This window comes from Pinus tabuliformis, chromosome 9 (genome assembly GCF_031772625.1).
Source record: "Pinus tabuliformis cultivar Carrire ecotype Pingquan chromosome 9, CPIR1, whole genome shotgun sequence".
Lineage (NCBI taxonomy): Eukaryota > Viridiplantae > Streptophyta > Pinopsida > Pinales > Pinaceae > Pinus > Pinus tabuliformis.
In genome coordinates this window covers 1,060,619,603-1,060,763,781 of record NC_142307.1, presented here as the reverse complement: position 1 = coordinate 1,060,763,781, position 144,179 = coordinate 1,060,619,603, and positions in this window count along the sequence as shown.

Genomic DNA, 144,179 nt, shown 5'->3' with positions numbered 1-144,179 from the left:
GGAGCAGAACGAAGGTGAGCTCGACCCCGTCCGCTTCTGGTATTGGGATAGCGAGGATTTTCCACCGTGGAGGAGGGAGAGCTCGAGGTGCTTCGCCTCCTAACCTACTGTCGAGAGCTACCACCCCTCGAGCCGCCCCTTCTGCTGATCAGACGTTGTCTCACCATGATGAGATAAGGAACAGAGAGAGTGAAATGGTGTTCAGAGAGTGGATAGAGGAGCAGATTGGGAGCAAGTGGAGGGCGCGACTCAGTGGCCAAGTATAATCTGACAGACACCCATATCCCACCTTCGCCAAGCCGTCGATGCATATGAATCTTCCAGACCAAACAATTGCAATACATAAATTCTATTACAACCACCTCTCCTCAGCTATCCCCCGCCATTAATCCTGCATTAAATGGAGCCGAAGCCCAACTTGATCTGAAGCATGCGGAGGTGATGGTCTGATCCATATCCGAGTTGTGCATGCCATCATCCCAATGCGCATAGCCATGTGAACTTCCCTTTAGCTGTAATGACCTCGTCCCTTCTGTTTCTAGGTGGTGCTGGGCTGGCAAGTGTCGTCCAGCATAGCGCACCCCTATCCCATCACACTAACTGCCCTCTGAAGCACCTGCATCCGGGGAAAGAATTTTAAATTGTTTTGAATCGTTCAAAATTGTTTTTAAAACATTTTAAAGTACTTTAAAGCTTTTTAAATTGTTTATAAAACATTTTAAAACGGTTTTAAAGCATTTTCAATTGTTGTTAAAGCACTTACACTTATTTTTAAAACATTTTAAAATGTTTTTGAAACATTTTAAAATGATTTAAAATTGTTCTTAAATCAATTTAAATTATTTTTGAAGTATTCTAGATTGTTTTTAAACCATTGTAAACTATTTTTAAAGCATTTTAAAATCATTTTAAATTGTTTTGAAAGCATTTTAAAAACATTTTAGAGTACTTTAAAGCTTCTTAAATTGTTGTTAAAACATTTTAAAAGAGTTTATAATTGTTTTTAAAACATTTAAAGTGTTTTAAATTGTTTTTAAAGTATTTTGAACTATTTTAAATTGTTTTAGAAACATTCTAAATTGTTTTAGAAACATTTTAAATTGTTTTTAAAGCATTTTAAATTGTTTTTAAAGCGTTTAAAATTGTTTTCAAAACATTTTAAAGTACTTTAAAGCTTTTTAAATTGTCTTTAAAACATTTTAAAATGGTTCAAAGCATATTCAATTGTTGTTAAAGCACTTAAAATTATTTTAAAAACATTTTAAAATGTTTTTGAAACATTTTAAGATCACTAAAATTGTTATTAAATCAATTTAAATTATTTTTAAAGTATTTTAAATTATTTTTAAAGCATTGTAAACTATTTTTAAAGCATTTCAAAATCATTTAAAATTGTTCTTAAAGTAATTTAAATTATTTTTGAATTATTTTAAATAGTTTTTAAATCGTCGTAAACTGTTTTTAAAACATTTTAAATTGTTTTGAAATAATTTTAAAAACATTTTAAAGTACTCTAAAGCTTTTTAAATTGCTTTTAAAGCATTTTGAAAGAATTTAAAATTGTTTTTAAAACATTCTAAAGTGTTTTTAAATTATTTTGAACTATTTAAAATTGTTTTTAAAATGTTCTAAATTGTTTCCAAAACATTTTAAATTGCTTTTGAAGCATTTTAAATTGTTTTTAAAGCGTTTAAAATTGTTTTAAAAACATTTTAAAGTGCTTTAAAGCTTTTTAAATTGTTTTTAAAACATTTTAAAATGGTTTTAAAGCATTTTCAATTCTTGTTAAAGCACTTAAAATTATTTTTGAAACATTTTAAAATCATTTAAAACTGTTCTTAAATCAATTTAAATTATTTGTAAAGTATTTTATATTGTTTCTAAAGCATTGTAAACTATTTTTCAAGCATTTTAAAATCATTTAAAATTGTTCTTAAAGCAATTTAAATTATTTTTGATGTATTTTAAACAGTTTTTAAAGCATTGTCAATGGTTTTTAAAGCATTTTACACTGTTTTGAAAGCATTTTACAAACATTTTAAAGTGCTTTAAAGCTTTTTAAATTGTTGTTAAAGCGTTTTAAAATAATTTAAAATTGTTTTTAAAACATTGTAAAGTGTTTTAAATTGTTTATAAATTATTTTGAACTATTTTAAATTGTTTTTAAAACGTTCTAATTTTTTTCAAAAACATTTTAAATTGTTTTTAAAGCATTTTAGGTTGTTTTTAAAGTGTTTAATTTATTTTTTTAAACATTTTAAAGTACTTTAAAGCTTATTAAATTGTTTTTTAAAACATTTTAAAACGATTTTAAAGCATTTTCAATTGTTGTTAACCCACTTAAACTTATTCTTAAAACATTTTAATTTTTTTTTGAAACATTTTAAAATCATTTAAAATTGTTCTTAAATCAATTTAAATTGTTTTTCAAGTATTTTATATTGTTTCTAAAGCATTGTAAACTATTTTTGAATCATTTTAAAATCATTTAAAATTGTACTTAAAGCAATTTAAATTACTTTTGAAGTATTTTAAATAGTTTTTAAAGCATTGTAAACGGTTTTTAAAGCATCTTAAATTGTTTTGAAAGCATTTTAAAGTACTTTAAAGCTTTTTAAATCGTTGTTAATGCATTTTAAAAGAATTTAAAATTGTTTTTAAACAATTTTAGAGTGATTTAAAATGTTTTTAAATTATTTTGAACTATTTTAAAGTCTTTTTAAAACATTCTAAACTGTTCCAAAAACATTTTAAATTGTTTTTAAAGGATTTTAAATTGCTTTTAAAGCATTTAAAATTGTTTTTAAAACATTTTAAAGTACTTTAAAGCTTTTTAAATTGTTTATAAAACATTTTAAAATGGGTTTAAAGCATTTTCAATTGTTGTTAAAGCACTTAATCTTAATTTTAAAACATTTTAAAATGTTTTTGAAATATTTTAAAATCATTTAAAATTGTTCTTAAATCAATTTAAATTATTTTTAAAGTATTTTAAATTGTTTTTAAAGCATTGCAAACTATTTTTAAAGAATTTTAAAATCATTTTAAATTGTTTTTAAAGAGTTTTAAATTGTTTTTAAAGAGTTTTAAATTGTTTTGAAAGCATTTTAAAAACATTTTAAAGTACTTTAAATATTTTTAAATTGTTGTTAAAGCATTTTAAAAGAATTTAAAATTGTTTTTAAAACATTTTAAAGTCTTTTAAATTGTTTTTAAATTATTTTGAACTATTTTAAAGTGTTTTTAAAACTTTGTAAATTGTTTCAAAAATGTTTTAAATTGTTTTTAAAGCATTTTAAATTGTTATTAAAGCGTTTAAATCGTTTTGAAAGCATTTTGAATTGTTTTGAAAGCATTATAAAAACATTTTAGAGTACTTTAAATCTCTTTAAATTGTTTTTAAAACATTTTAAAACGGTTTTAAAGCATTTTCAATTGTTGTTAAAGCACTTAAACTTATTTTTGAAACATTTTAAAATGTTTCAAAAACATTTTAAAATCATTCAAAATGTTTCAAAAACATTTTAAGATCATTTAAAATTGTTCTTAAATCAATTTAAAATATTTTTCAAGTATTTTATATTGTTTCTAAAGCATTGTAAACTATTTTTAAAGCATTTTACAATCATTTAAAATTGTTCTTAAAGCAATTTAAATTATTTTTGAAGTATTTTAAATAGTTTTTAAAGCATTGCAAATGGTTTTTAAAGCATTTTAAATTGTTTTGAAAGAATTTTAAAATACATTTTAAAGTACTTTAAAGCTTTTTAAATTGTTGTTAAAGCATTTTAAAAGAATTTAAAATTGTTTCTAAAAAATTTTAAAGTGTTTTTAAATTATTTTGAACTATTTTAAATTGTTTCTAAAACGTTCTAAATTGCTTCAAAAATATTTCAAATTGTTTTTAAAGCATTTTTTTTAAAGCGTTGAAAATTGTTTTTAAAACATTTTAAAGTACTTTAAAGCTTTTTAAATTCTTTATAAAACATTTTAAAACGGTTTTCAAGTATTTTCAATTTTTGTTAAAGCACTTACACTTATTTTTAAAACATTTTAAAATGTTTTTGAAACATTTTAAAATGATTTGAAATTGTTCTTAAATTAATATAATTTATTTTTGAAGTATTTTAAACTGTTTTTAAAGCATTGTAAACTATTTTTAAATCATTTTAAAATCATTTTAGATTGTTTTGAAAGCATTTTAAAAACATTTTAGAGTACTTTAAAGCTTCTTAAATTGTTGTTAAAACATTTAAAAAGAATTTATAATTGTTTTTAAAACATTTTAAAGTGCTTTAAATTGTTTTTAAATTATTTTGAACTATTTTAAATTGTTTTTAAAACGTTCTAAATTGTTTCAAAAACATTTTAAATTGTTTCAGAAACATTTTAATTTTTTTTTAAAGAATTTTAAATTGTTTTTAAAGCGTTTAAAATTATTTTTAAAACATTTTAAAGTACTTTAAAGCTTTTTAAATTGTTTTTAAAACATTCTAAAATGGTTTTAAAGCATTTTCAATTGTTGTTAAAGCACTTAAACTTATTTTAAAAACATTTTAAAATATTTTTGAAACATTTTAAAAACATTTTAAAATGTTTTTGATACATTTTAAAATCATTTAAAACTATTATTAAATCAATTTAAATTATTTTTGAAGTATTTTAAATTGTTTTTAAAGCATTGTAAACTATTTTTAAAGCATTTCAATATCATTTAAAATTGTTCTTAAAGCAATTTAAATTATTTTTTAATTATTTTAAATAGTTTTTAAAGCGTCGTAAACTGTTTTTAAAGCATTTTAAATTGTTTTGAAATAATTTAAAAAAATTGAAAGTACTTTAAAGCTTTTTAAATTGTTGTTAAAGAATTTTGAAAGAATTTAAAATTGTTTTTAAAACATTTTAAAGTGTTTTTAAATTGTTTTGAACTACTTAAAATTGTTTTTAAATGTTCTAAATTGTTTTTAAAGCATTTAAAATTGTTTTAAAAGCATTTTAAAGTACTTTTAAGCTTTTTAAATTGTTTTTAAAACATTTTAAAATGGTTTTAAAGCATTTTCAATTATTGTTAAAGAACTTAAACTTATTTTTGAAACATTTTAAAATCATTTAAAATTGTTCTTAAATCAATTTAAATTATTTTTAAAGTATTTTATATTGTTTCTAAAGCATTGTAAACCATTTTTAAAGCATTTTAAAATAATTTAAAATTGTTCTTAAAGAAATTTTAATTATTTTTGATGTATTTTAAACAATTTTTAAAGCATTATAAACAACTTTTAAAGGATTTTAAACTGTTTTGAAAGCATTTTAAAAACATTTTAAAGTACTTTAAAGCTTTCTAAATTGTTGTTAACGCGTTTTAAAAGAATTTGAAATTGTTTTTAAAACATTCTAAATTGTTTCAAAAATATTTTAAATTGTTTTTAAAGCATTTTAAGTTGTTTTTAAAGTGTTTAATTTTTTTTTTTTAAACATTTTAAAGTACTTTAAAGCTTTTTAAATTGTTTTTAAAACATTTTAAAATAGTTTTAAAGCATTTTAAATTGTTGTTAAACCACCTAAACTTATTCTTAAAACATTTTAAAATGTTTTTGAAACATTTTAAAATCATTTAAAATTGTTCTTAAATCAATTTAAATTATTTTTCAAGTATTTTATATTGTTTCTAAAGCATTGTAAACTATTTTTAAAGCATTTTAAAATCATTTAAAATTGTTCTTAAAGCAATTTAAATTATTTTTGAAGTATTTTAAATAGTTTTTAAAGCATTGTAAATGGTTTTTAAAGCATCTTAAATTGTTTTGAAAGCATTTTAAAAGCACTTTAAAGCTTTTAAATGGTTGTTAAAGCATTTTAGAAGAATTTAAAATTGTTTTTAAAACATTTTAAAGTGTTTTTAAATTATTTTGAACTATTTTAAATTGTTTTTAAAACATTCTAAATCGTTTCAAAAACATTTTAAATTGTTTTTAAAGCATTTTAAATTGTTTTTAAAGCGTTTAAAATCGTTTTTAAAACATTTTAAAGAACTTTAAAGCTTTTTAAATTGTTTATAAAACATTTTAAAATAGGTTTAAAGTATTTTCAATTGTTGTTAAAGCACTTAAACTTATTTTTAAAACATTTTAAAATGTTTTTGAAACATTTTAAAATAATTTAAAATTGTTCTTAAATCAATTTAAATTATTTTTAAAGTATTTTAAATTGTTTTTAAAGCATTGTAAACTATTTTTAAAGCATTTTAAATTGTTTTGAAAGTATTTTAAAAACATTTTAGAGTATGGTGGGTCCCTATAATACTAGTGATTACCCCATTACCATTATATTTATACCCCTTATTTATATCGTTGTGCCCCTATTACCCCATATTGTTATTTCTGTGCCCCATAGAATCACTCTATTATTATTTTTGTGGCTTTATATTATTATTGTTAGGTCGGCTGGATTATATTGTGACTCCTTAGACTCCTATATATTGAAAGGAGGTTTTTTCATTTGAATCATCAAATAATTGTTCATTTATGTAATGTAAAGGAGGTTGCCCCCTCGAAGAGGCTGAATTCTAAGGCGTTGATCTATCTTTTCTATCTTTTTTTGAGCTGGTTTCATAACAGAGTACTTTAAAGCTTTATAAATTTTTGTTAAAGCATTTTAATAGAATTTAAAATTGTTTTTAAAACATTTTAAAGTACTTTAAAGCTTTTTAAATTGTTTTTAAAACATTTTAAAACGGTTTTAAAGCATTTTCAATTGTTGTTAAACCACTCAAACTTATTTTTAAAATATTTTAAAATGTTTTTGAAACATTTTAAAATCATTTAAAATTGTTTTTAAATCAATTTAAATTATTTTTAAATTATTTTAAATTGTTTTTAAAGCATTGTAAACTATTTTTATATCATTTAAAATTGTTCTTAAAGCAATTTAAATTACTTTTGAAGTATTCTAAATAGCTTTTAAAGCATTGTAAACGGTTTTTAAAACATTTTAAATTGTTTTGAAAGCATTGTAAAGTACTTTAAAGCTTTTTAAATTGCTGTTAATGCATTTTAAAAGAATTTAAAATTGTTTTTAAAACATTTTAGAGTGTTTTAAATTGTTTTTAAATTATTTTAAACTATTTTAAAGTGTTTTTAGAACATTCTAAATTGTTTAGAAAACATTTTAAATTGTTTTTAAAGAATTTTAAATTGTTTTTAAAGCGTTTAAAATTATTTTTAAAACATTTTAAAGTACTTTAAAGCTTTTTAAATTGTTTATAAAACATTTTTAAACAGGTTTAAAAAATTTTCAATTGTTCTTAAAGAACTTAGTCTAATTTTTAAAACATTTTAAAATGTTTTTGAAATATTTTGAAACATTTTAAAATCATTTAAAATTGTTCTTAAATCAATTCAAATTATTTTTAAAGTATTTATATTGTTTTTAAAGCATTGCAAACTATTTTCAAAGAATTTTAAAGTCATTATAAATTGTTTTGAAAACGTTTTAAATTGTTTTGCAAGCATTTTAAAAACATTTTAAAGTACTTTAAATATTTTTAAATTGTTGTTAGAGCATTTTAAAGGAATTTAAAATTGTTTTTAAAACATTTTAAAGTGCTTTAAATTGTTTTTAAATTATTTTGAACTATTTTAAAGTGTTTTTAAAACTTTCTAAATTCTTTCAAAAACATTTTAAATTGTTTTTAAAGCATTTTAAATTGTGTTTAAAGCATTTAAATCGTTTTGAAAGCATTTTAAATTGTTTTGAAAGCATTTTAAAAACATTTTAAAGTACTTTAAGGCTCTTTAAATTGTTTTTTAAACATTTTAAAACAGTTTTAAAGCATCTTCAATTGTTGTTAAAGGACTTAAACTTATTTTTAAAACATTTTAAATGTTTTTGAAACATTTTAAAATTGTTCTTAAATCAATTTAAATTATTTTTCAAGTATTTTATATTGTTTCTAAAGCATTATAAACTATTTTTAAAGCATTTTAAAATCATTTAAAATTGTTCTTAAAGCAATTTAAATTATTTTTGAAGTATTTTAAATAGTTTTTAAAGCATTGTAAATGGTTTTTAAAGCATTTTAAATTGTTGTTAAAGCATTTTAAAAGAATTTAAAATTGCTTTTAAAACATTTTAAAGTGTTTTTAAATTAATTTGAACTATTTTAATTTGTTTTTAAAATGTTCTAAATTGCTTCAAAAACATTTCAAATTGTTTTTAAAGTATTTTAAATTGTTTTTAAAGCGTTTAAAGTTGTTTTTAAAACATTTTAAAGTACTTTAAAGCTTCTTAAATTGTTTATAAAACATTTTAAAACGGTTTTAAAGCAATTTCAATTGTTGTTAAAGCACTTACACTTATTTCTAAAACATTTTAAAATGTTTTTGAAACATTTTAAAATGATTTAAAATTGTTCTTAAATCAATTTAAATTATTTTTGAAGTATTTTAAATTGTTTTTAAAGCATTGTAAGCTATTTTTAAAGCATTTTAAAATCATTTTAAATTGTTTTGAAAGCATTTTAAAAACAATTTAGAGTACTTTAAAGCTTCTTAAATTGTTGTTAAAACGTTTTAAAAGAATTTATAATTGTTTTTAAAACATTTTACAGTGTTTTAAATTGTTTTTAAATTATTTTGAACTATTTTAAATTGTTTTTAAAATGTTCCAAATTGTTTCAAAAACATTTTAAATTGTTTCAAAAACATTTTAAATTGTTTCAGAAACATTTTAACTTGTTTTTAAAGCATTTAAAATTGTTTTTAAAGCATTTAAAATTGTTTTTAAAATATTTTAAAGTACCTTAAAGCTTTTTAAATTTTTTTTAAAACATTTTAAAATGGTTTTAAAGCATTTTCAATTGTTGCTAAAGCACTTAAACTTATTTTAGAAACATTTTAAAATGTTTTGAAACATTTTAAAATCATATAAGATTGTTATTTAATAAAGCACTTAAATTATTTTAGAAACATTTTAAAATGTTTTTGAAACATTTTAAAATCATATAAGATTGTTATTTAATCAATTTAAATTATTTTTAAAGTATTTTAAATTGTTTTTAAAGCACTGCAAACTATTTTTAAAGCATTTCAAAATCATTTAAAATTGTTAAAGCAATTTAAATTATTTTAAATAGTTTTTAAAGCATCGTAAACTATTTTTAAAGCATTTTAAATTGTTTTGAAATAATTTTAAAAACATTTTAAAGTACTTTAAAGATTTTTAAATTGTTGTTAAAGCATTTTGAAAGAATTGAAAATTGTTTTTAAAACATTCTAAAGTGTTTTTTAAATTATTTTGAACTATTTAAAATTGTTTTTAAAATGTTCTAAATTGTTTCAAAAACATTTTAAATTGCTTTTGAAGAATTTTAAATTGTTTTTAAAGCGTTTAAAATTGTTTTAAAAACATTTTAAAGTACTTTAAAGCTTTTTAATTTGTTTTTAAAACATTTTAAAACGGTTTTAGAGCATTTTCGATTCTTGTTAAAGCACTTAAACTTATTTTTGAAACATTTTAAAATCATTTAAAATTGTTCTTAAATCAATTTAAAGTATTTTTAAAGTATTTTATATTGTTTCTAAAACATTGTAAACTATTTTTAAAGCATTTTAAAATCATTTAAAATTGTTCTTAAAGAAATTCAAATTATTTTTGATGTATTTTAAACCGTTTTTAAAGCATTGTAAAAAGTTTTTAAAGCATTTTAAACTGTTTCGAAAGCATTTTAAAAACATTTTAAAGTACTTTAAGCTTTTTAAATTGTTGTTAAAGCGTTTTAAAAGAATTTAAAATTGTTTTTAAAACATTCTAAAGTGTTTTAAATTGTTTATAAATTATTTTGAAATGTTTAAATTGTTTTTTAAATGGTCTAAATTGTTTCAAATACATTTTAAATTGTTTTTAAAGCATTTTAAGTTGTTTTTAAAGTGTCTAATAATTTTTTTTTAACATTTTAAAGTACTTTAAAGCTTTTTGAGTTGTTTTTAAAACATTTTAAAACGGTTTTAAAGCATTTTCAATTTTTGTTAAACCACTTAAACTTATTCTTAAAATGTTTTTGAAACATTTTAAAATCATTTAAAATTGTTCTGAAATCAATTTAAATTATTTTTCAAGTATTTTATATTGTTTCTAAAGCATTGTAAACTATTTTGAAAGCATTTTAAAATTATTTAAAATTGTTCTTAAAGCAATTTAAATTATTTTTGAAGTATTTTAAATAGTTGTTAAAGCATTGTAAATGGTTTTTAAAGCATTTTAAATTGTTTTGAAAGCATTTTAAAATATTTTTAATTGTTGTTAGAGAATTTTAAAAGAATTTAATATTGTTTTTAAAACATTTTAAAGTGTTTTTAAATTATTTTGAACTATTTTAAATTGTTTTTAAAACGTTCTAAATTGTTTCAAAAACATTTTAAATTGTTTTTAAGGCATATTAAATTGTTTTTAAAGCGTTTAAAATTGTTTTTTAAACATTTTAAAGTACTTTAAAGCTTTTTAAATTGTTTATAAAACATTTTAAAACCGGTTTAAAGCATTTTCAATTGTTGTTAAAGCACTTAAACTTATTTTTAAAACATTTTAAAATGTTTTTGAAACATTTTAAAACATTTTAAAATAGTTCTTAAATCGATTTAAATTATTTTTAAAGTATTTTAAATTGTTTTTAAAGCATTGTGAACTATTTTAAAGCATTGTAAACTATTTTTAAAGCATTGTAAACGGCTTTTAAGGCATTTTAAACTGTTTTGAAAGCATTTTAAAGTACTTTAAGGATATTTAAATTGTTGTTAACGTGTTTTAAAAGAATTTAAAATTGTTTTGAAAACATTCTAAAGTGTTTTAAATTGTTTATAAATTATTTTGAACTATTTTAAATTGTTTTTAAAACATTCTAAAATGTTTCAAAAACATTTTAAATTGTTTTTAAAACATTCTAAAATGTTTCAAAAACATTTTAAATTGTTTTTAAAGCATTTTAAGTTGTTTTTAAAGTGTTAATGTTTTTTTAAACATTTTAAAATGTTTTTGGAACATTTTAAAATCATTTAAAATTGTTCCTAAATCAATTTAAATTATTTTTGAAGTATTTTATATTGTTTCTAAAGCATTGTAAACTATTTTTAAGGCATTTTAAAATCATTTAAAATTGTTCTTAAAGCAATTTAAATTATTTTTAAGTATTTTAAATAGTTTTTAAAGCATTGTAAATGGTTTTTAAAGCATTTTAAATTGTTTTGAAAACATTTAAAAAACATTTTAAAGTAATTTAAAGCTTTTTAAATTGTTGTTAAAGCATTTTAAAAGAATTTAAAATTGTTTTTAAAACATTTTAAAGTGTTTTTAAATTATTTTGAACTATTTTAAATTGTTTTTAAAACGTTCTATATTGCTTAAAAAACATTTCAAATTGTTTTTAAAGCATTTTAAATTGTTTTTAAAGCATTTAAAATTGTTTTTAAAACATTTTAAAGTACTTTAAATGATGCAGGAGCATCTGGCTAACAGGGAAAAGACAATAGTGAAGGTGATATGGTCTTTGAAGGGGATGAAGGAGTTAATTCAGTGAATGGATAGCGTACTTGTTTTTTTATTATTTCCTTCTTTTATTTAGTTGCCTAAGTTAATGTAGTAAATTGTAATTAGGAACAATAGAAATTAGTTAGAGTCATTGTTTTCAGACAGTTAATTTACTGTTATAAAAACATGAAAAGAAAATATGCTAGACGACCATGAAAATTTCCATATGAGGAATAACTCATGTAGCCAGTTGAACATAACTAACAACAGTTAGTGACAGTTTGAGAACACTAATATTAAAAAGAGGGACAAATCACAATGTAAGGGTTTGATTGACAAAGAAATAAAAAGGAGAAAAATATAAATTTTATGTGCACATTCATCCCTACAGCGTCCCAAACACTGTGTATAATAATTTATGTAAAATTACTTCGTGGAGATTGTTGTTATACCACTACAGGTTATAAAACGAAAGGGGAGATAACCAAAACAAGAGGAGAAGTGACAACACCCAGATTACAGGCGGACTCAACAAAACAATCAGACATAAAATCATTTATGTGAACAAACGACACGAAGTCGGAAATTGAAAGTCCAGATAAGCAAACAAATTCTGTAAACCTGGAATTTATAAATATAGTCCAAATCAGTTCCAGAGTTGAATTCATAGAAGACATAATTACAGTCATCCCATTCCTTGCTCATTTACATTCTGTTCAAAACAAACGAACAAACCCAGTTCATAAACATATGACTCATACTTATAACAAGCGGAAGCCAAACCCCATAGTCCTCAACTCATTACCATAACCCAACGAAAGTGACAAACTACAGAAGAATCAAATATAGACAGCAGCTTGAAGGCCAAAGATATACCTACCCTATAGTTGTAACACTAAAGGCAAGCGAAAACAACTAACGAATAGAACGACACTACCCGTGGTCAATTGAAACGGTCGAGTTTGAAATTTTTCTTAAAGCAATTTAAATTATTTTTGAAGTATTTTAAATAGTTTTTAAAGCATTGTAAATGGTTTTTAAAGCATTTTAAATTGTTTTGAAAGCATTTTAAAAGCACTTTAAAGCTTTTTAATTCTTGTTAAAGCATTCTAAAATAATTTAAAATTGTTTTCAAAACATTTTAAAGTGTTTTTAAATTATTTTGAACTATTTTAAATTGTTTTTAAAACGTTCTAAATTGCTTCAAAAACATTTTAAATTGTTTTTAAAGAATTTTAAATTGTTTTTAATGCGTTCAAAATTGTTTTTAAAACATTTTAAAGTACTTTAAAGCTTTTTAAATTGTTTATAAAACATTTTAAAACGGGTTTAAAGCATTTTCAATTGTTGTTAAAGCAGTTAAACTTATTTTTAAAACATTTTAAAATGTTTTTGAAACAATTTAAAACATTTTAAAATAATTTAAAATTGTTCTTAAATCAATTTAAATTATTTTTAAAGTATTTTAAATTGTTTTTAAAGCATTGTAAACTATTTTTAAAGCATTTTAAATTGTTTTGAAAGAATTTTAAAAACATTTTAGAGTAGTTTAAAGCTTTTTAAATTGTTGTTAAAGCGTTTTAATAGAATTTAAAATTGTTTTTAAAACATTTTAAAATGCTTTAAATTGTTTTTAAATTAGTTTGAACTAGTTTAAATTGTTTTTAAAATGTTCCAAATTGTTTCAAAAACATTTTAAATTGTTTTAAAAGCATTTTAAGTTGTTTTTAAAGTGTTTAAAATTCTTTTTAAAACATTTTAAAACGGTTTTAAAGCATTTTAAATGGTTGTTAAAACACTCAAACTTATTTTTAAAACATTTTAAAATGTTTTTGAAACATTTTAAAATCATTTAAAATTGTTTTTAAATAAATTTAAATTATTTTTAAAGTATTTTAAATTGTTTTTAAAGCATTGTAAACTATTTTAAAATCATTTAAAATTGTTCTTAAAGCAATTTTACTTACTTTTGAAGTATTTTAAATAGTTTTTAAAGCATTCTAAACGGTTCTTGTTTTGAAAGCATTTTAAAGTACTTTAAAGCTTTTTAAATCGGTGTTAATGCATTTTAAAAGAATTTAAAATTGTTAACATTTTAGAGTGTTTTAAATTGTTTTTAAATTATTTTGAACTATTTTAAAGTGTTTTCAAAACATTCTAAATTTTTTCAAAAACATTTTAAATTGTTTTTAAAGCATTTTAAATTGTTTTTAAAGCGTTTAAAATTGTTTTTAAAACATTTTAAAGTACTTTAAAGATTTTTAAATTGTTTATAAAACATTTTAAAATGGGTTTAAAGCATTTTCAATTGTGGTTAAAGCACTTAATCTTATTTTTAGAACATTTTAAAATCATTTAAAAGTGTTCTTAAATCAATTTAAATTATTTTTAAAGTATTTTAAATTGTTTTTAAAGCACTGCAAACTATTTTTAAAGAATTTGAAAATCATTTTAAATTGTTTTGAAAGCGTTTTAAATTGTTTTGAAAGCATTTTAAAAACACTTTAAAGTACTTTAAAGATTTTTAAATTGTTGTTAAAGCATTTTCAAAGAATTTAAAATTGTTTTTAAAACATTTTAAAGTGTTTTAAATTATTTTTAAATTATTTTCAACTATTTTAAACTGTTTTTAAAACTGTCTAAATTGTTTCAAAAACATTTTAAATTGTTTTTAAAGCATTTTAAATTGTTTTTAAAGCATTTAAATAGTTTTGAAAGCATTTTAAATTGTTTTCAAAGCATTTTAAAAACATTTTAAAGTACTTTAAAGCTCTTTAAATTGTTTTTAAAACATTTTAAAACGGTTTTAAAGCATTTTCAATTGTTGTTAAAGCACTTAAACTTATTTTTAAAACATTTTCAAATGTTTTTGAAACATTTTAAAATCATTTAAAATTGTTCTTAAATCAATTTAAATTATTTTTGAAGTATTTTATACTGTTTCTAAAGCATTTTAAACTATTTTTAAAGCATTTTAAAATCATTTAAAATTGTTCTTAAAGCAATTTAAATTATTTTTGAAGTATTTTAAATAGTTTTTAAAGCATTGTAAACGGTTTTTAAAGCATTTTAAATTGTTTTGAAAACATTTTAAAATACTTTAAAGCTTTTTAAATTGTTGTTAAAGCATTTTAAAAGAATTTAAAATTATTTTTAAAACATTTTAAAGTGTTTTTAAATTATTTTGAACTATTTAATATTGTTTTTAAAACGTCCTAAATTGCTTCAAAAACATTTCAAATTGTTTTTAAGGCATTTTAAATTGTTTTTAAAGCATTTAAAAATATTTTTAAAACATTTTAAAGTACTTTAAATGATGCAAGAGCATCTGGCTGACAGGGAAAAGACAATAGTGAAGGTGATATGGTCTCTGAAGGGGATGAAGGAGTTAATTCACTGAATGGATAGCGTACTTGTTTTTTTATTATTTCCTTCTTTTATTTAGTTGCCTAAGTTAAGTAGTAAATTGTAATTAGGAACAATAGGAATTAGTTAGAGTCATTGTTTTTAGATAATTAATTTACTGTTATAAAAACATGAAAAGAAAATATGCTAGATGACCATGAAAAGCTCTGTATGACGAATAACTGATGTAACCAATTGAACATAACTAACAGCAGTTAGTGACAGTTTGAGAACACTGATATTAAAAAGAGGGACAAAGCACAATGTAAGGGTTCGATTGACAAAGAAATAAAAACGAGAAAAATATAAATTTTTTGTGCACATTCATCCCTACAGCGTCCCAAACACTATGTATAATAATTTGTGTAAAATTACTTCGTGGAGATTGTTGTTATACCACTATAGGTTATAAAACGAAAGGGTAGATAACCAAAACCAGAGGAGAAGTGACAACGCCCAGATTACAGGCGGACTCAACAAAACAATCAGACATAAAATCATTTATGTGAACAAACGACACGAAGTCGGAAATTGCAAGTCCAGATAAGAAAAAAAATTTGGTAAACACCAGGTATGCGAATTTATAAATATAGTCCAAATCAGTTCCAGAGTTGTATTCGTAGAAAACATAATTACAGTCATCCCATTCTTTGCTAATTTACATTCTGTTCGAAACGAAGGAATGAACCCAGTTCATAAATATATGACTCATACTTATAACAAGCGGAAGCCAAACCCCATAGTCCTCAACTCGTTACCATAACCCAACGACAATGACAAACTACAGAAGAACCAAATACAAACAGTGGCTTGAAGGTCAAAGATATATTGACTAACACTAAAGCCAAGCGAAAACAACTAACGAACAGAACGACACTACCCGTGGTTAATTGAAACGACCGAGTTTCCATGCGCCGAAACCCTCGGGTGGCTCTACCTGCAAAGAGAAACGACAAAAGAAATGAGTTCTTGTGAAATGGAACAAATGGGAATCGAAAGTTGAAGAAAAAAATCAATACATATCTAGTTACCTGACGGAGGGAAGCCATAATTGCAACCACTCCTCCAGGTTTTTCCCTGCTCACGAGGAGCCGAAGACGTTAGAAAAATGAGGAAAAAGGAGCACATATATCCAGCATAGAACAGGGGACTTACCCAGATGAATTGGCGGAGGAACTGAAGGAATTTGCCACCTCAGTTCTGCAGGGCTCGTAGAGGAATTGAACTCGGAGCTGGAGAAACATTACTAGGAACAACGCAACCAACAATCGACTGTAAGACTCGTGGAAAGGACAGATAATGAACCGAGACAAGGATGCACATAGACGGAGACATACCAAGTTGGATACCAAGCATACCATAACAGTCGACATTCGAGAAGGAGACCACGAAGGGAGAAAACCTTACCAGGGTTTCAAACCTTACCGGATGAATGGAAAAACTTCCAGGTTGAGTCTCGAACCAGTAAAGCAAGACAGCAAAAACAAAACCCACATTGAAGCCACGAAGATTGCTGAGAGCACACATCACAAACAACTGAGAGAATAACAAATGAACTGGATGAGTACAAAGGTGGTGAAACCCTATACCAAGGTGGGCTCGTGGAATCCCAAGGAGGGAAGGATGTCCAACACACAAAAACCATCGTACTAATCACCATAACCCTAATTTATTTCAACGCGGTTAAACCATTTGCATATATCAAAAAAATCTCTGTTAAACATTATTATCTGTTTGTACACCCATCAAGTGGATCGCGTTGACGGCGGGATCACGTGGGCTGGCCCCATCAAGTGGTATCAGAGCAAGAAGTTGAAAAGAAAAGGGAGATGGAGGTTCAAAGACGTGGACGTGGAAGAGGTGTGTGCAGAGTAGCAGACGAGGGCTTGACGGAATAATTGAGGGCCCTTACTGCTCACTTGGAAGCAATGGAGGCAGGAAGGAGAAGAGACCCAGAACTTGGGGATGACAGTGAAGAGGAGGTAGTAACTGCTACAGACGGATCAGAACAAGAAGCCCCGGAGTTAAGACTATTGAGATCGGTACTATTAGCCAGCAACAAACCCAAACCTGAGATCCCTAACTATGATGGTAGTCTATCTGCAGATGTTCTGCTGGATTGGGTAAGTGAGTTAGATAAGTATTTTGAAAACGAAGAGATCAGTGAGGAAAAAAGAGTCAGATTTTTTTGCAAACAAGTTAAAAGGACATGCTGCTTTATGGTGGGATAGTGTCTAAGAAAACAGGAAGAGGATGAAAAAGCTACCGATAAGGAAGTGGCCAAGGATGGTGGCAAAACTGAAAGCAGATTTTTTCCTAAAGACTATTAGGTTGAGCTTTATCGACGGGTGCATAATTTAAGACAGAAAGGTATGACCATAAAGGAATACACAGAGGATTTTTATTGTGTAAGCTTGCGGGTTGGTTATACTGATGATACTCCAAAGAAGACAACGAGATACGTGAATGGCTTGAGGCTGGAAATACTAGATGAGATCAGTATTCTCTCTCCAAGGAATATAGAAGAAGCCTTTCAGAGTGCTGTAAAGGCTGAAGAGAATATTAACAGGAAATAGAATAACAGGAGAGGATGAGGAAATAGCAGAGGACGAGGACAATCCTACGATAGAGGGAGAACTACCACTAACAGCGAAGAATGCAGCAGCTACAGAGCTTCAGGGACAACAGAGAAGGGAAATAGCACCAGAGGAGGTCAGCCATATTAGCGGGGAAGAGGAAATGGTCGCGGAAGGGGGAATAATATCTAGTGCTACAGGTGCCATAAGTGGGGGCACAGATCCTTCGAATGCTCGGAAGCTGAGCACGCTGGCTAGAGGGGAGCATTTGTTGCGCAGCCTGAGGAAGCTGAAGCACAGCCCCGGGAGGTAGAAAATGTGGCAGAAACAGGAGAGGCTTTAGTTTTAAACAAAGTATTGTTGAAGCCAGCCAAGGAGACGGTTGAGCAGACCCAACGAAAGGCATTGTTCCGAACAATTTGCAAATCACATGGAAAGTGTTGTAAATTGATCATAGACAACGAAAGTACAGATAATTTAGTTGCCACCGAGATGGTGGAAAAGCTGGGATTGAAGCGACTTAATCATACCACACCTTACAAGGTGTCGTGGCTACAGAAAGGCCACCAACTATTAGTTGATGAACAATGCGAGGTTGAATTTCACATTGGCAAATACCATGACAAGGTTGCCTGCGATATCATGCCAATGGATGTGTGCCATATACTGCTAGGGAGACCGTGGCAATATGATCGGAAGGTGACGTACGATGGGACGAATGTGGAAGATACGAACAACAGAAGCAAGCATTGTTAATGGGAGGAAAACAATTTTTTAAGAAGATCGAGGAAAACGAGGTGAATTATGCAATTGTAAGGAGGACTAAGACAATGTTGTTGAACACAGAAAAGTCAGAATTGCCTACAGAGATTCAGGAGCTGTTAGAAGAATTTAAGGACATTGTAGTCGACGACTTACCAGATAAGTTGCCTCCCAAGAGGAGCATTATCCATCATATCGATTTCATACCTGGAGCAAGCCTACCGAACAAGGCAGCATATAGAATGAGCCTGAAAGATAATGAAGAGATTCATAAATAGGTGCAAGAGTTGCTGCATAAGGGACTGATCAAAGAAAGCTTGAGCCCTTGTGCGATACCAACAATACTCGCACCCAAGAAGGGTGGAGAATGGCGGATGTGTACGGATTGACGAGCTATCAATAAAATCACTATTCGGTACAAATTTCCCCTACCCAGAATGGATGACATGGTGGATTGTCTTAGAGGGGCAGCTTATTTCACAAAAAATGATCTGAAGAGTGGATATCATTAAATCAGGATTAGAGAAGGAGATGAGTGGAAGACCGCCTTCAAGACCAATGAAGGGTTATACGAGTGGCTAGTCATGCCATTCGGATTGAGCAACATTCCTAGTACTTTTATGAGATTGATGAATGAGATGTTAAAAGAATTTATTGGCAAGTTTGTGATAGTTTATCTTGATGATATTTTGATTTTCAGCAGAACAAAGGGAGAACATCTTGAACATGTTTGAAGGGTGCTAGAGAATTTATAGCAGAACAAACTACTGATAAACTTTAAAAAATGTACTTTCCTGTAGAAGGAACTAGTCTATTTGGGTTTGTAATTGCGGAAAATGAATTGAAGATGGACCCAGAAAAGATTACGGCAGTCATGAATTGGCCGTCACCAAAGAGATTATTTGAGATACATAGTTTTCATGGACTGGAAATTTTTTATCAGAAGTTTATTAGGAACTTCAATGAAATATGTGCACTGATGCTAGACACCATCAAAAAGGCCAGTCAACCTTTTTGTTGGACCAGAGTAGCACAGGACAGCTTTCAGCTTTTGAAGAGGAAGATTACAGAGAGGCCAATCTTAAGGCTACACGACTTTAACAAACTTTTTCAGGTTCGATGTGATGCAAGTGGGATAGCTATTGGCATTGTTCTCAGTCAGGAAGATAGACCGGTGACATTCTTTAGTGAGAAACTAAACGAAAGTAGGTAGAAATACTCCTCGTATGACAAGGAATTTTATGCCGTGGTCCAAGCTTTAAAGCATTGGAGACACTACCTGTTGGGCAATGAGTTTGTATTATTTTCTGATAATTCAGCGCTGCAGTGATGCAGCAGCACAAACTAGACCATAAGCATGCCAAATGGGTAGAATACTTGTAGAGTTTCACTTTCATGTTAAAACAAATTAGCGGGCAAGCCAATAAAGTGGCATATGCCTTGAGCAGGAGAGCTTTGCTCTTACAGGAAAGTAGAATACAGGTGATGGGATTCTAACATCTAAAGGATTTGTACCAGACTAACACAGACTTCAAAGAAGCCTTTGAAGCCTGTCAAAATCCCGTGTTGAGGAATACAAGTCCATGGTTGGACTACAATTTGCAGGAAGGACTATTGTTCAGAGGTGGACAATTATGTATCCCGGACTGTTCGATGAGGGAAAATATTGTATGGGAGAAACATAGTGGTGGTCTAACCAGTCATTTTGGCATATACAAAACTTTGGAGCAGCTCAGACACTTTTATCACTAGCCCAGAATGCGCAGGGATGTACAACGATATGTGAATAGGTGTAAAGTCTGCCAACTGGCGAAAGGACATAGTCAGAATATTGGACTTTACACGCCACTACCTGTTCCGAGGAAGACATGGGACTCAGTCAGCATTGAATTTATCTTGGGACTGCCTAGAACGCAACGAGGGTATGACTCAGTGATGGTGGTGGTAGACAAATTTTCAAAAATGGTGCATTTTATCCCTTGCCGAAAAACTAGTGATGCCACGTATGTAGCTCACCTGTTTTTCACGGAGGTTGTTAGATTACACGACCTACCCAGATCTATCATTTTTGACAGGGATGTAGAATTCACGGGACACTTTTGGCGCACCCTGTGGAAAAAGTTGGGCATGCAATTGAATTTCAGCTCTGCGTATCATCTGCAGACTGATGGACAAACGAAAGTGGTGAACAGGAGTTTGGGGAGTTTATTACAGAGTCTGACTGGGGAAAATTCACGGTTATGGGATCGTGCTCTCGCTCAGGTGGAATTCGCTTATAACGATTCGCCAAATCGTAGCACCAGACACAACCCATTCCAAATCTTGTACGGCATTCATCCTCGGGGAATACATGAACTGCGAGATTTGGGGAAATTGGAGCGGAGAAGCACGGATGGAGAAGATTTTGCCAAAGCAATGAGCGAACTACATGAACAGGTAAAATTAAAATTGCAGGACAGCGTGCAGAAATATAAGCAGCAAGCAGATTCAAGGCGGAGAGAAGTACAATTTAATGTTGGAGATGAGGTCCTCACACACTTGCGCAAAGAACAATTTCCTAAGGGCGCATATAATAAATTAAAATTTTAAAAAATTGGTCCCTGCAAGATCTTGCGTAAATTCTCAGCAAACGCCTACGAAATTCAGCTGCCACCTGATATAGGCATATCACCTATTTTCAAAGTGGCGGACCTTTTCCCATATACTTCCCAAGCAGAGGAAGACAGTGTGGTACGGCCAGAACGGGACACCCAAGTTGGAGACAGTTCTTGGATGAGGCATATGCCTTTGGCTCAATCCCATGAGATTGAAGGGATTCTCGATACCCAGATATCCAAGAAGACATGTAGGAAGGAATATCTATGATATCTCGTCAAGTGGAGAGACCGTCCAATGGAGGACAGTGCGTGGCTCGACGCGGCGCAGATACAGAAGGCTGGCTATTTGGTGGAGGAGCTCATGGAACGGAGCCATGATTTTCTTTTACCCTGGGAGCCTGATGCAGGAGCATCTGGCTGACAGGGCAAAGACAACAGTGAAGGTGATATGGTCTCTGAAGGGGACGAAGGAGTTAATTCACTGAATGGATAGCATACTTGTTTTTTTTATTATTTCCTTCTTTTATTTAGTTGCCTAAGTTAATGTAGTAAATTATAATTAGGAACAATAGGAATTAGTTAGAGTCATTTTTTCCAGACAGTTAATTTACTGTTATAAAAACATGAAAAGAAAATATACTAGACAACCATGAAAAGTTCCGTATGAGGAATAACTGATGTAACCAATTGAACATAACTAACAGTAGTTAGTGATAGTTTGAGAACACTGATATTGAAAAGAGGGACAAATAACAATGTAAGGGTTCGACTGACAAAGCAATAAAAAGGAGAAAAATATAAATTTTCTATGCACATTCATCCCTACAGTGTCCCAAACACTGTGTATAATAATTTGTGTAAAATTACTTCGTGGAGATTGTTGTTATACTACTACAGGCTATAAATTGAAAGAGGAGATAACCAAAACCAGAGGAGAAGTGATAGTGCCCGGATTATAGGCAGACTCAACCAAACAATCAGACATAAAATCATTTATCTGAACAAACGACACGAAGTCGGAAATTGCAAGTCCAGATAAGCAAACAAATTCTGTAAACACCAGGTATGCGTATTTATAAATATAGTCCAAACCAGTTCCAGAGTTGAATTCATAGAAAACATAATTACAGTCATCCCATTCTTTGCTCATTTACATTCTGTTCGAAACAAAGGAACGAACCCAGTTCATAAATATATGGCTCATACTTATAACAAGCGGAAGCCAAACCCCATAGTCCTCAACTCATTACCATAACCCAACGACAGTGACAAACTACAGAAGAATTAAATACAGACAGTGGCTCGAAGGCCAAAGATATACCGACCCAAAAGTTGTAACACTAAAGCCAAGTGAAAACAACTAACGAATAGAACGACACTGCCTATGGTTAATTGAAACGATCGAGTTTCTATGCGCCGAAACCCTCGGGTGTCTCTACCTGCAAAGAGAAACGACAAATGAAATGAGTTCTTGTGAAATGGAACAAAGGGGAATCGAAAGTTGAAGAAAACAATCAATACATATTTGGTTACCTGATGGAGGCAAGCCATAATTGCAACCACTCCTCCAGGTTTTTCCCTGCTCACGAGGAGCCGAAGACGTTAGACAACTGAGGAGAAAGGAACACATATATCCAGCATAGAACAGGGGACTTACCCAGATAAATTAGCGGAGGAACCGAAGGAATTGGCCACCTCAGTTCTTCCAGGCTCGTAGAGGAATTGAACTCGGAGCTGGAGAAACATTACCAGGAACAACGCAACCAACAACCGACTGTAAGCCTCATGGAAAGCACAGATAACGAACTGAGACAAGGATGCACAGAGACGGAGACATACCAAGTTGGATACCAAGCATACCATAATAGTCGACATTCAAGAAGGAGACCACAAAGGGAGCAAACCTTACCAGGGTTTCAAACCTTGCCGGACGAATGGAAAAACTTCCAGGTCGAGTCCCGAACCAGTAAAGCAAGACAACAAAAACGAAACCACATTGAAGCCATGAAGATCGCCAAGAGCACACAACACAAACAACCGAGAGAATAATGAATGAACCAAATGAGCACGAAGGTGGTGAAACCCTATACCAAGGTGGGCTCGTGGAATCCCAAGGAGGGACAGACGTCCAACACACAAAAACCATCGTACTAATCACCATAACCCTCATTTAATTCAACGCGGTTAAACCATTTGCATATATCAAAAAAATCTCTGTTAAAAATTATTATCTGTTTGTACACCCATCAAGTGGAACGCGTTGAAGGCGGGATCACGTGGGCTGGCCCCATCATTAAAGATTTTTAAATTGTTTATAAAACATTTTAAAATGGTTTTAAAGCATTTTCAATTGTTGTTAAAGCACTTACACTTATTTTTAAAACATTTTAAAATATTTTTGAAACCTTTTAAAATGATATAAAATTGTTCTTAAATCAATTTAACTTATTTTTGAACTATTTTAAATTGTTTTGAAAGCATTTTAAAAACATTTTAGAGTACATTAAAGCTTCTTAAATTGTTGTTAAAACATTTTAAAAGAATTTATAATTGTTTTTAAAACATTTTACAGTGTTTTAAATTGTTTTTAAATTATTTTGAACTATTTTAAATTGTTTTTAAAACGTTCTAAATTGTTTCAAAAACATTTTAAATTGTTTCAGAAACATTTTAAATTGTTTTTAAAGCACTTTAAATTGTTTTTAAAGCGTTTAAAATTGTTTTTAAAACATTTTAAAGTACTTTAAAGCTTTTTAAATTGTTTTTAAAACATTTTAAAATGGTTTTAAAGCATTTTCAATTGTTGTTAAAACACTTAAACTTATTTTAAAAACATTTTAAAATGTTTTTGAAACATTTTAAATCATTTAAAATTGTTATTAAATCAATTTAAAGTATTTTAAAAGTATTTTAAATTGTTTTTAAAGCATTGTAAACTATTTTTAAAGCATTTAAAAATCATTTAAAATTGTTCTTAAAGCAATTTAAATTATTTTTGAAATATTTTAAATAGTTTTTAAAGCGTCGTAAACTGTTTTTAAAGCATTTTAAATTGTTTTGAAATAATTTTATAAACATTTTAAAGTACTTTAAAGCTTTTTAAATTGTTGTTAAAGCACTTAAACTTATTTTTGAAACATTTTCAAATCATTTAAAATTGTTCTTAAATCAATTTAAATTATTTTTAAAGTATTTTATATTGTTTTTAAAGCATTGTAAACTATTTTTAAAGCATTGTAAACAGTTTTTAAAGCATAGTAAACGGTTTTTAAAGCACTCTAAACTGTTTTGAAAACATTTTAAAGTACATTAAAGCTTTTTAAATTGTTGCTAAATCATTTTAAAAGAATTTAAAATTGTTTTTAAAACATTCTAAAGTGTTTTAAATTGTTTATAAATTATTTTGAACTATTTTAAATTGTTTTTAAAAGGTTTTAAATAGTTTCAAAAACATTTTAAATTGTTTTTAAATGATTTTAAGTTGTTTTTTAAGTATTTAATTTTTTTTTAAACATTTTAAAATGGTTTTAAAGCATTTCAATTGTTGTTAAACCACTTAAACTTATTCTTAAAACATTTTAAAATGTTTTTGAAACATTTTAAAATAACTCAAAATTGTTTTAAAATCAATTTAAATTATTTTTAAAGTATTTTAAATTGTTTTTAAAGCATTGTAAATTATTTTTAAAGAATTTTAAAATTATTGAAAATTGTTCTTAAAACAATTTAAATTATTTTTGAAGTATTTTAAATATTTTTTAAAGCATTGTAAACGGTTTTTAAAGCATTTTAAATTGTTTTGAAAGCATTTTAAAAGCATTTCAAAGCACTTTAAAGCTTTTTAATTGTTGTTAAAGCATTTTAAAAGAATTTAAAATTGTTTTTAAAACATTTTAAAGTGTTTTAAAATTATTTTGAACTATTTTAAATTGTTTTTAAAACGTTCTAAATTGTTTCAAAAACATTTTAAGTTGTTTCTAAAGCATTTTAAATTGTTTTTAATGCGTTTAAAATTGTTTTTAAAACATTTTAAAGTACTTTAAAGCTTTTGTAAATTGTTTATAAAACATTTTAAAACGGTTTTAAAGCATTTTCAATTGTTGTGAAATCACTTAAACTTATTTTTAAAACGTTTTAAAATGTTTTTGAAACATTTTAAAACAGTTTAAAATAATTTAAAATTGTTCTTAAATCAATTTAAATTATTTTTAAAGTAGTTTAAATTGTTTTTAAAGCATTGTAAATTATTTTAAAGCATTTTAAATTGTTTTGAAAGAGCCTTAAAAACATTTTAGAGTACTTTAAAACTTTTTAAATTGTTGTTAAAGCATTTTAATAGAATTTAAAATTGTTTTTAAAACATTTTAAAGTGTTTTAAATTGTTTTTAAATTATTTTGAACTAATTTAAATTGTTTTTAAAACGTTCCAAATTGTTTCAAAAACATTTTAAATTGTTTTTAAAGCATTTTAAGTTGTTTTTAAAGTGTTTAAAATTGTTTTTAAAACATTTTAAAACGGTTTTAAATCATTTTCAATTGTTGTTAAACCACTCAAACTTATTTTTAAAACATTTTAAAATGTTTTTGAAACATTTTAAAATCATTTAAAATAGTTTTTAAATCAATTTAAATTATTTTTAAAGTATTTTAAATTGTTTTTAAAGCATTGTAAACTATTTTTAAATCATTTTTAAATCATTTAAAATTGTTCTAAGGCAATTTTAATTACTTTTGAAGTATTTTAAATAGTTTTTAAAGCATTGTAAACGGTTTTTAAAGCATTTTAAATTGTGTTGAAAGCCTTTTAAAGTACTTTAAATCTTTTTTAATCGTTGTTAATGCATTTTAAAAGAATTTAAAATTGTTTTTAAAACATTTTAGAGTGTTTTAAATTGTTTTTAAATTATTTTGAACTATTTTAAAGTGTTTTTAAAACATTCTAAATTGTTTCAAAAATATTTTAAATTGTTTTTAATGCATTTTAAATTATTTTTACAGCGTTTAAAATTGTTTTTAAAACATTTTAAAGTACTTTAAAGCTTTTTAAGTTGTTTATAAAACATTTCAAAACGGGTCTAAAGCAATTTCAATTGTTGTTAAATCACTTAATCTTATTTTTAAAACATTTTAAAATCATTTAAAGTTGTTCCTAAATAAATTTAAATTATTTTTAAAGTATTTTAAATTGTTTTTAAAGCATTGCAAACTATTTTTAAAGAATTTTAAAATCATTATTTTTAAAGTATTTTAAATTGTTTTTAAAGCATTGCAAACTATTTTTAAAGAATTTTAAAATCATTTTAAATTGTTTTGAAAGCGTTTTAAATTGTTTTAAAGCATTTTAAAAGCATTTTAAAGTACTTTAAAGATTTTTAAATTGTTGCTAAATCATTTTAAAAGAATTTAAAATTGTTTTTAAAACATTTTAAACTGTTTTAAATTGTTTTTAAAACATTTTAAACTGTTTTAAATTGTTTTTAAATAATTTTGAACTATTTTAAATTGTTTTTAGGACTTCCTAAATTGTTTCAAAAACATTTTAAATTGTTTTTAAAGCATTTTAAATTGTTTTTAAAGAGTTTAAATCATTTTGAAAGCATTTTAAATTGTTTTGAAAGCATTTTAAAAACATTTTAAAGTCCTTTAAGGCTCTTTAAATTGTTTTTAAAACATTTTAAAACAGTTTTAAAGCATTTTCAATTGTTGTTAAAGCACTTAAACTTATTTTTAAAACATTTTAAAATGTTTTTGAAACATTTTAAAATCATTTAAAATTGTTCTTAAATCAATTTAAATTATTTTTCAAGTATTTTATATTGTTTCTAAAGCATTGTAAACTATTTTTAAAGCATTTTAAAATCATTGAAAATTTTTCTTAAAGCAATTAAAATTATTTTTCAAGTGTTTTAAATAGTTTTTAAAGCATTGTAAATGGTTTTTAAAGAATTTTAAATTGTTTTGAAAGCATCTTAAAACATTTTAAAGTAATTTAAAGCTTTTTAAATTGTTGTGAAAGCATTTTCAAAGAATTTAAAATTGTTTTTAAAACATTTTAAAGTGTTTTTAAATTATTTTGAACTATTTTAAATTGTTTTTAAAACGTTCTAAATCGCTTCAAAAACATTTCAAATTGTTTTTAAAGCATTTTAAATTGTTTTTAAAGCGTTTAAAATTATTTTTAAAACATTTTAAAGTACTTTAAAGCTTTTTAACTTGTTTATAAAACATTTTAAAACGGTTTTAAAGCATTTTCAATTGTTGTTAAAGCACTTACACTTATTTTTAAAACATTTTAAAATGTTTTTGAAACATTTTAAAATGATTTAAAATTGTTCTTAAATCAATTTAAATTATTTTTGAAGTATTTTAAATTGTTTTTAAAGCATTGTAAACTATTTGTAAAGCAGTTTAAGGTCATTTTAAATTTTTTTGAAAGCGTTTTAAAAACATTTTAGAGTACATTAAAGCTTCTTAAATTGTTGTTAAAACATTTTAAAAGAATTTTTAATTGTTTTTAAAACATTTGACAGTGTTTTAAATTGTTTTTAAATTGTTTTGAACTATTTTAATTTTTTTTTTAAACGTTCTAAATTGTTTCAAAAACATTTTAAATTGTTTCAGAAACATTTTAAATTTAAATTGTTTTTAAAGCGTTTAAAATTGTTTTTAAAACATTTTGAAGTACTTTAAAGCCTTTTGAATTGTTTTTAAAGCATTTTAAAATGGTTTTAAAGCATTTTCAATTGTTGTTAAAGCATTTAAACTTATTTTAAGTAGTTTTTAAAGCGTCGTAAACTGTTTTTAAAGCATTTTAAATTGTTGTTAAAGCATTTTGAAATAATTTAAAATTGTTTTTAAAACATTTAAAGTGTTTTTAAATTATTTTGAACTATTTAAAATTGTTTTTAAAATGTTCTAAATTGTTTCAAGAACATTTTAAATTTCTTTTGAAGCGTTTTAAATTGTTTTTAACGCGTTTAAAATTGTTTTAAAAACATTTTAAAGTACTTTAAAGCTTTTTAAATTGTTTTTAAAACATTTTAAAATGGTTTTAAAGAATTTTCAATTGTTGTTAAAGCACTTAAATTTATTTTTGAAACATTTTAAAATCATTTAAAATTGTTCTTAAATCAATTTAAATTATTTTTAAAGTATTTTATATTGTTTCTAAAGCATTGTAAACTATTTTTAAAGCATTGTAAAATCATTTAAAATTGTTCTTAAAGCAATTTAAATTATTTTTGATGTATTTTAAATTGTTTTTAAAGCAATGTAAATGGTTTTTAAAGCATTTTAAATTGTTTTGAAAGAATTTTAAAAATATTTTAAAGTAATTTCAAGCTTTTTAAATTGTTGTAAAAGCGTTTTAAAAGAATTTAAAATTGTTTTTAAAACATTCTAAAGTGTTTTAAATTGTTTGTAAATTATTTTTAACTATTTAAAATTGTTTTTAAAATGTTCTAAATTGTTCCAAAAACATTTTAAATTGCTTTTGAAGCATTTTAAATTGTTTTTAAAGCGTTTAAAATTGTTTTAAAAACATTTTAAAGTACTTTAAATCTTTCTAAATTGTTTTTAAAACATTTTTAAACGGTTTTAAAGCATTTTCAATTGTTGTTAAACCACTTAAACTTATTCCTAAAACATTTCAAAAGTTTTTGAAACATTTTAAAATCATTTGAAATTGTTTTTAAATCAATTTAAATTATTTTTCAAGTATTTTAAATTGTTTTAAAGCATTGTAAACTTTTAAAGCATTTCAAAATCATTTAAAATTGTTCTTAAAGCAATTTAAATTATTTTTGAAGTATTTTAAATAGTTTTTAAAGCATTGTACGGTTTTTAAAGCATTTTAAACCACTTTAAAGCTTTTTAATTGTTGTTAAAGCATTTTAAAAGAATTTAAAATTGTTTTTAAAACATTTTAAAGCGTTTTTAAATTATTTTTAACTATTTTAAATTGTTTTTAAAACGTTCTAAATTTTTTCAAAAACATTTTAAATTGTTTTTAAAGCATTTTAAATTGTTTTTAAAGCGTTTAAAATTGTTTTTAAAATTTTTTAAAGTATTTTAAAGCTTTTTAAATTATTTATAAAACATTTTAAAACAGTTTTAAAGCATTTTCAATTGTTGTTAAACCACTCAAACTTATTTTTAAAACATTTTAAAATGTTTTTGAAACATTTTAAAATCATTTAAAATTGTTTTTAAAACATTTTAAAGTATTTTAAATTGTTTTTAAAGCATTGTAAACTATTTTTAAATCATTTAAAATTGTTCTTAAAGAAATTTAAATTACTTTTGAAGTATTTTGATTAGTTTTTAAAGCATTTTAAACGGTTTTTAAAGCATTTTAAATTGTTTTGAAAGCATTTTAAAGTACTTTAAAGCTTTTTAAATTGTTGTTAATGCATTTTAAAAGAATTTAAAATTGTTTTTAAAACATTTTATAGTGTTTTAAATTGTTTTTAAATTATTTTGAACTATTTTAAAGTGTTTTTAAAACATTCTAAATTGTTTCAAAAACATTTTAAATTGTTTTTAAAGCATTTTAAATTGTTTTTAAAGCATTTAAAATTGTTTTTAAAACATTTTAAAGTACTTTAAAGCTTTTTAAATTGTTTATAAAACATTTTAGAACGGATTTAAAGCGTTTTCAGTTGTTGTTAAAGCACTTAATCTCATTTTTAAAACATTTTAAAATGTTTTTGAAATATTTTAAAACATTTTTAAATCATTTAAAATTGTTCTTAAATAAATTTAAATTATTTTAAATTGTTTTTATAGCATTGCAAACTATGTTTAAAGAATTTTAAAATCATTTTAAATTGTTTTGAAAGAGTTTTAAATTGTCTTGAAAGCATTTTAAAAATATTTTAAAGTGCTTTAAATATTTTTAAATTGTTACCCGGATGCGGGTGGCATTCAAAGTCATTAATGGGACGCCACACAATGCAGGCAGCTGGCCTTGCAGATGGCTGGCGGACGGCCCTCAAGACATGCGCCTCGGGCTGGAAAATTGGTTCAAGGGCAAGCGAAATTAATTCGGCACAGTTTGGAATGATGGTCTTGCAGTCAAGCATTCATGCGCGCCTGGTTCATGCACAAACAGGTCAGTTCTTATGTATGGATCCATTTATTGTTCATGCCATAGTTACTGGTTCTATTTATCGTGATGTAAAACTCTTCCCACACTCCTGCCTGGTCTATCGAATTTGGAAGCTCGCTTGGTCTTGGAAACTCATTGGGCTCCTCTGCGCTCAAACTTTAACCTGTTTGCTTTGCCTCAATCCCTCTCTCAGTCTATCTGTTCTCCTGAGCATGCCATGCCGCCGAGGTATCCCGCACAGAGGTAGAAACACCGGAAACAGAGGCCATCCCTCTCGTCCTGCTCCACAGAATGTCATTCCCATCGCCTCAGTCTCCCCTTCATCTCCGCCCCTGGGTCAAGTTGGGTCTCTCCCGCATAATTCCTTCCAGACCTCTAGGTTTACTTTTCACAGCAGGCTCAACAAGCCCGTATTGATGGCAAGCATCACCATTATTCTCGTGGAGGAGGAGAATAATAATGTTAGCTCGGCTCCAACCACTTCCTCTCACTCTCAGGAAGACAACGTTTTGCAAGGGGATATGGCAGGGGTGGTATTCAATGCGGACAATATGCAGGAGGACACACCTATCTCTGAAGCGCCTCAACAGCCCGTCGATCCTACTCAGAGCGAAATTTTGGCCTGTGGGCCGTCTCAGCGTGCAGACAACATTCTTAATCTGGTGACCACTCCTGAAGGCGGCGCAAAATGACATGATGACAATGGCTTCGTCACCTGGGTAGCCTCTTCCAGCCAAGTGGAGAGGGACACGCCTGACTCACCGCAGCATGCAGACTAATGTTGAATCTTCACTGACGGGTGGCATTCTTGCTTATGCGCTGTGAAATTTTGATTTCGTGTCTTTGTTTCTGAGTCTATGGGTCTATGTCTGGTTCATGATCTTGTTCCAGGGTGTGGCGACAGTGAATATGTGCTCTGCTTTTTGTTATAACTATGACTATGCTGGGTACTTTTGTGTTTTTTTGGTCAATGGGGGGCATGATAGTATGAGTCGTAAAAATTTTCAGTGTGTCAGGGACCAAATACAAGATTTTGAAGTCTGTACTGTGAATTCGGCAAAATGCTTGAACTGTAATATCTCTGAGTTTCTGGTTGAGGAATGGCCTCGGCCTCCTCTGAGGTCTTGACCTCACTGTACATATCCTTTTTCCTTTTTAATAGAATTAGTATTTACAAAGAAAAAAAATTATTTTTAAATTGTTGTTAAAGCATTTTAAAAGAATTTATAATTGTTTTTAAAACATTTTAAAGTGTTTTAAATTGCTTTTAAATTATTTTGAGTTATTTAATTTTTTTTTTAAATCATTTAAATTGTTTTGAAAGCATTTTAAATTGTTTTGAAATCATTTTAAAAACATTGTAAAGTACTTTAAAGCTCTTTAAATTGTTTTTAAAGCATTTTAAAACGGTTTTAAAGCGTTTTCAATTGCTGTTAAAGCACTTAAACTTATTTTTAAATCATTTTAAAATATTTTTGAAACATTTTAAAATCATTTAGAATTGTTCTTAAATCAATTTAAATTATTTTTCAAGTATTTTATATTGTTTCTAAAGCATTGTAAACTATTTTTAAAGCATTTTAAAATCATTTAAAATTGTTCTTAAAACAATTTAAATTATTTTTTAAGTATTTTAAATAGTTTTTAAAGCATTGTAAATGGTTTTTAAAGAATTTTAAATTGTTTTTAAAACATTTTAAAGTACTTTAAAGCTTTTTAAATTGTTGTTAAAGCATTTTAAAAGAATTTAAAATTGTTTTTAAAACATTTTAAAGTGTTTTTAAATTATTTTGAACTATTTTAATTTTTTTTTTTAACTTTCTAAATTGTTTCAAAAGCATTTCAAATTGTTTTTAAAGAATTTTAAATTGTTTTTAAAGCGTTGAAAATTGTTTTTAAAACATTTTAAAGTACTTTAAAGCTTTTTAAATTGTTTATAAGACATTTTAAAACGGTTTTAAAGCATTTTAAATTGTTGCTAAAGCACTTACACTTATTTTTAAAACATTTTAAAATGCTTTTGAAACATTTTAAAGTGATTTAAAATTGTTCTTAAATCAATTCAAATTATTTTTGAAGTATTTTAAATTGTTTTTAAATCATTGTAAACTATTTTTAAAGAATTTTAAAATCATTTTAAATTGTTTTGAAAGCATTTTAAAAAACATTTTAGAGTACTTTAAAGCTTCTTAAATTGTTGTTAAAACATTTTAAAAGAATTTATAATTGTTCTTAAAACATTTTACAGTGTTTTAAATTGTTTTTAAATTATTTTGAACTATTTTAAATTGTTTCAAAAACATTTTAAATTGTTTCAGAATGATTTTAAATTGTTTTTAAAGCATTTTAAATTGTTTTTAAAGTGTTTAAAATTGTTTTTAAAACATTTAAAGTACTTTAAAGATTTTTAAATTGTTTTTAAAACATTTTAAAATGGTTTTAAAGCATTTTCAATTGTTGTTAAAGCACTTAAACTTATTTTAAAAACATTTTAAAATGTTTTTGAAACATTTTAAAATCATTTAAAATTGTTATTAAATCAATTTAAATTATTTTTAAAGTATTTTAAATTGTTTTTAAAGCATTGTAAACTACTTTTAAAGCATTTCAAAATCGTTTAAAATTGTTCTTAAAGCAATTCAAATTATTTTTGAATTATTTTAAATAGTTTTTAAAGCATCGTAAACTATTTTTAAAGCATTTTAAATTGTTTTGAAATAATTTTAAAAACATTTTAAAGTACTTTAAAGCTTTTTAAATTGTTGTTAAAGCATTTTGAAAGAATTTAATTTTTTTTAAAACATTCTAAAGTGTTTTTAAATTATTTTGAACTATTTAAAATTGTTTTTAAAATGTATTAAATTGTTTCAAAAACATTTTAAATTGCTTTTTAAGCATTTTAAATTGTTTTTAGAGCATTTAAATTTGTTTTAAAAACATTTTAAAGTACTTTAAAGCTTTTAAATTGTTTTTAAAACATTTTGAAACAATTTTAAAGCATTTTCAATTCTTGTTAAAGCACTTAAACTTATTTTTGAAACATTTTAAAATCATTTAAAACTTTTCTTAAATCAATTTAAATTATTTTTAAAGTATTTTATATTGTTTCTAAAGCAGTGTAAACTATTTTTAAAGCATTTTAAAATCATTTAAAATTGTCCTTAAGGCAATTTAAATTATTTTTGAAGTATTTTAAATAGTTTTTAAAGAATTGTAAACGGTTTTTAAAGCATTTTAAATTGTTTTGAAAGAATTTTAAAGCACTTTAAAGCTTTTTAATTGTTGTTAAAGCATTTTAAAAGAATTTAGAATTGTTTTTAAAACATATTAAAGTACTTTAAATCTTTTTAAATTGTTTATAAAACATTTTAAAATGGGTTTAAAGCATTTTCAATTGTTGTTAAACCACTCAAACTTATTTTTAAAACATTTTAAAATGTTTTTGAAACATTTTAAAATCATTTAAAATGGTTTTTAAATCAATTTAAATTATTTTTAAACTATTTTAATGTTTTTTTAAAGCATTGTAAACTATTTTTAAATCATTTTAAAATCATTTAAACTTGTTCCTCCAGTAATTTAAATTACTTTTGAAATATTTTAAATAGTTTTTAAAGAGTTGTAAACGGTTTTTAAAGCATTTTAAATTGTTTTGAAAACATTTGAAAGTACTCTAAAGTGTTTTAAATTGTTGTTAATGCATTTTAAAAGAATTTAAAATTGTTTTTAAAACATTTTAGAGTGTTTTAAATTGTTTTTAAATTATTTTGAACTATTTTAAAGTGTTTTTAAAACATTCTAAATTGTTTTAAAAACATTTTAAACTGTTTTTCAAGCTTTTTAAATTGTTTTTAAAGCGTTTAAAATTGGTTTTAAAACATTTTAAAGTACTTTAAAGCTTTTTAAATTTTTTATAAAACATTTTAAAACGGGTTTAAAGCATTTTCAATTGTTGTTAAAGCACTTAATCTTATTTTTAAAACATTTTAAAATATTTTGAAAGCATTTTAAAGCACTTTAAAGCTTTTTAATTGTTGTTAAAGCATTTTAAAAGAATTTAAAATTGTTTTTAAAACATTTTAAAGTGTTTTTAAATTATTTTGAACTAATTTAAATTGTTTTTAAAACGTTCTAAATCGTTTCAAAAACATTTCAAATTGTTTTTAAAGCATTTTAAATTGTTTTTAAAGCGTTTAAATTGTTTTTAAAACATTTTAAAGTACTTTCAAGCTTTTTAAATTGTTTATAAAACATTTTAAAATGGGTTTAAAGCATTTTCAATTGTTGTTAAAGCAGTTAAACTTATTTTTAAAACATTTTAAAATGTTTTTGAAACATTTCAAAATAATTTTAAATTGTTCTTAAATCAATTTAAATTATTATTAAAGTATTATAAATTGTTTTTAAAGCATTGTAAACTATTTTTAAATAATTTTAAAATCATTTAATTTTTTTTTAAAGCAATTTAAGTTACTTTTGAAGTATTTTAAATAGTTTTTAATGCATTTTAAACGGTTTTTAAAGCATTTGAAATTGTTTTGAAAGCATTTTAAAGTACTTTAAAGCTTTTTAAATTGCTGTTAATGCATTTTAAAAGAATTTAAAATTATTTTTAAAACATTTTAGAGTGCTTTAAATTGTTTTTAAATTATTTTGAACTATTTTAAATTGTTTTTAAAACATTCTAAATTGTTTCAAAAACATTTTAAATTGTTTTTAAAGCATTTTAAATTGTTTTTAAAGCGTTTGAAATTGTTTTTAAAACATTTCAAAGTACCTTAAAGCTTTTTAAATTGTTTATAAAACATTTTAAAACGGGTTTAAAGCATTTTCATTTTGTGTTAAAGCACTTAAACTTATTTTTAAACATTTTAAAATGCTTTTGAAACATTTTTTTTTTTTTTTTTAAAACATTTTAAAGTGCTATAAATAGTTTTTAAATTATTTTGAACTAATTTCAATTGTTTTTAAAACGTTCCAAATTGTTTCAAAAACATTTTAAACTGTTTCTAAAGCATTTTAAGTTGTTTTTAAAGTGTTTAAAATTATTCTCAAAACATTTTAAAGTACTTTAAAGCTTTTTAAATTGTTTTTAAAACATTTTAAAATGGTTTTAAAGCATTTTCAATTGTTGTTAAACCACTCAAACCTATTTTTAAAACATTTTAAAATGTTTTTGAAACATTTTAAAATCATTTAAAATTGTTTTTAAATCAATTTAAATTATTTTTAAAGTATTTTAAATTGTTTTTGAAGCATTGTAAACTATTTTTAAACCATTTTAAATTGTTTTTAAAGCAATTTAAATTACTTTTGAATTATTTTAAGTAGTTCTTAAAGCATTTTAAACGGTTTTTAAAGAATTTTAAATTGTTTTGGAAGCATTTTAAAGTACTTTAAAGGTTTTTAAATGGTTGTTAATGCATTTTAAAAGAATTTAAAATTGTTTTTAAAACATTTTAGAGTGTTTTAAATTGTTTTTAAATTATTTTGAACTATTTTAAAGTATTTTAAATTGTTTCTGAAGCATTGAAAACTATTTTTAAAGAATTTCAAAATCATTTTAAATTATTTTGAAAGCGTTTTAAATTGTTTTGAAAGCATTTTAAAAACATTTTAAAGTACTTTAAAGATTTTTAAATTGTTGTTAAAGCATTTTAAAAGAATTTAAAATTGTTTTTAAAACATTTTAAAGTGTTTTAAATTGTTTTCAAATTATTTTGAACTATTTTAAAGTGTTTCTAAAACTTTCTAAATTGTTTCAAAAACATTTTAAATTGTTTTTAAAGCATTTTAAGTTGTTTTTAAATCGTTTAAATCGCTTTGAAAGCATTTTAAATTGTTTTGAAAGCATTTTAAGAACATTGTAAAATAACTGTAAAGCTCTTTAAATTGTTTTTAAAACATTTTAAAACGGCTTTAAAGCGTTTTCAATTGTTGTTAAAGCACTTAAACTTATTTTTAAATCATTTTAAAATATTTTTGAAACATTTTAAAATCATTTAGAATTGTTCTTAAATCAATTTAAATTATTTTTCAAGTATTTTATATTGTTTCTAAAGCATTGTAAACTATTTTTAAAGCCTTTTAAATTGTTTTGAAAGACTTTTAAAAACATTTTGGCGTACTTTAAAGGTTTTTAAATTTTTGTCAAAGTGGTATAATAGAATTTAAAATTGTTTTTAAAACATTTTAAAGTGTTTTTAAATTATTTTGAACTAATTTAAATTGTTTTTAAAACGTTCTAAATCGTTTCAAAAACATTTCAAATTGTTTTTAAAGCATTTTAAATTGTTTTTAAAGCGTTTAAAATTGTTTTTAAAACATTTTAAAGTACTTTCAAGCTTTTTAAATTGTTTATAAAACATTTTAAAATGGGTTTAAAGCATTTTCAATTGTTGTTAAAGCAGTTAAACTTGTTTTTAAAACATTTTAAAATGTTTTTGAAACATTTCAAAATAATTTAAAATTGTTCTTAAATCAATTTAAATTATTTTTAAAGTATTTTAAATTGTTTTTAAAGCATTGTAAACTATTTTTAAATAATTTTAAAATCATTTAAAATTGTTTTTAAAGCAATTTAAGTTACTTTTTAAGTATTTTAAATAGTTTTTAATGCATTTTAAACGGTTTTTAAAGCATTTGAAATTGTTTTGAAAGCATTTTAAAGTACTTTAAAGCTTTTAAAATTGTTGTTAATGCATTTTAAAAGAATTCAAAATTATTTTTATAACATTTTAGAGTGTTTTAAATTGTTTTTAAAGCATTTTAAATTGTTTTTAAAGCGTTTGAAATTGTTTTTAAAACATTTCAAAGTACCTTAAAGCTTTTTAAATTGTTTATAAAACATTTTAAAACGGTTTTAAAGCATTTTCAATTGTTGTTAAAGCACTTAAACTTATTTTTGAAACATTTTAAAATGTTTTTGAAACATTTTAAAATTGTTTTTAAAACATTTTAAAGTGCTACAAATTGTTTTTAAATTATTTTGAACTAATTTGAATTATTTTTAAAACGTTCCAAATTGTTTCAAAAACATTTTAAATTGTTTCTAAAGCATTTTAAGCTGTTTTTAAAGTGTTTAAAATTGTTCTCAAACCATTTTAAAGTACTTTAAAGCTTTTTAAATTGTTTTTAGAACATTTTAAAATGGTTTTAAAGCATTTTCAATTGTTGTTAAACCACTCAAACCTATTTTTAAAACATTTTAAAATGTTTTTGAAACATTTTAAAATCATTTAAAATTGTTTTTAAATCAATTTAAATTATTTTTAAAGTATTTTAAATTGTTTTTAAAGCACTGTAAACTATTTTTAAATCATTTAAAATTGTTTTTAAAGCAATTTAAATTACTTTTGAAGTATTTTAAATAGTTCTTAAAGCATTTTAAACGGTTTTTAAAGCATTTTAAATTGTTTTGAAAGCACTTTAAAGTACTTTAAAGCTTTTTAAATGGTTGTTAATGCATTTTAAAAGAATTTAAAATTGTTTTTAAAACATTTTAGAGTCTTTTAAATTGTTTTTAAATTATTTTGAACTATTTTAAAGTATTTTAAATTGTTTTTGAAGCATTGAAAACTATTTTTAAAGAATTTCAAAATCATTTTAAATTATTTTGAAAGCGTTTTAAATTGTTTTGAAGCATTTTAAAAACATTTTAAAGTACTTTAAAGATTTTTAAATTGTTGCTAAAGCATTTTAAAAGAATTTAAAATTGTTTTAAAAACATTTTAAAGTGTTTTAAATTGTTTTCAAATTATTTTGAACTATTTTAAAGTGTTTCTAAAACTTTCTAAATTGTTTCAAAAACATTTTAAATTGTTTTTAAAGCATTTTAAATTGTTTTTAAATCGTTTAAATCGCTTTGAAAGCATTTTAAATTGTTTTGAAAGCATTTTAAGAACATTGTAAAATAACTTTAAAGCTCTTTAAATTGTTTTTAAAACATTTTAAAACTGTTTTAAAGCATTTTCAATTGTTGTTAAAGCACTTAAACTTATTTTTAAATCATTTTAAAACATTTTTGAAACATTTTAAAATCATTTAGAATTGTTCTTAAATCAATTTAAATTATTTTTCAAGTATTTTATATTGTTTCTAAAGCATTGTAAACTATTTTTAAAGCATTTTAAATTGTTTTGAAAGAATTTTAAAAACATTTTGGAGTACTTTAAAGCTTTTTAAATTGTTGTTAAAGTGTTATAATAGAATTTAAAATTGTTTTTAAATTATTTTGAACTAATTTAAATTCTTTTTAAAACGTTCTAAATCATTTCAAAAACATTTCAAATTGTTTTTAAAGCATTTTAAACTGTTTTTAAAGCGTTTAAAAATGTTTTTAAAACATTTTAAAGTAATTTAAAGCTTTTTAAATTGTTTATAAAACATTTTAAAATGGGTTTAAAGCATTTTCAATTGTTGTTAAAGCACTTAAACTTATTTTTAAAACATTTTAAAATGTTTTTGAAACATTTCAAAATAATTTAAAATTGTTCTTAAATCAATTTAAATTATTTTTAAAGTATTTTAAATTGTTTTTAAAGCATTGTAAACTATTTTTAAATAATTTTAAAATCATTTAAAATTGTTTTTAAAGCAATTTAAGTTACTTTTGAAGTATTTTAAATAGTTTTTAATGCATTTTAAACGGCTTTTAAAGCATTTGAAATTGTTTTGAAAGCATTTTAAAGTACTTTAAAGCTTTTTAAATTGCTGTTAATGCATTTTAAAAGAATTTAAAATTATTTTTAAAACATTTTAGAGTGCTTTAAATTGTTTTGGAAGCATTTTAAAGTACTTTAAAGTTTTTTAAATTGCTGTTAATGCATTTTAAAATAATTTAAAATTATTTTTAAAACATTTTAGAGTGCTTTAAATTGTTTTTAAATTATTTTGAACTATTTTAAATTGTTTTTAAAACATTCTAAATTGTTTCAAAAACATTTTAAATTGTTTTTAAAGCGTTTGAAATTGTTTTTAAAACATTTCAAAGTACCTTAAAGCTTTTTAAATTGTTTATAAAACATTTTAAAACGGGTTTAAAGCATTTTCATTTTGTGTTAAAGCACTTAAACTTATTTTTAAACATTTTAAAATGTTTTTGAAACATTTTAATTTTTTTTTTTAAACATTTTAAAGTGTTATAAATTGTTTTAAAATTATTTTGAACTAATTTCAATTGTTTTTAAAACGTTCCAAATTGTTTCAAAAACATTATAAATTGTTTCTAAACCATTTTAAGTTGTTTTTAAAGTGTTTAAAATTGTTCTCAAAACATTTTAAAGTACTTTAAAGCTTTTTAAATTGTTTTTAAACATTTTAAAATGGTTTTAAAGCATTTTCAATTGTTGTTAAACCACTCAAACCTATTTTTAAAACATTTTAAAATGTTTTTGAAACATTTTAAAATCATTTAAAATTGTTTTTAAATCAATTTAAATTATTTTTAAAGCATTGTAAAGTATTTTTAAATCATTTAAAATTGTTTTTAAAGCAATTTAAATTACCTTTGAATTATTTTAAGTAGTTTTTAAATCATTTTAAACGGTTTTTAAAGAATTTTAAATTGTTTTGAAAGCATTTTAAAGTACTTTAAAGCTTTTTAAATGGTTGTTAATGAATTTTAAAAGAATTTAAAATTGTTTTTAAAACATTTTAGAGTCTTTTAAATTGTTTTTAAATTATTTTGAACTATTTTAAAGTATTTTAAATTGTTTTTGAAGCATTGAAAACTATTTTTAAAGAATTTCAAAATCATTTTAAATTATTCTGAAAGCGTTTTAAATTGTTTTGAAGCATTTTAAAAACATTTTAAAGTACTTTAAAGATTTTTAAATTGTTGCTAAAGCATTTTAAAAGAATTTAAAATTGTTTTAAAAACATTTTAAAGTGTTTTAAATTGTTTTCAAATTATTTTGAACTATTTTAAAGTGTTTCTAAAACTTTCTAAATTGTTCCAAAAACATTTTAAATTGTTTTTAAAGCATTTTAAATTGTTTTTAAATCGTTTAAATCGCTTTGAAAGCATTTTAAATTGTTTTGAAAGCATTTTAATAACATTGTAAAATAACTTTAAAGCTCTTTAAATTGTTTTTAAAAAATTTTAAAATGGTTTTAAAGCATTTTCAATTGTTGTTAAAGCACTTAAACTTATTTTTAAATCATTTTAAAATATTTTTGAAACATTTTAAAATCATTTAGAATTGTTCTTAAATCAATTTAAATTATTTTTCAAGTATTTTATATTGTTTCTAAAGCATTGTAAACTATTTTTAAAGCATTTTAAATTGTTTGGAAAGACTTTTAAAAACATTTTGGCGTACTTTAAAGCTTTTTAAATTGTTGATAAAGTGTTCTAATAGAATTTAAAATTGTTTTTAAAACATTTTAAAGTGTTTTTAATTTATTTTGAACTAATTTAAATTGTTTTTAAAACGTTCTAAATCGTTTCAAAAACATTTCAAATTGTTTTTAAAGCATTTTAAATTGTTTTTAAAGCGTTTAAAATTGTTTTTAAAACATTTTAAAGTACTTTCAAGCTTTTTAAATTGTTTATAAAACATTTTCAAATGGGTTTAAAGCATTTTCAATTGTTGTTAAAGCAGTTAAACTTATTTTTAAAACATTTTAAAATGTTTTTGAAACATTTCAAAATAATTTAAAATTGTTTCTTAAATCAATTTAAATTATTTTTAAAGTATTTTAAATTGTTTTTAAAGCATTGTAAACTATTTTTAAATAAATTTTAAATCATTTAAAATTGTTTTTAAAGCAATTTAAGTTACTTTTGAAGTATTTTAAATAGCTTTTAATGCATTTTAAACAGTTTTTAAAGCATTTGAAATTGTTTTGAAAGCATTTTAAAGTACATTAAAGCTTTTCAAATTGTTGTTAATGCATTTTAAAAGAATTCAAAATTGTTTTTAAAACATTTTAGAGTGTTTTAAATTGTTTTTAAAGCATTTTAAATTGTTTTTAAAGCGTTTGGAATTGTTTTTAAAACATTTCAAAGTACCTTAAAGCTTTTTAAATTGTTTATAAAACATTTTAAAACGGGTTTAAAGCATTTTCAATTGTTGTTAAAGCACTTAAACTTATTTTTGAAACATTTTAAAATGTTTTTGAAGCATTTTAAAATTGTTTTTGAAACATTTTAAAGTGCTATAAATTGTTTTTAAATTATTTTGAACTAATTTGAATTGTTTTTAAAACGTTCCAAATTGTTTCAAAAACATTTTAAATTGTTTCTAAAGCATTTTTAGCTGTTTTTAAAGTGTTTTAAATTGTTCTCAAAACATTTTAAAGTACTTTAAAGCTTTTTAAATTGTTTTTAAAACATTTTAAAATGGTCTTAAAACATTTTCAATTGTTTTTAAACCACTCAAATCTATTTTTAAAACATTTTAAAATGTTTTTGAAACATTTTAAAATCATTTAAAATTGTTTTTAAATCAATTTAAATTATTGTTAAAGTATTTTAATTTTTTTTTAAAGCATTGTAAACTATTTTTAAATCATTTAAAATTGTTTTTAAAGCAATTTAAATTACTTTTGAAGTATTTTAAATAGTTCTTAAAGCATTTTAAACGGTTTTTAAAGCATTTTAAATTGTTTTGAAAGCATTTTAAAGTACTTCAAAGCTTTTTAAATGGTTGTTAATGCATTTTAAAAGAATTTAAAATTGTTTTTAAAACATTTTAGAGTGTTTTAAATTGTTTTTAAATAATTTTGAACTATTTTAAAGTATTTTAAATTGTTTCTGAAGCATTGAAAACTATTTTTAAAGAATTTCAAAATCATTTTAAATTATTTTGAAAGCGTTTTAAATTGTTTAGAAAGCATTTTAAAAACATTTTAAAGTACTTTAAAGATTTTTAAATTGTTTTTTTTTTTGTAAGCTGCGGTAGATCTATTTATTATAAACATATAAAAGTACAAAACAAAGGAGCCTCAATCTGCCCCGAGGGGAAACCAGATCTGTTGGCTCCTATCCTTCCGAGAGTCAATGAAGTTATCATTTTGAGCATTGTTCAGTATCACAAGACCAAAACACCTCTTTCCCCCAATTGTCCAAAAAGTAAACCAGTTTTTCTCAGTCCTACTGTTCCTACCCAGAGAACTGTTCATATCTACTATAGACCCAAAAAACATTTTCATATCTACTATAGACCCAAAACACAGAATATTGACTTTCTAAACAGAAAAGGAAACAGGGAACCAGCCTTTTAATTCTCTGCATATCCACGATCCCTTGCGTTGCTGTCTCTGTCTTTCTTCATCTCCGTCAGCATTGTTTTAATTTCTTTGAGGAGTTCGTTCTGCTGTCGCACCAGCTCCTCCAGGCTTGCAGCTTCCTGTTTTGCAATCGCTGATGCTTGCGCAATCTCCAGCATTTCCGACGCCACCTGCTCCAGGGCTTTGGCAAGGAGGTGTTTGAGGACCCAATATGTATGCAGGGCACGGCGGTACATAGTTAGCCTGCCTCGCGTGTTGCCAGGGTCTGGCAGCTGCGAGGCCCATTCGTTCATTTCCGGGTCCGAGGGCTCTTCCAAAACCCTCGCCTCCATCGCGTCCATGATGTTTCTTATGTCCGCATTGGCCTCCAGGTTATATGCTTGTTCTGCTTCATTCATTGCTGTGCTGGTTGTCCTGTTACCCCTCCTTCTCCTTTTCTGCGTCCTGTTACCTTCTTCTGCGCTTGTGGGAGGCCGAGATTGACCTCTTCCTCTCATCTCCTGATTCTTCCGCCCTCTTTCTTTTCTAACTTGCCTCGGTCCCCTGCTGCTCTGCCCCGAGTCGAACTGTTTCCCTTTGCAGTCTTCTCCTCGCCTGGAGTCCATCTCTTTAGAGCTCTCTATTTCAATTCTCTCACAGTCTTGTTCAAAGTGTCTTTCCTCTGCCGCTTCCTTTCCTTTCTGGCCCGCTATCCCCCTCCGGTCACTCATTGTCGAGCGATTGAGTCGCTGGTTGATATCTCTCTTCCAGAACTCCTCTGCTCTCGCCACCTTTCTCGTGTTACTAATGCCTGTCATTCTTCCTTTGTTTCCCCTTATACCTGTCTCGCCACCTTTGTTTGAATGATGGGATTTCTTCCCGCTTCGACTGGCGTCTTTACTTCGCATGATGTCTGTTGTAATGGGAATCGTTTTTTGTTTTGGGCGTCGTCCCTGTCTTGCTGCAAAATCATTAATTTCTGCTGTCCGTAATTTAAATGTGTCGTCCTTCTGTCCTCTCCGATTTTCCGCCTGCTCTTGCCAATTACGCCCACTCCCGATCCACGCAGGGTGAAGATTATCCTTGTCCTGCATCATTAATATCACTGCCAATCAGCTACTTTAGCCCTTCCCATTTCGCCAGCGTGGACTGGGTTATCCAGCTGTCATCGATTCTATCCATTGGTTCCTTGCACCCCCAATTTGCAAGGCAATCTGCGGGTTTATTACCCTCCCTTCGAACATGCGAAGTGATTTTATAATCTATCCCTGTTAGCATTTCTCCTATGTCCCAGACTATGCTTGCGTTCCTCCAGCTTGTCACCACTTTCTCCCAATTCTTCCCTTGAATTAGTTTCCGGATCGTCTCAATGACCAGGGTGGAGTCTCCCTCGATTTCAACCTTCCTGTATGCGTTTCGTCTGGCAATTTTGAGACCGTGGTAGACAGCCATAAACTCTGCCTCATTATTGGTCATGGTTCCTCCATTTTCCGCATATATCCACTCTGTCTCCCCTTGTTCATTTCTGAAAATTCCGCCAAACCCCGCTGGACCCGGGTTTCCTTTCGCAGCGCCATCGAAATTGAGTTTCATGAACCCTTCTGGAGGCTTTCTAAACACTGTATTACTTTGATTAGCTAAAGGTTGTCTCTGATTAGTTTCCCGATGATAAATCATTCCCTGCTCTAGGTTCAATTTCTTTAAGATGGCTGTCTCTGCTTCCGAGGTTTTCCAGTCCTCGTCGGCCCAGTTCTCCGCTAAAATTGATTCTCGAATTTGACTCAGCGTACGCTTCCACACCTCCTCCGGCCCTGTTGACTTCCCTCTGAAAATTCGGTTGTTTCTCTCCTTCCACAAATTCCAGATGTTAAAACCCGCAGTGACACTCCACGCTCTTCTAACTATTTTGCTGTGGAATTTACTTTCTCCCCAATCCCCTATGGTTTGAATTATGTCATTCGGGTTTCTGTTTGTTGTGGAGAACAGATTTAACGTTTTTTCCCACTGGAATTGCGCCACACTACAGCCGTTAAGGAGGTGTTCCTGCTCTTCCATAGCCGAATCACAGAGATGACATCTTGATGGGCCGTAAAAACCTCTTTTTTGGATTCTATCCCACGTTAGAATTCTCTTTCTTCCTACCAGCCAGGCAAACAATTTAACCTTTGGCCACCATTTTGTTCTCCAAATCTGTTTCCAGATTTGGTCTTCCTCTCCCTGATCTTGCTGGGTTTTTTCTTTGTAGGCCTCCTTTATAGTAAATATCCCTTTTGTTCCTTTGCCCCAGCGGAGTATGTCTCTACCTTCTCTTCTCTTTATTTTCCTAGAGTCCAATTCCTTTCCAAAGGTTGTTTTTTGTTCTTCGGTTGCACTCCTTTCCCATTCCTCCAAAGGTTTCCAGTGTCGCCATTCCTCATTGCCTTGCTCAGCAATCCAGTAATCATTAACCGTGATTAGGTTTCTGTGCATACCTATTCTTTGGAGTTCTTGCATACCTTGAAGATTCACCATTTTCTCTCGTTGTTGCCAGGCTTCATCCCAAAACCTCGCTATCTGTCCACCTTTGATTTCCCAGAATATATTACTGTCCACTAAGTCTCTGTTTTGAATGGATAAGTTCCATATATCTGATCCCCGAGGCATATCTTGCTTCCTGATAATTTCTTCCGGATTGTTGGGCATATTATATTTAATTGTCCAGATTTCCTTCCAAAGATCCTGTCCTCCTTGTAACCATCTCCAGCGTAACTTGGCTGCTAATACCTGATTTAGAGTCCCTGGGTCTCTGAGGCCTAAACCTCCCTTATCCTTAGGTTTGGTTAGGCTCTCCCAAGAACATAGGGCCCACTTCTTTTCTTGCTTCGGTCCCCCCCATAGAAACTTTTTGTACATCTCTACGAGTTTATTGCATATTCCTTTAGGAGCATTCATCACTGATAGGGAGTAAATCGGTATTGCCTGAATGGTGGCTTTAAGAAGAACCACCCTTGCTGCTAAGTTCAGAGCTCGGAAAGTCCAGTTTTCCATTCTCTTCATGATTTTCTCAAGGATATTTTTCCAGTTCCCTATCCTGATGGTTGAAGAGTCTAACATTGTGCCTAAATACTTGGTCGGGAGCTCTCCCTTCCGATATCCCAGGACTCTGGTTAGATGATTCTGTATAGGTTCCGCTATGTTGAAGAAGAAAGTTCTGGATTTCTCATTATTGACCTCCATCCCTGTGCCTTCCATAAATACCTCGAGAATTTTTTTTATCCTTTTCACTTCTCTCAGGGTTGCTTTGCAGTAGATCATTATGTCGTCCACAAACTGTTGGTGGGTGACAGTGGTTTGATTTCCCCATAATCTGAGCCCTTGAATGTTTCTGTCCCTTAATTCTTTTTTAAAATATCTGCCTAAACCTTCTGCTGCAATGATGAAAAGAAAGGGAGATAAAGGGTCCCCTTGTCTGAGGCCTCTTGTTGCATTGAATGTTGTTGTAGGCGCTCCATTTAGCAAGATGGAGAAATTCGGAGTAGAGATCATGCTTAGCACCCAATTTACCCATCTATCACAGAATCCGAAAGCTTTAAGGATCGTTGTTAAGTACTTCCAGCTTAGCCTATCATAGGCCTTTGATAGGTCTAATTTGATCAGCATGCCCTTTTCTTTTTTTGTTTTCAGCGTGTGAATTACTTCCTGAGCCACCACTAGCCCGTCCAAGATCTGTCTCCCTTCGACAAACCCGGTTTGCTCTGGGGAAATAATACTTGGAAGAATCAGTTTCAGTCTCTGAGCTACTATGGACGCCACAATCTTATAAATGACATTACAGAGGGCTATGGGTCTGAATCCTTCAGCTTGGTCTGCCTGATTAGTTTTAGGAATAAGTGTCAGAAGGGTAGCATTTATTCCTGGCCATATTCTTTGATTTATCCTTGCTTCCTCTACAACTTCCACTACTTCATCAGCAATAAAGTGCCACCCAGCTTGGAAGAATTCAACAGTGTACCCGTCTGGTCCAGGAGCTTTATTTCTCTTCATGTTTTTGACAATCTCCTCCACTTCTTCCTTCGTAATTTTCCTCATTAGAGCCTGATTTTGGTCTCTTGTCACTACTTGTGGTATTTCTCTGCTTATCTTGGCTATGGCCTCTGTTCTGTTCGATTGTGGTTCCTTCAATATATCTTTGAAGTGGTTAACCAGCACTTTTTCAATCTCTTCCTGCTGTAGAACTCTTTGTCCTTCTTTGTTTTTTATTGAGAATATTCTGTTTCCTTGGCGATGTTGGACCATGGCTTTGTGGAAAAACTTAGTGTTCCTTTCTCCCTCCCTGAGCCATTGAACCCTTGATTTCTGTTTCCATAAAATCTCTTCTTGTTTCCTTCTTTCTTCAAGCTGATTTAGAATCATCCCTTCTTCTTTTGTTCTCTCTTCCTGTATACCTTCTAAGATGTCCATTTGTTGTAGTTCTTCCATTTTCTGCTCCAATCTCTGTTTTTCTTCTATAATATTCCCGAATTCTTCTTTGTTCCATTTCTTTAATTTGATCTTCATTTCCTTCAGCTTGAGTTGAAAAGTATGCATCTTATTTTTTCCCCTTTGTTCACTCGTTCGCCACCATTCTTCTAATTTGTCCATCAATCCTTCATTTCTTAGCCAAAAGGCTTCGAATCTGAAGGGTTTGTTGGGGGGCCTTTGCTTTAGGTCTATTTCTAGTTTGATTGGCCAATGATCCGATCCTGCAACAGGTAGGATTGAGGCTTCGATGAATACATCCTTTATCATTATTTGTTCTGAGATTAAGAATCGGTCGAGGCGCGAAGCTATTTGACTAGCTCCTCCCCTTCGATTGTTCCAAGTGTGATTTCCATTTATGGTTTGGATATCAATCAGTTTTTGTTCTCTTATTAAGTCTCCAAATTGTTCCGAAACCTTATCCAGTCTCCTTGTTCCTCCTCTTTTTTCCCCTGTGGCTTTAATCAGGTTAAAATCCCCACCTACTATCCACTGTTTTCCTGGCATCAAGCATCTTAATGCTTTTAAATTCTGCAAGAAGTTTTCCTTTTCATTCTGAATGTGCGGGCCATACACCCCTGTAACAATGACCTCCTCCGCTGATCCTATTATGTTAGCTGTTCCTGTTAGAATTCTTGGGAAACTCATCCAGTTACTAAACTGTATTTCTTCTGGATTCCAGATTATTACCAGTCCGCCAGCGCTTCCAATAGCATCCTGTCCCATCATTTCATACCTATTTCTGTTTCTGTTTAAAATTTCTCTCATCTTCTCAGTACTTACTTTGGTTTCTTGTACTATCATTATGCTGGGTTTTTCTTTTTTCAGTCTCTCATTTAGATACCTTTGTTTGCCTCTGCTATTGAGGCCTCTTATGTTCCAGGTTGTGATAATCATCTTAACAGTTTTCGGGGGGTTTGGAATACCTCTGAAAGGGGTATCACTCTTCCTGAACTTACAAGCGCCTCTCCTACATCTTGTATTGTTTCACTCATGGGTCTTCTCCCTCTTTTTTTCCCGACTTTGCCAGCGCTGCCCGCTCCTATGTCTGGTTTCTCTGTTTTTTGACTTTCCCTCTCATCTGTTATTCCCTTTTTTTCCTTGTATCTTTGAAAAGCTTCTTTATACCTCTGCTTCTGTTCTTCTGGAATAAATCGTTCATCAAGCCTCCTCCATTCTTGTATCAGTTTCGCCATTTCTTGTTCTTCCTCTTCTCCTTTCGTGCGCTGTGTGTCTATCTCCATTTCTCCTTGGTCCTCTTGGGTTTCGCTTAGGTTTTCAGTCCTCTGTTCTTTATTCCTTTTATCTTTTCCTTTGCTTGCATTTTCGCCAATTATCTCCATTTCTTCCATTTCTTCTTCCTCACTTGCCTCTGTCTCGAGACCTTCTTCCTGCAGAACTGTAAACTTGTTTTGTGATTCAGTTTTCTGGGTTTCCTTTTGCTTTCCCATCGGCATCCTTTTATTTCCTCTTCTTCTCCTCCTTTGGATTTCTCTGAAATCCTCTTCTTCTACCTCTGTTGGCCTTGTTGCAGTTCTTCTTGCGATCTCTGCTTCCCTTTCTTTTTCAGCTAGCGTTATGGGGCAATCTCTGACTAAATGGCCATACTCGTGGCATCTTCTACAGCGGAATGGGATATGTTCGTAATCAATGGTTTGATTCCACATCTCATCATGATATTCCAGTTCAATAGAGTCTGGAAGAGGTTCTGTTATGTTCATGTAGGCACATATTCTAGCATAGGTATTATATTTGCCTCGCTTAGTTGATTCTGCCACTTTAACAAAAGAGCCTATTGAATTTCCGATACCTTTGAGGATCTCCGGATCCCAGAATTCTGATGGTAGGCCAAAAAGTCTTATCCATATTGGGACAGCTAACAGCTTTTCCTTGTCTGGGTTGTAGCATTCGACCCAGTGTCTCATGAACAGCCCCGCATTGTTCATGAAGTAGGGACCTTCCTCAAAGATCCGAGTCCTATCTTCTAGATTAGAGAATATGACTGTGAAATATCCCTTCGCTCCCAACTTGACTTCTACATGTCCTTTTGGTTTCCATTTCAGATGGATCCATCTCATAAGATCCTTCTCAGCTGGCCAATATCCTATGAATTTACAGATCAAAGCATAATCTCTCATATATGTTCTGTAGTTTTCTAATTTATTGGGCGGGATTACAAACCTTGGTGTGTTCGTTGATCTTGGTAGGCATTTGCTTTGGATGCCTGCTCGTCTTTGAGCTCCAGCTTCTGAAGTCTCCCCTGCGGTGGTTCGATCTCCTTCGTCTTTCCTTTCTTTCCTTGCTTCTCCGGTTATTACTTCTTTATAGGAGGGGATCTCTCCCCTCCCTGACTCCATCCCCATTCCTTCGGCTCAGTACCCTTCCTCGTTGTTTAACAGATTGTTGCGTTCCCGTAATTTAACTTGAAGAGGGCTGATCATCAAGGTTTGTCCTGCTTCTCAGGACTCGTCCTGCGGTGCGGCCCCTCCTCCTGAGAAAGCAGCCTGACCTATTCCCCTGCTCTCGCGTAGCCGACCTGCCGACGAAACCCTAGCTCCGCCTGCTACCCCGTCGCTCGAGTCCTCCACAGTTTCCCTTGTCATCCATCAAAGATTTTTAAATTGTTGTTAAAGCATTTTAAAAGAATTTAAAATTGTTTTTAAAACATTTTAAAGTGTTTTAAATTGTTTTCAAATTATTTTGAACTATTTTAAAGTGTTTCTAAAACATTCTAAATTGTTTCAAAAACATTTTAAATTGTTTTTAACGCATTTTAAATTGTTTTTAAATCGTTTAAATCGTTTTGAAAGCTTTTTAAATTGTTTTGAAAGCATTTTAAGAACATTGTAAAATAACTTTAAAGCTCTTTAAATTGTTTTTAAAACATTTTAAAACGGTTTTAAAGCATTTTCAATTGTTGTTAAAGCACTTAAACTTATTTTTAAATCATTTTAAAATATTTTTGAAACATTTTAAAATCATTTAGAATTGTTCTTAAATCAATTTAAATTATTTTTCAAGTATTTTATATTGTTACTAAAGCATTGTAAACTATTTTTAAAGCATTTTAAATTGTTTTGAAAGAATTTTAAAAACATTTTGGAGTACTTTAAAGCTTTTTAAATTGTTGTTAAAGTGTTATAATAGAATTTAACATTGTTTTTAAAGTGTTTTTAAATTATTTTGAACTAATTTAAATTGTTTTTAAAACGTTCTAAATCATTTCAAAAACATTTCAAATTGTTTTTAAAGCATTTTAAATTGTTTTTAAAACATTTTAAAGTACTTTCAAGCTTTTTAAATTGTTTATAAAATATTTTAAAATGGGTTTAAAGCATTTTCAATTGTTGTTAAAGCACTTAAACTTATTTTTAAAACATTTTAAAATGTTTTTGAAACATTTCAAAATAATTTAAAATTGTTCTTAAATCAATTTAAATTATTTTTAAAGTATTTTAAATTGTTTTTAAAGCATTGTAAACTATTTTAAAATAATTTTAAAATCATTTTAAATTGTTTTTAAAGCAATTTAAGTTACTTTTGAAGTATTTTAAATAGTTTTTAATGCATTTTAAACGGCTTTTAAAGCATTTAAAATTGTTTTGAAAGCATTTTAAAGTACTTTAAAGCTTTTTAAATTGTTGTTAATGCATTTTAAAAGAATTTAAAATTATTTTTAAAACATTTTAGAGTGCTTTAAATTGTTTTTAAATTGTTTTGAACTATTTTAAATTGTTTTTAAAACATTCTAAATTGTTTCAAAAACATTTTAAATTGTTTTTAAAGCATTTTAAATTGTTTTTAAAGCGTTTGAAATTGTTTTTAAAACATTTCAAAGTACCTTAAAGCTTTTTAAATTGTTTATAAAACATTTTAAAACGGGTTTAAAGCATTTTCATTTTGTGTTAAAGCACTTAAACTTATTTTTAAACATTTTAAAATGTTTTTGAAACATTTTAAAATTGTTTTTAAAACATTTTAAAGTGCTATAAATTGTTTTTAAATTATTTTGAACTAATTTCAATTGTTTTTAAAACGTTCCAAATTGTTTCAAAAACATTTTAAATTGTTTCTAAAGCATTTTAAGTTGTTTTTAAAGTGTTTAAAATTGTTCTCAAAACATTTTAAAGTACTTTAAAGCTTTTTAAATTGTTTTTAAAACATTTTAAAATGGTTTTAAAGCATTTTCAATTGTTGTTAAACCACTCAAACCTATTTTTAGAACATTTTAAAATGTTTTTGAAACATTTTAAAATCATTTAAAATTGTTTTTAAATCAATTTAAATTATTTTTAAAGTATTTTAAATTGTTTTTAAAGCATTGTAAACTATTTTTAAATCATTTAAAATTGTTTTTAAAGCAATTTAAATTACTTTTGAATTATTTTAAGTAGTTCTTAAAGCATTTTAAACGGTTTTTAAAGAATTTTAAATTATTTTGAAAGCATTTTAAAGTACTTTAAAGCTTTTTAAATGGTTTTTAATGCATTTTAAAAGAATTTAAAATTGTTTTTAAAACATTTTAGAGTGTTTTAAATTGTTTTTAAATTATTTTGAACTATTTTAAAGTATTTTAAATTGTTTCTGAAGCATTGAAAACTATTTTTAAAGAATTTCAAAATCATTTTAAATTATTTTGAAAGCGTTTTAAATTGTTTTGAAAGCATTTCAAAAACATTTTAAAGTACTTTAAAGATTTTTAAATTGTTGTTAAAGCATTTTAAAGTGTTTTAAATTGTTTTCAAATTATTTTGAACTATTTTAAAGTGTTTCTAAAACTTTCTAAATTGTTTCAAAAACATCTTAAATTGTTTTTAAAGCATTTTAAATTGTTTTTAAATCGTTTAAATCGCTTTGAAAGCATTTTAAATCGCTTTGAAAGCATTTTAAAATGTTTTGAAAGCATTTTAAGAACATTGTAAAATAACTTTAAAGCTCTTTAAATTGTTGTTAAAGCACTTAAACTTATTTTTAAATCATTTTAAAATATTTTTGAAACATTTTAAAATCATTTAGAATTGTTCTTAAATCAATTTAAATTATTTTTCAAGTATTTTATATTGTTTCTAAAGCATTGTAAACTATTTTTAAAGCATTTTAAATTGTTTTGAAAGACTTTTAAAAACATTTTGGCGTACTTTAAAGCTTTTTAAATTGTTGTTAAAGTGTTATAATAGAATTTAAAATTGTTTTTAAAACATTTTAAAGTGTTTTTAAATTATTTTGAACTAATTGAAATTGTTTTTAAAACGTTCTAAATCGTTTCAAAAACATTTCAAATTGTTTTTAAAGCATTTTAAATTGTTTTTAAAGCTTTTAAAATTGTTTTTAAAACATTTTAAAGTACTTTAAAGCTTTTTAAATTGTTTATAAAACATTTTAAAATGGGTTTAAAGCATTTTCAATTGTTGTTAAAGCAGTTAAACTTATTTTTAAAACATTTTAAAATGTTTTTGAAACATTTCAAAATAATTTAAAATTGTTCTTAAATCAATTTAAATTATTTTTAAAGTATTTTAAATTGTTTTTAAAGCATTGTAAACTATTTTTAGATAATTTTAAAATCATTTAAAATTGTTTTTAAAGCAATTTAAGTTACTTTTGAAGTATTTTAAATAGTTTTTAATGCATTTTAAACGGTTTTTAAAGCATTTGATTGTTTTGAAAGCATTTTAAAGTACTTTAAAGCTTTTTAAATTGCTGTTAATGCATTTTAAAAGAATTCAAAATTGTTTTTATAACATTTTAGAGTGTTTTAAATTGTTTTTAAAGCATTTTAAATTGTTTTTAAAGCGTTTGAAATTGTTTTTAAAACATTTCAAAGTACCTTAAAGCTTTTTAAATTGTTTATAAAACATTTTAAAACGGGTTTAAAGCATTTTCAATTGTTGTTAAAGCACTTAAACTTATTTTTGAAACATTTTAAAATGTTTTTGAAACATTTTAAAATTGTTTTTAAAACATTTTAAAGTGCTATAAATTGTTTTTAAATTATTTTGAACTAATTTGAATTATTTTTAAAACGTTCCAAATTGTTTCAAAAACATTTTAAATTGTTTCTAAAGCATTTTAAGCTGTTTTTAAAGTGTTTAAAATTGTTCTCAAACATTTTAAAGTACTTTAAAGCTTTTTAAATTGTTTTTAAAACATTTTAAAATGGTTTTAAAGCATTTTCAATTGTTGTTAAACCACTCAAACCTATTTTTAAAACATTTTAAAATGTTTTTGAAACATTTTAAAATCATTTAAAATTGTTTTTAAATCAATTTAAATTATTTTTAAAGTATTTTAAATTGTTTTATAAGCATTGTAAACTATTTTTAAATCATTTAAAATTGTTTTTAAAGCAATTTAAATTACTTTTGAAGTATTTTAAATAGTTCTTAAAGCATTTTAAACGGTTTTTAAAGCATTTTAAATTGTTTTGAAATCATTTTAAAGTACTTTAAATCTTTTTAAATGGTTGTTAATGCATTTTAAAAGAATTTAAAATTGTTTTTAAAACATTTTAGAGTGTTTTAAATTGTTTTTAAATTATTTTGAACTATTTTAAAGTATTTTAAATTGTTTCTGAAGCATTGAAAATTATTTTTTAAGAATTTCAAAATCATTTTAAATTATTTTGAAAGCATTTTAAATTGTTTTGAAAGCATTTTAAAAACATTTTAAAGCACTTTAAAGATTTTTAAATTGTTGTTAAAGAATTTTAAAAGAATTTAAAATTGTTTTTAAAACATTTTAAAGTGTTTTAAATTGTTTTCAAATTATTTTGAACTATTTTAAAGTGTTTCTAAAACTTTCTAAATTGTTTCAAAAACATTTTAAATTCTTTTTAAAGCATTTTAAATTGTTTTTAAATCGTTTAAATCGTTTTGAAAGAATTTTAAATTGTTTTGAAAGCATTTTAAGAACATTGTAAAATAACTTTAAAGCTCTTTAAATTGTTTTTAAAACATTTTAAAACTGTTTTAAAGCATTTTCAATTGTTGTTAAAGCACTTAAACTTATTTTTAAATCATTTAAAAATATTTTTGAAACATTTTAAATCATTTAGAATTGTTCTTAAATCAATTTAAATTATTTTTCAAGTATTTTATATTGTTTCTAAAGCATTGTAAACTATTTTTAAAGCATTTTAAATTGTTTTGAAAGAATTTTAAAAACATTTTGGAGTACTTTAAAGCTTTTTAAATTGTTGTTAAAGTGTTATAATAGAATTTAAAATTGTTTTTAAAGTGTTTTTAAATTATTTTGAACTAATTTAAATTGTTTTTAAAACATTCTAAATCGTTTCAAAAACATTTCAAATTGTTTTTAAAGCATTTTAAATTGTTTTTAAAGCGTTTAAAATTGTTTTTAAAACATTTTGAAGTAATTTCAAGCTTTTTAAATTGTTTATAAAACATTTTAAAATGGGTTTAAAGCATTTTCAATTGTTGTTAAAGCACTTCAACTTATTTTTAAAACATTTTAAAATGTTTTTGAAACATTTCAAAATAATTTAAAATTGTTCTTAAATCAATTTAAAGTATTTTTAAAGTATTTTAAATTGTTTTTAAAGCATTGTAAACTATTTTTAAATAATTTTAAAATCATTTAAAATTGTTTTTAAAGCAATTTAAGTTACTTTTGAAGTATTTTAAATAGTTTTTAATGCATTTTAAACAGCTTTTAAAGCATTTGAAATTGTTTTGAAAGCATTTTAAAGTACTTTAAAGCTTTTTAAATTGCTGTTAATGCATTTTAAAAGAATTTAAAATTATTTTTTAAACATTTTAGAGTGCTTTAAATTGTTTTTAAAGCATTTTAAATTGTTTTTAAAGCGTTTGAAATTGTTTTTAAAACATTTCAAAGTACCTTAAAGCTTTTTAAATTGTTTATAAAACATTTTAAAACGGGTTTAAAGCATTTTCATTTTGTGTTAAAGCACTTAAACTTATTTTTAAACATTTTAAAATGTTTTTGAAACATTTTAAAATTGTTTTTAAAACATTTTAAAGTGCTATAAATTGTTTTTAAATTATTTTGAACTAATTTCAATTGTTTTTAAAACGTTCCAAATTGTTTCAAAAACATTTTAAATTGTTTCTAAAGCATTTTAAGTTGTTTTTAAAGTGTTTAAAATTGTTCTCAAAACATTTTAAAGTACTTTAAAGCTTTTTAAATTGTTTTTAAAACATTTTAAAATGGTTTTAAAGCATTTTCAATTGTTGTTAAACCACTCAAACCTATTTTTAAAACATTTTAAAATGCTTTTGAAACATTTTAAAATCATTTAAAATTGTTTTTAAATCAATTTAAATTATTTTTAAAGTATTTTAGATTGTTTTTAAAGCATTGTAAACTATTTTTAAATCATTTAAAATTGTTTTTAAAGCAATTTAAATTACTTTTGAATTATTTTAAGTAGTTTTTAAATCATTTTAAACGGTTTTTAAAGAATTTTAAATTGTTTTGAAAGCATTTTAAAGTACTTTAAAGTTTTTTAAATGGTTGTTAATGCATTTTAAAAGAATTTAAAATTGTTTTTAAAACATTTTAGAGTGTTTTAAATTGTTTTTAAATTATTTTGAACTATTTTAAAGTATTTTAAATTGTTTTTGAAGCATTAAAAACTATTTTTAAAGAATTTCAAAATCATTTTAAATTATTTTGAAAGAGTTTTAAATTGTTTTGAAGCATTTTAAAAACATTTTAAAGTACTTTAAAGATTTTTAAATTGTTGCTAAAGCATTTTAAAAGAATTTAAAATTGTTTTAAAAACATTTAAAGTGTTTTAAATTGTTTTCAAATTATTTTGAACTATTTTAAAGTGTTTCTAAAACTTTCTAAATTGTTTCAAAAACATTTTAAATTGTTTTTAAAGCATTTTAAATTGTTTTTAAATCGTTTAAATCGCTTTGAAAGCATTTTAAATTGTTTTGAAAGCATTTTAAGAACATTGTAAAATAACTTTAAAGCTCTTTAAATTGTTTTTAAAACATTTTAAAACGGTTTTAAAGCATTTTCAATTCTGGTTAAAGCACTTAAACTTATTTTTAAAGCACTTAAATTGTTTTGAAAGTCTTTTAAAAACATTTTGGCGTACTTTAAAGCTTTTTAAATTGTTATTAAAGTGTTATAATAGAATTTAAAATTGTTTTTAAAACATTTTAAAGTGTTTTTAAATTATTTTGAACTAATTTAAATTGTTTTTAAAACGTTCTAAATCGTTTCAAAAACATTTCAAATTGGTTTTAAAGCATTTTAAATTGTTTTTAAAGCGTTTAAAATTGTTTTTAAAACATTTTAAAGTACTTTCAAGCTTTTTAAATTGTTTATAAAACATTTTAAAATGGGTTTAAAGCATTTTCAATTGTTGTTAAAGCACTTAAACTTATTTTTAAAACATTTTAAAATGTTTTTGAAACATTTCAAAATAATTTAAAATTGTTCTTAAATCAATTTAAATTATTTTTAAAGTATTTTAAATTGTTTTTAAAGCATTGTAAACTATTTTTAAATAATTTTAAAATCATTTAAAATTGTTTTTAAAGCAATTTAAGTTACTTTTGAAGTATTTTAATAGCTTTTAATGCATTTTAAATGTTTTTTTAAGCATTTGAAATTGTTTTGAAAGCATTTTAAATTGTTTTTAAAGCGTTTGAAATTGTTTTTAAAACATTTCAAAGCCCCTTAAAGCTTTTTAAATTGTTTATAAAACATTTTAAAACGGGTTTAAAGCATTTTCAATTGTTGTTAAAGCACTTAAACTTATTTTTGAAACATTTTAAAATTGTTTTTGAAACATTTTAAAGTGCTATAAATTGTTTTTAAATTATTTTGAACTAATTTGAATTGTTTTTAAAACGTTCCAAATTGATTCAAAAACATTTTAAATTGTTTCTAAAGCATTTTAAGCTATTTTTAAAGTGTTTTAAATTGTTCTCAAAACATTTTAAAGTACTTTAAAGCTTTTTAAATTGTTTTTAAAACATTTTAAAATGGTCTTATAGCATTTTCAATTGTTTTTAAACCACTCAAATCTATTTTTAAAACATTTTAAAATGTTTTTGAAACATTTTAAAATTATTTAAAATTGTTTTTAAATCAATTTAAATTATTTTTAAAGTATTTTAAATTTTTTTTAAAGCATTGTAAACTATTTTTAAATCATTTAAAATTGTTTTTAAAGCAATTTAAATTACTTTTGAAGTATTTTAAATAGTTCTTAAAGCATTTTAAACGGTTTTTAAAGCATTTTAAATTGTTTTGAAAGCATTTTAAAGTACTTCAAAGCTTTTTAAATGGTTGTTAATGCATTTTAAAAGAATTTAAAATTGTTTTTAAAACATTTTAGAGTGTTTTAAATTGTTTTTAAATTATTTTGAACTATTTTAAAGTATTTTAAATTGTTTTTGAAGCATTGAAAACTATTTTTAAAGAATTTCAAAATAATTTTAAATTATTTTGAAAGCATTTTAAATTGTTTTTAAAACATTTTAAAATGGTTTTAAAGCATTTTCAATTGTTGTTAAACCACTCAAACCTATTTTTAAAACATTTTAAAATGTTTTTGAAACATTTTAAAATCAATTAAAATTGTTTTTAAATCAATTTAAATTATTTTTAAAGTATTTTAAATTGTTTTTAAAGCATTGTAAACTATTTTTAAATCATTTAATTTTTTTTTTAAAGCAATTTAAATTACTTTTGAATTATTTTAAGTAGTTTTTAAATCATTTTAAACGGTTTTTAAAGAATTTTAAATTGTTTTGAAAGCATTTTAAAGTACTTTAAAGCTTTTTAAATGGTTGTTAATGCATTTTAAAAGAATTTAAAATTGTTTTTAAAACATTTTAGAGTGTTTTAAATTGTTTTTAAATTATTTTGAACTATTTTAAAGTATTTTAAATTGTTTTTGAAGCATTGAAAACTATTTTTAAAGAATTTCAAAATCATTTTAAATTATTTTGAAAGAGTTTTAAATTGTTTTGAAGCATTTTAAAAACATTTTAAAGTACTTTAAAGATTTTTAAATTGTTGCTAAAACATTTTAAAAGAATTTAAAATTGTTTTAAAAACATTTAAAGTGTTTTAAATTGTTTTCAAATTATTTTGAACTATTTTAAAGTGTTTCTAAAACTTTCTAAATTGTTTCAAAAACATTTTAGCTTGTTTTTAAAGCATTTTAAATTGTTTTTAAATCGTTTAAATCGCTTTGAAATCATTTTAAATTGTTTTGAAAGCATTTTAAGAACATTGTAAAATAACTTTAAAGCTCTTTAAATTGTTTTTAAAACGGTTTTAAAGCATTTTCAATTGTTGTTAAAGCACTTAAACTTATTTTTAAAACATTTTAAAATATTTTTGAAACATTTTAAAATCATTTAGAATTGTTCTTAAATCAATTTAAATTATTTTTCAAGTATTTTATATTGTTTCTAAAGCATTGTAAACTATTTTTAAAGCATTTTAAATTGTTTTGAAAGACTTTTAAAAACTTTTTGGCGTACTTTAAAGCTTTTTAAATTGTTATTAAAGTGTTATAATAGAATTTAAAATTGTTTTTAAAACATTTTAAAGTGTTTTTAAATTATTTTGAACTAATTTCAATTGTTTTTAAAACGTTCTAAATCGTTTCAAAAACATTTCAAATTGTTTTTAAAGCATTTTAAATTGTTTTTAAAGCGTTTAAAATTGTTTTTAAAACATTTTAAAGTACTTTCAAGCTTTTTAAATTGTTTATAAAACATTTTAAAATGGGTTTAAAGCATTTTCAATTGTTGTTAAAGCAATTAAACTTATTTTTAAAACATTTTAAAATGTTTTTGAAACATTTCAAAATAATTTAAAATTGTTCTTAAATCCATTTAAATTATTTTTAAAGTATTTTAAATTGTTTTTAAAGCATTGTAAACTATTTTTAAATAATTTTAAAATCATTTAAAATTGTTTTTAAAGCAATTTAAGTTACTTTTGAAGTATCTTAAATAGCTTTTAATGCATTTTAAACGGTTTTTTAAGCATTTGAAATTGTTTTGAAAGCATTTTAAAGTACTTTAAAGCTTTTTAAATTGTTGTTAATGCATTTTAAAAGAATTCAAAATTGTTTTTAAAACATTTTAGAGTGTTTTAAATTTTTTTTAAAGCATTTTAAATTGTTTTTAAAGCGTTTGAAATTGTTTTTAAAACATTTCAAAGTACCTTAAAGCTTTTTAAATTGTTTATAAAACATTTTAAAACGGGTTTAAAGAATTTTCAATTGTTGTTAAAGCACTTAAACTTATTTTTGAAACATTTTAATAAAATTGTTTTTGAAACATTTTAAAGTGCTATAAATTGTTTTTAAATTATTTTGAACTAATTTGAATTGTTTTTAAAACGTTCCAAATTGTTTCAAAAACATTTTAAATTGTTTCTAAAGCATCTTAAGCTATTTTTAAAGTGTTTTAAATTGTTCTCAAAACATTTTAAAGTACTTTAAAGCTTTTTAAATTGTTTTTAAAACATTTTAAAATGGTCTTATAGCATTTTCAATTGTTTTTAAACCACTCAAATCTATTTTTAAAACATTTTAAAATGTTTTTGAAACATTTTAAAATCATTTAAAATTGTTTTTAAATCAATTTAAATTATTTTTAAAGTATTTTAATTTTTTTTTAAAGCATTGTAAACTATTTTTAAATCATTTAAAATTGTTTTTAAAGCAATTTAAATTACTTTTGAAGTATTTTAAATAGTTCTTAAAGCATTTTAAACGGTTTTTAAAGCATTTTAAATTGTTTTGAAAGCATTTTAAAGTACTTCAAAGCTTTTTAAATGGTTGTTAATGCATTTTAAAAGAATTTAAAATTGTTTTTAAAACATTTTAGAGTGTTTTAAATTGTTTTTAAATTATTTTGAACTATTTTAAAGTATTTTAAATTGTTTCTGAAGCATTGAAAACTATTTTTAAAGAATTTCAAAATCATTTTAAATTATTTTGAAAGCGTTTTAAATTGTTTTGAAAGCATTTTAAAAACATTTTAAAGTACTTTAAAGATTTTTAAATTGTTGTTAAAGCATTTTAAAAGAATTTAAAATTGTTTTTAAAACATTTTAAAGTGTTTTAAATTGTTTTCAAATTATTTTGAACTATTTTAAAGTGTTTCTAAAACTTTCTAAATTGTTTCAAAAACATTTTAAATTGTTTTTAAAGCATTTTAAACTGTTTTTAAATCGTTTTGAAAGCATTTTAAGAACATTGTAAAATAACTTTAAAGCTCTTTAAATTGTTTTTAAAACATTTTAAAACGGTTTTAAAGCATTTTCAATTCTGGTTAAAGCACTTAAACTTATTTTTAAATCATTTTAATATATTTTTGAAACATTTTAAAATCATTTAGAATTGTTCTTGAATCAATTTAAATTATTTTTCAAGTATTTTATATTGTTACTAAAGCATTGTTTTCTATTTTTAAAGCATTTTAAATTGTTTTGAAAGAATTTTAAAAACATTTTGGAGTTCTTTAAAGCTTTTTAAATTGTTGTTAAAGTGTTATAATAGAATTTAAAATTGTTTTTAAAGTGTTTTTAAATTTTTTTGAACTAATTTAAATTGTTTTTAAAACGTTCTAAATCGTTTCAAAAACATTTCAAATTGTTTTTAAAGCATTTTAAATTGTTTTTAAAGCGTTTAAAATTGTTTTTAAAACATTTTAAAGTACTTTCAAGCTTTTTAAATTGTTTATAAAACATTTTAAAATGGGTTTAAAGCATTTTCAATTGTTGTTAAAGCACTTAAACTTATTTTTAAAACATCTTAAAATGTTTTTGAAACATTTCAAAATAATTTAAAATTGTTCTTAAATCAATTTAAATTATTAATTTAAAATTGTTCTTAAATCAATTTAAATTATTTTTAAAGTATTTTAAATTGTTTTTAAAGCACTGTAAACTATTTTTAAATAATTTTAAAATCATTTAAAATTGTTTTTAAAGCAATTTAAGTTACTTTTGAAGTATTTTAAATAGTTTTTAATGCATTTTAAACGGTTTTTAAAGCATTTGAAATTGTTTTGAAAGCATTTTAAAGTACTTTAAAGCTTTTTAAATTGATGTTAATGCATTTTAAAAGAATTTAAAATTATTTTTAAAACATTTTAGAGTGCTTTAAATTGTTTTTAAATTATTTTGAACTATTTTAAATTGTTTTTAAAGCATTCTAAATTGTTTCAAAAACATTTTAAATTGATTTTAAAGCATTTTAAATTGTTTTTAAAGCGTTTGAAATTGTTTTTAAAACATTTCAAAGTACCTTAAAGCTTTTTAAATTGTTTATAAAACATTTTAAAACGGGTTTAATGCATTTTCATTTTGTGTTAAAGCACTTAAACTTATTTTTAAACATTTTAAAATGTTTTTGAAACATTTTAAACTTGTTTTTAAAACATTTTAAAGTGCTATAAATTGTTTTTAAATTATTTTAAACTAATTTCAATTGTTTTTAAAACGTTCCAAATTGTTTCAAAAACATTTTAAATTGTTTCTAAAGCATTTTAAGTTGTTTTTAAAGTGTTTAAAATTGTTCTCAAAACATTTTAAAGTACTTTAAAGCTTTTTAAATTGTTTTTAAAACATTTTAAAATGGTTTTAAAGCATTTTCAATTTTTGTTAAACCACTCAAACCTATTTTTAAAACATTTTAAAATGTTTTTGAAACATTTTAAAATCATTTAAAATTGTTTTTAAATCAATTTAAATTATTTTTAAAGTATTTTAAATTGTTTTTAAAGCATTGTAAACTATTTTTAAATCATTTAAAATTGTTTTTAAAGCAATTTAAATTACTTTTGAATTATTTTAAGTAGTTCTTAAAGCATTTTAAACGGTTTTTAAAGAATTTTAAATTGTTTTGAAAGCATTTTAAAGTACTTTAAAGCTTTTTTAAATGGTTGTTAATGCATTTTAAAAGAATTTAAAATTGTTTTTAAAACATTTTAGAGTGTTTTAAATTGTTTTTAAATTATTTTGAACTATTTTAAAGTATTTTAAATTGTTTTTGAAGCATTGAAAACTATTTTTAAAGAATTTCAAAATCATTTTAAATTATTTTGAAAGCGTTTTAAATTGTCTTGAAGCATTTTAAAAACATTTTAAAGTACTTTAAAGATTTTTAAATTGTTGTTAAAGCATTTTAAAAGAATTTAAAATTATTTTTAAAACATTTTAAAGTGTTTTAAATTGTTTTCAAATTATTTTGAACTATTTTAAAGTGTTTCTAAAACTTTCTAAATTGTTTCAAAAACATTTTAAATTGTTTTTAAAGCATTTTAAATTGTTTTTAAATCGTTTAAATCGCTTTGAAAGCATTTTAAATTGTTTTGAAAGAATTTTAAGAACATTGTAAAATAATTTTAAAGCTCTTTAAATTGTTTTTAAAACATTTTAAAACGGTTTTAAAGCGTTTTCAATTGTTGTTAAAGCACTTAAGCTTATTTTTAAATCATTTTAAAATATTTTTGAAACATTTTAAAATCATTTAGAATTGTTCTTAAATCAATTTAAATTATTTTTCAAGTATTTTATATTGTTTCTAAAGCATTGTAAACTATTTTTAAAGCATTTTAAATTGTTTTGAAAGACTTTTAAAAACATTTTGGCGTACTTTAAAGCTTTTTAAATTGTTGTTAAAGTGTTATAATAGAATTTAAAATTGTTTTTAAAACATTTTAAAGTGTTTTTAAATTATTTTGAACTAATTTAAATTGTTTTTAAAACGTTCTAAATCGTTTCAAAAACATTTCAAAATGTTTTTAAAGCATTTTAAATTGTTTTTAAAGCATTTAAAATTGTTTTTAAAACATTTTAAAGTACTTTCAAGCTTTTTAAATTGTTTATAAAACATTTTAAAATGGGTTTAAAGCATTTTCAATTGTTGTTAAAGCACTTAAACTTATTTTTAAAACATTTTAAAATGTTTTTGAAACATTTCAAAATAATTTAAAATTGTTCTTAAATCAATTTAAATTATTTTTAAATTATTTTAAATTGTTTTTAAAGCATTGTAAACTATTTTTAAATAATTTTAAAATCATTTAAAATTGTTTTTAAAGCAATTTAAGTTACTTTTGAAGTATTTTAAATAGTTTTTAATGCATTTTAAACGGTTTTTAAAGCATTTGAAATTGTTTTGAAAGCATTTTAAAGTACTTTAAAGCTTTTTAAATTGCTGTTAATGCATTTTAAAAGAATTCAAAATTGTTTTTAAAACATTTTAGAGTGTTTTAAATTGTTTTTAAAGCATTTTAAATTGTTTTTAAAGCGTTTGAAATTGTTTTTAAAACATTTCAAAGTACCTTAAAGCTTTTTAAATTGTTTATAAAACATTTTAAAACGGGTTTAAAGAATTTTCAATTGTTGTTAAAGCACTTAAACTTATTTTTGAAACATTTTAAAATGTTTTTGAAACATTTTAAAATTGTTTTTAAAACATTTTAAAGTGCTATAAATTGTTTTTAAATTATTTTGAACTAATTTGAATTGTTTTAAAAACATTCCAAATTGTTTCAAAAACATTTTAAATTGTTTCTAAAGCATTTTAAGCTGTTTTTAAAGTGTTTAAAATTGTTCTCAAAACATTTTAAAGTACTTTAAAGCTTTTTAAATTGTTTTTAAAACATTTTAAAATGGTTTTAAAGCATTTTCAATTGTTGTTAAACCACGCAAACCTATTTTTAAAACATTTTAAAATGTTTTCGAAACATTTTAAAATCATTTAAAATTATTTTTAAATCAATTTAAATTATTTTTAAAGTATTTTAAATTGTTTTTAAAGCATTGTAAACTATTTTTAAATCATTTAAAATTGTTTTTAAAGCAATTTAAATTACTTTTGAAGTATTTTAAATAGTTCTTAAAACATTTTAAACGGTTTTTAAAGCATTTTAAATTGTTTTGAAAGCATTTTAAAGTACTTTAAAGCTTTTTAAATGGTTGTTAATGCATTTTAAAAGAATTTAAAATTGTTTTTAAAACATTTTAGAGTATTTTAAATTGTTTTTAAATTATTTTGAACTATTTTAAAGTATTTTAAATTGTTTCTGAAGCATTGAAAACTATTTTTAAAGAATTTCAAAATCATTTTAAATTATTTTGAAAGCGTTTTAAATTGTTTTGAAAGCATTTTAAAAACATTTTAAACTACTTTAAAGATTTTTAAATTGTTGTTAAAGCATTTTAAAAGAATTTAAAATTGTTTTTAAAACATTTTAAAGTGTTTTAAATTGTTTTCAAATTATTTTGAACTATTTTAAAGTGTTTCTAAAACTTTCTAAATTGTTTCAAAAACATTTTAAATTGTTTTTAAAGCATTTTAAATTGTTTTTAAATCGTTTAAATCATTTTGAAAGCATTTAAATTGTTTTGAAAGCATTTTAAGAACATTGTAAAATAACTTTAAAGCTCTTTAAATTGTTTTTAAAACATTTTAAAACGGTTTTAAAGCATTTTCAATTGTTGTTAAAGCACTTAAACTTATTTTTAAATAATTTTAAAATATTTTTGAAACATTTTAAAATCATTTAGAATTGTTCTTAAATCAATTTAAATTATTTTTCAAGTATTTTATATTGTTTCTAAAACATTGTAAACTATTTTTAAATCATTTTAAATTGTTTTGAAAGAATTTTAAAAACATTTTGGAGTACTTTAAAGCTTTTTAAATTGTTGTTAAAGTGTTATAATAGAATTTAAAATTGTTTTTAAAGTGTTTTTAAATTATTTTGAACTAATTTAAATTGTTTTTCAAACGTTCTAAATCGTTTCAAAAACATTTTAAATTGTTTTTAAAACATTTTAGAGTATTTTAAATTGTTTTTAAATTATTTTGAACTATTTTAAATTGTTTTTAAAACATTCTAAATTGTTTCAAAAACATTTTAAATTGTTTTTAAAGCATTTTAAATTGTTTTTAAAGCGTTTGAAATTGTTTTTAAAACATTTCAAAGTACCTTAAAGCTTTTTAAATTGTTTATAAAACATTTTAAATGGGATTAAAGCATTTTCAATTGTTGTTAAAGAACTTAAACTTATTTTTGAAACATTTTAAAATGTTTTTGAAACATTTTAGTTTTTTTTTTTAAACATTTTAAAGTGCTATAAATTGTTTCTAAATTATTTTGAACTAATTTGAATTGTTTTTAAAACGTTCCAAATTGTTTCAAAAACATTTTAAATTGTTTGTAAAGCATTTTAAGTTGTTTTTAAAGTGTTTAAAATTGTTCTCAAAACATTTTAAAGTACTTTAAAGATTTTTAAATTGTTTTTAAAACATTTTAAAATGGTTTTAAAGCATTTTCAATTGTTGTTAAACCACTCAACCTATTTTTAAAACATTTTAAAATGTTTTTGAAACATTTTAAAATCATTTAAAATTGTTTTTAAATCAATTTAAATTATTTTTAAAGTATTTTAAATTGTTTTTAAAGCATTGTAAACTATTTTTAAATCATTTAAAATTGTTTTTAAAGCAATTTAAATTACTTTTGAAGTATTTTAAATAGTTCTTAAAGCATTTTAAACGGTTCTTAAAGCATTTTAAATTGTTTTGAAAGCATTTTAAAGTACTTTAAAGCTTTTTAAATGAATTTAAAATTGTTTTTAAAACATTTTAGAGTATTTTAAATTGTTTTTAAATTATTTTGAACTATTTTAAAGTATTTTAAATTGTTTTTGAGGCATTGAAAACTATTTTTAAAGAATTTCAAAATCATTTTAAATTATTTTGAAAGCGTTTTAAATTTTTTCAAAGCATTTTAGAAACATTTTAAAGTACTTTAAAGATTTTTAAATTGTTGTGAAAGCATTTTAAAAGAATTTAAAATTGTTTTTAAAACATTTTAAAGTGTTTTAAATTGTTTTCAAATTATTTTGAACTATTTTAAAGTGTTTCTAAAACTTTCTAAATTGTTTCAAAAACATTTTAAATTGTTTTTAAAGCATTTTAAATTGTTTTTAAATCGTTTAAATCATTTTGAAAGCATTTAAATTGTTTTGAAAGCATTTTAAGAACATTGTAAAATAACTTTAAAGCTCTTTAAATTGTTTTTAAAACATTTTAAAACGGTTTTAAAGCATTTTCAATTGTTGTTAAAGCACTTAAACTTATTTTTAAATAATTTTAAAATATTTTTGAAACATTTTAAAATCATTTAGAATTGTTCTTAAATCAATTTAAATTATTTTTCAAGTATTTTATATTGTTTCTAAAACATTGTAAACTATTTTTAAATCATTTTAAATTGTTTTGAAAGAATTTTAAAAACATTTTGGAGTACTTTAAAGCTTTTTAAATTGTTGTTAAAGTGTTATAATAGAATTTAAAATTGTTTTTAAAGTGTTTTTAAATTATTTTGAACTAATTTAAATTGTTTTTCAAACGTTCTAAATCGTTTCAAAAACATTTCAAATTGTTTTTAAAGCATTTTAATTTTTTTTTAAAGCGTTTAAAATTGTTTTTAAAACATTTTAAAGTACTTTCAAGCTTTTTAAATTGTTTATAAAACATTTTAAAATGGGTTTAAAGCATTTTCAATTGTTGTTAAAGCACTTAAACTTATTTTTAAAACATTTTAAAATGTTTTTGAAACATTTCAAAATAATTTAAAATTGTTCTTAAATCAATTTAAATTATTTTTAAAGTATTTTAAATTGTTTTTAAAGCATTGTAAACTATTTTTAAATAATTTTAAAATCATTTAAAATTGTTTTTAAAGCAATTTAAGTTACTTTTGAAGTATTTTAAATAGTTTTTAATGCTTTTTAAACGGTTTTTAAAGCATTTTAAATTGTTTTGAAAGCATTTTAAAGTACTTTAAAGCTTTTTAAATTGTTGTTAATGCATTTTAAAAGAATTTAAAATTGTTTTTAAAACATTTTAGAGTGTTTCAAATTGTTTTTAAATTATTTTGAACTATTTTAAATTGCATTTAAAACATTCTGAAATTGTTTCAAAACCATTTAAAATTGTTTTTAAAGCATTTTAAATTGTTTTTAAAACATTTCAAAGTACCTTAAAGATTTTTAAATTGTTTATAAAACATTTTAAAACAGGTTTAAAGCATTTTCAATTGTTGTTAAAGCACTTAAACTTATTTTTGAAACATTTTAAAATGTTTTTGAAACATTGTAAAATTGGGTTTAAAACATTTTAAAGTGCTATAAATTGTTTCTAAATTATTTTGAACTAATTTGAATTGTTTTTAAAACGTTCCAAATTGTTTCAAAAACATTTTAAATTATTTCTAAAGCATTTTAAGTTGTTTTTAAAGTGTTTAAAATTGTACTCAAAACATTTTAAAGTACTTTAAAGCTTTTTAAATTGTTTTTAAAACATTTTTAAATGGTTTTAAAGCATTTTCAATTGTTGTTAAACCACTCAAACCTATTTTTAAAACATTTTAAAATGTTTTTGAAACATTTTAAAATCATTTAAAATTGTTTTTAAAGCATTGTAAAATATTTTTAAATCATTTAAAATTGTTTTTAAAGCAATTTAAATTACTTTTGAAGTATTTTAAATAGTTCTTAAAGCATTTTAAATGGTTTTTAAAGCATTTTAAATTGTTTTGAAAGCATTTTAAAGTACTTTAAAGCTTTTTAAATTGTTGTTAATGCATTTTAAAAGAATTTAAAATTGTTTTTAAAACATTTTAGAGTGTTTTAAATTGTTTTTAAATTATTTTGAACTATTTTAAAGTATTTTAAATTGTTTTTGAAGCATTGAAAACTATTTTTAAAGAATTTCAAAATCATTTTAAATTATTTTGAAAGCGTTTTAAATTGTTTTGAAAGCATTTTAAAAACATTTTAAAGTACTTTAAAGATTTTTAAATTGTTGTTAAAGCATTTTAAAAAAATTTAAAATTGTTTTTAAAACATTTTAAAGTGTTTAAATTGTTTTCAAATTATTTTGAACTATTTTAAAGTGTTTCTAAAACTTTCTAAATTGTTTCAAAAACATTTTAAATTGTTTTTAAAGCATTTTAAATTGTTTTTAAATCGTTTAAATCGCTTTGAAAGCATTTTAAATTGTTTTGAAAGCATTTTATGAACACTGTAAAATAACTTTAAAGCTCTTTAAATTGTTTTTAAAACATTTTAAAACGGTTTTAAAGCATTTTCAATTGTTGTTAAAGCACTTAAACGTATTTTTAAATAATTTTAAAATATTTTTGAAACATTTTAAAATCATTTAAAATTGTTCTTAAATCAATTTAAATTATTTTTCAAGTATTTTATATTGTTTCTAAAGCATTGTAAACTATTTTTAAAGAATTTTAAATTGTTTTGATAGAATTTTAAAAACATTTTAGAGTACTTTAAAGCTTTTAAAATTGTTGTTAAAGTGTTATAATAGAATTTAAAATTGTTTTTAAAACATTTTAAAGTGTTTCTAAATTATTTTGAACTAATTTAAAGTGTTTTTAAAACGTTCCAAGTTGTTTCAAAAACATTTTAAATTGTTTTTAAAGCATTTAAAGTTGTTTTTAAAGTGTTTAATTTTTTTTTAAACATTTTAAAGTACTTCAAAGCTTTTTAAATTATTTTTAAAACATTTTAAAACCGTTTTAAAGCATTTTCAATTGTTGTTAAACCACTCAAACTTATTTTTAAAACATTTTAAAATCATTTAAAATTGTTTTTAAATCAATTTAAATTATTTTAAATTGTTTTTAAAGCATTGTAAACTATTTTTAAATCATTTAAAATTGTTCTTAAAGAAATTTAAATTACTTTTGAAGTATTTTAAATAGTTTTTAAAGCATTGTAAACGGTTTTTAAAGCATTTTAAATTGTTTTGAAAGCATTTTAAAGTGCTTTAAAGTTTTTTAAATTGCTGTCAATGCATTTTAAAATAATTTAAAATTGTTTTTAAAACATTTTAGAGTGTTTTAAATTGTTATTAAAGCACTTTATATTGTTTTTAAAGCGTTTAAAATTGTTTTTAAAACAGTTTAAAGTACTTTAAAGCTTTTTAAATTGTTTATAAAACATTTTAAAGTGTTTTTAAAATATTTTAAAACATTTTAAAATCATTTAAAACTATTCTTAAATCAATTTAAATTATTTTTAAAGTATTTTAAATTGTTTTTAAAGAATTTTAAAATCATTTTAAATTGTTTTGAAAGCGTTTTAAATTGTTTTGAAAGCATTTTAAAAGAATTTAAAATTGTTTTTAAAACATTTTAAAGTGTTTTAAATTGGTTTTAAATTATTTTGAACTATTTTCAAGTGTTTTTAAAACTTTCTAAATAGTTTCAAAAACATTTTAAATTGTTTTTAAAGCATTTTTAATTGTTTTTAAAGTGTTTAAATCATTTTGGAGGCATTTTAAATTGCTTTGAAAGCATTTTAAAAATATTTTAAAGTACTTTAAATTGTTTTTAAAACATTTTAAAATGGTTTTAAAGTATTTTCAATTGTTGTTAAAGCACTTAAACGTATTTTTAAAACATTTTAAAATGTTTTTGAAAAATTTTAAAATCATTTAAAATTGTTCTTAAATTAATTTAAGTTATTTTTAAAGTATTTTATATTGTTTCTAAATCATTGTAAACTATTTTTAAAGCATTTCAAAATTAGTTAAAATTATTCTTAAAGCAATTTAAATTATTTTGAATTATTTTAATAAGTTTTTAAAGCGTCATAAACTATTTTTAAAGCATTTTAAATTGTTTTGAAAGAATTTTAAAAACATTTTAAGGTACTTTAAAGCGTTTTAAATTGTTGTTAAAGCATTTTGAAAGAATTTAAATTTGTTTTTAAAACATTTGAAAGTGTTTTTAAATTATTTTGAACTATTTAAAATTGTTTTTAAAATGTTCTAAATGGTTACAAAAACATTTTAAATTGCTTTTGAAGCATTTTAAATTGTTTTCAAAGCGTTTAAAATTGTTTTAAAAACATTTTAAAGTACTTTAAAGCTTTTTAAATTGTTTTTAAAACATTTTAAAACGGTTTTAAAGCATTTTCAATTGTTGTTAAAGCACTTAAACGTATTTTTGAAACATTTTAAAATTTTTTTGAAACATTTTAAAATCATTTAAAATTGTTCTTAAATCAATTTAAATTACTTTTAAAGTATTTTATATTGTTTCTAAAGCATTGTAAACTATTTTTAAAGCATTTTCAAATCATTTAAAATTGCTCTTAAAGCAATTTAAATTATTTTTGATGTATTTTAAACAGTTTTTAAAGCATTGTAAACGGTTTTTAAAGCATTTTAAACAGTTTTGAAAATATTTTAATAACATTTTAAAGTACTTTAAAGCTTTTTAAATTTTTGCTAAAGCGTTTTAAAAGAATTTAAATTTGTTTTTAAAACATTATAAAGTGTTTTAAATTGTTTATAAATTATTTTGAACTATTTTAAATTGTTTTTTAAACGTTCTAAATTGTTTCAAAAACATTTTAAATTGTTTTTAAAGCATTCTATGTTGTTTTTAAAGTGTTTAATTTATTTTTTTAAAACATTTTAAAGTACTTTAAAGCTTTTTAAATTGTTTTTAAAACATTTTAAAACGGTTTTAAAGCATTTTCAATTGTTGTTAAACCACATAAACTTATTCTTAAAACATTTTAAAATGTTTTTGAAACATTTTAAATTGTTTTTAAAACATTTTAAAATCATTTAAAACTGTTTTTAAATCAATTTAAATTATTTTTAAAGTATTTTAAATTGTTTTTAAAGCATTGTAAACTATTTTTAAAGCATTTTGAAATCATTTAAGATGGTTCTTAAAGCAATTTAAATTATTTTTGAAATATTTTAAATAGTTTTTAAAGCATTGTAAATGGTTTTTAAAGCATTTTAAATTGTTTTGAAATCATTTTAGAGCACTTTAAAGCTTTTTAATTGTTGTTAAAACATTTTAAAAGAATTTAAAATTGTTTTTAAAACATTTTAAAGTGTTTTAAAATAATTTTTAACTATTTTAAATTGTTTCAAAAACATTTTAAATTGTTTCTAAAGCGTTCAAAATTGTTTTTAAACCGTTTAAAATTGTTTTTAAAACATTTTAAAGTACTTTAAATCTTTTTAAATTGTTCGTAAAACATTTTAAAACGGGTTTAAAGCATTTTCAATTGTTGTTAAAGCACTTAAAATTAGTTTTGAAACATTTTAAAATGTTTTGAAACATTTTAAAATAATTTAAAACTGTTCTTAAATCAATTTAAATTATTTTTAAAGTATTTTAAATTGTTTTTAAAGAATTGTGAACTATTTTTAAAGCATTTTAAATTGTTTTGAAAGAATTTTAAAAACATTTTAGATTACTTTAAAGCTTTTTAAATTGTTGTTAAAGTGTTATAATAGAATTTAAAATTGTTTTTAAAACATTTTAAAGTGCTTTAAATCATTTTTTAATTATTTTGAACTAATTTAAAGTGTTTTTTAAATGTTCGAAATTGTTTCAAAAACATTTTAAATTGTTTTAAAGCTTTTAAGTTGTTTTTAAAGTGTTTAAAATTGTTTTTAAAACATTTTAAAGTACTTTAAAGCTTTTTAAATTGTTTTTAATACATTTTAAAATAGTTTTAAAGCATTTTCAATTTTTGTTAAACCACTCAAACCAATTTTTAAAACAATTTAAAATGTTTAAAACATTTTAAAATAATTTAAAATTGTTCCTAAATCGATTTAAATTATTTTTAAGGTATTTAAAATTGTTTTTAAAGCATTGCAAACTATTTTTAAAGAATTTTATAATCATTTTAAATTGTTTTGAAGCATTTTAAAAACATTTTAAAGTACTTTAAAGATTTTTAAATTGTTGTTAAAGCATTTTAAAAGAATTTAAAATTGTTTTTAAAACATTTTAAAGTGTTTTAAATTGTTTTTTAATTATTTTGAACTATTTTAAAGTGTTTTTAAAACTTTCTAAATTGTTTCAAAAACATTTTAAATTGTTTTTATAGCATTTTAAATTGTTTTTAAAGCGTTTAAATCGTTTTGAAAGCATTTTAAATTGTTTTGAAAGCATTTTAAAAACATTTTAAAGTACTTTAAAGTTCTTTAAATTGTTTTTAAAATATTTTAAAACAGTTTTAAAGCATTTTCAATTGTTGTTAAAGCACTTAAACTTATTTTTAAAACAATTTAAAATGTTTTTGAAACATTTTAAAATCATTTAAAATTGTTCTTAAATCAATTTAAATTATTTTTAAAGTATTTTGTATTGTTTCTAAAGTATTGTAAACTATTTTTAAAGCATTTTAAAATCATTTAAAATTGTTCTTAAAGCAATTTAAATTATTTTTGAAATATTTTAAATAGTTTTTAAAGCATTGTAAATGGTTTTTAAAGCATTTAAAATTGTTTTGAAAGCATTTTGAAAACATTTTAAAGTACTTTAAAGTTTTTTAAATTGTTGTTAAAGCATTTTAAAAGAATTTAAAATTGTTTTTAAAACATTTTAAAGTGTTTTTAAATTATTTTGAACTATTTTAAATTGTTTTTAAAACGTTCTAAATTTCTTGAAAAACATTTCAAATTGTTTTTTAAGCATTTTAAATAGTTTTTAAAGCATTTAAAATTGTTTTTAAAACATTTTAAAGTACTTTAAAGCTTTTTAAATTGTTTATAAAACATTTTAAAACAGTTTTAAATCATTTTCAATTGTTGTTAAAGCACTTGCACTTATTTTTAAAACATTTTAAAATGTTTTTGAAACATTTTAAAACATTTTAAAATGATTTAAAATTGTTCTTAAATCAATTTAAATTATTTTTTAAGTATTTTAAATTGTTTTAAAAGCATTGTAAACTATTTTTAAAGCATTTTAAAATCATTTTAAGTTTTTTCGAAAGCATTTTAAAAACATTTTTGAGTACTTTAAAGCTTCTTAAATTGTTGTTAAAACATTTTAAAATAATTTATAATTGTTTTTAAAACATTTTACAGTGTTATAAATTGTTTTTAAATCATTTTGAACTATTTAAAATTGTTTTTAAAACGTTCTAAATTGTTTCAAAAACATTTTAAATTGTTTCAGAAACATTTTAAATTGTTTTTAAAGCATTTTAAATTGTTTTTAAAGCGTTTAAAATTGTTTTTAAAACATTTTAAAGTCGTTTAAAGCTTTATAAATTGTTTTTAAATCATTTTAAAATGGTTTTAAAGCATTTTCAATTGTTCTTAATTTTAAAAACATTTTAAAATGTTTTTGAAACATTTTAAAATCATTTAAATTTTTTATTAAATCAATTTAAATTATTTTTAAAGTATTTTAAATTGTTTTTAAAACATTGTAAGCTATTTTTAAAACATTTCAAAATCATTTAAAATTGTACTTAAAGCAAATTAAATTATTTTTGAATTATTTTAAATAGTTTTTAAAGCGTCGTAAACTGTTTTTAAAGCATTTTAAATTGTTTTGAAAGAATTTTAAAAACATTTTAAAGTACTTTAAAGCTTTTTAAATTGTTGTTAAAGCATTTTGAAAGAATTTAAAATTGTTTTTAAAACATTTTAAAGTGTTTTTAAATTATTTTGAACTATTTAAAATTGTTTTTAAAATGTTCTAAATTGTTTAAAAAACATTTAAAATTGCGTTTGAAGCATTTTAAATTGTTTTAAAAACATTTTAAGATACTTAAAAGCTTTTAAAATTGTTTGTAAAACATTTTAAAACGGTTTTAAAGCATTTTCAATTGTTGTTAAAGCACTTAAACTTATTTTTGAAACATTTTAAAATCATTTAAAATTGTTCTTTAATCAATTTACATTATTTTTAAAGTATTTTATATTGTTTCTAAAGCATTGTAAACTATTTTAAAAGCATTTTCAAATCATTTAAAATTGCTCTTAAAGAAATTTAAATTATTTTTTATGTATTTTAAACAGTTTTTAAAGCATTGTAAATGGTTTTTAAAGCATTTTAAACAGTTTTTAAAACATTTTAAAGCGTTTTAAATTGTTTTTAAATTATTTTGAACTATTTTAAAGTGTTTTTAAAACTTTCTAAATTGTTTCAAAAACATTTTAAATTGTTTTTAAAGCATTTTAAATCATTTTTAAAGCGTTTAAATCGCTTTGAAAGCATTTTAAATTGTTTTGATAGCATTTTAAAAGCATTTTAAAGTACTTTAAGGCTTTTTAAATTGTTTATAAAACATTTTGAAACGGGTTTAAAAAATTTTCAATTGTTGTTAAAGCACTTAAACTTATTTTTAAAACATTTTAAAATGTTTTTGAAACATTTTAAAATCATTTAAAATTGTTCTAAAGCATTGTAAACTATTTTTAAAGCATTTTAAAATCATTTAAAATTGTTCTTAAAGCAATTTAAATTATTTTTGAAGTATTTTAAATTGTTTTTAAAGCATTGTAAACTATTTTTAAAGCATTTTAAATTGTTTTGAAAGAATTTTAAAAACATTTTAAAGTACTTTAATACTTTTTAAATTGTTTTTAAAGCATTTTGAAAGAATTTAAAATTGTTTTTATAACATTTTAGAATGCTTTTAAATTATTTTGAACTATTTAAAACTGTTTTTAAAATGTTCTAAATTGTTTCAAAAACATTTTAAATTGCTTTTGAAGTATTTTAAATTGTTTTTAAAGCGTTTAAATTTGTTTTAAAAACATTTTAAAATGGTTTTAAAGCATTTTCAAGTGTTGTTAAAGCAGTTAAACTTATTTTTGAAACATTTTAAAATCATTTAAAATTGTTCTTAAATCAATTTAAATTATTTTTAAAGTATTTTATATTGTTTCTAAAGCATTGTAAACTATTTTTAAAGCATTTTAAAATCATTTAAAATTGTTCTTAGAGCATTTTAAATTATTTTTGATGTATTTTAAATAGTTTTTAAAGCATTGAAGACGGGTTTTAAAGCATTTTAAACTGTTTTGAAAGCATTTTTAAAATTTTTTAAAGTACTTTAAAGATTCTTAAATTATTTTTAAAGCGTTTCAAAAGAATTTAAAATTGTTTTTAAAACATTCTAAATTGTTTAAAACATTTTAAAATCATTTAAAATTGTTTTTAAATCAATTTAAATTATTTTTAAAGCTGGTTTAAAGCATTTTCAAGCGTTGTTAAAGCACTTAAACTTATTTTTAAAACATTTTCAAATGTTTTTGAAACATTTTAAAAGATTTTAAAATAATTTAAAATTGTTCTTAAATCAATTTAAATTATTTTTAAAGCATTGTAAACGGTTTTTAAAGCATTTTAAATTGTTTTGAAAGCATTTTAAAGCCTTTTAAATTGTTGTTAATGCATTTTAAAAGAATTTAAAATTGTTTTAATAACATTTTAGAGTGTTTTAAATCATTTTTAAATTATTTTGACCTATTTTAAAGTGTTTTTAAAACATTCTAAATTGTTTCAAAATCATTTTTAAAATGGGTTTAAAGCATTTTCAATTGTTGCTAAAGCACTTAATCTTATTTTTAAAACATTTTAAAATGTTTTTGAAATATTTTAAAACATTTTAAAATCCTTTAAAATTGTTCTTAAATAAATTTAAAGTATTTTTAAAGTATTTTAAATTGTTTTTAAAGCATTGCAAACTATTTTTAAATTGTTTTGAAAGCGTTTTAAATTATTTTGAAAGCATTTTAAGAACATTTTAAAGTACTTTAAAGATTTCTAAATTGTTGTTAAAGCATTTTAAAAGAATTTAAAATTGTTTTGAAAACATTTTATATTGTTTTAAATTGTTTTTAAATTATTTTGAACTATTTTAAATTGTTTTTAAATTGTTATAAATTGTTTCAAAAACATTTTAAATTGTTTTTAAAGCAATTTAAATTGGTTTTAAAACATTTAAAATTATTTTTAAAACATTTTAAAGTACTTTAAAGCTTTTTAAATTGTTTATAAAACATTTTAAAATGGGTTTAAAGCATTTTCAATTGTGGTTAAAGTGCTTAAACTTATTTTTAAATAATTTTCAAATGTTTTTGAAACATTTTAAAAGATTTTAAAATAATTTAGAATTGTTCTTAAATCAATTCAAATTATTTTTAAAGTATTTTAAATTGTTTTTAAAGCATTGTAAACTATTTTTAAAGCATTTTAAATTGTTTTGGAAGAATTTTAAAAACATTTTAGAGTACTTTAAATCTTTTTAAATTGTTGTTAAAGCGTTATAATAGAATTTAAAGTTCTTGTTAAAACATTTTAAAGTGCTTTAAATTGTTTTTAAACTATTTTGAACTAATTTAAAATATTTTTAAAATGTTCCAAATTGTTTCAAAAACATTTTAAATTGTTTTTAAAGCATTTCAAGTTGTTTTTAAAGTGTTTAAAATTGTTTTTAAAACCTTTTAAAATGGTTTTAAAGCATTTTCAATTGTTGTTAAACCACTCAAACTTATTTTTAAAACATTTTAAAATCATTTAAAATTGTTTTTAAATCAATTTAAATTATTTTTAATTGTTTTTAAAGCATTCTAAACTATTTTTAAATCATTTTAAAATAATTTAAAATTGTTCTTAAAGCAATTTAAATTACTTTTGAAGTATTTTAAATAGTTTTTAAAGCATTGTAAACGGTTTTTAAAGCATTTCAAATTGTTTTGAAAGCATTTTAAAGTCCTTTAAAGCTTTTTAAATTGTTGATAATGCATTTTAAAAGAATTTAAAATTGTTTTTAAATTATTTTGAACTATTTTAAAGTGTTTTTAAGACATTCTAAATTGTTTCAAAAACATTTTAAATTGTTTTTAAAGCATTTAAAATTGTTTTTAAAGCGTTTAAAATTGTTTTTGAAACATTTTAAAGTACTTCAAGGCTTTTTAAATTGTTTATAAAACATTTTAAAATGGGTTTAAAGCATTTTCAATTTTTGTTAAAGCACTTAATCTTATTTTTAAAACATTTTAAAATGTTTTTGAAATATTTTAAAACATTTTAAAATTATTTAAAATTGTTATTAAATCAATTTAAATTATTTTTAAATATTTTAATTTTTTTTTAAAGCATTGCAAACTATTTTTAATGAATTTTAAAATCATTTTAAATTGTTTTGAAAGCATTTTAAAAACACTTTAAAGTACTTTAAATATTTTTAAATTGTTGTTAAAGCATTTTAAAAGAACTTAAAATTGTTTTTAAAAGATTTTAAAGTGTTTTAAATTGTATTTAAATTATTTTGAACTATTTTAAAGTGTTTTTAAAACTTTCTAAATTGTTTCAAAAACATTTTAAATTGTTTTTAAATCATTTTAAATTGTTTTTAAAGCGTTTAAATCATTTTGAAAGCATTTTAAATTGTTTTAAAAGCCTTTTAAAAACATTTTAAAGTACTTTAAAGCTCTTTAAATTGCTTTTAAAACATTTTAAAACGGTTCTAAAGCATTTTCAATTGTTGTTAAAGCACTTTTACTTATTTTTATGTTTTTGAAACATTTTAAAATCATTTAAAATTGTTCTTAAATCAATTTAAATTATTTTCAAACTATTTTATATTGTTTTTTTTTTATCGGTAAAGACTAAATCTATTAAGAGAAATCAATATGGTACAAACAGGAAAGGCAAAAGACTGTCAGACCGGAAATGATAGATACATCAACCTCGGTCCCAGAAGAGAGAAACAAGCACAGAGCTACAGGAAAGACAAAAGACCGACAGACTGGAAATGATAAATTCATCAACCTCGGTCTCGGAAAACAAACTCTGCTACCCCTGAAGATTCGATAGCAGATACTAACTGTTATGCTGCTACCCCAGCGGGACAGTGATTACACTACAATGTTTTTTCCCTTTCTTTTTGTTAACTGTTGTCCAGCCCTCATGAGGAGGATGGGCAAGAACAACTTGGAGACTGGAGTTCTCAATCATTGGGGACTCCTTCTCTGAATCAGAGGAGGAAGTCTCATGGGGTCGTTTCTGAGTTTTTGCTGAGACATGGGTGTGATCCAAAATGTTCGTGGGCAGATCCATCGTCTGCGGCATCTGATCTAGTTCTGACTGATTTTCCTCCTTTTCCATACTTGGAACCTTTTCCATACTAGGGGAGCTGGAGCTTCTGGTTGGCGGCGGAGGGCAGGGGGCCCAACGCTTGGGCTTAGTATGAGCAGAGAGGCCCTTTTTTGCTCTTGCTGACAGTGACGGGCAAGAGATATGTAGGTGCCCTGTTTGGTGACAGTGACGGCATCTGAAGGCAGTGTTCTCGTACTCTATAAACTGGGTCCAGATAGCATCCTTGATCTTGAGATTGATGTACTCTGGCAATCCCTTACTTAAATCAAGCTCCACACAAACTCTGGCATATGTATAGAGACCCTGCCTCTCTCTCTGGGAGTCTCCCGTCCAAAATCTACCTAGGGCATTGCCTATTTGCCTGTATACTTCTGTACGCCACAGGTGAACTGGGAGATTTGGGAGCCTGATCCATACCGGAGCCTTGGTTATGACTGCTGAAGCTGGGTCAAAGTCAGGAAACCATGGAGTTAGGAAGAGACCAGCTGAACCCATGAACCAAGGGCCTTCATCTAGGGCATTGTAGCAATGCTCTAGGTCTTCGAACAACACTATGAAATATCCTTTTGCACAAAAATAAACCTTACAACGATCAGTCCAGTTGTCTTTGATCCAGTCATAAAGATCCTGTGAGCGCGGCCAGAGCCCATTGAATCTGCAGATGATGGCTCTTTCAGCAAATTTCTGGGTTTCGTCTTCAAGCTCAGGGTAGGAGATTTCAACTGTTGGGATCTCCTCCACTTTGTCAACCAAAAAGGGCTTGGGTGAAGTCTGTATTGGTGGCTCTGTTTTTTCAGCCTGCTTGCCATGGACTGCATCTTTGTACGAAAAAACCTTAGCCGAGGAAGGCTCTCCCCCAGCTCCTCCTCTAAGACGAAGGGAAAGGATAATAGATGCATCTTTCTCAATGCCATAGAAGGAAATGGGAAAGAGATCCTCAAGATGTTTACCTTGGTAGAGAAGCCGTTGGTCTGCCGAAGGGATTCCCAATTTGATGTCCAATGCATGCTTGAGATTCCGCACTGGATCCGCCTGGCAAACCCATTGAAGCATAGTTTTTCCTGAAAGAAGCCTGCTTTGAATCTGGAAAGCTGCGGTTGATTCTGAAGGCCTTTTTCCCCAATCGATCTGAGGAGTGGGAAGGTAGATGCCTTGAAAGAGTTTCGATTCCGGCCTTGGTCTGGTGTGCAGGGTCGGCATGCATCTGATTAGTGTCATCCCTTCTTTTCTGGAGGCGCTGATCCGAGGATAGGCTAAGGGAGCCACACGATTTTCCTTGTCCACTGCTTCAGCAGTCGAGAGGGGGCTGCTTCGTTGCGCCGTGGACGCAGGGGGACGTGGCCATGTTTTCCGAGAGCTCTTCGATAAGAGGATGGTAGGCTCTTCTAGATCTATAACCCCAGTGGGCATGGCATGGAGATCTTGAGTGTCTGCCGATGAGAGAAGACCCCATGATCTGTGCCCAGATCTCTGCAATCCCTTCGCGGCCAAAGCGATTTGTGACTCAACGGCGGCCTGGGGCCTGGAAGCATCAGAGCGGGGGTTCGAGCCATTGAAAATGGCATGGCCTTGTTGCTGTTCTGTAGCAGAGAGACAGCCGCGGAGTCTGTGCTCCGATCTTTCAAACCATTTCTCGCGCATCTCAGTCCAGGAGCTGACGGCGGCCGAGAGCAAGGAGACGGGGGTGCTAGGGTTCGCCATAGACTCAAACTATTTTATATTGTTTCCAAAGCATTGTAAACTATTTTTAAAGCATTTTAAAATCATTTAAAATTGTTCTTAAAACAATTTAAATTATTTTTGAAGTATTTTAAATAGTTTTTAAAGCATTGTAAATGGTTTTTAAAACATTTTAAATTGTTTTGAAAGCATTTTAAAAACATTTTAAAGTACTTTAAAGCTTTTTAAATTGTTGTTAAAGCATTTTAAAAGAATTTAAAATTGTTTTTAAAACATTTTAAAGTGTTTTTAAATTATTTTGAGCTATTTTAAATTGTTTTTAAAACTTTGTAAATTGCTTCAAAAACATTTCAAATTGTTTTTAAAGCATTTTAATTTTTTTTAAAGCGTTTAAAATTGTTTTCAAAACATTTTAAAGTACTTTAAAGATTTTTAAATTGTTTATAAAACATTTTAAAATGGTTTTAAAGCATTTTCATTTGTTGTTAAAGCACTTGCACTTATTTTTAAAACATTTTAAAATGTTTTTGAAACATTTTAAAATGATTTAAAATTGTTCTTAAATCAATTTAAATTATTTTTGAAGTATTTCAAATTGTTTTTAAAGCATTGTAAACTATTTTTAAAGCATTTTAAAATCATTTTAAATTGTTTTGAAACCATTTTAGAGTACTTTAAAGCTTCTTAAATTGTTGCTAAAACATTTTAAAAGAATTTATAAATGTTTTTAAAACATTTTACAGTGTTTTAAATTGTTTTTAAATAATTTTGAACTATTTTAAATTGTTTTTAAAACGTTCTAAATTGTTTCAAAAACAGTTTAAATTGTTCCAGAAACATTTTAAATTGTTTTTAAAGCATTTTAAATTGTTTTTGAAACGTTCTAAATTGTTTAAAAAACAATTTAAATTGTTCCAGAAACATTTTGAATTGTTTTCAAATCATTTTAAATTGTTTTTAAAGCGTTTAAAATTGTTTTTAAAGCATTTAAAATTGTTTTTAGAGCGTTTAAAATTGTTTTTAAAACATTTTAAAGTACTTTAAAGCTTTTCAAATTGTTTTTAAATCTTTTTAAAATGGTTTTAAAGCATTTTCAATTGTTGTTAAAGCACTTAAACTCATTTTAAAAACATTTTAAAATGTTTTTGAAACATTTTAAAATCATTTAAAATTGTTATTAAATAAATTTAAATTATTTTTAAAGTATTTTAAATTGTTTTTAAAGCATTGTAAACTATTTTTTAAGCATTTCAAAATCATTTAAAATTGTTCTTAAAGAAATTTAAATTATTTTTGAATTATTTTAAATAGTTCTTAAAGCGTCATAAACTGTTTTTAAATCATTTTAAATTGTTTTGAAAGAATTTTAAAAACATTTTAAAGTACTTTAAAGCTTTTTAAATTGTTGTTAAAGCATTTTGAAAGAATTTTAAATTGTTTTTAAAACATTTTAAAGTGTTTTTAAATTATTATGAACTATTTAAAATTGTTTTTAAAATGTTCTAAATTGTTTCAAAAACATTTTAAATTGCTTTTGAAGCATTTTAAATTGTTTTTAAAGCGTTTAAAATTGTTTTAAAAACATTTTAAAGTACTTTAACGCTTTTTAATTTGTTTTTAAAACATTTTAAAATGGTTTTAAAGCATTTTAAATTGTTGTTAAAGCACTTAAACTTATTTTTGAAGCATTTTAAAATGTTTTTGAAACATTTTAAAACCATTTAAAATTGTTCTTAAATCAATTTAAATTATTTTTAAAGTTTTTTATATTGTTTCTAAAGCATTGTAAACTATTTTTAAAGCATTTTAAAATCATTTAAAATTGTTCTTAAAGCAATTTAAATTATTTTTGAAGCATTCTAAATAGTTTTTAAAGCATTGTAAACGGTTTTTAAAGCATTTTAAATTGTTTTGAAAGCATTTTAAAGCACTTTAAAGCTTTTTAATTGTTGTTAAAGAATTTTAAAAGAACTTAAAATTGTTTTTAAATTGTTTTGAACTATTTTAAATTGTTTTTAAAACATTCTAAATTGTTTCAAAAACATTTTAAACTGTTTTTAAAGCATTTTAAATTGTTTTTAAATCGTCTAAAATTGTTTTTAAAACATTTTAAAGTACTTTAAAGCTTTTAAAATTGTTTATAAAACATTTTAAAACGGGTTTAAAGAATTTTCAATTGTTGTTAAAGCGCTTAAACTTATTTTTTAAAAAATTTCAAATGTTTTTGAAACATTTTAAAAGATTTTAAAATAATTAAAAATTGTTCTTAAATCAATTTAATTTTTTTTTAAAGTATTTTAAATTGTTTTTAAAGCATTGTAAACTATTTTTAAAGCATTTTAATTTTTTTTGAAAGAATTTAAAAAACATTTTAGAGTAGTTTAAAGCTTTTTAAATTGTTGTTAAAGCGTTATAATACAATTTAAAATTGTTTTTAAAACATTTTAAAGTGCTTTAAATTGTTTTTAAACTATTTTGAACTAATTTAAAGTGTGTTTAAAATGTTCCAAATTGTTTCAAAAACATTTTAAATTGTTTTTAAAGCATTTTAAGTTGTTTTTAAAGTGTTTAAAATTGTGTTTAAAACATTTTAAAGTAATTTAAATATTTTTAAATTGTTTTTAAAACATTTTAAAACGGTTTTAAAGCATTTTCAAATGTTGTTAAACCACTCAAACTTATTTTTAAAACATTTTAAAATGTTTTTGAAACATTTTACAATCATTTAAAATTCTTTTTAAATCAATTTAAATTATTTTTAAAGTATTTTAAATTGTTTTTAAAGAATTGTAAACTATTTTTAAATCATTTAAAATTGTTCCTAAAGCAATTTAAATTACTTTTGAAGTATTTTAAATAGTTTTTAAAGCATTGTAACCAGTTTTTAAATCATTTTAAATTGTTTTGAAAGCATTTTAAGGTCCTTTAAAGCTTTTTAAATTGTTGTTAATGCATTTTAAAAGAATTTAAAATTGTTTTTAAAACATTTTAAAGTGTTTTTAATTGTTTTTAATTTATTTTGAACAATTTTAAAGTGTTTTTTAAAACATTCTAAATTGTTTCAAAAACATTTTAAATTGTTTTTAAATCAGTTTATATTGTTTTTAAAGCATTTAATTTTTTTTTTTAAACATTTTAAAGTACTTTAATGTTTTTTAAATTGTTTATAAAACATTTTAAAACGGGTTTAAAGCATTTTCAATGGTTGTTAAAGCACTTAATCTTATTTTTAAAACATTTTAAAATGTTTTTGAAAAACTTTAAAACATTTTAAAATCTTTTAAAATTGTTCTTAAATCAATTTAAAGTATTTTTAAAGTATTTTAAATTGTTTTTAAAGCATTGCAAACTATTTTTAAAGAATTTTAAAATCATTTTAGATTGTTTTGAAAGTGTTTTAAATTGTTTTGAAAGCATTTTAAAAACATTTTAAAGTGTTTTAAATTGTTTTAAAATTATTTTGAACTCTTTTAAAGTGTTTCTAAAACTTTCTAAATTGTTTCAAAAACATTTTAAATTGTTTTTAAAGCGTTTAAATCGTTTTGAAAGCATTTTAAATTGTTTTGAAATCATTTTAAAAACATTTTAAAGTACTTCAAAGCTCTTTAAATTGTTTTTAAAACATTTTAAAACGGTTTTAAAGAATTTTCAATTGTTTTTAAAGCACTTAAAATTATTTTTAAAACATTTTAAAATGTTTTTGAAACATTTCAAAGTCTTTTAAAATTGTTCTTAAATATGTAGGAATTTACAGGGTAAGTTCCTCTGATAGAACACCAAAGGACACCGCTCACAAACAGATCACAAAACAATACACCAGTATTTTGACGTGGTTAAAACCCTCAAAGATGGAAACAGTCCACGACCTGAGCCAACGCAGCCAATTCAGGCAATTTATTAGAATGAAAATTTACATAAGCTTCTCTCATGAACGCTTAACCTACAAATGACCCTCCATGCTCTTTAAATAGAGATCATGGACCAATCGGGTGTTAAGCCACGGATCAAGTGTCGATAATACCGAGGAGAGAATTAACCGCCGGATCACTACATATCGTGACCATTGGATTGTAAGTTACAAAATGTACATAGTAAAGAAACACACTTTACCTAACTCTATACTAGACCAAGTTATACTTAACTATTTCCTATGTGTCAGAATATCCTAACATTCCCCCTTAAGAACAACTTGGGATAGGATTGAAGGATTTACAAATATGACACTGTAGGAGAAGGAACGAGGCACTAGAGCCTATTCCCCTTTAGTGACAACTTCCTGAACTCCAACCATAAATTGAATTTTAGTGAACTTTTCCTCTGTGAGAGCCTTTGTAAAGATGTCTGCAACTTGATCATCTGTTGAACAATATTGCACTTCAAGAACATGGTCGTGGATGAGCTTTCTGATGAAGTGCATGTGCAGTTCAATGTGTTTGCTGCGCTGATATTGGACTAGATCTTTGCATAGTTGAATGGCACTTTGATTATCACACCAAAGTGTAGTTGGATGCTGCTGTTGAAAGCCAAACTCTGACAGGATCTGATGAAGCCACAAGGCTTCCTTACTAGCTTCTACGACACCATGATACTCTGCTTCTACTGAAGAAAGAGAAATGGCACCTTGTTTCTTACAAGCCCATGTAATAGGTCCTGAACCAAGAGTGAACACATAACCTATAGTAGACTTCCGATCATCAGGGTCACCAGCCCAATCAGAATCAGTGAAACCAACCAATAGAGGAGATGCTTCGACACTGTAATGAATCCAAAACTGAACTGTACCTCGAACATAACGAAGTATTCTTTTAGCTGCTTTCCAATGACTTTCACGTGGGTGTTGCATAAACCGAGCAACAAGGCCAACATCAAAGGAAAGGTCAGGACGAGTATGGGTTAGATACAAAATTTTTCCTACAAGTTAACGGTATAAGGTAGCATCAACTTCAGGAGAATTACAAGTGACTGAAAGTTTGACTCTAGACTGAAAGGGAGAAGGGGTTGGCTTACAGTCTTCCATGTGAATGTGGCGTAGAATATCACAAGCATACTTGGACTGGGAAAGGGAAATACCTTCCTTGGATTGCAAGACTTGAAGACCAAGAAAATAATGTAAGTGTCCTAAGTCTATCATTTCAAACTTCCTTTTAAGGCTAGACTTCACATGGTTTATGAGGTTGGGATCACTACCAGTCAGGATAAAATCATCAACATAAAGAACAAGAATGATAAGAGACTTGCCCACTTTCTTGGTGTAGACAGTATTGTCAAAATGACACCTAGAAAAGCCATTTTCTAAAAGAAAGTTATACATTTTGGCATACCAAGCTCGAGGAGCTTGCTTGAGACCATAAAGGGATTTCTTAAGCCGACATACAAGTATGGAGTCTGTTTGTATAAAGCCAATAGGTTGTTCCATATAGATTTATTCATGCAAATCCCCATGCAAGAAGGCAGATTTAACATCCATCTGATGGACTTCCCATTTGAAAGAGGCAACAAGGGAAAGAACAAGGCGGATAGAGTTCATTTTAGCAACAAGGGAGAAGGTTTCAGTGTAGTCAATGCCTTCAACTTGTGAAAAAAACTTAGCAACAAGATGAGCTTTATGTTTATCAACTTTCCCATCTGGTCCATACTTGGTTCTATAAATCCATTTGCATCTAACAAGTTTTCGTCCCTTTGGTAGAGGAACAAGATCCCATGTATCATTTTGCAATAATGAATGATATTCTTCATTCATAGTTTCTTCCCAATCTGGATGGCCTGAAGCTTCTGCAAAGGTGTCAGGATCATAATTCACTAAAGCTTGAGCCAGTAAAGAAGAGGCTCTCTCGAACTGAGAACGTGTACGTCGCTGATCTGTAGGATCACCGACAAGGTCGCCTACTGCATCCTGAGTAGCATGGACCCATTTTGGAAGCTGAGGAGCTGAAGGAGGATCCTGAGAAGGTGGGGGAGGATTTTCATCCTCGCTTTCATCATTTGAAGAAGAAATATTTTCAAAAGTAGAAGAGATAGGGAGAGGTGGCACATCCGTCGAACTAGGCTCGCAGGCCGATATATTTTCAGCAAACTTTACATCTCTTCTAATGATAACATTTTTGGACTTAAGTGGAATAAGTCTATATCCTTTGACATCTTCAGAATATCAAAAAAAAAAACATTTTTCACTCCTAGGTTCTAAATCTTTATGTTTCTCATCTAGAATATGGGCCCATGCTTCACTTCCAAAAACACGAAAGTGAATTACATCTGGTTTGATTGAGCTCCATGCTTCTTCTGGAGTGATATTCTTTAAAACCTTAGTAGGAGTGCGATTTATTATGTAATTTGCACAGTTAATTGCTTCTGCCCAATAATTAAGACTAAGTCCTTTAGATTGAAGCATACAATTAGCCATTTCCTTTAAGGTGCGATTCTTCCTTTCAGCTACACCATTTTGTTGTGGAGTATATGGAACAGTATGTTGCATTTGAATTCCATTCTCAGTGCAAAAGTTGATGAATGTGTTTTTAACATATTATCCGCCATTATTAGATCTTAGCTTAAGAATTTGATGTCAAGATTGTTCTTCAAAAAAGGCATTAAAGGTGAAGAACATGTTAAATACTTCACTCTTGAGTTTTAAGAAGTATACCCAAGTGCGTCTAGAGAAATCATCAATGAAAGTTACGAAATACTTGTAGCCAGAGAATGAAGCAACTGGAAGTGGACCACATAAATCACTATGCACGAGCTATAAAGGCGCTGAGGCGTGCCAAGAGGCACGTTTTTCAAAATTGTCCCGATGATGTTTTCCAAGTACACATCCAGAACAAACACCATCTCTGCAAGATACCATTGGAAGACCTGTCACCATATTTTCTTTACATAGATTCTGAAGAGAGCGATAGTTTAAGTGACCAAATCGCTCAGTCAAAAGTTTTTTCACTTCATCATTATGAGAAAAAAATACTGAGGGAAGATTTGATGACCCAAATTTGTGAAACTTATACAACCTTGTAGAATCATCAGCAATGCCAGTAGCTAAAATCTGTCTAGGATCTCTTAGGTCCTTAATTACAACATGGTGAGGTGAAAATTCAACGATTTTACCTTCACCTGAATGGGTTATCTGATATACAGATAGAAGGTTGCAGGATAAGGTTGGAACACATAATACATCATTAAACTAACCATTGTCTATATGAACAGTTCTAGTCCCTACAACACTAAGAGATAGATCATCACCAACATATATATTTTTGGTGTTACAATCATTTAAAGAAGAAAACATGGCTTTGTTTTTGGCCATGTGATAAGAAGCTCCAGAATCAATGAGCCACTCATGAGAATGAGAAGAAGAAGATACATTTAGTGCATAGCCAGACCGAGATGCTTGACAACCACATGCAAAAAGTGTCATTCCTAAAGATGAAGTTGAAGTTGAAGATTGCTCCAAATGGATGTTATGCTTCTTCATTGCTGCTTCCAAGGCTTCCATCTTCTTAAAGAATTTGGATTCTAAGTGGCCATCTAGATTACAAAAGTTTCAATGTCTATCAGTCTTCTTCCCTTTGTTTTTATTTGTCTTATCATTTTGTTGAAATGATTTTTCATTTGGAGGCAGAAATTGCTTAGGACCCTTGTTTGGTTTAGGACCATTCCTTTTAGGATACAAATTCTTAGGATTCTTTGAATTTGGTTGCTACTGGGCGGCTAACGCTTTCTTAGAAGAGTTTCCAAGATGAAAAAGACCAAGGTGTAAGAGTTTTTCTTGTTCTCTTATTAAAGAATCACAAAAGGAATCAAAGGAAGGGGACTTGTAGGCTTGTCCTTGAGAAATGAAGGCTTCTCTTGTAGAATGGAAGGTGGAAACAAACACAGAATAGGTTGGTCCCAACTTAGTAAGAATGGAGTAGATAAGGCTACTATCTTCTTTCTTAACCTTAACACCTTCCAAGAGAAGTCTAAGGGTCTTGAACTTGGACAAAAAATCTTCAATGCAAGAAAAATTATTGGGGTCCAATGTAAACAATTCATTTTCAAGTTGATGGGCTTTAAGTTCATTATTAATTCCAAAGACTTTAGTAATCTATTTCATTGCTTCATCAGGAGTAACAAGTTCTGCAATATGGAATCTAAGATCTGGAGAAATAGACATCCCTATCAACCCACGTGCTTGGTCTTGCCTATTTTCCCATTTAGTTTCCTTGTCTTCATCTTTCGGTTTGGTCTCTTGGCCTGTGGCTATTATGTAAAGACCTTTACTTCTAAGTAAATCCATAATGTAGGACCACCATTGGAAGTAGTTGGTGCTGTCAAGAATAACTTGGCATGGACTTTCCATTTTCAAAAAAACTAAAGCTATATATGCTGTAACTAAGTGTTTCAATGGAAAGATATCAAAAAATTAGGCTGTTTAAAAAAAAACGGTTCTGAAAATGGCTTCCGGATGAAGAAGTTATGGCTTTTTGAAGAAAATTTGATGAAGTCGCCGACGAAGTGCGGGAATGTACGGAAATGAAAAATCCGACCCCACAAAATGGAGACTTGAACCCAAGACCTCTACTCTCATAAATTAGCTTTGGACCAAGTGAGGTATAAAAAAAGTTTGAGAGAGAGAGAGAGAGAGAGAGAGAGAGAGGTTTGAAGCTTTGGGTTGCGTGCTTCCTTTGAGAAAGCTCTTTTTCCCTACAAAACAAAAAACAATTAACCCAACACGGAAATACAAAAAAAAGGAACCTTTCCGCTCGAAGTTAGCTTTACGTGGAAACTAAATATTTTTCTCAATGTTTCTGATTTTCTGAGATCACACTAAGGCGCAGCGGAAAAGAGCATATGCATGAGAAAAATCCTTCCTTTCTGTTTCTGATTTGCCCAGATCGCACAGAGTCGCGGGGAAAAGAGCATACGCAGAAATGAAAGGTATAGATCCAGTAATAAAAAAGGCTAAATAAACCGAAACCGAAATAAACAGAGAGAAAATAATTGTAAACTACAAATAAACACTGTATACCTTCAGATCTTAAAAATGATGCAGCTAGGGCTACCAGAAACCTTTTCACGTGAAACGAAAGGGGTTCCTCACTGGAACAGATGCTCCCAACACAAAAGAGTAGTCCTGTCGGCCCGAAAGCAGTCAGAAATAGTAGATCTAGGAAATGGTAGTCGGATGCAGTTCTACCGGCTTCAAATTTGGATCACCAATGGACGCGACCCTCAAATAGCTCTGATACCATGTAGGAATTTACAGGGTAAGTTCCTCAAACAGAACACCAAAGGACACCGCTCACAAACAGATCATAGATCAATACACCAGTATTTTGACGTGGTTAAACCCCTCAAAGAGGGAAACAGTCCACAGTCTGAGCCAACGCGGCCACTTTAGGCAATTTATTGATAAAAGAATGAAAATTTACATAAGCTTCTCTCATGAACGGTTCATCTACAAATGACCCTCCATGCTCTTTAAATAAAGATCATGGACCAATCGGGTGTTAAGCCACGGATCAAGTGTCGATAATACCGAGGAGAGAATGAACCGTCAGATCACTACATATCGTGACAGTCAGATTGTAAGTTACAAAATGTACATAGTAAAGAAACACACTTTACCTAACTCTATACTAGACCAAGTTATACTTAACTATTTCCTATGTGTCGGAATATCCTAACAAAATAAATTAAAATTATTTTTAAAGTATCTTATATTGTTTCTAAAGCATTGTAAACTATTTTTAAAGCATTTTAAAATCATTTAAAATTGTTCTTAAAGAAATTTAAATTATTTTTTAAGTATTGTAAATAGTTTTTAAAGCATTGTAAATGGTTTTTAAAGCATCTTAAATTGTTTTGAAAGCATTTTAAAAACATTTTAAAGTACTTTAAAGCTTTTTAAATTGTTGTTAAAGCATTTTAAAAGAATTTAAAATTGTTTTTAAAACATTTTAAAGTGTTTTTAAATTATTTTGAACTATTTTAAATTGTTTTTAAAATGTTCTAAATTGTTTAAAAAACATTTCAAATTGTTTCTAAAATATTTTAAATTGTTTTTAAAGCGTTTACAATTGTTTTTAAAACATTTTAAAGTACTTTAAATCTTTTTAAATTGTTTATAAAACATTTTATAACAGTTTTAAAGCATTTTCAATTGTTGTTAAAGCACTTGCACTTATTTTTAAAACATTTTAAAATGTTTTTGAAACATTTTAAAACATTTTAAAATGATTCAAATTTGTTCTTAAATCAATTTCAATTATTTTTGAAGTATTTTAAATTGTTTTTAATGCATTGTAAACTATTTTTAAAGCATTTTAAAATCATTTTAAATTGTTTTGAAAGCAGTTTAAAAACATTTTAGAGTACTTTAAAGCTTCTTAAATTGTTGTTAAAACATTTTAAAAGAATTTATAATTGTTTTTAAAACATTTTACAGTGTTTTAAATTGTTTTTAAATCATTTTGAACTATTTTAAATTGTTTTTTAAAACGTTCTAAATTCTTTCAAAAACATTTTAAATTGTTTCAAAATCATTTTAAATTGTTTTTAAGGCATTTTAAATTGTTTTTAAAGCGTTTAAAATTGTTTTCAAAACATTTTAAAGTACTTTAAAGCTTTTTAAATTGTTTTTAAATCATTTTAAAATGGTTTTAAAGCATTTTCAATTTTTTTTAAAGCACTTAAACTTATTTTAAAAATGTTTTAAAATGTTTTTGGAACATTTTAAAATCATTTAAAATTGTTATTAAATCAATTTAAATTATTTTTAAAGTATTTTAAATTGTTTTTAAAGCATTGTAAACTATTTTAAAAGCATTTCAAAATCATTTAAAATTGTTCTTAAAGCAATTTAAATTGTTTTTGAATTATTTTAAATAGTTTTTAAAGCGTCATAAAATGTTTTTAAAGCATTTTAAATTGTTTTGAAAGAATTTTAAAATCATTTTAAAATGTTTTTAAATTATTTTGAACTATTTAAAATTGTTTTTAAAATGTTCTAAATTGTTTCAAAAACATTTTAAATTGCTTTTGAAGCATTTTAAATTGTTTTTAAAGCGTTTAAAATTGTTTTAAAAACATTTTAAAGTACTTTAAAGCTTTTTAAATTGTTTTTAAAACATTTTAAAAAGGTTTTAAAGCATTTTCAATTGTTGTTAAAGCACCTAATCTTATTTTTGAAACATTTTAAAATCATTGAAATTGTTGTTAAATAAATTTAAAGTATTTTTAAGGTATTTTATATTGTTTATAAAGCATTGTGAACTATTTTTAAAGCATTTAAAATTGTTCTTAAAGCAATTTAAATTATTTTTGATGTATTTTAAACAGTTTTTAAAGCATTGTAAACGGTTTTTAAAGCATTTCAAACTCTTTTGAAAGCATTTTAAAAACATTTTAAAGTACTTTAAAGCTTTTTAAATTCTTGCTAAAGTGTTTTAAAAGAATTTAAAATTGTTTTTAAAACATTCTAAAGTGTTTTAAATTGTTTATAAATTATTTTAAACTATTTTAATTTGTTTTTAAAACGTTCTAAATTGTTTCAAAAACATTTTAAATTGTTTTTAAAGCATTTTAAATTGTTTTTAAAGCATTTTAAAGCATTTTTAAAGTACTATAAAGATTTTTTAATTTATTTTAAAACATTTTAAAACGGTTTTAAAGCATTTTCAATTGTTGTTAAACCACTTAAACTTATTCTTAAAACATTTCAAAATGTTTTTGAAACATTTTAAAATCATTTTTTTTTTTTTTAAATCAATTTAAATTATTTTTAAAGTATTTTAAATTGTTTTTAAAGCATTGTAAACTATTTTTAAAGCATTTTAAAATCATTTAAAACTGTTCTTAAAGCAATTTAAATTATTTTTGAGGTATTTTAAATAGTTTTTAAAGCATTGTAATCGGTTTTTAAAGCATTTTAAATTGTTTTGAAAGCATTGTAAAACCATTTTAAAGTACTTTAAAGCTTTTTAATTGTTGTTAAATCATTTCAAAAGAATTTAAAATTGTTTTTAAAACATTTTAAAGTGTTTTTAAAACATTTTGAACTATTTTAAATTGTTTTTAAAACGTTCTAAATTGTTTCAAAAACATTTTAAATTGTTTTTAAAGCATTTTAAATTGTTTTTAAAGCGTTTAAAATTGTTTTTAAAACATTTTAAAGTACTTTAAATCTTTTTAAATTGTTTATAAAACATTTTAAAACGGGTTTAAAGCTTTTACAATTGTTGTTAAAGCACTTAAACTTATTTCTAAAACATTTTCAAATGTTTTTGAAACATTTTAAAAATTTTAAAATAATTTAAAATTCTTCTTAAATTATTTTTAAAGTATTCTAAATTGTTTTTAAAGCATTGTAAACTATTAAATTGTTTTGAAAGAATTTTAAAAACATTTTACAGTACTTTGAAGTTTTTTACATTGTTGTTAAAGCGTTATAATAGAATTTAAAATTGTTTTTAAAACATTTTAAAGTGCTTTAAATTGTTTTTAAATTATTTTGAACTAATTTGAAGTGTTTTTAAAATATTCCAAATTGTTTCAAAAACATTTTAAATTGTTTTTAAAGCATTTTAAGTTGTTTTTAAAGTGTTTAAAATTGTTTTTAAAACATTTTAATGTACTTTAATGCTTTTTAAATTGTTTTTAAAAGATTATAAAATGTTTTTAAAGCATTTTCAATTGTTGTTAAACCACTCAAACTTATTTTTAAAACATTTTAAAATGTTTTTGAATCATTTTAAAATCATTTAAAATTATTTTTAAATCAATTTAAATTATTTTTAAAGTATTTTAAATTGTTCTAAAGCATTGTAAACTAATTTTAAATCATTTTTAAAACTGTTCTTAAAGCAATTTAAATTACTTTTGAAGTATTTTAAATAGTTTTTAAAGCATTGTAAATGGTTTTGAAAGCATTTTAAATTGTTTTGAAAGCATTTTAAAGTCCTTTAAATCTTTTTAATTCGATGTTAATGCATTTTAAAAGAATTTAAAATTGTTTTTAAAACATTTTAGAGTGTTTTAAATCGTTTTTAAATTATTTTGAACTATTTTAAAGTGTTTTTAAAACATTCTAAATTGTTTCAAAAACATTTTAAATTGCTTTTAAATCATTTTAAATTGTTTTTAAAGCGTTTAAAATTTCTTTTAAACATTTTAAAGTACTTTAAAGCTTTTTAAATTGTTTATAGAACATTTTAAAACAGGTTTAAAGCATTTTCAATTGTTGTTAAAGCACTTAATCTTATTTTTAAAACATTTTAAAATGTTTTTGAAATATTTTAAAACATTTTAAAATCATTTAAAATTGTTATTAAATCAATTTAAATTATTTTTAAAGTAGTATAAATTGTTTTTAAAGTATTGCAAACTATATTTTAAAGAATTTTTAAATCATTTTAAAATGTTTTGAAAGGATTTTTAATTGTTTTGAAAGCATTTTAAAAACATTTTAAAGTACTTTAAATATTTTTAAATTGTTGTTAAAGCATTTTAAAAGAATTTAAAATTGTTTTTAAAACATTTTAAAGTGTTTTAAATTGTTTCCAAATTATTTTGAACTATTTTAAAGTGTTTTTAGAACTTTCTAAATTGTTTCAAAAACATTTTAAATTGTTTTTAAAGCATTTTAATTTGTTTTTAAAGTGTTTAAATCGTTTTGAAAGCATTTTAATTTGTTTTGAAAGCATTTTCAATTGTTGTTAAAGCACTTAAACTTATTTTTAAAACATTTTAAAATGTTTTTGAAACATTTTAAAATGTTTTTGAAACATTTTAAAATCATATAAAATTGTTCTTAAATCAATTTAAATTATTTTTAAAGTATTTTATATTGTTTCTAAAGTATTGTAAACTATTCTTAAAGCATTTTAAAATCATTTAAAATTGTTTTTAAATAAATTTAAATTATTTTTGAAGTATTTTAAATAGTTTTTAAAGCATTGTAAATGGTTTTTAAAGCATTTTAATTTTTTTTGAAAGCATTTTAAAAACATTTTAAAGTACTTTAAAGCTTTTTAAATTGTTGTTAAAGCATTTTAAAAGAATTTAAAATTGTTTTTAAAACATTTTAAAGTGTTTTTAAAATGTTCTATATTGCTTAAAAAACATTTCAAATTGTTTTTAAAGAATTTTAAATTGTTTTTAAAATGTTTAAAATTGTTTTTAAAACATTTTAAAGTAATTTAAAGCTTTTTAAATTGTTTATAAAACATTTTAAAATGATTTTAAAGTATTTTCAATTGTTGTTAAAGCACTTACACTTATTTTTGAAACATTTTAAAATTATTTAAAATTATTCTTAAATCAATTTAAATTATTTTTAAAGTATTTTATATTGTTTCTAAATCATTGTAAACTATTTTTAAAGCATTTTAAAATCAATTAAAATTGTTCTTAAAGTAATTTAAATTATTTTTGAAGTATTTTAAATAGTTTTTAAAGCATTGTAAATGGTTTTTAAAGCATTTTAATTTGTTTTGAAAGCATTTTAAAAACATTTTAAAGTACTTTAAAGCTTTTTAAATTGTTGTTAAAGCATTTTAAATTGTTTTTAACGCGTTGAAAATTGTTTTTAAAGCATTTGAAAGTACTTTAAAGCTTTTTAAATTGTTTATAAAACATTTTAAAACGGTTTTAAAGCATTTTCAATTGTTGTTAAAGCGCTTACACTTATTTTTAAAACATTTTAAAATTTTTTTGAAACATTTTAGAATGATTTAAAATTGTTCTTAAATCAATTCAAATTATTTTTGAAGTATTTAAATTGTTTTTAAAGCATTGTAAACTATTTTTAAAGAATTTTAAAATCATTTTAAATTGTTTTGAAAGCATTTTAAAAATGCTTCTTAAATTGTTGGTAAAACATTTTAAAAGAATTTATAATTGTCTTAAAAAAATTTACAGTGTTTTAAATTGTTTTTAAAGCGTTTAAAATTGTTTTTAAAACCTTTTAATGTACTTTAAAGCTTTTTAAATTGTTTTTAAAACATTTTAAAATGGTTTTAAAGCATTTTCAATTGTTGTTAAAGCACTTAAACTTATTTTAAAAACATTTTAAAATGTTTTTGCAACATTTTAAAACATTTCAAAATAATTTAAAATTGTTCTTAAATCAATTTAAATTATTTTTAAAGTATTTTAAATTGTTTTTAAAGCATTGTAAACTATTTTTAAAGCATTTCAAAATCATTTAAAATTGTTATTAAAGCATTTTAAATTATTTTTGAATTATTTTAAATAGTTTTTAAAGCGTCGTAAACTGTTTTTAAAGCATTTCAAATTGTTTTGAAATAATTTTAAAAACATTTTAAATTACTTTAAAGCTTTTTAAATTGTTGTTAAAGCATTTTGAAAGAATTTAAAATTGTTTTTAGAACATCTTAAAGTGTTTTTAAATTATTTTGAACTATTTAAAATTGTTTTTAAAATGTTCTAAATTGTTTCAAAAACATTTTAAATTGCTTTTGAAGCACTTTAAATTGTTTTTAAGGCATTTAAAATTGTTTGAAAAATATTTTAAAGTACTTTAAAGCTTTTTAAATTGTTTTTAAAACATTTTAAAACGGTTTTAAGTCATTTTAAAATCATTTAAAATTCTTCTTAAAGGAATTTAAATTATTTTTTATGTATTTAAACAGTTTTTAAATCATTGTAAACTGTTTTTAAATCATTTTAAACTATTTTGAAAGCATTTTAAGAACATTTTAAAGTACTTTAATGCATTTTAAATTGTTGTTAAAGCATTTTAAAAGAATTTAAAATTGTTTTTAAAACATTTTAAAGTGTTTTAAATTGTTTATTTAAATTGTTTTTAAAACGTGGTAAATTGTTTCAAAAACATTTTAAATTGTTTTTCAAGCATTGTAAGTTGTTTTTAAAGTGTCTAATTTATTTATATTTTTAACATTTTAAAGTACATTAAAGCTTTTTAAATTGTTTTTAAAACATTTTAAAAAGGTTTTAAATCATTTGCAATGGTTGTTAAACCACTTAAACTTATTCTTAAAACATTTTAAAATGTTTTTATCACATTTTAAAATCATTTAAAATTGTTTTTAAATCAATTTAAATTATTTTTAAAGTATTTTAAATTTTTTTAAAGCCTTATAAACTATTTTTAACGCATTTTAAAATCATTAAAAATTGTTCTTAAAACAATTTAAATTATTTTTGAAGTATTTTAAATAGTTTTTAAAGCATTGTAAACAGTTTTTAAAGCATTTTAAATTGTTTTTAAAGTGTTTAAAATTGTTTTTAAAACATTTTAAAGTACTTTAAAGCTTTTTAAATTGTTTTTAAAACATTTTAAAACGCTTCTAAAGCATTTTAAATTGTTGTTAAAGCACTTAAACTTATTTTTCAAACATTTTAAAATCATTTAAAATTGTTCTTAAATCAATTTAAATTATTTTTAAAGTATTTTATACTGTTTCTAAAGCATTGTAAAGTATTTTTAAAGCATTTTAAAATCATTTAAAATTCTTCTAAAAACGATTTAAATTATTTTTGGTGTATTTTAAATAGTTTTTAAATCATTGTAAACGGATTTTAAAGCATTTTAAATTGTTTTGAAAGCATTTTAAAAACATTTTAAAGTACTTTAAAGCTTTTTGAATTGTTGTTAAAACATTTTAAAAGAATTTAAAATTGTTTTTAAAACATTCTAAAGTGTTTTAAATTGTTTATAAATTACTTTGAACTATTTTAAATTGTTTTTAAAACGTTCTAAATTGTTTCAAAAACATTTTAATTGTTTTTAAATCATTTTAAGTTGTTTTTAAAGTGTTTAATTTATTTTTTTTAAACATTTTAAAGTACTTTAAAGCTTTTTATATTGTTTTTAAAACATTTTAAAATGGTTTTAAAACATTTTCAATGGTTGTTAAACCACTTAAACTTATTCTTAAAACATTTTAAAATGTTTTTGAAACATTTTAAAATCATTTAAAATTGTTTTTAAATCAATCTAAATTATTTTTAAAGTATTTTAAATTGTTTTTAAGGCATTGTAAACTATTTTTAAAGCATTTTAAAATCATTTAAAATTGTTCTTAAAGCAATTTAAATTATTTCTGAAGTATTTTAAATAGTTTTTAAAGCATTGTAAATGGTTTTGAAAGCATTTTAAAGCATTTTAATTGTTGTTAAAGCATTTTAAAAGAATTTAAAATTGTTTTTAAAACATTTTAAAGTGTTTTTAAATTATTTTTAACTATTTTAAATTGTTTCCAAAACATTCTAAATTGTTTCAAAAACATTTTAAATTATTTTTAAAGCATTTTAAATTGTTTTTAAAGCATTTAAAATTGTTTTTAAAACATTTTAAAGTAATTTAAAGCTTTTTAAATTGTTTATAAAACATTTTAAAACGGGTTTAAAGCATTTTCAATTGTTTTTAAAGCACTTAAACTTATTTTTAAAACATTTTAAAATGTTTTTGAAACATTTTAAAATAATTTAAAATTGTTCTTAAATCAATTTAAATTATTTTTAAAGTATTTTAAATTGTTTTTAAAGAATTTTAAACTATTTTTAAAGCATTTAAAATTGTTTTGAAAGAATTTTAAAAACATTTTAGAGTACTTTAAAACTTTTTAAATTGTTGTTATAGCGTTATAATAGAATTTAAAATTGGTTTTAAAAAATTTTAAAGTTCTTTAAATTGTTTTTAAATTACTTTGAACTAATTTAAAGTGTTTTTAAAAAGTTCCAAATTGTTTCAAAAACATTTTAAATTGTTTTTAAAGCATTTTAGCTTATTTTTAAAGTGTTTAAAATTGTTTTTAAAACATTTTAAAGTACTTTAAAGTTTTTTAAATTGTTTTTAAAACATTTTAAAACGGTTTTAAAGCATTTTCAATTGTTGTTAAACCACTCAAACTTATTTTTAAAAAATTTTAAAATCATTTAAAATTGTTTTTAAATCAATTTAAGTTATTTTTAAAGTATTTTAAATTGCTTTTAAAGCATTGTAAACTAATTTAAAATCATTTAAAATTGTTGTTAAAGCAATTTGATGCATTTTAAAGTACTTTAAAGCTTTTCAAATTGTTGTTAAAGCATTTTGAAATAATTTAAAATTGTTTTTAAAACCTTTTAAAGTGTTTTTAAATTATTTTGAACTATATAAAATTGTTTTTAAAATGTTCTAAATTGTTTCAAAAACATTTTAAATTGCTTTTGAAGCATTTTAAATTTTTTTAAAGCGTTTTAAAAACATTTTAAAGTACTTTAAAGCTTTTTAAATTGTTTTTAAAACAGTTTAAAACGGTTTTAAAGCATTTTCAATTGTTGTTAAAACACTTAAACTTTTTTTTGAAACATTTTAAAATCATTTAAAATTGTTCTTAAATCAATTTAAATTATTTTTAAAGTATTTTATATTGTTTCTGAAGCATTGTAAACTATTTTTAAAGCATTTTAAAATCATTTAAAATTGTTCTTAAAGCAATTTAAATTATTTCTGATGTATTTTAAACAATTGTTAAAGCATTGTAAACGTTTTTAAAGCATTTTAAACTGTTTTGAAAGCATTTTAAAAACATTTTAAAGTACTTTAAAGCTTTTTAAATTGTTGCTAAAGCATTTTAAAATAATTTAAAATTGTTTTTAAAACATTCTAAAGTATTTTAAATTGATTATAAATTATTTTGAACTATTTTAATTTGTTTTTAAAACGTTCTAAATTGTTTCAAAAACATTTTTAATTGTTTTTAAACCATTTTAAGTTGTTTTTAAAGTGTTTAATTATTTTTTTTATAAAGATTTTAAAGTACTTTATATCTTTTTAAATTGATTTTAGAACATTTTAAAACGTTTTAAAGCTTTTTCAATTGTTTCTAAACCACTTAAACTTATTCTTAAAACATTTTAAAATGTTTTTGAAACATTTTAAAATGTTTTTGAAACATTTTAAAATCATTTAAAATTGTTTTTAAATTAATTTAAATTATTTTTAAAGTATTTTAAATTGTTTCTAAAGCATTGTAAACTATTATTAAAGGATTTTAAAATCATTTAAAATTGTTCTTAAAGCAATTTAAATTATTTTTGAAGTATTTTAAATAGTTTTTAAAGCACCGTAAACGGTTTTTAAAGCATTTTAAACTGTTTTGAAAGCATTTTAAAAGCATTTTAAAGCACTTTAAAGCTTTTTAATTGTTGTTAAAGCATTTTAAAAGAATTTAGAATTTCGTTTAAAACATTTTAAAGTGTTTTAGAATTATTTTGAACTATTTTAAATTGTTTTTAAAACGTTCTAAATTGTTTCAAAAACAATTTAAATTGTTTTTAAAGCATTTTAAATTGTTTTTAAAGCATTTTAAATTGTCTTTAAAGCATTTTAAATTGTTTTTAAAATATTTTAAAGTACTTTAAAGCTTTTTAAATTGTTTATAAAACATTTTAAAATGGGTTTAAAGCATTTTCAATTGTTGTTAAAGCACTTAAACTTATTTTTAAAACATTTTAAAATGTTTTTGAAACATTTTAAAATAATTTAAAATTGTTCTTAAATCAATTTAAATTATTTTTGAAGTATTTTAAATTGTTTTTAAAGCATTGTAAACTATTTTTAAAGCATTTTAAATTGATTTGAAAGAATTTTAAGAACATTTTAAAGTACTTTAAAGATTTTTGAATTGTTGTTAAAGTGTTTTAATAAAATTTAAAATTGTTTTTAAAACATTTTAAAGTGCTTTAAATTGTTTTTAAATTATTTTGAACTAATTTAACTTATTTTTAAAACGTTCCAAATTGTTTCAAAAACATTTTAATTTTTTTTTAAAGCATTTTAAGTTGTTTTTAAAGTGTTTAAAATTGTTTTTAAATCATTTTAAAGTACCTTAAAGCTTTTTAAATTGTTTTTAAAACAATTTAAAACGGTTTTAAATCATTTTCAATTGTTGTTAAACCACTCAAGCTTATTTTTAAAACATTTCAAAATGTTTTTAAAACATTTTAAAATCATTTAAAATTGTTTTTAAATCAATTTAAACTATTTTTAACATAATTTAAACTATTTTTAACATATTTTAAATTGTTTTTAAGGCATTGTAAACTATTTTTAAAGCATTTTAAAATCATTTAAATTTTTTCTTAAAGCAATTTAAATTATTTCTGAAGTATTTTAAATAGTTTTTAGAGCATTGTAAATGGTTTTGAAAGCATTTTAAAGCTTTTTAATTGTTGTTAAAGCATTTTAAAAGAATTTAAAATTGTTTTTAAAACATTTTAAAGTGTTTTTAAATTATTTTTAACTATTTTAAATTGTTTCCAAAACATTCTAAATTGTTTCAAAAACATTTTAAATTATTTTTAAAGCATTTTAAATTGTTTTTAAAGCATTTAAAATTGTTTTTAAAACATTTTAAAGTAATTTAAAGCTTTTTAAATTGTTTATAAAACATTTTAAAACGGGTTTAAAGCATTTTCAATTGTTGTTAAAGCACTTAAACTTATTTTTAAAACATTTTAAAATGTTTTTGAAACATTTTAAAATAATTTAAATTTGTTCTTAAATCAATTTAAATTATTTTTAAAGTATTTTAAATTGTTTTTAAAGAATTTTAAACTATTTTTAAAGAATTTTAAATTGTTTTGAAAGAATTTTAAAAACATTTTAGAGTACTTTAAAACTTTTTAAATTGTTGTTATAGCGTTATAATAGAATTTAAAATTGTTTTTAAAAATTTTAAAGTTCTTTAAATTGTTTTTAAATTACTTTGAACTAATTTAAAGTGTTTTTAAAACGTTCCAAATTGTTTCAAAAACATTTTAAATTGCTTTTAAAGCATTTTAACTTATTTTTAAAGTGTTTAAAATTGTTTTTAAAACATTTTAAAGTACTTTAAAGCTTTTTAAATTCTTTTAAAACATTTTAAAACGGTTTTAAAGCATTTTCAATTGTTGTTAAACCGCTCAAACTTATTTTTAAAACATTTTAAAATCATTCAAAATTGTTTTTAAATCAATTTAAATTATTTTTAAAGTATTTTAAATTGCTTTTAAAGCATTGTAAACTAATTTTAAATCATTTTAAAATCATTTAAAATTGTTGTTAAAGCAATTTGATGCATTTTAAAGTACTTTAAAGCTTTTCAAATTGTTGTTAAAGCATTTTGAAATAATTTAAAATTGTTTTTAAAACCTTTTAAAGTGTTTTTAAATTATTTTGAACTATATAAAATTGTTTTTAAAATGTTCTAAATTGTTTCAAAACATTTTAAATTGTTTTTGAAGCATTTTAAATTTTTTTAAAGCGTTTTAAAAACATTTTAAAGTACTTTAAAGCTTTTTAAATTGTTTTTAAAACAGTTTAAAATGGTTTTAAAGCATTTTCAATTGTTGTTAAAGCACTTAAACTTATTTTTGAAACATTTTAAAATCATTTAAAATTGTTCTTAAATCAATTTAAATTATTTTTAAAGTATTTTATATTGTTTCTGAAGCATTGTAAACTATTTTTAAAGCATTTTAAAATCATTTAAAATTGTTCTTAAAACAATTTAAATTATTTTTGATGTATTTTAAGCAATTTTTAAAGCATTGTAAACGTTTTTAAAGCATTTCAAACTGTTTTGAAAGCATTTTAAAAACATTTTAAAGTACTTTAAAGCTTTTTAAATTGTTGCTAAAGCATTTTAAAAGAATTTAAAATTGTTTTTAAAACATTCTAAATTGTTTTAAATTGATTATAAATTATTTTGAACTATTTTAATTTGTTTTTAAAACATTCTAAATTGTTTCAAAAACATTTTTAATTGTTTTTAAACCATTTTAAGTTGTTTTTAAAGTGTTTAATTTATTTTTTTATAAAGATTTTAAAGTACTTTATATCTTTTTAAATTGTTTTTAGAACATTTTAAAATGTTTTAAAGCTTTTTCAATTGTTGCTAAACCACTTAAACTTATTCTTAAAACATTTTAAAATGTTTTTGAAACATTTTAAAATGTTTTTGAAACATTTTAAAATCATTTAAAATTGTTTTTAAATTAATTTAAATTATTTTTAAAGTATTTTAAATTGTTTCTAAAGCATTGTAAACTATTTTTAAAGGATTTTAAAATCATTTAAAATTGTTCTTAAAGCAATTTAAATTATTTTTGAAGTATTTTAAATAGTTTTTAAAGCACCGTAAACGGTTTTTAAAGCATTTTAAACTGTTTTGAAAGCATTTTAAAGCTTTTTAATTGTTGTTAAAGCATTTTAAAAGAATTTAGAATTTCTTTTAAAACATTTTAAAGTGTTTTAGAATTATTTTGAACTATTTTAAATTGTTTTTAAAACGTTCTAAATTGTTTCAAAAACATTTTAAATTGTTTTTAAAGCATTTTAAATTGTCTTTAAAGAATTTAAAATTGTTTTTAAAATATTTTAAAGTACTTTAAAGCTTTTTAAATTGTTTATAAAACATTTTAAAATGGGTTTAAAGCATTTTCAATTGTTGTTAAAGCGCTTAAACTTATTTTTAAAACATTTTAAAATGTTTTTGAAACATTTTAAAATAATTTAAAATTGTTCTTAAATCAATTTAAATTATTTTTGAAGTATTTTAAATTGTTTTTAAAGCATTGTAAACTATTTTTAAAGCATTTTAAATTGATTTAAAAGAATTTTAAGAACATTTTAGAGTACTTTAAAGATTTTTGAATTGTTGTTAAAGTGTTTTAATAGAATTTAAAATTGTTTTTAAAACATTTTAAAGTGCTTTAAATTGTTTTTAAATTATTTTGAACTAATTTAACTTATTTTTAAAACGTTCCAAATTGTTTCAAAAACATTTTAATTTTTTTTTAAAGCATTTTAAGTTGTTTTTAAAGTGTTTAAAATTGTTTTTAAGACATTTTAAAGTACCTTAAATATTTTTAAATTGTTTTTAAAACAATTTAAAACGGTTTTAAATCATTTTAATTGTTGTTAAACCACTCAAGCTTATTTTTAAAACATTTCAAAATGTTTTTAAAACATTTTAAAATCATTTAAATTTGTTTTTAAATCAATTTAAACTATTTTTAACATATTTTAACGAATTTAAAGCATTGTAAAACTATTTTAAAATCATTTAAAATTGTTCTTAAAGCAATTTAAATTACTTTTGATGTATTTTAAATAGTTTTTAAAGCATTGTAAACGGTTTTGAAAGCATTTTAAATTGTCTTGAAAGCATTTTAAAGTACTTTAAAGCTTTTTAAATTGTTGTTAATGCATTTTAAAGGAATTTAAAATTGTTTTTAAAACATTTTAGAGTGTTTTAAATTGTTTTTAAATTGTTTTGAACAATTTTAAAGTGTTTTTAAAACATTCTAAATTGTTTCAAAAACATTTTAAATTGTTTTTAAATCATTTTAAATTGTTTTTAAAGCGTTTAAAATTGGTTTTAAAACATTTTAAAGTACTTAGCTTTTTAAATTGTTTATAAAACATTTTAAAACGGGTTTAAAGCATTTTCAATTGTTGTTAAAGCACTTAATCTTATTTTTAAAACATTTTGAAATTTTTTTGAAATATTTTAAAACATTTTAAAATCATTTAAAATTGTTCTTAAATCAATTTAAATTATTTTTGAAGTATTTTAAATTGTTTTTAAAGCATTGCAAACTATTTTTAAAGAATTTTAAAATCATTTTATATTGTTTTGAAAGCGTTTTAAATTGCTTTTGAAAGCATTCTAAAGTACTTTAAAAAATTTTAAATTGTTGTTAAAGCATTTTAAAATAATTTAAAATGGTTTTTAAAACATTTTAAAGTGTTTTAAATTGTTTTTAAATTATTTAGAACTATTTTAAAGTGTTTTTAAAACTTTCTAGATTGTTTCAAAAAAGTTTTAGATTGTTTTTAAAGCATTTTAAATTGTTTTAAAGCGTTTAAAACGTTTTGAAAGTATTTTAAATTGTTTTGAGATTATTCTAAAAACATTTTAAAGTACTTCAAAGCTCTTTAAATTGTATTAAAAACATTTTAAAACGGTTTTAAAGCATTTTCAATTGTTGTTAAAGCACTTAAACTTATTTTTAAAACATTTTAAAATGTTTTTGAAACATTTTAAAATCATTTAAAATTGTTCTTAAATCAATTTAAATTATTTTTAAAGTATTTTATATTGTTTCTAAAGCATTGTAAACTATTTTTAAAGCATTTTAAAATCATTTAAAATTGTTCTTAAAGCAATTTAAATTATTTTTGAAGTATTTTAAATAGTTTTTAAAGCATTGTAAATGGTTTTTAAAGCATTTTAAATTGTTTTGAAAGCATTTTAAAAACATTTTAAAGTACTTTAAAGCGTTTTAAATTGTTGTTAAAGCATTTTAAAGGAATTTAAAATTGTTTTTAAAACATTTTAAAGTGTTTTTAAATTATTTTGAACTATTTTAAATTGTTTTTAAAACGTTCTAAATTGCTTCAAAAACATTTCAAATTGTTTTTAAAGCATTTTAAATTGTTTTTAAAGCATTTAAAATTGTTTTTAAAATACTTTAAAGCTTTTTAAATTGTTTATAAAACATTTTTAAACGGTTTTAAAGCATTTTCAATTGTTGTTAAAGCACTTACACTTATTTGTAAAACATTTTAAAACGATTTTGAAACATTTTTAAATGATTAGAATTGTTCTTAAATCAATTTAAATTATTTTTGAAGTATTTTAAATTGTTTTTAAAGAGTTGTAAACTATTTTTAAAGCATTTTAAAATCATTTTAAATTGTTTTGAAACCATTTTAAAAACATTTTAGAGTACTTTAAAGCTTCTTAAATTGTTGTTAAAACATTTTAAAAGAATTTATAATTGTTTTTAAAACATTTTACAGTGTTTTAAATTGTTTTTAAATTATTTTGAGCTGTTTTAAATTGTTTTTAAAACGTTCTAAATTGTTTCAAAAATATTTTAAATTGTTTCAGAAGCATTTTAAATTGTTTTTAAAGCATTTTAAATTGTTTTTAAAGCATTTAAAATTGTTTTTAAAACATTTTAAAGTACTTTAAAGCTTTTAAAATTGTTTATAAAACATTTTAAAATGGTTTTAAAGCATTTTCAATTGTTGTTAAAGCACTTAAACTTATTTTAAACACATTTTAAAATGATTTTGAAACATTTTAAAATCATTTAAAATTGTTATTAAATCAATTTAAATTGTTTTTAAAGTATTTTAAATTGTTTTTAAAGCATTGTAAACTATTTTCGAAGCATTTCAAAATCATTTAAAATTGTTCTTAAAGCAATTTAAATTATTTTTGAATTATCTTAAATAGTTTTTAAAGCGTCGTAAACCGTTTTTAAAGCAATCTAAATTGTTTTGAAAGAATTTTAAAAACATTTAAAGTACTTTAAAGCTTTTTAAATTGTTGTTAAATCATTTTGAAAGAATTTAAAACTGTTTTTAAAACATTTTAAAGTGTTTTTAAATTATTTTGAACTATTTAAAATTGTTTTTAAAAATGTTCTAAATTGTTTCAAAAACATTTTAAATTCTTTTTGAAGCATTTTAAATTGTTTTTAAAACATTTAAAATTGTTTTAAAAACATTTTAAAGTACTTTAAAGCTTTTTAAATCGTTTTTAAAATGATTTTAAAGCATTTTCAAATGTTGTTAAAGCACTTAAACTTATTTTTGAAACATTCTAAAATGTATTTGAAACATTTTTAAATCATTTAAAATTGTTCTTAAATCATTTTAATTATTTTTGATGTATTTTATATTGTTTCTAAAGCATTGTAAACTATTTTTAAAGCATTTTAAAATTGTTCTTAAAGCAATTTAAATTATTTTTGATGTATTTTAAACTATTTTTAAAGCATTGTAAGCGGTTTTTAAAGCATTTTAAACTGTTTTGAAAACATTTTAAAGTACATTAAATCTTTTTAAATTTTTGCTAAAGTGTTTTAAAAGAATTTAAAATTGTTTTTAAAACATTCTAAAGTGTTTTAAATTGTTTATTAATTATTTTGAACTATTTTAAATTGTTTTTAAAACATTCTAAATTGTTTCAAAAACATTTTAAATTGTTTTTAAAGCATTTTAAGTTGTTTTTAAAGTGTTTAATTTATTATTTTTAAACATTTTAAAGTACTTTAAAGCTTTTTAAATTGTTTTTAAAACATTTTAAAACGGTTTGAAAGCCTTTTCAATTGTTGTTAAACCACTTAAACTTATTCTTAAAACATTTTAAAATGTTTTTGAAACATTTTAAAATCATTTAAAATTATTTTTAAATCAATTTAAATTATTTTAAATTGTTTCTAAAGAATTGTAAACTATTTTTAAAGCATTATAAAATCATTTAAAATTGTACTTAAACCAATTTAAATTATTTTTGAAGCATTTTAAATAGTTTTTCAAGCATTGTAAATGGTTTTTAAAGCATTTTAAATGGTTTTGAAAGAATTTTAAAGAACTTTAAAGCTTTTTAATTGTTGTTAAAGCATTTTAAAAGAGTTTAAAATTGTTTTTAAAACGTTTTAAAGTGTTTTTAAATTATTTTTAACTATTTTAAATTGTTTTTAAAACGTTATAAATTGCTTCAAAAATCATTTAAAATTTTTCTTAAATCAATTTAAATTATTTTTAAAGTATTTTAAATTGTTTTTAAAGCATTGTAAAATATTTTTAAAGAATTTTAAATTGTTTTGAAAGAATTTTAAGAACATTTTAGAGTACTTTAAAGCTTTTTAAATTGTTGTTAAAGCATTTTAATAGAATTTAAAGTTGTTTTTAAAACGTTCGAAATTGTTTCAAAAACATTTTAAATTGTTTTTAAAGCATTTTAAGTTGTTTTTAAAGTGTTTAAAATTGTTTTTAAAACATTTTAAAACGGTTTTAAAGAATTTTCAATTGTTGTTAAACCACTCAAACTTATTTTTAAAACATTTTAAAATGTTTTTAAAATCATTTAAAATTGTTTTTAAATCAATTTAAATTATTTTTAAAGTATTTTAAATTGTTTTATAGCATTGTAAACTATTTTTAAATCATTTTTAAATCATTTAAAATTGTTCTTAAAGCAATTTAAATTACTTTTGAAGTATTTTAAATAGTTTTTAAAGCATTGTAAATGGTTTTTAAAGCATTTTAAATTGTTTTGAAAACATTTTAAAGTACTTTAAAGCTTTTTAAATTGTTTATAAAACATTTTAAAACGGGTTTAAAGCATTTTCAATTGTTGTTAAAACACTTAATATTATTTTTAAAACATTTTAAAATGTTTTTGAAATATTTTAAAACATTTTAAAATCATTTAAAATTGTTCTTAAATCAATTTAAATTATTTTTGAAGTATTTTAAATTGTCTTGAAGTGTTTTAAACTGTTTTGTAAGCATTTTAAAGTACTTTAAAGATTTTTAAATTGTTGTTAAAGCATTTTAAAAGAATTTAAAATTGTTTGTAAAACATTATAAAGTGTTTTAAATTGTTTTTTAATTATTTTGAACTATTTTAAAGTGTTTTAAAAACTTTCTAAATTGTTTCAAAAACATTTTAAATTGCTTTTAAAGCATTTTAAATTGTTTTTAAAGCGTTTAAATCATTTTGAAAGCATTTTAAACATTTTAAATTGCTTTTAAAGCATTTTAAATTGTTTTTAAAGCGTTTAAATCGTTTTGAAAGCATTTTAAATTGCTTTGAAAGCATTTTAAAACATTTTAAAGTACTTTAAATTTCTTTAAATTGTTTTTAAAACATTTTAAAATGGTTTTAAAGCAATTTCAATTGTTTTTAAAGCACTTAAACTTATTTTTAAAACATTTTAAAATGTGTTTGAAACATTTTAAAATCATTTAAAATTGTTCTTAAATCAATTTAAATTATTTTTAAAGTATCTTTTATTGTTTCTAAAGCATTGTAAACTATTTTTAAAGCATTTTAAAATGTTCTAAAATTTTTCTTAAAGCAATTTAATTATTTTTGAAGTATTTTAAATAGTTTTTAAAGCATTGTAAATGGTTTTTAAGGCATTTTAAATTGTTTTGAAATCATTTTAAAAACATTTTGAAGTACTTTAAAGATTTTTAAATTGTTGTTAAAGCATTTTAAAAGAATTTAAAATTGTTTTTAAAACATTTTAAAGTGTTTTTAAGTTATTTTGAACTATTTTAAATTGTTTTTAAAATGTTCTAAATTGCTTCAAAAACATTTCAAATTGTTTTTAAAGCATTTTAAATTGTTTTTAAAGCGTTTAAAATTGTTTTTGAAACACTTTAAAGTAATTTGAAGCTTTTTAAATTGTTTATAAAACATTTTAAAATGGGTTTAAAGCATTTTCAATTGTTGTTAAAACACTTAATCTTATTTTTAAAACATTTTAAAATGTTTTTGAGATATTTTAAAACATTTTAAAATCTTTTAAAATTGTTCTTAAATCAATTTAAATTATTTTTGAAGTATTTTAAATTGTCTTGAAAGCGTTTTAAATTGTTTTGAAAGCATTTTAAAGTACTTTAAAGATTTTTAGATTGTTGTTAAAGCATTTTAAAAGAATTTAAAATTGTTTTTAAAACATTTTAATGTGTTTTAAATTGTTTTTAAATTATTTTGTACTATTTTAAAGTGTTTTTAAAACTTTCTAAATTGTTTCAAAAACATTTTAAATTGTTTTTAAAGAATTTTAAATTGTTTTTAAAGCGTTTAAATCGTTTTGAAAGAATTTTAAATTGTTTTTAAATCATTTCAAAAACATTTTAAAGTACTTTAAAGCTCTTTAAATTGTTTTTAAAACATTTTAAAACAGTAGCATTTTCAATTGTTGTTAAAGCACTTAAACTTATTTTTAAAACATTTTAAAATGTTTTTGAAACATTTTAAAATCATTTAAAATTGTTCTTAAATCAATTTAAATTATTTAAAAGTATTTTATATTGTTTCTAAAGCATTGTAAACTATTTTTAAAGCATTTTAGAATCATTTAAAATTGTTCTTAAAGCAATTTAAATTATTTTTGAAGTATTTTAAATAGTTTTTAAAGCACTCTAAATGGTTTTTAAAGCATTTTAAATTGTTTTGAAACCATTTTAAATTGTTTTTAAAGTGTTTAAAACCGTTTTTAAAACATTTTAAAGTACTTCAAAGCTTTTTAAATTGTTTATAAAACATTTTAAAACGGGTTTAAAGCATTTTCAATTGTTGTTAAATCACTTAAACTTATTTTTAAAACATTTTAAAATAATTTAAAATTGTTCTTAAATCAATTTAAAATTGTTCTTAAAACTGTTTTTAAAGCATTTTAAATTGTTTTGAAAGAATTTTAAGAACATTTTAGAGTACTTTAAAGCTTTTTAAATTGTTTTTAAAGCGTTTTAATAGAATTTAGAATTGTTTTTAAAACATTTTAAAGTGCTTTAAATTGTTTTTAAATAATTTTGAAGTAATTTAAATTGTTTTTAAAATGTTCCAAATTGTTTCAAAAACATTTTAAATTGTCTTTAAAGCATTTTAAGTTGTTTTTAAAGTGTTTAAAATTGTTTTTAAAACATTTTAAAGTACTTTAAAGCTTTTTAAATTGTTTTTAAAACATTTTAAAACGGTTTTAAAGCATTTTCAATTGTTGTTAAACCACTCAAACTTATTTTTCAAACATTTTAAAATGTTTTTGAAACATTTTAAAATCATTTAAAATTGTTTTTAAATCAATTTAAATTATTTTTAAAGTATTTTAAATTGTTTTTAAAGCATTGTAAACTATTTTTAAATCATTTAAAATTGTTGTTAAAGCAATTTTAATTACTTTTGAAGTATTTTAAATAGTTTTTAAAGCATTGTAAATGGTTTTTAAAGCATTTTAAATTGTTTTGAAAGCATTTTAAAGTACTTTAAAGCTTTTTAAATCAATGTTAATGCACTTTAAAAGAACTTAAAATTGTTTTTAAAACATTTTAGAGTGTTTTAAATTGTTTTTAAATTATTTTGAACTATTTTAAAGTGTTTTTAAAACATTCTAAATTGTTTCAAAAACATTTTAACTTGTTTTTAAAGCATTTTAAATTGTTTTTAAAGCGTATAAAATCATTTTTAAAACATTTGAAAGTACTTTAAAGCTTTTTAAATTGTTTATAAAATATTTTAAAACGGGTTTAAAGCATTTTCAATTGTTGTTAAAGCACTTAATCTTATTTTTAAAACATTTTAAAATGTTTTTGAAATATTTAAAACATTTTAAAATCATTTTAAATTGTTCTTAAATCAATTTAAATTATTTTTTAAGTATTTTAAATTGTTTTTAAAGCATTGTAAACTATTTTTAAATAATTTAAAAATCATTTTAAATTGTTTTAAAAGAATTTTAAATTGTTTTGAAAGCATTTTTAAAACATTTTAAAAGGATTTATAATTGTTTTTAAAACATTTTACAGTGTTTTAAATTGTTTTTAAATTATTTTAAACTATTTTAAATTGTTTTTAAAACGTACTAAATTGTTTCAAAAACATTTTAAATTGTTTCAGAAACATTTTAAATTTGCTTTTCAAGCATTTAAAATTGTTTTTAAAACATTTTAAAGTACTTTAAAGCTTTTTAAATTGTTTTTAAAATGGTTTTAAGGCATTTTCAATTGTTGTTAAGGCACTTAAACTTATTTTAAAAACATTTTAAAATGCTTTTGAAACACTTTAAAATAAATTAAAATTGTTATTAAATCAATTTAAATTATTTTAAAGTATTTTAAATTGTTTTTAAAGCATTGTAAACTATTTTTAAAGCATTTCAAAATCATTTAAAATTGTTCTTAAAGCAATTTAAATTATTTTTGAATTATTTTAGATAGTTTTTAAAGTGTCGTAAATTGTTTTTAAAGCATTTTAAATTGCTTTGAAAGAATTTTAAAAACATTTTAAAGTACTTTAAATATTTTTAAATTGTTGTTAAAGAATTTTGAAAGAATTTAAAATTGTTTTTAAAACATTTTAAAGTGTTTCTAAATTATTTTGAACTATTTAAAATTGTTTTTAAAATGTTCTAAATTGTTTCAAAAATATTTTAAATTGCTTTTGAAGCATTTTAAATTGTTTTCGAAGTGCTTAAAATTGTTTTAAAAACATTTTAAAGTACTTTAAAGCTTTTTAAATTGCTTTTAAAACATTTTAAAACGGTTTTAAAACATTTTCAATTGTTGTTAAAGCACTTAAACTTATTTTTGAAACATTTTAAAATGTTTTTGAAACATTTTAAAATCATTTAAAATTGTTCTTAAATCAATTTAAATTATTTTTGAAGTATTTTATATTGTTCCTAAAGCATTGCAAACTATTTTTAAAGCATTTTAAAATCATTTAAAATTGTTCTTAAAGCAATTTAATTTTTTTTTGATGTATTTTAAACAGTTTTTAAAGCATTGTAAACAGGTTTTTAAAGCAGTTTAAACTGTTTTGAAAGCATTTTAAAAACATTTTAAAGTACTGTAAAGCCTTTTATATTGTTGCTATAGCGTTTTAAAATAATTTAAAATTGCTTTTAAAACATTCTAAAGTGTTTTAAATTGTTTATAAATTATTTTGAACTATTTTAAATTGTTTTTAAAACATTCTAAATTGTTTCAAAAACATTTTAACTTTTTTTAAAGCATTTTAAGTTGTTTTTAAAGTGTTTAATTTATTTTTTTTAAAACATTTTAAAGTACTTTAAAGCTTTTTAAATTGCTTTTAAAACATTTTAAAAATGGTTTAGAGCATTTTCAATTGTTGTTAACCACTTAAACTTATTCTTAAAACATTTTAAAATGTTTTTGAAACATTTTAAAATCATTTAAAATTGTTTTTAAATCAATTTAAATTATTTTTATAGTATTTTAAATTGTTTCTAAAGCATTGTAAACTATTTTTAAAGCATTTTAAAATCATTTAAAATTTTTCTTAAAGCAATTTAAACTATTTTTGAGGTATTTTAAATAGTTTTTAAAGCACTGTAAACGGTTTTTAAAGCATTTTAAATTGTTTTGAAAGCATTTTAAAGCACTTTAAAGCTTTTTAATTGTTGTTAAAGCATTTTAAAAGAATTTAACATTGTTTTTAAAATATTTTAATGTGTTTTTAAATTATTTTGAACTATTTTAAATTGTTTTTAAAACTTTCTAAATTATTTCAAAAACATTTTAAATTGTTTCTAAAGCATTTTAAATTGTTTTTAAAGAATTTAAAATTGTTTTCAAAACATTTTAAAGTACTTTAAAGCTTTTCGAATTGTTTTTAAAACATTTTAAAGTGTTTTTAAATTATTTTGAACTAATTTAAAGTGTTTTTAAAACTTTCTAAGTTGTTTCAAAAACATTTTAAATTATTTTTAAAGCATTTTAAATTGTTTCTAAAGCGTTTAAATCATTTTGAAGGCATTTTAAATTGCTTTGAAAGCATTTTAAAACATTTTAAAGTACTTTAAATTTCTTTAAATTGTTTTTAGAACATTTTAAAATGGTTTTAAAGAAATTTCAATTGTTTTTAAAGCACTTAAACTTATTTTTTAAACATTTTAAAATGTTTTTGAAACATTTTAAAATCATTTAAAATTGTTCTTAAATTAATTTAAATTATTTTTAAAGTATTTTATATTGTTTCTAAAGCATTGTAAACTATTTTAAAAGCATTTTAAAAGAATTTAAAATTGTTTTTAAAACATTTTAAAGTGTTTTTAAATTATTTTGAACTATTTTAAATTGTTTTTAAAATGTTCTAAATTGCTTCAAAACCATTTCAAATTGTTTTTAAAGCATTTTGAATTGTTTTTAAAGCGTTTAAAATTGTTTTTAAAACATTTTAAAGTACTTAAAAGCTTTTTAAATTGTTTATAAAACATTTTAAAACGTTTTTAAAGCATTTTCAATTGTTGTTAAAACATTTTAAATTGTTTTGAAAGAATTTTAAAAACATTCTAAAGTACTTTAAAGCTTTTTAAATTGTTGTTAAAGCATTTTGAAAGAATTTAAAATTGTTTTTAAAACATTTTAAAGTGTTTTTAAATTATTTTGAACTATTTAAAATTGTTTTTAAAATGTTCTAAATTGTTTCAAAAACATTTTAAATTGCTTTTGAGGCATTTGAAATTGTTTTCAAAGCGTTTAAAATTGTTTTAGAAACATTTTAAAGTACTTTAAAGCTTTTTAAATTGTTTTTAAAACATTTTAAAACGGTTTTAAAGCATTTTCAATTGTTGTCAAAGCACTTAAACTCATTTTTGAAACATTTTAAAAGTATTTTATATTGTTTCTAAAGCATTGTAAACTATTTTTAAAACATTTTCAATTCATTTAAAATTGTTCTTAAAGCCATTTAAATTATTTTTGATGTATTTTAAACAGTTTTTAAAGCATTGTAAATGATTTTTAAAGCATTTTAAAAATATTTTAAAGTACTTTAAAGCTTTTCAAATTGTTGCTAAAGCATTTTAAAAGAATTTAAAATTGTTTTTAAAACATTCTAAACTGTTTATAAATTATTTTGAACTATTTTAAATTGTTTTTAAAACGTTCTAAATTGTTTCAAAAACATTTTAAATTGTTTTTAAGGCATTTTAAGTTGTTTTTTAAGTGTTTAATTTATTTTTTTAAAACATTTTAAAGTACTTTAAAGCTTTTTAAATTGCCTTTTAAACATTTTAAAACAGTTTTAAAGCATTTTCAATTGTTGTTAAACCACTTAAACTTATTCTTAAAACATTTTAAAATGTTTCTGAAACATTTTAAAATCATTTAAAATTGTTTTTAAATCAATTTAAATTATTTTTAAAGTATTTTAAATTGTTTCTAAAGCATTGTAAACTATTTTTAAAACATTTTAAAATCATTTAAAATTGCTCTTAAAGCAATTTAAATTATTTTTGAAGTATTTTAAATAGTTTTCAAAGCATTGTAAACTTTTTAAAAGATTTTAAATTGTTTTGAAAGCATTTTAAAGCTTTTTAATTGTTATCAAAGCATTTTAAAAGAATTTAAAATTGTTTTTAAAACTTTTTAAAGTGTTTTTAAATTATTTTGAACTATTTTAAATTGTTTTTAAAACGTTCTAAATTGTTTCAAAAATATTTTAAATTGTTTTTAAAGCATTTTAAATTGTTTTTAAAGCGTTTAAAATTGTTTTTAAAACATTTTAAAGTACTTCAAGGCTTTTTAAATTATTTATAAAACATTTTAAAATGGGTTTAAAGCATTTTCAATTGTTGTTAAAGCACTTAAACTTATTTCTAAAACCTTTTAAAATGTTTTTGAAACATTTTAAAATATTTTAAAATTGTTCTTAAATCAATTTAAACTATTTTTAAAGTACTTTAAATTGTTTCTAAAGCATTGTAAACTATTTTTAAGGCATTTTAAATTGTTTTGAAAGAATTTTAAGAACATTTTAGAGTACTTTAAAGATTTTTAAATTATTGTTAAAGCGTTTTAATAGAATTTAAAATTGTTTTTAAAACAATTTAAAGTGCTTTAAATTGTTTTTAAATTATTTTGAACTCATTTAAATTGTTTTTAAAGCATTTTAACTTGTTTTTAAAGTGTTTAAAATTGTTTTTAAAACATTTTAAAGTACTTTAAATCTTTTTAAATTGTCTTTAAAACATTTTAAAACGGTTTTAAATTGTTTTTAAAGTATTGTAAACTATTTTTAAATCATTTAAAATTGTTTGTAAAGCAATTTAAATTACTTTTGGAGTATTTTAAATAGTTTTTAAAGCATTGTAAACGGTTTTTAAAGCATTTTAAATGGTTTTGAAAGAATTTTAAAGTCCTTTAAAGCTTTTTAAATTGTTGTTAATGCATTTTAAAAGAATTTAAAATTGTTTTAAAAACATTTTAGAGCGTTTTAAATTGTTTTTAAATTATCGTGAACTATTTTAGTGATTTTAAAACATTCTAAATTGTTTCAAAAACATTTTAAATTGTTTTTAAAGCATTTTCAATTGTTTTTAAAACATTTAAAATTGTTTTTAAAACATTTTAAAGTACTTTAAAGCTTTTTAAATTGTTTATAAAACATTTTAAAACGGGTTTAAAGCATTTTCAATTGTTGTTAAAGCACTTATTCTTATTTTTAAAACATTTTAAAATGTTTTTGAAATATTTTGAAACATTTTAAAATCATTTAAAATTTTTATTAAATCAATTTAAATTATTTTTAAAGTATTTTAAATTGTTTTTAAAGCATTGCAAACTATTTTTAAAGAATTTTAAAATCATTTTAAATTGTTTTGAAAGCATTTTAAATTGTTTTGAAATCATTTTAAAAACATTTTAAATTACTTTAAAGATTTTTAAATTGTTGTTAAAGCATTTTAAAAGAATTTAAAATTTCTTTTAAAACATTTTAAAGTGTTTTAAATTTTTTTAAATTATTTTGAACTATTTTAAAGTGTTTTTAAAGCATTCCAACTTGTTTCAAAAACATTTTAAATTGTTTTTAAAGCATTTTAAGTTGTTTTTAAAGTGCTTAAAATTGTTTTTAAAACATCTTAATGTGATTTAAAGCTTTTTAAATTGTTTTTAAAACATTTTAAAACGGTTTTAAAGCATTTTAAATTATTGTTAAACCACTCAAACTTATTTTTAAAACATTTTAAAATGTTTTTGTAACATTTTAAAATCATTTAAAATTGTTTTTAAATCAATTTAAATTATTTTTAGAGTATTTTAAATTGTTTTTAAAGCATTGTAAACTATTTTTAAATCATTTTTAAATCATTTAAAATTGTTCTTAAAGCAATTTAAATTACTTTTGAAGTATTTTAAATAGTTTTTAAAGCATTGTAAACAGTTTTTAAATCATTTTAAATGGTTTTGAAAGCATTTTAAAGTCATTTAAAGCTTTTTAAATTGTTGTTAATGCATTTTAAAAGAATTTAAAATTGTTTTTAAAACACTTTATAGTGTTTTAAATCGTTTTAAAATTATTTTGAACTATTTTAATTTGTTTTTAAAATGTTCTAAATTGTTTCAAAAACAATTTAAATTGTTTTTAAAGCGTTTTAAATTGTTTTTTAAAATTGTTTTTAAAACATTAAAGCTTTTTAAATTGTTTATAAAACAATTTGAAACGGGTTTAAAGCATTTTCAATTGTTGTTAAAGCACTTAAACTTATTTTTAAAACATTTTCAAATGTTTTTGAAACATTTTAAAAGATTTTAAAATAATTTAAAATTGTTTTTAAACCAATTTAAATTATTTTTAAAGCATTTTAAATTGTTTTTAAAGCATTGTAAACTATTTTTAAAGCATTTTAAATTGTTTTGAAAGAATTTTAAGAACATTTTAGAGTACTTTAAAGCTTTTTAAATTGTTGTTAAAGCGTTTTAATAGAATTTAAAATTGTTTTTAAAACATTTTAGAGTGTTTTAAATTGTTTTTAAACTATTTTGAACTATTTTAAAGTGTTTTTAAAACGTTCGAAATTGTTTCAAAAACATTTTAAATTGTTTTTAAAGCATTTTAAGTTGTTTTTAAAGTGTTTAAAAATGTTTTTAAAACATTTTAAAGCACTTTAAAGCTTTTTAAGTTGTTTTTAAAACATTTTAAAATGGTTTTAAAGCATTTTCAATTGTTATTAAACCACTCAAACTTATTTTTAAAACATTTTAAAATGTTTTTGAAACATTTTAAAATCATTTAAAATTGTTTTTAAATCAATTTAAATTATTTTTAGAGTATTTTAAATCATTTTTAAAGCATTTTAAACTATTTTTAAATCATTTTTAAATCATTTAAAATTGTTCTTAAAGCAATTTAAATTACTTTTGAAGTATTTTAAATAGTTTTTAAAGCATTGTAAACGGTTTGTAAAGCATTTTAAATTGTTTTGAAAGCATTTAGATGTCCTTTAAAGCTTTTTAAATTGTTGTTAATGCATTTTAAAAGAATTTAAAATTGTTTTTAAAACATTTTAGAGTGTTTTAAATTGTTTTTAAATTATTTTTAACTATTTTAAACTGTTTTTAAAACATTCTAAATTGTTTCAAAAACATTTTAAATTGTTTTTAAAGCATTTTAAATTGTTTTTAAAGCATTTTAAATTGTTTTTAAAGCGTTTAAAATTGTTTTTAAAACATTTTAAAGTACTTTAAAGCTTTTTAAATTGTCTATAAAACATTTTAAAACGGGTTTAAAGCATTTTCAATTGTTGTTGAAGCACTTAATCTTATTTTTAAAACATTTTAAAATGTTTTTGAAATATGTTAAAACATTTTAAAATCATTTGAATTGTTCTTAAATCAATTTAAAGTATTTTTAAGGTATTTTAAATCGTTTTTAAAGCATTGCAAACTATTTTTAAAGAATTTTAAAATCATTTTAATTTTTTTTGAATGCGTTTTAAATTGTTTTGAAACATTTTAAAACATTTTAAAATGATTTAAAATTGTTCTTAAATCAATTTAAATTATTTTTGAAGTATTTTAAATTGTTTTTAAAGTATTGTAAACTATTTTTAAAGCATTTTAAGATCATATTAAATTGTTTTGAAAGCATTTTAAAAACATTTTAGAGTACTTTAAAGCTTCTTAAATTGTTGTTAAAACATTTTAAAAGAATTTATAAATGTTTTTAAAACATTTTACAGTGTTTAAAATTGTTTTTAAATCATTTTGAACTATTTTAAATTGTTTTTAAAACGCTCTAAATTGTAATAAAAACATTTTAAATTGTTTCAGAAACATTTTAAATTGTTTTTAAAGCATTTAAAATTGTTTTTAAAACATTTTAAAGTACTTTAAATCTTTTTAAATTGTTTTTAAATCATTTTAAAATGGTTTTAAAGCATTTTCAATTGTTGTTAAAGCACTTAAACTTATTTTAAAAACATTTTAAAATGTTTTTGAAACATTTTAAACTCATTTAAAATTGTTATTAAATCAATTTAAAGTATTTTTAAAGTATTCTAAATTGTTTTTAAAGAATTTTAAACTATTTTTAAAGCATTTCAAAATAATTTAAAATTGTTCTTAAAGCAATTTAAATTATTTTTGAATTATTGTAAATAGTTTTTAAAGCATCGTAAAGTATTTTTAAAGCATTTTAAAGTGTTTTGAAAGAATTTTAAAAACATTTTAAAGTACTTTAAAGCTTTTTAAATTGTTGTTAAAGCATTTTGAAAGAATTTAGAATTGTTTTTAAAACATTTTAAAGTGTTTTTAAATTATTTTGAACTATTTAAAATTGCTTTTAAAATGTTCTAAATTGTTTCAAACGTATTTTAAATTGCTTTTGAAGCATTCTAAATTGTTTTTAAACCGTTTAAAATTGTTTTAAAAACATTTTAAGGTACTTTAAAGCTTTTTAAATTGTTTTTAAAATATTTTAAAATGGTTTAAAACCATTTTCAATTGTTGTTAAAGCACTTAAACGTATTTTTGAAACATTTTAAAATGTTTAAGAAATCATTTAAAATTGCTCTTAAATCAATTTAAATGATTTTTAAAGTATTTTATATTGTTTCTAAAGCATTGTCAACTACTTTTAAAGCATTTTAAAATCATTTAAAATTGTTCTTAAAGCAATTTAAATTATTTTTGATGTATTTTAACATGTTTTTAAAGCATTGTAAATGGTTTTTAAAGCATTTAAAACTGTTTTGAAAGCATTTTAAGAACATTTTAAAGTACTTTAAAGCTTTTTAAATTGTTGCTAATGCGTTTTAAAAGAATTTAGAACTGTTTTTAAAACATTCTAAAGAGTTTTGAAATTGTTTATAAATTATTTTGAACTATTTTAAATTGTTTTTAAAACGTTCTAATTTGTTTCAAAAACACTTTAAATTGTTTTTAAAGCATTTTAAGTTGTTTTTAAAGTGTTCAATTTATTTTTTTAAAACATTTTAAAGTACTTTAAAGCTTTTTAAATTGTTTTTAAAACATTTTAAAACAGTTTTAAAGCATTTTCAATTGTTGTTAAACCACTTAAACTTATTCTTAAAACATTTTAAACATTGTTTAAAGCATCTTAAGATCATTTAAAATTGTTCTTAAAGCAATTTAAATTATTTTTGAAGTATTTTAAATAGTTTTTAAAGCATTATAAACGGCTTTTAAAGCATTTTAAATTGTTTTGAAAGAATTTTAAAATCATTTTAAAGCACTTTAAAGCTTTTTTTAATTGTTCTTAAATCATTTTAAAAGAATTTAATTTTTTTTTTTAAACATTTTAATGTGTTTTTTAAATGTTTTGAGCTATTTTAATTTGTTTCTAAAACATTCTAAATTGTTTCAAAAATATTTTAATTTTTTTTAAAGCATTTTAAATTGTTTTTAAAACATTTGAAAGTACTTTAAAGCTTTTTAAATTGTTTATAAAACATTTTAAAACGAATTTAAAGCACTTTCAATTGTTGTTAAAGCACTTAAACTTATTTTTAAAACATTTTAAAAGATTTTAAAATAATTGAAAATTGTTCTTAAATCAATTTAAATTATTTTTAAAGTATTTTAAATTGTTTTTAAACCATTGTAAACTATTTTTAAAGCATTTTAAATTGTTTTGAAAGAATTTTAAAAACATTTTAGAGTACTTTAAATCTTTTTAAATTGTTGTTAAAGCGTCATAATAGAATTTAAAACTGTTTTTAAAACATTTTAAAGTGCTTTAAATTGTTTTTAAATTATCTTGAACAAATTTAAAGTGTTTTTAAAATGTTTCAAATTGTTTCAAAAACATTTTAAATTGTTTTTAAAGCATTTTAAGTTGTTTTTAAAGTGTTTAAAATTGTTTTTAAAACATTTTAAAGTAATTTAAAGCTTTTTAAGTTGTTTTTAAAACATTTTAAAACGGTTTTAAAGCATTTTCAACTGTTGTTAAACCACTCAAACTTATTTTTAAAACAATTAAAATGTTTTTGAAACATTTTAAAATCATTTAAAATTGTTTTTAAATCAATTTAAATTATTTTTAAAGTACTTTAAATTGTTTTTAAAGCATTGTAAACTATTTTTAAATCATTTTAAAATTGTTCTTAAAGCAATTTAAATTACTTTTGAAGTATTTTAAATAGTTTTTAAAGCATTGTAAACGGTTTTTAAAGAATTTTAAATTGTTTTGAAAGCATTTTAAAGTCATTTAAAGCTTTTTAAATTGTTGTTAATGCATTTTAAAAGATTTTTTTTTTTTTAAACATTTTAGAGTGTTTTAAATCGTTTTTAAATTATTTTGAACTATTTTAAAGTGTTTTTAAAACATTCTAAACTGTTTCAAAAACATTTTAAATTGTTTTTAAAGCGTTTAATTTTTTTTTAAACATTTTAAAGTACTTTAAAGCTTTTTAAATTGTCTATAAAACATTTTAAAACGGGTTTAAAGTGTTTTCAATTGTTGTTAAAGAACTTAATCTTATTTTTAAAACATTTTAGAATGATTTTGAAATATTTTAAAACATTTTTAAATCATTTAAATTGTTCTTAAATCAATTTAAATTATTTTTAAAGTATTTTAAATTGTTTTTAAAGCATTGCAAACTATTTTTAAAGAATTTTAAGATCATTTTAAATTGTTTTGAAAGCATTTTAAACTGTTTTGGAAGTATTTTAAAAACATTTTAAAGTACTTTAAAGATTTTTAAATTGTTGATAAAGCCTTTTAAAAGAATTTAAAATTTCTTTTAAAACAATTTAAAGTGTTTTAAATTGTTTTTAAATTATTTTGAACTATTTTAAAGTGTTTTTAAAACTTTCTAAATTGTTTCAAAAACATTTTAAAATGTTTTTAAAGCATTTTAAATTGTTTAAATCATTTTGAAAGCATTTTAAATTGTTTTGAAAGCATTTTAAAAACATTTTAAAGGACTTTAAAGCTCTTTAAATTATTTTTAAAACATTTTAAAAGGGTTTCAAAGCATTTTCAATTGTTGTTAAAGCACTTAAACTTATTTTTGAAACATTTTAAAATGTTTTTGAAACATTTTAAAATCATTTAAAATTGTTCTTAAATCAATTTAAATTACTTTTAAAGTATTTTATATTGTTTGTAAAGCATTGTAAACTATTTTTAAAGCATTTTAAAATCATTTAAAATTGTTCTTAAAGCAATTTAAATTATTTTTGATGTATTTTAAATAGTTTTTAAAGCATTGTAAATGGTTTTTAAAGCATTGTAAATGGTTTTTAAAGCATTTTAAATTGTTTTGAAAGCATTTTAAAGCACTTTAAAGCTTTTTACTTGTTGTTAAAGCATTTTAAAAGAATTTAAAATTGTTTTTAAAACATTTTAAAGTGTTTTTAAATTATTTTGAAATATTTTAAATTGTTTTTAAAACATTCTAAATTGTTTCAAAAACATTTTAAATTGTTTTTAAAGCATTTTAAATTGTTTTTAAAGCGTTTAAAATTGTTTTTAAAACATTTTAAGGTACTTTAAAGCTTTTTAAATTGTTTATAAAACATTTAAAAACGGGTTTAAAGCATTTTCTATTGTTGTTAAAACACTTAAACTTATTTTTAAAACATTTTAAAATTTTTTTGAAACATTTTAAAATAATTTAAAGTTGTTCTTAAATCAATTTAAATTATTTTTAAAGTATTTTAAATTGTTTTTAAAGCATTGTAAAATATTTTTAAAGCATTTTAAATTGTTTTGAAAGACTTTTAAAAACATTTTAGAGTACTTTAAAGCTTTTTAAATTGTTGTTAAAGCGTTATAATAGAATTTAAAATTATTTTTCAAACATTTTAAAGTGCTTTAAATTGTTTTTAAATTATTTTGAACTAATTTAAAGTGTTTTTAAAACGTTCCAAATTGTTTCAAAAACATTTTAAATTGTTTTTAAAGCATTTTAAGTTGTTTTTAAAGTGTCTAAAAGTGTTTTTAAAACATTTTAAAGTACTTTAAAGCTTTTTAAATTGTTTTTAAAACATTTTAAAATGGGTTTAAACAATTTTCAATTGTTGTTAAACCACTCAAACTTATTTTTAAAACAATTTAAAATGTTTTTGAAAAAAAATTAAAATCATTTAAAATTGTTTTTAAATCAATTCAAATTATTTTTAAAGTATTTTAAATTGTTTTTAAAGCATTGTAAACTATTTTTAAATCATTTAAAATTGTTCTTAAAGCAATTTAAATTACTTTTGAAGTATTTTAAATAGTTTGAAAAGCATTTTAAACGGTTTTTAAAGCATTTTAAATTGTCTTGAAAGCATTTTAAAGTCCTTCAAAGCTTTTTAAATTGATGTTAATGCATTTTAAAAGAATTAAAAATTGTTTTTAAAACATTTTATAGTGTTTTAAATCGTTTTTAAATTATTTTGAACTATTTTAAAGTGTTTTTAAAACATTCTAAATCATTTTAAATGTAGGAATTTACAGGGTAAGTTCCTCAGAAAGAGCACCAAAGGACACCGCTCACAAACAGATCACAGATCAATACACCAGTATTTTGACGTGGTTAAAACCCTCAAAGAGGGAAACAGTCCACGACCTGAGCCAACGCGGCCACTTCAGGCAATTTATTAATAAAAGAATGAAAATTTACATATGCTTCTCTCATAGACGGATTACCCTACAAATGACCCTCCATGCTCTTTAAACAGAGATCATGGACCAATCGGGTGTTAAGCCACGGATCAAGTGTCAGTAATACCGAGGAGAGAATGAACCGTCAGATCACTACATATCGTGACCGTCGGATTGTAAGTTACAAAATGTACATAGTAAAGAAACACACTTTACCTAACTCTATACTAGACCAAGTTTTACTTAACTATTTCCTATGTGTCGGAATATCCTAACATCCCCCCCTAAGAACAACTTGGGATAGGATTGAAGGATTTACAAATATGACACAATAGGAGAAGGAAGGAGGCACTAGAGCCTATCCCCCCTTAGTGACAACTTCCTGAACTCCAACCATAAATTGAAGTTTAGTGAACTTCGCCTCTGTGAGAGCCTTTGTAAAGATGTCTGCAACTTGATCATCTGTTGAACAATATTACACTTCAAGAACATGGTCGTGAATGAACTTTCTGATGAAGTGCATGTGCAGTTCAATGTGTTTGCTGCGCTGATGTTGGACTGGATCTTTGCATAGCTGAATCGCACTTTGATTATCACACCAAAGTGTAGTCAGATGCTGCTACTGAAAGCCAAACTCTGGTAGGATCTGACGAAGCCACAAGGCTGCTTCTACGACACCATGATACTCTGCTTTTGCTGAAGAAAGAGAAATGGAAACTTGTTTCTTGCAATCCCATGTAATAGGTCCTGAACCAAGAGTGAACAAATAACCTGCAGTAGACTTCCGATCATCAGGGTCACCAGCCTAATCGGAATTGGTGAAACCAACCAATAGAGGAGATGCTGGCTTACAGTCTTCCATGTGAAAATGGTGTAGAATATCACAGGCATACTTGGATTGGGAAAGGGAAATACCTTCCTTGGATTGCAAGACTTGAAGACCAAGAAAATAATGTAAGTGTCCTAAGTCTGTCATTTCAAACTTTCTTTTAAGGCTAGACTTCACATGGTTTATAAGGTTGGGATCACTACCAATCAGGATAAGATCATCAACATAAAGAACAAGAATGATAAGAGACTTGCCCACTTTCTTGGTGTAGACAGTATTGTCAGAATGACACCTAGAAAAGCCATTTTATAAAAGAAAGTTATCCATTTTGGCATACCAAGCTCGAGGAGCTTGCTTGACACCATAAAGGGATTTCTTAAGCTGACATACAAGGCTGGAGTCTGTTTGTATAAAGCCAATAGGTTGTTCCATATAGATTTCGTCATGTAAGTCCCCATGCAAGAAGGCAGATTTAACATCCATCTGATGGACTTCCCATTTGAAAGTGGCAGCAAGGGAAAGAACAAGGTGGATAGAGTTCATTTTGGTAACAGGGGAGAAGGTTTCAGTGTAGTCAGTGCCTTCAACTTGTGAAAAACCCTTAGCAACAAGACGAGCTTTATGTTTATCAACTTTCCCATCTGGTCCATACTTGGTTCTGTAAACCCATTTGCATCTAACAAGTTTTCGTCCCTTTGGTAGAGGAACAAGATCCCATGTATCATTTTCCAATAATGAATGATATTCTTCATTCATAGCTGCTTCCCAATCTGGATGGCCTGAAGCTTCTGCAAAGGTGTCAAGATCATAATTCACTGAAGCTTGAGCCAGTAAAGAAGAGGCTCTCTCGAACTGAGAACGTGTACGTCGCTGATCTGTAGGATCACCGGCAAGATCACCTGCTGCATCCCGAGTAGCACGGACCCATTTTGGAAGCTGAGGAGCTGAAGGAGGATCCTGAGAAGGTGGGGGAGGATTTTCATCCTTGCTTTCATCATCTGAAGAAGAAACATTTTCAAAAGTAGAAGAGATAGGGAGAGGTGGCACATCAGCTGAACTAGGCTAGCAGGCCGATATATTTTCAGGAAACTTTACATCTCTTCTAATGATAACATTTTTGGACTTAAGTGGAATAAGTCTATATCCTCTGACATCTTCAAAATATCCAACAAAGATACATTTTTCACTCTTAGGTTCTAAAGATTTATGTTTCTCATCTGGAATTTGGGCCCATGCTTCACTTCCAAAAACACGAAAGTGACTTACATCTGGTTTGATTGAGCTCCATGCTTCTTCTGGAGTGATATTCTTTAAAACCTTAGTAGGAGTGTAATTTATTATGTAATTTGCGCAGTTAATTGCTTCTGCCCAATAATTAAGACTAAGTCCTTTAGATTGAAGCATACAATTAGCCATTTCCTTTAAGGTGCGATTCTTCCTTTCAACTACACCATTTTGTTGTGGAGTATATGGAACAGTATGTTGCATTTGAATTCCATTCTCAGTGCAAAAGTTGATGAATGTGTTTTTAACATATTCTCCGCCAGTATCAGATCTTAGCTTAAGAATTTGATGTCCAGATTGTTTTTCATCAAAGGCCTTAAAGGCCAAGAACATGTTAAATACTTCACTCTTGAGTTTTAAGAAGTATACCCAAGTACGTATGGAGAAATCATCAATGAAAGTTAAGAAATACTTGTAGCGAGAGAATGAAGCAACTGGAAGTGGACCACATAAATCACTATGCACAAGTTGTAAAGGGGCTGAGGTGTGCCAAGAGGCATGTTTTTCAAAACTGTCCCGATGATGTTTTCCGAGTACACATCTGGAACAAACACCATCTCTGCAAGATACCGTTAGAAGACCTGTCACCATATTTTCTTTACATAGATTCTGAAGAGAGCGATAGTTTAAGTGACCAAATCGCTCATGCCAAAGTTTGCTCACTTCATCATTATGAGCAACAAATACTGAGGGAAGATTTGATGACCCAAAGTTGTGAAACTTATACAACCTTATAGAATCATCAGCAATACCAGTAGCTAAAATCTATCTAGGATCTCTTAGGTCCTTAATTACAACATCGTGAGGTGAAAATTCAACGATTTTACCTTCACCTGAATGAGTTATCTGATATACAGATAGAAGGTTGCAAGATAAGGTTGGAACACATAATACATCATTAAACTGACCATTGTCTAGATGAACAGTTCCAGTCCCTACAACACTAAGAGATCCATCATCACCAACATATATATTTTTGGTGTTACAATCATTTAAATAAGAAAACATGGCTTTGTTTTTTGCCATGTGATAAGAAGCTCCAGAATCAATGAGCCACTCATGAGAATGAGAAGAAGAAGATACATTTAGTGCATAGCCAGACCGAGATGCTTGACAACCACATGCAGAAAGTGCCATTCCTGAAGATGAATTTGAAGTTGAAGATTGCTCCAAATGGATGTTATGCTTGTTCATTGCTGCTTCCAAGGCTTCCATCTTATTAAAGCATTTGGATTCTAAGTGGCCATCTCGATTACAAAAGTTGCAATGTCTATCAGTCTTCTTCCCTTTGTTTTTATTTGTCTTATCATTTTGTTGAAATGATTTTTCATTTTGAGGCTGAAATTGCTTAGGACCCTTCTTTGTTTTAGGACCATTCTTTTTAGGATACAACTTCTTAGGATTCTTTGGATTTGGTTGCTGCTGGGCGGCTAACGCTTTCTTAGAAGAGTTTCCAAGATGAAGAAGACCAAGGTGTAATAGTTTTTCTTGTTCTCTTATTAAAGAATCACAAAAGAAATCAAAGGAAGGGGACTTGTAGGTTTGTCCTTGAGAAATGAAGTCTTCTCTTGTAGAATGGAAGGTGGAAACAAACACAGAATAGGCTGGTCCCAACTTAGTAAGAATGGAGTAGATAAGGCTACTATCTTCTTTCTTAACCTTAACACCTTCCAAGAGAAGTTTAAGGGTCTTGAACTTGGACAAAAAATATTCAATGCAAGAAAAATTATTGGGGTCCAATGTAAGCAATTCATTTTCAAGTTGATGGGCTTTAAGTTCATTTTTAATTCCAAAGACTTTAGTAATCTGTTTCATTGCTTCATCAGGAGTATCAAGTTCTGCAATATGGAATCTAAGATCTGGAGAAATAGACATCCCTATCAATCCATGTGCTTGATCTTGCCTATTTTCCCATTTAGCTGCCTTGTCTGCATCTTTCGGTTTGGTCTTTTGGCCTGTGGCTATTCTGTAAAGACCTTTACTTCTAAGTAAATCCACAATATAGGACCACCATTGGAAGTAGTTGGTGCTGTCAAGAATAACTTGGCATGGAATTTCCATTTTTTTTAAAAACGGAAGCTATAGATGCTGAAACTAAGTGTTTGAGTGGAAAGATCTCAAAAAATTAAGTTGTTTAAAAAAAAACGGTTCTGAAAATGGCTTTCGGATGAAGAAGTTATGGCTTTTTGAAGAAAATTTGATGAAGTCACCAACGAAGTGTGGGAATGTGCGGAAATGAAAAATCCGCCCCCACAAAATGGAGACTTGAACCCAAGACCTCTACTCTCGTAAATTAGCTTTGCACCAAGTGAGCTATACAAAAAGTTTGAGAGAGAGAAGGGGGGTTGATGCTTTGGGTTGCGTGCTTGCTTTGAGAAAGCTCTTTTTCCCTACAAAACAAAAAACACAAAACCCAACACGAAAATACAAAAAAAATGAACCTTACGGCTAGAAGTTAGCTTTAGTCGGAAACTAAATATTTTTCTCAATGTTTTTGATTTTCCAAGATCACACTAAGGCACAGCGGAAAAGAGCATACGCATGAGAAAAATCCTTCCTTTCTGTTTCTGATTTGCCCAGATCGCACAGAGTCACAGGGCAAAGAGCATACGCAGAAATGAAAGGTATAGATCCGGTAATAAAAAGGCTAAATAAACCAAAAACCAAAATAAACAGAGAGAAAATAACTGTAAACTATGAATAAACATTGTATACCTCCAGATCTTAAAAATGATGCAGCTAGGGCTACCAGAAACATTTTCGCATGAAATGAAAGGGTTTCCTCATTGGAACAGATGCTCCCAACACAACAGAGCAGTCCTCTCAGCCCAAAAGTAGACATAAATAGTAGATCTAGGAAACGGTAGTCAGATGCAGTTCTACCGGCTTCAGATTTGGATCACCAACGAACATGACCCTCAAATAGTTCTGATACCATGTAGGAATTTACAGGGTAAGTTCCTCAGATAGAACACCAAAGGACGCCGCTCACAAACAGATCACAGATCAATACACCAGTATTTTGACACGGTTAAAACCCTCAAAGAGGGAAACAATCCACGGCCTGAGCCAACGCAGCCACTTCAGGAAATTTATTAATAAAAGAATGAAAATTTACATATGCTTCTCTCATAGACGGATTACCCTACAAATGACCCTCCATGCTCTTTAAATAGAGATCATGGACCAATCGAGTGTTAAGCCACAGATCAAGTGTTGGTAATACCGAGGAGAGAATGAACCGTCAGATCATTACATATTGTGACCATCGGATTGTAAGTTACAAAATGTACATAGTAAAGAAACACACTTTACCTAACTCTATACTAAACCAAGTTGTACTTAACTATTTCCTATGTGTCGGAATATCCTAACATCAAAAACATTTTAAATTATTTTTAAAGCATTTTAAATTGTTTTTAAAGCGCTTAAAATTGTTTTTAAAACATTTTAAAGTACTTTAAAGCTTTTTAAATTGTTTATAGAACACTTTAAAATGGGTTTAAAGCATTTTCAATTGTTGTTAAAGTTTTAAAACATTTTAAAATGTTTTTGAAATGTTTTAAGACATTTTAAAATCATTTAAAATTGTTCTTAAATCAATTTAAATTATTTTTAAAGTATTTTAAATTGTTTTTAAAGCATTGCAAACTATTTTTAAAAAATTTTAAAATCATTTTAAATTCTTTTGAAAGCGTTTTAAATTGTTTTGAAAGCATTTCAAAAACATTTTAAAGTACTTTAAAGATTTTTTAATTTTTATTAAAGCTTTTAAAAGAATTTAAAATTGCTTTTAAAACATTTTAAAGTGTTTTAAATTGTTTTTAAATTATTTTGAACAATTTTAAAGTGTTTTTAAAACTTTCTAAATTATTTCAAGAACATTTTAATTTTTTTTAAAGCATTTTAAATTGTTTTTAAAGCGTTTAAATCGTTTTGAAAGAATTTTAAAAACATTTTAAAGTACTTTAAAGATCTTTAAATTGCTTTTAAAATGTTTTAAAACGGTTTTAAAGCATTTTCAATTGTTGTTAAAGTACTTAAACTTATTTTTAAAATGTTTTTGAAACATTTTAAAATCATTTAAAATTGTTCTTAAATCAATTTAAATTATTTTTAAAGTATTTTATATTGTTTCTAAAGCATTGTAAACTATTTTTAAAGCATTTTAAAATCATTTAAAATTGTCCATAAAGCAATTTAAATTATTTTTGTAGTGTTTTAAATAGTTTTTAAAGCATTGTAAATGGTTTTTAAAGCATTTTAAATTGTTTTGAAAGCATTTTAAAAACATTTTAAAGTACTTTAAATCTTTTTAAATTGTTGTTAAAGCATTTTAAAAGAATTTAAAATTATTTTTAAAACATTTTAAAGTGTTTTTAAATTATTTTGAACTATTTTAAATTGTTTTTAAAACGTTATAAATTGCTTCAAAAACATTTCAAATTGTTTTTAAAGCATTTTAAATTGTTTTAAAAGCGTTTAAAATTGTTTCCAAAACATTTTAAAGTACTTTAAATCTTTTTAAATTGTTTATAAAACATTTCAAAACAATTTTAAAGCATTTTCAATTGTTGTTAAAGCACTTGCACTTATTTTTAAAACATTTTAAAATGTTTTTAAAACATTTTAAAATGATTTAAAATTGTTCTTAAATCAATTTAAATTATTTTTGAAGTATTTTAAATTGTTTTGAAGACATTTTAAAAACATTTTAGAGTACTTTAAAGCTTCTTAAATTGTTGTTAAAACATTTTAAAAGAATTTATAACTGTTTTTAAAACATTTTACAGTGTTTTAAATTGTTTTTAAGATGTTATAAATTGTTTCAAAAACATTTTAAATCATTTTAGAAACATTTTAAATTGTTTTTAAAGCATTTTAAATTGTTTTTAAAGCGTTTAAAATTGTTTTTATAACATTTTAAAATACTTTAAAGCTTTTTAAATTGTTTTTAAAACATTTTAAAATGGTTTTAAAGCATTTTCAATTGTTGTTAAAGCACTTAAACGTATTTTAAAAACATTTTAAAATGTTTTTGAAACATTTTAAAATCGTTTAAAATTGTTATTAAATTAATTTAAATTATTTTTAAATTGTTTTAAATTGTTTTTAAAGCATTGTAAACTATTTTTAAAGCATTTCAAAATCATTTAAAATTGTTCTTAAAGCAATTTAAATTATTTTCGAATTATTTTAAATAGTTTTTAAAGTGTCATAAACTGTTTTTAAAGCATTTTAAATTGTTTTGAAATCATTTTAAAAACATTTTAAAGTACTTTAAAGCTTTTTAAATTGTTGTTAAAGCATTTTGAAAGAATTTAAAATTGTTTTTGAAACATTTTAAAGTATTTTTAAATAATTTTGAACTATTTAAAATTGTTTTTAAAATGTCCTAAATTGTTTCAAAAACATTTTAAATTGCTTTTGAAGCATTTTAAATTGTTTTTAAAGCGTTTAAAATTGTTTTAAAAACATTTTAAGGTACTTCAAAGCTTTTTAAATTGTTTTTAAAACATTTTAAAATGGTTTTAAATCATTTTCAATTGTTGTTAAAGCACTTAAACTTATTTTTGAAACATTTTAAAATGTTTTTGAAACATTTTAAAATCATTTAAAATTGTTCTTCAATCAATTTAAATTATTTTTAAAGCATTTTATATTGTTTCTAAAGCATTGTAAACTATTTCCAAAGCATTTTAAAATCATTTAAAATTGTTCTTAAAACAATTTAAATTATTTTTGATGTATTTTAAGCAGTTTTTAAAGCATTTTAAACGGTTTTTAAAGCATTTTAAACTGTTTTGAAAGCATTTTAAAAACATTTTAAAGACTTTAAAGCTTTTTAAATTGTTGCTAAAGCGTTTTAAAATAATTTAAAATTGTTTTTAAAACATTCTAAAGTGTTTTAAATTGTTTATAAAGTATTTTGAACTATTTTAAATTGTTTTTAAAACGTTATAAATTGTTTCAAAAACATTTTAAATTGTTTTTAAAGCATTTTAAGTTGTTTTTAAAGTGTTTAATTTATTTGTATTTTTTTAACATTTTAAAGTACTTTAAAGCTTTTTAAATTGTTTTTAAAACATTTTAAAATGGTTTTAAAGCATTTTCAATTGTTTTGAAACCACTTAAACTTATTCTTAAAACATTTAAAAATCTTTTTGGAACATTTAAAATTGTTTTTAAATCAATTTCAATTATTTTTAAAGTATTTTAAATTGTTTTTAAAGCATTGTAAACTATTTTTAAAGCATTTTAAAATCATTTAAAATTGTTTTTAAAGCAATTTAAATTATTTTTGAGGTATTTTAAATAGTTTTTACAGCATTGTAAACGGTTTTTAAAGCATTTTAAATTGTTTTGAAAGCATTTTAAAGCACTTTAAATCTTTTTAATTGTTGTTAAACATTTTAAAAGAATTTAAAATTGTTTTTAAAACATTTTAAAGTGTTTTTAAATTGTTTTTAACTATTTTAAATTGTTTTTAAAATGTTCTAAATTGTTTCAAAAACATTTTAATTTTTTTTAAAAACATTTTAAATTGTTTTTAAAGCGTTTAAAATTGTTTTTAAAACATTTTAAAATACTTTAAATCTTTATAAATTGTTTATAAAACATTTTAAAGTGGGTTTAAAGCATTTTCAATTGTTGGTTTGAAACGCGTCGACAAATGATGTCTCATGTGATCTTCGCCGATTTTTTTTTTTTTTAAACTTGATATGGATCACAGAAGCCTAAACTCTACTATTTTCAAATGTTTTTGAAACATTTTAAAATTTTAATTTAAAATTGTTCTTAAATCAATTTAAATTACTTTTAAAGCATTTTAAATTGTTTTTAAAGCATTGTAAACTATTTTTAAAGCATTTTAAATTGTTTTGAAAGAATTTTAAAAACATTTTAGAGTACTTTAAAGCTTTTTAAATTGTTGTTAAAGCGTTATAATAGAATTTAAAATTGTTTTTAAAACATTTTAAAGTGCTTTAAATTGTTTTTAAATTATTTTGAACTAATTTAAAGTGTTTTTAAAACATTCCAAATTGTTTCAAAAGCATTTTAAATTGTTCTTAAAGCCTTTTAAGTTGTTTTTAAAGTGTTTAAAATTGTTTTTAAAACATTTTAAAGTACTTTAAAGCCTTTTAAATTGTTTTTAAAACATTTTAAAATGGTTTTAAAACATTTTAAATTGTTGTTAAACCACTCAAACTTATTTTTAAAACATTTTAAAATGTTTTTGAAACATTTTAAAATCATTTAAAAGTGTTTTTAAATCAATTTAAATTATTTTTAAAGTATTTTAAATTGTTTTTAAAGCATTGTAAACTATTTTTAAATCATTTTAAATTGTTCTTAAAGCAATTTAAATTACTTTTGAAGTATTTTAAATAGTTTTTAAAGCATTGTAAACGGTTTTTAAAGCATTTTAAATTGTTTTGAAAGCATTTTAAAGTCCTTTAAAGCTTTTTAAGTTGTTGTTAATGCATTTTAAAAGAATTTAAAATTGTTTAAAACATTTTAGAGTGTTTTTAATCATTTTTAAATTATTTTGAACTGCTTTAAAGTGTTTTTAGAACATTCTAAATTGTTTCAAAAACATTTTAAATTGTTTTTAAAGCATTTTAAATTATTTTTAAAGCATTTAAAATTGTTTTCAAAACATTTTAAAGTACTTTAAAGCTTTTTAAATTGTTTATAAAACATTTTAAAACGGGTTTAAAATATTTTCAATTGTTGTTAAAGAACTTAATCTTATTTTTAAAACATTTTAAAATGTTTTTAAAACATTTTAAAATTGTTCTTAAATCAATTTAAATTATTTTTGAAGTATTTTAAATTGTTTTTAAAGCATTGTAAAGTATTTTTAAAGCATTTTGAAGTCATTTTAAATTGTTTTGAAACATTTAAAAAAAAATTAGAGTACTTTAAAGCTTCTTAAATTGTTGTTAAAACATTTTAAAAGAATTTATAATTGTTTTTAAAACATTTTACAGTGTTTTAAATTCTTTTTAAATTATTTTGAACTATTTTAAATTGTTTTTAAAACATTCTAAATTGTTTCAAAAACATTTTGAATTGTTTCAGAAACATTTTAAATTGCTTTTAGAGCATTTTAAATTATTTTTAAAGCGTTTAAAATTGTTTTAAAAACATTCTAAAGTACATTAAAGCTTTTTAAATTGTTTTTAAAACATTTTAAAATGGTTTTAAAGAATTTTCAATTGTTGTTAAAGAACTTAAACTCAATTTTGAAACATTTGAAAATGTTTTTGAAACATTTTAAAATCATTTAAAATTGTTCTTAAATCAATTTAAATTATTTTTAAAGTATTTTATATTGCTTCTAAAGCATTGTAAACTATTTTTAAAGCATTTTAAAATCATTTAAAATTGTTCTTAAAGAAATTTAAATTATTTTTGATGTCCTTTAAATTGTTTTTAAAGCATTGTAAACTATTTTTAAAGCATTTTAAACTTTTTTGAAAGCTTTTTTAAAAACATTTTAAAGTACTTTAAAGCTTTTTAAATTGTTACTAAAGTGTTTTAAAAGAATTTAAAATTGTTTTTAAAACATTCTAAAGTGTTTTAAATTGTTTATAAATTATTTTGAACTATTTTAAATTGTTTTTAAAACATTTTAAAGTACTTTAAAGCTTTTTAAATTGTTTTTAAAACAGTTTTAAAGCATTTTCAATTGTTGTTAAACTACTCAAACTTATTTTAAAAAAAAATTAAAATGTTTTTGAAACATTTTAAAATCATTTAAAATTGTTTTTAAACCAATTTAAATTCTTTTTAAATATTTTAAATTGTTTTTAAAGCATTGTAAACTATTTTTAAATCATTTAAAATTGTTCTTAAACCAATTTAAATTACTTTTGAAGTATTTTAAATAGTTTTTAAAGCATTGTAAACGGTTGTTAAAGCATTTTAAATTGTTTTGAAAGCATTTTAAAGTACTTTAAAGCTTTTTAAATCACTGTTAATGCATTTTATAAGAATTTAAAATTGTTTTTAAAACATTTTAGAGTGTTTTAAATTGTTTTAAATTATTTTGAACTATTTTAAAGTGTTTTTAAAACATTCTAAATTGTTTCAAAAACATTTTAAATTGTTGGTAAAGCATTTTAAATTGTTTTTAAAGCGTTTAAAATTGTTTTTAAAACATTTTAAAGTACTTTAAAGATTTTTAAATTGTTTATAAAACATTTTAAAATGGGTTTAAAGGATTTTCAATTGTGGTTAAAGCACTTAATTTTATTTTTAAAACCTTTTAAAATCATTTAAAAGTGTTCTTAAATCAATTTAAATTATTTTTAAAGTATTTTAAATTGTTTTTAAAGCATTGCAAACTATTTTCAAGGAATTTCAAAATCATTTTAAATTGTTTTGAAAGTGTTTTACATTGTTTTGAAAGCATTTTAAAAACATTTTAAAGTACTTTAAAGATTTTTAAATTGTTGCTAAAGCATTTTAAAAGAATTTAAAATTGTTTTTAAAACATTTTAAAGTGTTTTGAATTGTTTGTGAATTATTTTGAACTATTTTAAAGTGTCTTTAAAACTTTCTAAATTGTTTCAAAAACATTTTAAGTTGTTTTTAAAGCGTTTAAATCATTTTGAAAGCATTTCAAATTGTTTTGAAAGAATTTTAAAAACATTTTAAAGTACTTTAAAGCTCATTAAATTATTTCTAAAACATTTTAAAATAGTTTTAGAGCATTTTCAATTGTTGTTAAAGCACTTAAACTTATTTTTAAAACATTTTAAAATGTTTTTAAAACATTTTAAAATGTTTTTGAAACATTTTAAAATAATTTAGAATTGTTCTTAAATCAATTTAAATTATTTTTCAAATATTTTATATTGTTTCTAAAGTGTTGTAAACTATTTTTATAGCATTTTAAAATCATTTAAAATTGTGCTTAAAGCAATTTAAATTATTTTTGAAGTATTTTAAATAGTTTTTAAAGCATTGTAAATGGTTTTTAAAGCATTTTAAATTGTTTTAAAACGGTTTTAAAGCATTTTCAATTATTGTTAAACCACTCAAACCTATTTTTAAATCATTTTAAAATGTTTTTGAAACATTTTAAAAACATTTAAAATTGTCTTTAAATCAATTTAAATTATTTTTAAAGTATTTTAAATTGTTTTTAAAGCATTGTAAACTATATTTAAATCATTTTAAAATAATTTAAAATTGTTCTTAAAGCAATTTAAATTACTTTTGAAGTATTTTAAATAGTTTTTAAAGCATTGTAAACGGTTTTTAAAGAATTTTAAATTCTTTTGAAAGCATTTTAAAGTCCTTTAAAGCTTTTTAAAATGCTGTTAATGCATTTTAAAAGAATTTAAAATTGTTTTTAAAACATTTTAGAGTGTTTTAAATCGTTTTTAAATTATTTTGAACTATTTTAAAGTGTTTTTAGAAAATTCTAAATTGTTTCAAAAACATTTTAAATTTTTTCAAAAACATTTTAAATTGTTTTTAAAGCATTTTAGATTTTTTTTAAAGCATTTAAAATTGTTTTCAAAACATTTTAAAGTACTTTAAAGCTTTTTAAATTGTTTATAAAACATTTTAAAACGGATTTAAAGCATTTTGAATTGTTGTTAAAGCACTTAATCTTATTTTTAAAACATTTTAAAATGGTCTTGAAATATTTTAAAACATTTTAAAATCATTTAAAATTGTTCTTAAATCAATTTATATTATTTTTAAAGTATTTTAAATTGTTTTTAAAGCATTGCAAACTATTTTTGAAGAATTTTAAAATCATTTTAAATTGATTTGAAAGCGTTTTAAATTGTTTTGAAAGCATTTTAAAAACATTTTAAAGTACTTTAAGGATTTTTAAATTGTTATTAAAGCATTTTAAAAGAATTTAAAATTGCTTTTAAAACATTTTAAAGTGTTTTTAAATTAGTTTGAACAATTTTAAAGTGCTTTTAAAACTTTCTAAATTGTTTCAAGACCATTTTAATTTTTTTTAAAGCATTTTAAATTGTTTTTAAAGCATTTAAATCGTTTTGAAAGCATTTTAAAAACATTTTAAAAACGGTTTCAAAACATTTTAAAACGGTTTTAAAGCATTTTCAATTGTTGTTAAAGTACTTAAACTTATTTTTAAAATGTTTTTGAAACATTTTAAAATCATTTAAAATTGTTTTTAAATCAATTTAAATTATTTTTAAAGTATTTTATATTGTTTTTAAAGCATTGTAAACTATTTTTAAAGCATTATAAAATCATTTAAAATTGTTCTTAAAGCAATTTAAATTATTTTTGAAGTATTTTAAATAGTTTTTAAAGCATTCAAAAAACATTTTAAATTGTTTTTAAAGCATTTAAAATTGTTTTTAAAGCATTTAAAATTGTTTTTAAAGCGTTTAAAATTGTTTTTAAAACATTTTAAAGTACTTTAAATCTTTTTAAATTGTTTATAAAACATTTTAAAATGGGTTTAAAGCATTTTCAATTGTTGTTAAAGCACTTAAAATTATTTTTAAAACATTTTAAAATGTTTTTGAAACATTTTAAAACAATTTAAAATTGTTCTTAAATCAATTTAAATTATTTTTAAAGTATTTTATATTGTTTTTAAAGCATTGTAAACTATTTTTAAAGCATTTTAAATTGTTTTGAAAGAATTTTAAAAACATTTTAGAGTACTTTAAGGCTTTTTAAATTGTTGTTAAAGCGTTTTAATAGAATTTAAAATTGTTTTTAAAACATTTTAAAGTGCTTTAAATTGTTTTTAAATTATTTTGAACTAATTTAAATTGTTTTTAAAACGTTCCAATTTGTTTCAAAAACATTTTAAATTGTTTTTAAAGCATTTATGTTGTTTTTAAAGTGTTTAAAATTGTTTTTAAAACATTTTAAAGTACTTTAAATCTTTTTAAATTGTTCTTAAAACATTTTAAAACAGTTTTAAAGCATTTTCAATTGTTGTTAAACCACTCAAACTTATTTTTAAAACATTTTAAAATGTTTTTGAAACATTTTAAAATAATTTAAAAATGTTTTTAAACCAATTTAAATTATTTTTAAAGTATTTTAATTTTTTTTTAAAGCATTGTAAACTATTTTTAAGATAAAATCATTTAAAATTGTTCTTAAAGCAATTTCAATTGCTTTTGAAGTATTTTAAATAGTTTTTAAAGCATTGTAAATGGTTTTTAAAGAATTTTAAATTGTTTTGAAAGCATTTTAAAGTACTTTAAAGTTTTTTAAATCACTGTTAATGCATTTTAAAAGAATTTAAAATTGTTTTTAAAACATTTTAGAGTGTTTTAAATTGTTTTTAAATTATTTTGAAGTATTTTAATCTGTTTTTAAAACATTCTAAATTGTTTTAAAAACATTTTAAATTGTTTTTAAAGCATTTTAAATTGTTTTTAAAGCATTTTAAATTGTTTTTAAAACATTTTAAAGTACTTTAAAGCTTTTTAAATTGTTTATAAAACATTTTAAAACAGGTTTAAAGGATTTTCAATTATGGTTAAAGCACTTAATCTTAGTTTTAAAACATTTTAAAATCATTTAAAATTGTTCTTAAATCAATTTAAATTATTTTTGAAGTATTTTAAATTGTTTTTAAAGCGTTGCAAACTATTTTTAAAGAATTTTAAATTGTTTTGAAAGTGTTTTGAATTTTTTTTAAAGCATTTTAAAAACATTTTAAAGTACCTTAAAGATTTTTAAATTGTTGTTAAAGCATTTTAAAAGAATTTAAAATTATTTTTAAAACATTTTAAAGTTATTTAAATTGTTTTTAAATTATTTTGAACTATTTTAAAGTGTTTTCAAAACTTCCTAGATTGTTTCAAAAACATTTTAAATTGTTTTTAAAGCATTTTAAATTGGTTTTAAAGCGTTTAAATCATTTTGAAAGCATTTTAAATTGTTTTTAAAGCATTTTAAAAATATTTTAAAGTACTTTAAAGCTCTTTAAATTGTTTTTAAAACATTTTAAAATGGTTTTAAAGAATTTTCAATTGTTGTTAAAGCACTTAAACGTATTTTTAAAACATTTTAAAATGTTTTTGAAACATTTCAAAATCATTTAAAATTGTTCTTAAATCAATTTAAATTATTTTTCAAGTATTTTATATTGTTTATAAAGCATTGTAAACTATTTTTAAAGCATTTCAAAATTATTTAAAATTGTTCTTAAAGCGATTTAAATTATTTTTGAAGTATTTTAAATAGTTTTTAAAGCGTTGTAAATGGTTTTTTAAAGCATTTTAAATTGTTTTTGAAGCGTTGAAAATTGTTTTCAAAACATTTTAAAGTAGTTTAAAGCTTTTTAAATTGTTTATAAAACATTTTAAAATGGTTTTAAATAATTTTCAATTGTTGTTAAAGCACTTAAACTTATTTTTAAAACATTTTGAAATGTTTTTGAAACATTTTAAAATGATTTAAAATTGTTCTTAAATCAATTTAAATTATTTTTGAAGTATTTTAAATTGTTTTTAAAGCATTGCAAACTATTTTTAAAGCATTTTAAAATCATTTAAATTGTTTTGAAAGCATTTTAAAAACATTTTATAGTACTTTAAAGCTTCTTAAATTGTTGTTAAAACATTTTAAAAGAATTTATAATTGTTTTTAAAACATTTTACAGTGTTTTAAATTGTTTTTAAATTATTTTGAACCATTTTAAATTGTTTGTAAAATGTTCTAAATTGTTTCAAAAACATTTTAAATTGTTTCAGAAACATTTTAAATTGTTTTTAAAGCATTTTGAATTGTTTTTAAAGCATTTAAAATTGTTTTTAAATCATTTTAAATTACTTTAAAGCTTTTTAAATTGTCTTTAAAACATTTTAAAACGGGTTTAAAGCATTTTCAATTGGTGTCAAATCACTTAATCTTAGTTTTAAAACATTTTAAAATCATTTAAAATTATTCTTAAATCAATTTAAATTATTTTTGAAGTATTTTAAATTGTTTTTAAAGCGTTGCAAACTATTTTTAAAGAACTTTAAAATCATTTTAAATTGTTTTGAAAGTGTTTTGAATTTTTTTGAAAGAATTTTAAAAACATTTTAAAGTACCTTAAAGATCTTTAAATTGTTGTTAAAGCATTTTAAAAGAATTTAAAATTATTTTTAAAACATTTTAAAGTGTTTTAAATTGTTTAAAAATAATTTTGAACTATTTTAAAGTGTTTTCAAAACTTACAAAATTGTTTCAAAAACATTTTAAATTGTTTTTAAAGCATTTTAAATTGTTTTTAAAGCGTTTAAATCGTTTTGAAAGCATTTTGAATTGTTTTGAAAGCATTTTAAAAATATTTTAAAGTACTTTAAAGCTCTTTAAATTGTTTTTAAAACATTTTAAAAATATTTTAAAGTACTTTAAAGCTCTTTAAATTGTTTTTAAAACATTTTAAAACGGTTTTAAAGAATTTTCAATTGTTGTTAAAGCACTTAAACGTGTTTTTAAAACATTTTAAAATGTTTTTGAAACATTTTAAATCATTTAAAATTGTTCTTAAATCAATTTAAATTATTTTTCAAGTATTTTATATTGTTTCTAAAGCATTGTAAACTATTTTTAAAGCATTTCAAAATTATTTAAAATTGTTCTTAAAGCAATTTAAATTATTTTTGAAGTATTTTCAATAGTTTTTAAAGCGTTGTAAATGGTTTTTTAAAGCATTTTAAATTGTTTTTGAAGTGTTGAAAATTGTTTTCAAAACATTTTAAAGTAGTTTAAAGCTTTTTAAATTGTTTATAAAACATTTTAAAATGGATTTAAAGCATTTTCGATTGTTGTTAAAGCACTTACACTTATTTTTAAAACATTTTGAAGTGTTTTTGAAACATTTTAAAATGATTTAAAATTGTTTTTAAATCAATTTAAATTATTTTTGAAGTATTTTAAATTGTTTTTAAAGAATTGTAAACTATTTTTAAAGCATTTTAAAATCATTTTAAATTGTTTTGAAAGCATTTTAAAAACATTTTAGAGTACTTTAAAGCTTCTTAAATTGTTGTTAAAACATTTTAAAAGAATTTATAATTGTTTTTAAAACATTTTACAGTGTTTTAAATTGTTTTTAAATTATTTTGAACTATTTTAAATTGTTTGTAAAATGTTCTAAATTGTTTCAAAAACATTTTAAATTGTTGCAGAAACATTTTAAATTGTTTTTAAAGCATTTTGAATTGTTTTTAAAGCATTTAAAATTGTTTTTAAATCATTTTAAAGTACTTTAAAGCTTTTTAAATTGTTTTTAAAACATTTTAAAATGGTTTAACAGCATTTTCAATTGTTGTTAAAGCACTTAAACTTATTTTAAAAACATTTTTAAATGTTCTTGAAACATTTTAAAACATTTTAAAATCATTTAAAATTGTTATTAAATCAATTTAAATTATTTTTAAAGTATTTTAAATTGTTTTTAAAGCATTGTAAACTATTTTAAAGCAGTTTAAACTGTTTTTAAAGCATTTCAAACTGTTTTTAAAGCATTGTAAACTATTTTTAAAGCATTTCAAAATCATTTAAAATTGTTCTTAAAGCAATTTAAATTATTTTTGAAGTATTTTAAATAGTTTTTAAAGCGTTGTAAATGGTTTTTTAAAGCATTTTAAATTGTTTTTGAAGCGTTGAAAATTGTTTTCAAAACATTTTAAAGTAGTTTAAAGCTTTTTAAATTGTTTATAAAACATTTTAAAATGGTTTTAAAGCATTTTCGGTTGTTGTTAAAGCACTTACACTTATTTTTAAAACATTTTGAAGTGTTTTTAAAACATTTTAAAATGATTTAAAATTGTTCTTAAATCAATTTAAATTATTTTTGAAGTATTTTAAATTGTTTTGAAAGCATTTTAAAAACATTTTAGAGTACTTTAAAGCTTCTTAAATTGTTGTTAAAACATTTTAAAAGAATTTATAATTGTTTTTAAAACATTTTATAGTGTTTTAAATTGTTTTTAAATTATTTTGAACTATTTTAAATTGTTTGTAAAATGTTCTAAATTGTTTCAAAAACATTTTAAATTGTTTCAGAAACATTTTAAATTGTTTTTAAAGCATTTTGAATTGTTTTTAAAGCATTTAAAATTGTTTTTAAATCATTTTAAAGTACTTTAAAGCTTTTTAAATCGTTTTTAAAACATTTTAGAATGGTTTAAAAGCGTTTTCAATTGTTGTTAAAGCACTTAAACTTATTTTAAAAACATTTTTAAATGTTCTTGAAACATTTTAAAACATTTTAAAATCATTTAAAATTGTTATTAAATCAATTTAAATTATTTTTAAGGTATTTTAAATTGTTTTTAAAGCATTGTAAACTATTTTTAAAGCATTTTAAACTGTTTTTAAAGCAATTCAAACTGTTTTTAAAGCATTGTAAACTATTTTTAAAGCATTTCAAAATCATTTAAAATTGTTCTTAAAGCAATTTTAATTATTTTTGAAGTATTTTAAATAGTTTTTAAAGCATTGTAAATGGTTTTTTAAAGCATTTTAAATTGTTTTTGAAGCGTTGAAAATTGTTTTCAAAACATTTTAAAGTAGTTTAAAGCTTTTTAAATTGTTTATAAAACATTTTAGAATGGTTTTAAAGCATTTTCGATTGTTGTTAAAGCACTTACACTTATTTTTAAAACATTTTGAAGTGTTTTTGAAACATTTTAAAATGATTTAAAATTGTTCTTAAATCAATTTAAATTATTTTTGAAGTATTTTAAATTGTTTTTAAATAATTGTAAACTATTTTTAAAGCATTTTAAAATCATTTTAAATTGTTTTGAAAGCATTTTAAAAACATTTTAGATTACTTTAAAGCTTCTTAAATTGTTGTTAAAACATTTTAAAAGAATTTATAATTGTTTTTAAAACATTTTACAGTGTTTTAAATTGTTTCAGAAACATTTTAAATTGTTTTTGAAGCATTTTGAATTGTTTTTAAAGCATTTAAAATTGTTTTTAAATCATTTTAAAGTACTTTAAAGCTTTTTAAATTGTTTTTAAAACATTTTAAAATGGTTTAAAAGCATTTTCAATTGTTGTTAAAGCACTTAAACTATTTAAAATACTTTCAAAATAATTTAAATTGATTTAAGAACAAGTTTAAATGATTTCAAAATGTTTTAAAAATAAGTTTAAGTGCTTTAGCAACAATTGAAAATGCTTTAAAACCATTTTAAAATGTATTAAAAACAATTTAAAAAGCTTTAAAATACTTTAAAATGTTTTAAAAACAATTTTATGCTTTGAAAACAATTTAAAATGCTTTAAAAACAATTTAAAATGTTTTTGAAACAAATTAGAATGTTTTAGAAACAATTTAAAATAGTTCAAAATAATTTAAAAACAATTTAAAACACTTTAAAATGTTTTAAAAACAATTTTAAATTTTTTTAAAATGCTTTAACTGTTAGGATATTCCGACACATAGGAAATAGTTAAGTACAACTTGGTCTAGTATAGAGTTAGGTATAGAGTTAGGTAAAGTGTGTTTCTTTACTATGTACATTTTGTAACTTACAATCTGACGGTCACGATATGTAATGATCCGACGGTTCATTCTCTCCTCGGTATTACCAATGTTTGATCCGTGGCTTAACACCTGATTGGTCCATGATCTCTATTTAAAGAGCATGGAGGGTCATTTGTAGGGTAATCCGTCTATGAGAGAAGCATATGTAAATTTTCATTCTTTTATTAATAAATTGCTTGAAGTGGCCGTGTTGGCTCAGGCCATGGACTGTTTCCCTCTTTGATGGTTTTAACCACGTCAAAATACTGGTGTATTGATATGTGATCTGTTTGTGAGTGGTGTCCTTTAGTGTTCTGTCTGAGGAACTTACCCTGCAAACTCCTACAAGGTATCGGAGCTATTTGAGGGCCGCGTCCGTTGGTGATCCAAATCTGAAGCCGGTAGAACTGCATCCGACAACCGTTTCCTAGATCTACTATTTCTGACTGCTTTCAGGTGAGAGGACTACTTTGTTATGTTGGGAGCATCTGTTCCAGTGAGGAACCCCTTTCGTTTCACGCGTAAACATTTCTGGTTTCCCTAGCTGCGTCATTTTTAAGATCGTGAGGTATACAATGTTTATTTGCAGTTTATAGTTATTTTCTCTCTGTTTATTTCAGTTTTCGGTTTATTTAGCTTTTTTTATTACCGGATCTATACTTTTCATTTCTGTATATTCTCTTTACCCTGCGACTCTGTGCGATCTGGGCAAATCAGAAACAGAAAGGAAGGATTTTTCTCATGCGTATGCTCTTTTCCGCTACGCCTTAGTGTGATCTCGGAAAATCAGAAACATTGAGGAAAATATTTAGTTTCCGGCTAAAGCTAACTTTGAGCCGCAAGGTTTGTTTTTGAAAATATCTAGTTTCCAGCTAAAGCTAACTTCGAGCCGCAAGGTTCGTTTTTTTTGTTATGTCCGTGTTGGGTTTTGTGTTTTTTGTTTTGTAGGGAAAAAGAGCTTTCTCAAAGCAAGCATGCAACCCAAAGCATCAACCCCCCCCCCCTCTCTCCCTCAAAATTTTTGTATAGCTCACTTGGTGTAAAGCTAATTTATGAGAGTAGAGATCTTGGGTTCAAGTCTCCATTTTGTGGGGGTGTATTTTTTCATTTCCACACATTCCCGCACTTCGTCGGTGACTTCGTCAATTTTTTTTCAAAAAGCCATAACTTCTTCATCCGGAAGCCGTTTTCAAAACCGTTTTTTTGAAATGGCCTAATTTTTCGAGATCTTTCCATTGGTACACTTAGTTTTAGTATCTATAGCTTCAGTTTCTGTTAAAAATGGAAAGTCCATGCCAAGTCATTCTTGATAGCACTAACTACTTCCAATGGTGGTCCTACATTGTGGATTTACTTAGAAGTAAAGGTCTTTACAGAATAGCCACAGGCTAAGAGACCAAACCGAAAGATGAAGATAAGGCAGCTAAATGGGAAAATAGGCAAGAACAAGCACGTGGGTTGATAGGGATGTCTATTTCTCCAGATCTTAGATTCCATATTGCAGAACTTGATACTCCTGATGAAGCACTGCAACAAATTACTAAATTCTTTGGAATTAAAAATGAACTTAAAGCCCATCAACTTGAAAATGAATTGCTTACATTGGACCCCAATAATTTTTCTTGCATTGAAGATTTTTTGTCCAAGTTCAAAACCCTTAGTCTTCTCTTGGAAGGTGTTAAGGTTAAGAAAGAAGATAGTAGCCTTATCTACTCCATTCTTACTAAGTTGGGACCAGCCTATTCTGTGTTTGTTTCCACCTTCGATTCTACAAGAGAAGCCTTCATTTCTCAAGTACAAACCTACAAGTCCCCTTCCTTTGATTCCTTTTGTGATTCTTTAATAAGAGAACAAGAAAAACTCTTACACCTTGGTCTTCTTCATCTTGGAAACTCTTCTAAGAAAGCGTTAGCCGCCCAACAGCAACCAAATCCAAAGAATACTAAGAAGTTGTATCCTAAAAAGAATGGTCCTAAAACAAACAAAGGTCCTAAGCAATTTCAGCCTCAAAATGAAAAATCATTTCAACAAAATGATAAGACAAATAAAAGCAAAGGGAAGAAGACTGATAGACATTGCAACTTTTGTAATCGAGATGGCCACTTAGAATCCAAATGCTTTAAGAAGATGGAAGCCTTGGAAGCAGCAATGAAGAAGCATAACATCCATTTGGATCAATCTTCAACTTCAACTTCATCTTCAGGAATGGCACTTTCTGCATGTGGTTGTCAAGCATCTCGGTCTGGCTATGCACTAAATGTATCTTCTTCTTCTCATTCTCATGAGTGGCTCATTGATTCTGGAGCTTCTTATCACATGGCCAAAAACAAAGCCATGTTTTCTTCTTTAAATGATTGTAACACAAAAAATATATATGTTGGTGATGATAGATCTCTTAGTGTTGTAGGGACTGGAACTGTTCATCTAGACAATGGTCAGTTTAATGATGTATTATGTGTTCCAAACTTATCCTGTAACCTTCTATCTGTATATCAAATAACCGATTCAGGTGAAAGTAAAATCGTTGAATTTTCACCTCACGATGCTGTAATTAAGGACCTAAGAGATCCTAGACAGATTTTAGCTACTGGCATTGCTGATGATTCTACAAGGTTGTATAAGTTTCACAACTTTGGGTTATCAAATCTTCCCTCAGTATTTTTTGCTCATAATAATGAAGTAAGCAAATTTTAGCATGAGTGATTTGGTCACTTAAACTATCGCTCTCTACAGAATCTATGTAAAGAAAATATGGTGACAGGTCTTCCAATGGTATCTTGCAGAGATGGTGTTTGTTCCGGATGTGTACTCGGAAAACATCATCGGGACAGTTTTGAAAAACATGCCTCTTGGCATGCCTCAGCA